At 43.2% G+C, this 144179-nt stretch overlaps 3 protein-coding genes across 4 annotated transcripts; 1 reads left to right on the top strand and 2 right to left on the bottom strand.

Moving 5' to 3' along the window:
- Positions 1–10043: 10043 nt before the first annotated feature.
- On the top strand, positions 10044–15199 carry LOC147902785 (uncharacterized). Of its 2 annotated transcripts, none has more exons than XM_087373597.1 (2): positions 10044–11002; positions 14771–15199. In XM_087373597.1, the coding sequence occupies exons 1-2, from the start codon at positions 10848–10850 to the stop codon at positions 15132–15134; spliced, it is 519 nt and encodes a 172-aa protein (XP_087229723.1). In that variant the 5' UTR covers positions 10044–10847; the 3' UTR covers positions 15135–15199. The 2 variants fall into 2 exon arrangements, with proteins under 2 accessions (XP_087229723.1, XP_087229724.1); XM_087373598.1 differs by having other exon boundaries at positions 14852–15199.
- Positions 15200–22479: 7280 nt separating this feature from the next.
- LOC147902786 (phosphatidate cytidylyltransferase 1-like) lies at positions 22480–103572 on the bottom strand. Its single transcript, XM_087373791.1, has 11 exons — positions 103178–103572; positions 102845–103083; positions 102553–102704; positions 52109–52250; positions 27768–27924; positions 27205–27252; positions 26797–26883; positions 24424–24552; positions 24272–24328; positions 23577–23660; positions 22480–23135 (listed from the first exon to the last, which is right to left on the bottom strand). Exons 1-11 carry the CDS (start codon positions 103256–103258, stop codon positions 23046–23048), a joined length of 1266 nt encoding a protein of 421 aa, XP_087229917.1. The 5' UTR covers positions 103259–103572; the 3' UTR covers positions 22480–23045.
- A 20371-nt stretch (positions 103573–123943) lies between these two features.
- Positions 123944–125686, bottom strand: LOC147902787 (chalcone synthase-like). Its single transcript, XM_087373792.1, has 2 exons — positions 125170–125686; positions 123944–124985 (listed from the first exon to the last, which is right to left on the bottom strand). Exons 1-2 carry the CDS (start codon positions 125507–125509, stop codon positions 124003–124005), a joined length of 1323 nt encoding a protein of 440 aa, XP_087229918.1. The 5' UTR covers positions 125510–125686; the 3' UTR covers positions 123944–124002.
- Between the last annotated feature and the right edge of the window lie 18493 nt (positions 125687–144179).

Consider the following 144179-nt stretch of genomic DNA (forward strand, 5'->3'; position numbering starts at 1 on the left):
ATTATTTCTTCGATTTGCCAAAGTAACTTTGCCTTTCATGCACAAGTACACATGCATGCATGTTTCTATGTGCAAATGTATCGGAAAATGTAACTTGCCTCGCATCCATGCATGCTTGATAGTGCCACATTACTTGAAATTGTCGTAAAATTGTGTAAAGTTTTTAATAGCCCCTTTTGTGTAAAGTGTGCTCTATCTTTCAATATAAAAATAATGCCACTATCTTCCTTCTCCAAAAAGTCTCATAATAAATCAATTACTTGCTAGCTAGTCAAATCAAGTAAAGTTACTAGGATCCAATGTGCAAAAATAGTCATGCCTCTTTTATATCATATTCTCTTATATTCAGAAAGCCCTAATTTGATATATCTCGACTGAGTCCCAATCCTACCAATGGATTAAATAGATTAAATCACTCTTTTAGAAACTAGCGCACATTTTATGCTCCTATTTTCCTCTCCTCTACTACCTAAGTCTCCTGAGTTGTGAGCACATTACTATAAATATGTAGTTCCTTGACCTCTAAAAATGTCACTACATACATATATACAAACATAGATACATACATACATACATACATAGAGAGAGAGAGAGAGAGAGAGAGAGAGAGAGAACATAGATATTAATCAGAACCCTTAGCTTGAAAAAAGATGGAAACATTTAAATCACCATAGGTGGAGAGGAATGGGTTATGAGTAATAACTTGTAAAGTCCCATGTAAAGTATGCTACTTTATAAAAACTATATCAATCATGGGAGAGTTTCTTAAAGGGAGGCAAGAAGCTTTTTTTTAAATGGACCCCCATTGTAAAAGTGTTATTTGGTAACAACCTCTATGCTTAGTATAGTGTAGTCTAGTGCAATCCAGGGCAATTTTTGGCAATACAATGGCTTTAAAGCCCATTTGTTTCAACTTTCAATGATATTTTTATCTTGTGGCAAAAACAAGTAGGTGATTTGCCCAAGATTCCCCAAACTTTACCCGATATGTGAAATTTTGCCCCAAAAGAAGCATTGAAGGTAGGGGAGGGGGGGCGTGGGGGGGTATTATACCATGGTGATTGCTAGGGTGAAGAAGGTTAAAACTCATGATCTTTTTTGGCCTGTTGTAGGAGCAGGTCTTCGTGAAGCCTGTGCTCAAGAAATGAAAAATAGTTTTCCTCGCTTTTATTAAATTATGTTTGGCTTTGCCCAATGTCTCATTGCCATGCCATAGCCCCGCCCTGCTTGACGACTCACGCACGTGTTCCTAGCCGATTGGTCAGCTGTTTCCTACCCCGAGTTTCTTGCATATGCTACCATGTGTGATTTTGTTGCGTCGCCCGTCGTGCATGGGCAATATCCTTGCCTTGCAAAGTCGTTCAATTGTGCATGCACAAGTCTGCCACTAGCCAGTGCCTTGGCTTTGCCACAACGGTTGAAGAGAGAAGAGTGACATCGAGTATGTGCGGTGGCAGGTTGTCATCCTGCATTATTTGCTATCGCATCCTCACTTTGTCCCTCAAGACTGTTTTTGAAGACGACGAGGCCGTTTATCTCGTGATGGAGGTTTGCGAGGGGGTTGTCACTCGTGGTGGGCACTACCACGAACGAGATGCTGCATGGGTCATACATACGATAGTAGAGGTTGCGTAGGTGCTCCTCTTGTTTCACGACATCCGTTCATCTCGTGATGGAGGTTTGCGAAGGGGGAGAGCTTTATGATCGGATCGTCGCTCATGGACACTACCTTGAACGAGATACTACAGGGGTCATGTGGACAATAGTAGTAGTTGTCTAGGTGCTCCTCTTGTTATTTGCTACATAATTGGCTACATAATTGGAAGCTATTTTCAATTCACATCCAACAATGACTGGTTATTAGGCGAGAGGATGTGGCTCTGATTTTGAGCTGTCAACGAAAAAGTATTCTAGCTTGAGTGATCAGATTGGGAGTCTTAAATTTTTGAGGACCTTAACGGCATGATCCATCACCACCCAAGCACGCACACTATTTTCTCAAGAAAAACAAAATCGCGCATTGATCGATTTCATCCTGCCAAATAGCCACAATCGGCCACTTCTGCCCCACTGTCATGCACCGCATGGTTTGTGTTAAGGCTTCCCTTTTTGTGTGGCATCTTCGTCTCTTCTTCGCATGGGCGTTGAACCGTTCTACTCCTTGCATATGAAGTATGAGGATGGGAATGAGCCTTGGGTGACTTCTATTTTGTATCTGGGCATCGCCCATACGCTTACATGCTAAGCTGGTCTTCCACTACAAAACACTCCGTCTTGTAGCACTCGACACATTGTCTTTGCACGTTAAGCCTCTTGCAAACTCGTTTTGGTGTTGCCATGGGTAGCTTCGATAATGCGCATCCAGGATCTGATGACTCCATGGACACCAGCAGTGGGGAATTCGAGAAGGATAATTATGTACCCCGTTTTCGTCCGTCTTTGTCTCGTTCGTATTCTGATTTTGCCAATCTTTTGCAATTCGTTCTTTCAAAGTCGACACTCATTTTCCTTGTTTCAAGTTGTTTGCATAATGGCTCCCTGTTATTACATAGGAATGATGAGTATTGCGGAGCCCCGCCCGGGATGCGCACAAGAAGCCACTTCGCGCCGCCAAGGTCATCATACTTGTTGGTTCTCTGCGGTCGCTCCTGTTCCCTGAACCGTTTATGCCTAACAAGTGCTGGATATTCCTTATTTATCCTCTTGCAGACATCACGCAGAATCCTGGCAACGATGCCAGAATGAAATCTATTGCGGAGGGAAAGAAAAAGTTCACGGACAATTTAGGTGCAGTGGAAGCAAAACAAACAACGAAGGTCCTCTCCATTATTGACATTGATGGACTGTTTAGATCGCTTGCATGCTTTTATAGCTTTGTTTACGAGGCAGTCACAGTCATTTTTGCTGCAACAGCGTCGTGTTTGGCCGCTTATGAACGTTGCCTGGCCTTCCAATCTTGCTCATTCGTCATGGAACGGTTTGCCCTTCTACAGTGGTGGTCAATGAACACATCTACGCTCTTGCAAGCCAAGGATTCGTTTCGATATCTGGTGGTTGTTTACTCCAAACCACAGCACCGGGCCTATCCTCGACCGTCGACATACCTATTGTTTGCATAGCAGCCACATAATTTTTCAAGGACAGAACCCTCTTGAATCATTCCAACATCAAGAAGAGTAATGAGAAAACACTGAAAACAGCCTTCCACATGGCTGCGGAACAAGCGTACGCCGAAGATGAACACTCTATTCACGCACTCGCACTTTGTTTGGCATGCCTGCTCCATGCCTGTATCTTGAGGGCTAAGTCTTTCTAGTTTTTCCATTTAGTCAAGAAAGAGGTTCGCAAGCAAGGTTGTCTCTTGAGGATGTGCTGCAGGATTGAGTTGGACAACGAGCCGCCCTTTGAGGAAGACCTTACTGTTTCTGAGAACACGACGAGCTACGCTACTCCATAGTAGAAAGCTAGAGCATTCAATTTCCAAACAAATTGACATAATTATTGTTTGCTAAGGCGTAAACCATGCAATACCCAAAGGGAGTCCTTTTTCTTTTCAAGCATGTTAGCAATCAAACGCTTTATTTTTTGGGTTGCTTGGTGCAGGCCCTGACTTCGTGATACAGCAAGTAGCATGCAACCCCCTGCAAGAATTAGAGCACTTGTCTTTTGATGCTTGTGAAATTCAATAGTATTAGCAAACCAAACAATTGTTTGCAGAAAAGCCTTCCATCAATTTTCCTTGGACCTAATATTTTTCACAAAATTAATAACCAACAATGCAATTGCTCTAAACTCATACAACGTTAAGTATTCTCATGCAACCATGCACACACAACAGTGCATTTGCTTTAAACTCACACAGCTTAAACTTTTCTCATATAAACATAAATTTTCATTCCCAGCAAGCTCCACATATTCACACAATGTAGGAAAAATCAAGGAAGATCCTCAAGCCGATACGCTGAACAATGCAAACGATGAAGCCCACCAGCTTGGACCAATAATCCTTGCAGAGTTAGCCTTGCTAAACTCTAGCGCTCTCCCGACTCTGCTGATAAATTCCTTGTCAGAGTATGTGCCATACCGTTTTGCCTTCGAGGGTGAGGTGTTGTCAAAGTATAGGACCTTGAAAGCACAGGACATGTCATACCCTATCTTCATGCGCATTGACTTGACAGATGTGGAATGCTGCGAGATCATTACCCTACACGTTCCACATGTGTACGTGTTTCAATTAAAAGATGTTCTACAGGTCAATGGCTATTTGAGGGTAGAGGGTCCAACTATAGCCAAGCGAGTGCCAAGCATTAGGAAAAAAGGGAGCTCATTTTGGGGCCTTTTACGGTTTGGAAAAATAAGCTCTCAACCAATCAATAGAGGGCCAACGTAACGTTGGAAATTCGCGAAAATAAAAAAAAGAAACAATACTTTATGTAAGTACAAACGTGCTACATTAATGTGGAGATTGGTTTTTTATTCTCACAAGATCTTTGGACATGAAGATAGAATCTAGTCTGACATTTTATCTGACAAGGGCCTTCCCGCTTCCACCTTCCTTTGAACTTTGAAATATTGTACTGCCTTTCCTTCGAAAGGTCTACCATTCTACACCACTGCCTCATTGTGCAGCAGCCTCTTCTTTTCCAAAACTGCTCCCTTGATCCTGTTTGGCATAGAGTAAGATGTTTCTTGTCAACTGTTTGTCTGCCCACTTTCTCTTTCTTGAAACTTTAATTTGTTATCTTGTTTACATTACTTTGCTATTGTTATAGATTCACAAGGTCTCCATGGTGAATAAAAACCATGGCCATTCTTGTGGAAGACGCTCTGTGGATGATAATGCTATGAAGGCAGAATTATACCACATATCCTTACCCCGTCGACCTACTTCTTCTATTTCTTTGGTAGAGAATTCAAGTACAGTCAAAACGGAAGGAACTTGGGAAAGGTTTAGTGTTTTGAAAGGAGCATGGGTGCTCATGCAACCGAGCAAAAGAAAAAGACCCCAGACAAAAAACATTTTCTTGGCGTCATGGAAGGGAAGAGTACGAGATTTTAAAATCACCAGAGGGAAGATATCGGTGAAAGAAGTTTTGATTCAGCATGTGTACATGGTATGAGCCACTGGATTCACCATCCACATAAGAGTGACCTGCATTCACATCAACCATGGGCTGATCTACTTTCTCTTTTCCCTTTCGTGATACTTGCATATCACTATCTGCATTGCTTTGAGGAGATTCTCCTGATCTCAATCTGCCTATCCATGGCAAAGTATGTGACCCACTGCTAGAGGACACTACAGGTCCACTAAAATTTTATGATTGTTGCTATGAATTCTGTGCAGCATTACCATTTTATGCATCTACATCATCAATCACATTTATTGGTTTATACCAGCTGCTCATCTCATTAAAAACAACATCTCTGCTCACTGTAAACTTACGAGTAGAAGGGTTATAGCATCTATACCCTTTCTGCTGCAGAGAATAACCAATAAAGATGCACTTCTCAGCTTTTGGATCCAACTTGGATCTCAATTCATCTGGCACATGAACATAAGCAATGCAACCAAAAACTTTCAAATGAGAAATATCTGGTTTCCTACTAGTATACCTCTCCTATGGCGTCATGCCATGTATTGCTACAATGGGAGTCCTGTTCATTATGTAGACTACTGTAGCAACTACTTGATCCCAATAATAATCTGGCAGGCATTTTCGTTGAGCATGGCATGAGATACCTCTCATATATGCCTGTTTTTCCTTTCTTCAAGTCCATTTTGCTGTGGGGTATGACTGCATGAATATTGCTACTTTATGCCATGCTCCTGTAAACCTTGCAAACTCATTTGAGAGGTACTCTCCCCCTCCATCTGACCTTAGGCACTTTATTTGCAGGCATGTTTCTTTTTCAACCATAGCTTTAAAAGCTTTGAAATGCCCAAACACTTCACTTTTCTTTTTCATAAAATACACCCAAAATTTTCAGCTGTAGTCATCAATAAAAGTGACAAAATAATGACAGCCTCCAATAAATGCAGCTTTAGTAGTCCACACATCACAGTGGATTAATTCCAATGGCCTCTTACTCTCTTGAACATGTCTAGGAAACGGTTTCCTTGCCTGTTTTCCAAATTGACAGGCTTCACATACCTTATGCATTTCTGCAACCTTGAACTTAGGCAATCCTGCAATAATATTTTGGGCCTGCATTAATTTAAGTCATTGTACGTTAACATGACCAATGCGTTTATGCCAGATATCAATATCTGCAACTACACCGGTCCCATGTGCAAACATTATTGCACTCAATTCAGGCATGTCCACATCCAATGTAAACATCCTGCCCTTCTTCTTCCCTTTTGCTATCAAGCGACCTTTATTTTTCATATCCTCAACAAAGCATCCATGAGGATTAAATCTAACTTGCAAGCCCTGCTCAACCATTTGATCAATAGAAACCAGATTCTTGGTGATATTCGGGACATGAAATACATCAGATAAGTATTTCTTTTTCCCATCCTGCATAGACAAAGGAATTTTACCAATCTACACAATAGGATGTGCAGTATCATCACCAGTCTCCAAAAATCTTGGTCTTTCCATTTTCCTTGCATCCTGCATCCATTCTGCATGACCTGTCATGTGGTTTGATGCACCTCAGTCAACGTACCGCACATCATTGCTTTCTTTTGCACTTGTCACAGAATTAGTCATGTGCTGCACCATAAACAAATGCTCATTTCTGTCATCACCCTGTCCACTAGAGGATGCATAATTGCCTTGCTGCAATTTTCCATTCATGATGTCATTCTGCTTTTTGTACCAATCTTTAGCCATATGACCCATTTTACCATAGTAGTAGCATTCAACATTGTTGTTTGCATTTTGGCCTCTCTGCTATCCAGCACGACCTCTTTGGCTCCCCTTGCCTCTAAGGTTACCATGTCCTCCTCCATAGGAATGGTTTTCTTGAATTTGCTGCATATTCTGATTTCTACCACGGCCTCCAGATCGGCCTGCTCTACCTCTGCCTCTGCCTCTACCTCTTCTAGCATTTGAGTAGGAGACAGCTTCTTTTGAAGTTCCTCTTGAGGAAGATGCACTACCATTTCTCTCCTCTTCAGAAATTAGAAGAGCAATCAACCCCCCAAAATTAGGAAAATTCTCATAGATGGCAATGGATGTCCGGAACTGTGCATAATCCTTTCCTAGACCATTCAAGGTCACAAAAACTAATCATCATCTTCCACTGGCGACCCAATGGAAGTAAGTGCATCTGCAATCTTCTTCACCTTCATGTGGTAGTCATTAATGCTCATATTTTCTCTCTACACATTATGCAACTCCTGCTTAAGCTACATTTTCCTGGCTTGCGTATTTGTGCTATACATTTTTGTCAAAGTATCCCACGCCTCCTTCGGCGTGCTTGCATCTTGAATATGCACAATCATAGAATTTGAAATACTGATAGACAGCCAGTACATAACTTTCCTGGCTCTCTCATGCCAACCTTTAAATGCCTACAACTCCTATTGATTGGGAACATTAGGAATAACTGGTTCTTGTTCAGCTCTAGTAATGAACTCCCAATAGCCTTTTCCCTTAAGGAAATTCATCATTCTAAACTTCCATGCTGGGAAGTTGTTCTTGTCAAGCTTTTCAGTGACTATCTGTGAAAGAGCATTAGACGCCATTACAGAACACTACAAAAATATTCTATCACTACAAAAAACACAACTTCTGCCTCACAAGGGCAAATCTGCAAAACTGACAAAAGTGGTATTTGACCACATAGTCACTTCCTAGTGACGATTTTGCATCAACACGCAATAAGAATGATTCTGTCACTCCCAATATCTCTGCGCATAGGCATACGATGCAAATTCTGCAGCAACTTTTCATCGACCTACAGAATAGTGGTCGAACAATAAAAATAGGATACCTTTCTAAGTGCTTGCAAAAAACTTCCGCCACCAAAACAGGCCCCGAAATGGCCTCGAATCAAAAAAATAATGTCACCAAGGGCATACACTACCCTCTCGCCACACCGCGAAGGGTGTCTTAATCTGAGACAGTGCACTCTTGCACTTTTCGGCTGTGCTACCTACAGAGATTTGCTCCCAAACTCGAAAAAGGAAAGCAACACTGATTCTCTTACCAAGACACCGTGAACTTGGTTTGCTTTCTTGAGCTCCTTACCACGAACTGAGTTCTGATACCATGTGAAGAGAGTGGGAGAGAAGTAAGGAGTCTCACTTGCAGCTTTCTCACATACACAATGGGGGAATACACACAAAGGTGGAGGCTGAAAACAGTTTTCCTCTTCTTAGTTGTGAAAGCCAAAAGAACTCTCTCTTAGTACAAAAGGAATAAGTGAATCCTATATGTGGGTCTTAAACCAAACTGAGCTAACCTAGGTGGCATACTAACTGAGCCACTAACTAGAGTACATAAAGATAGCTGTCATCTAGCTATTATTCATGGGTGGTATACCAACCGCATCTACAGCTAACAAGTCGGTGACATAAATACACAACGGTCACCCTAGCATATCATGAGTGGAGCTCGATATCTCAACACAAGAATGCATCTCTATAGGCATAAGCAACCAATAGATCTCACCAAAGATGAGCCCAAGAGTGAACCCAAAGATGACCATGAAACCAAGCCAAATGTTCAACCTATAGCACCTTGAAATTGCTCAACCAAATGTTCAACCTATAGCACCTTGAAAATGCAACTATCTATAGGCAAACCCACATCGGGCCCCTCAGAGGTCCAAGCAAGGGAGTTGGTATCTCCCATCGTGCTTAAGGTTTAATGAATAGCTTGGCATAGGGCCATCAATGTCCGCATTTCAAGGGCAATGAACAGCGAATAAGCCTAGCGTAGGGACATCACATTACAAAGGCAAGGAAGATAAGAGAGGTGGCAGCCAACCACCAAACTACTCTTGTAAACACTATCACAAAGATGCCAATTCCCAAAACAAAAATAGAGTGGATAGTATATTAAGAAATGGCCAAAGATCACTATTACAAGATGAAACAATCCATTGTGCACTTGCATTCTAATTTGCATTCGTTCATCGTTTTTTCTTTCCATGAGGCAATCTAGAAGTAGGCGTTCTACCTCCCTAAAGCCTAGAGCACAAACATTTTGAATGCACATCCTTATGAATGCAATTTAGCAACAGACCAATCATAGCTAACAATAACCAATTTCCATGTCCATGGTTTCTAAGTACTTGTTCTTTCTTTCGAGAGGGTGGAGGTGAAGCCTGTTGATGGAGAGTAGACCCTTCTAAACCTTTACCATCAACAGCCGTGCTTCATTTTATCATTGGATTGTAATGCATAGTGAAATTGGCAATTACACGTTCATTTGCAAAATATGATTTTCTATGGACTTGACTTTGCATGCAAAGGTTATATCTACTTCTGTTGGTCTTCACTGAGATTTAGTGAACTTAGAACAATGTCATGGAGTGTATTGATGCCTAAAGCAAGCTTTATCTTGAGTTTTTCTATGAGTTTTTGAACATGGGATCTACCCTTACACAGAAAAAAATGCTCCTTCATGGGTTTTACCTTCTACTTAGACTTGTATGTGGGCAATCCTTATTAGAACTATTTGTGCACTCATAGGGAATGAGTGCAAAAAGCTAAGGCAAGGTGAAGTTGAGAGCCCAATCTAGAAACTTTGTCATTAAGTTATGTTGCAATTTGCCGTGGGATGTTGGATTATTGCAATCAAGAACAAATTGTGTGGGAAGTTCTCTTTTTCATCGGTAGTATGTAAGCATAAAAACATGTTTGAAATGTTTTCCTTTTGGCTATCATAGGGTAAATATAAATGAAACCCTCATTAGAACTCTAAAATGCTAATTCTTAAGTATGCTTCCTTAGGTTAAGAAGCTTAAATCAAATTTGTCTTCATAGTGAAAGTTTAGAGATAAGATGTATATATGGTTGAGACACTAATTAAAAGAAATAGTGACTTTTGGTTTCTTGTTTTTTGAGTAGGGAAGTGATGGAGGATGGATATGGAGATTGTAGTGGTTTTGATGATGGTGATGGCCTTGCAGGTCCCCATCGCTACTCCTCATTCCCCCAATCTGCAGTACGGACTGCATGCTTCTGTTGGAGATCTCGAGCTATTGAGAGGAGGTTCTGAGATTCTAAGTGGACGTCACATCCTCGCACACACATGACAAAGCTCTGTAGCCAAAGATCTTCTCCCACTCTCATTCTTCGAGGAATACGAGATTGTTGACGGACATGCTTTCCCTCTGCTAGCCAAAGTCGCAACAATTGAAGAGCGCCTACCCTTTCCACCTTGCCATGGAGTCACGTTTTTGGGAAGTCGAGGAGGTAGAGAAGGAGGACTTGCTCGCCCCTCCTATGCCCATGCAGCTCAGAAGCCACGGTGGAGCTTCTTTAGCCTTCCCCCGGGATCGCATTTTGCTTCTGGCCTTGTTCATCCAGATGGGTCCTTGGCTTCAGAGTTCCTATACCAAGCCCTGCGCTTTAGCTCTCCCCAGCTCAGAAGAGGAGCAGCCAGTCCTGGTGAAACAAGAGAGTACTCTGCAGCAGCAGATACTAGCGCTATTACGAACACTATCATCACCACCCCGAGTGAAGGAGGAACTAGAAGCGGCCGCCCCGCAGGAGACGGTCGACACAGTCAAAGCTCAAACAGTGGGAGAGTCTCTAGTGAAGAAGGGACATGAGGAGCTACTGGCTATCAAAGTGGAACCGGTGGAGCAACAGCAGGTAGTGCCCAGCAAGTGGTGGAAGTGTAGGTGGAAGACCCACAGGAGAGGACTCCGGCACTCCTAGGATGACTCCGCATGAGCAAAGACTTCCCTCCCCAAGCCAGAAGAAAGAGAAAGTTTCGACGACCCAAACCAATCCAGCCGCCGCAGGAGCTTTTATGTCACCAAATGATGGAGGAACACGCCAATTTATGGGTGAAGGTGAACAATCTTGTAATGGGTAAGTCCATTATGGCCTTTCTTGATGACAAGCTCCTCAACTGACTCTGTGACGTGGCTTAGCACTCGTGTACTAGTAGGATTCCTTCCTGGAGTTAGACTCCCAATGGCCTTTATAGAAACATGGATTAGAACAAATGGGTTAGGAAGGGATTGAATGTCCTAAATGTAAGGTTTCTGAAAAAAGTCTACTTTGTTTTCTTATTCGAAACCTGACAAGACAGCTAGAGCTCTGTAATATCGCCGTGGACCATCAGGAACCGATCTGTGTACTTGGAATGGTGGACCTAGGAGTTCTCTCCTGATGCCCCCAGGAGTTGGTGGACCAAGGAGCTCTGTAATATGGCCTTTGGACCATCAGGAACCGATCTTTGTACTTGGAATGGTGGACCAAGAAGTTCTCTTCTAATGCCCCTAGGTCCACTAGAATCCATGTGTGGGTAGAGCTCCCTGATCTTCCTTTATATCTGTGTAATCAATTGCCTTTTCTTTACTATGGGTTAGGAGAAGTCCTAGGAGTAGAGTAGGAGAACTTCATCTATCCCAGGGATAATCCCCAGGTGTGTATCAAGCTAGATATTGCAGAGGAACTACATAAGACCATGGTTATTTTGAATAGGAATGTTAGTACATTCAAGGAACAGCCTTTGGTGTACAAGAATCTGTCTAATTCTTATTTCCTGTGTGGCCTCTCCACATGTGGTTAAAAGCTTCCCTTTGAAATGGGGAAATCCCAAAGAGGCTGCTCCTGTATGCCAAAAGTAGGTTGCTCCCACTTAAAAGTGGGTCCCCAAGGTTCCTATAGTCCATAAGACCTCTACAGTCCCTGACATCAACAAGCAAGGGATTCTAACCTCCAAGAGCAGCTTGGAAAAACGAAAGGAAATTGCTACACTCCCTCTTGTAACTCAGAATTCATTTGAATCTCTTAGAGAAAAGGGGTTCTACAATGAGACCACCAACAGTGATCTGATGATCTTATGATAATAGAGTCTGGTTAGTCCAACGAGTTTGAAGTGTTTTTTGTCTCATTAAATCCTTACACTTCAGAATCTAGATGGTTGTCTTGTTCTTTGGTCTCCTCTCTCACTTTGTCAGACCACAAGCCAGTCCTCCTTGACTGTGACTTTGGCTCTGGCCATAGAGGATCCTCTTGGTTTAAAGCAGACCCAAAATTGTTTGCAACGAAGAGTGTGCAATGCATGTTGAAGACATTTGGGAGGCTACTTTTTTTATAGCTGCAGATCTATATCAGAGGCTTGGGATTTGGCAATAGAGAATACTCAAAAATTGCTAAAAACAGCTAGAAAGAACAGAGAAAAAATCAGAGCTCAGAGAATGGACACTATTCATGTCAAGATCAAAAAATTAGACGAGCAGGCCAGAATGGGAGATGAGCATGCTCAAAGGGACATGTTGATTGCTAAAAAAGGGCTCAAAAAATAGGAATAGATCAAATTAAATGGCACTAAGGTTTACTACAGAGATTGGTAGGCAAGAAGATAGACAGGCCAACTAAGGGAACTTTTAAGCTTAATAGGAGGAAGAGGACAAATGAGGATACCCCTCTGCTTAAGAAGGCTGATAACACTCTGGTCTCCTCAACAGAGGAAAATATCAACCTAAGTCATAATCATTTTCAGACCCTACTTTCCTCAACAGTGATCCTAGATGAAGAGGTTCAGAGAGCCAGAGAATTGTGCCATGTGGTTAGGGATAAAGCTGTTGAGAGATTTGATATGATATATATGGGAAGCCTTTATCACTTGAAGAACTGAAGGAAGCACTCACAGTTATGGCAGATGGGAAAATGGGAAAACTCAGGGGAGGATCAAAAAATTAGAGGAGCATGCCACAATGGGAGATGAGCATGCTTAAAGGGATCTGTTGATTGCTTAAAAAAAGAACTCAAAAAATAGGAACAGATCAAATTAAATGACACTAAGGTTTACTACATAGATTGGTGGGCAGGAAAAATAGAGAGGCCAACTAAGGGAACTTTTAAGCTTATTAGGAGGAAGAGGACTAATGAGGATATTCCTTTTCTTAAGAAGGCTGATAACACTCTGGTCTCCTCCACAGAGGAAAATATCAACCTAATTCAGAATCGTTTTTCAGAACCTGCTTTCCTCAATAGTGATCCCAGATAAAGAGGTTCAGAAACCCAGAGAATTGTGCCATGTGGTTAGGGATAAAGCTGTTCAGAGATTTGACATGATAAATCTTGAGAAGACTTAATCACTTAAAGAATTGAAGGAAGCAGTCAAAGTTATGGCAGATGGGAAAACTCAGGGGAGGATGGATTACCTCTTAAATTCTATAAAACTTTTGGGACACTGTTGGGCCCTATTTGCTCTTGCTCTGGCAAGAAATTATAAACAATGGAGCTTTACCGTCTGATGTCAATGGAGGAATTATAAAGCTCATACCTAAGGAGAGCTCTAAAGAAGAGTTGAAAAATTAGAGACCCCTCAAAATGCTTAATTGCAGTAGGAAGAAAGTTGGTGCTCAACCATTGCATTTATTTGTGCTATTTGGATCCTTCAAAGGCTTGTCTGGACAGATATATTAGGGTCTGTAGATCCTTTCTATGGGAACGAAAATCCAAAATTGCTAAGGTAAGGTGGTCATACTGTACTAAGCCTAAGAAAGAAGGTCTAGGGTCACTGATGTAGCTATTGCAGCTAGAAAACTCTCTGCCACTTGGGTCATCAAGGCTATTCTAAACCTAGAGTGTGATTGGGCTCAACTATTGTAGAGAAATATGAAACAGGTCAAGCCAGTTAGAGCACCTAAATGGAAAAGATATCCTTTGCTCTCTACAGTCTATAATCCTAAACCTTGTAAAACCAAAGGTGTCTCCATCTGGCAATCTATCTGGAAGGCCTTTAAGGAGATCAAGGCCTTTTTACATTTTTCTTGAAAAGGAGCTTTTATGGCCAGGGATTCCATTTGGGTGTCAACCATTTTCAGTAAAGCTCAATGAAGAAAAATTCTATCTAGCTAGTACTCTGTTTAAAAAAGGACTGCAAACTTGTGGTCAATTATGGTGCAAGGATCAATTAAGATGGAAGACCTGGCATGAAATTAGAAGAGAGTTTGCATTAAATAATCAAAGTCAAACCCTTATTCTAAGCAAGTTGGATCTTAGCAAGGACATATCAGTTGGAAGGGTGGGATTGTTTTACTTTTCCACAGGGAGTTCAGCTAGGTAGGAAGTTCGTCTATTTTTCCTATACCCACACCAACTGTTGCTGATATGGATGAGCTCTTCAAAATCCTAAATGCTATGTGGTCATTTTTGCAGGATAGCATGGAAAGATGGTATGAAAGGTTTGGTAAACTTTGGATTAAACAGGTCCCTTAAAAAATGTCATGTCTAGCCTGTCCACAAAGCTATTTGGACCAATGCAAGAAGACTCAGAATAGGGAAGGGGGATGGAAAATGCAAGAGATGACTTGAGGTGCTTGAAGATGTCTTTCATTTATTTTTTGCTTGTCCACATGCTAGAAAGCTGTGGAAGTTCATTCAGTTTGAGTGTGGAGAGCCAGTGAACTGGAAGGCTATACTTTTAGGAGATGCATGCAAAACCAAACGGGAGCCTTGGTTCTATATAAGGGCACATGCTTTATGGTTCATTTGGATCTCTAGGAACAATTTTCAATTTAATGATGTGGAATTATGTATTGATGCCTTGTTTGCTATGGTGGGACAAGAAAAAAGGAGACTTGAATTTCAGATAAGTGCCTGTAATCTTGAACATTCCAGGTTAAGTACTGAACTGGCTGAACACATAAACAAATGTGATTTTGAAGATGAACATGCTAAGCTACCACTATATCTTCACAGGAGGCCTCCACCTCAAGATGGGGCTGGTCAATCAGATAAAGCTACTCAGGGACTTGGTGAACAGTCCCCTTCTTCATTTGCTTGGTTACAGAACTTGTCTCAGGATATCTCTTTGGACCCTTCACAAGGAGTTCCCCCTCAGGCTGTCACTACTTCTTTAGCTCAGAGGACTCATGTTAGCGATGATGTTACAAAAAGTTTTTCTTTTCAGGTCCCTTCTGTATATACACGTGTTTCATCTTTTTGGAAGTTTTGTGGTGATGTATGTCATGTAATGGACTAGTAGATCTACAGGGAGATGGACTTTACTGATGTACACAGTTTTTTGAAATCAGTATAAACACTTTCTTTTGCCCAAAAAAAAAAGTAGTGACATTTTTGTTGCATTTATGGCAAGTCAGTACCAACTTGTCACTCTTTTCCCTTGTGGCATTTGATTTGATCTCTATCACTCCAAAGCTCATTCAAGGCCGATTACCACATGGCCAGTCTTGTGTAGGAGAAAAGGAATTTCATTGGAGTTGGAAGGGTACTTATTCCATATCGATAGAAAAGAGGATTATAGAGGATTTAGGAGATGGAGGTGATGGACAAGGGGTAGGACCAAATCAAGATGGAATGCTTGAGGTGCATCAAGTTGAGAAGGTGGGGTGTAAGCATCAATTTGCATTGTATTGAAACATTTGTGTAATTTGTATTGGTAGTTCCAAAGTCATTCTCTTTCAATCAACAGTTAATATGGGGCCTATGGATCAAATCACTCATCATGTGCTGAGTCATTTGATGGACAAACCCTTATTACTTGCATATATTCCCTTTACTCATACAAGTAAATCATCCACCCTATCCCCTTTTGTTGAAGAACTCAATGGTGGTGGAAAAATTCAATCCAAGTTTAAACGAATTTGTTCATATTGTTGCTCATTCCAAATCAAATCCAGCCCTTCACCTTGATGAGGATGCTAATGTTCATTCCTTGTTGATTAGGTTATACAAGGTGGGACATCCATCCACACAACTAGAATTCCTTGGAATTTGGGCCACATTTGAAGGAGAGTCGAGACAAAAGATCATGCCTTATATATATCAAGATGACATTGCTCATAAAAAATGAATGTTAATAAAAAATATAAAAGAAGATAGGCATAAAAATCACCTTCAACACTTTTGATTCCTTGCAAGGACCAAGAGGCTTATTCTAGGGGAGTCTTGTTGGCATATTGTTTCTTTTGAAGAGCCCACCCAATATTCTCTTGAGGCAGGCATTGGTAATTAGAGAGCTTTATGTTAGGCTTTCAAGGACATACACTAAGTTGGTGTGGCTCGATATACACTAAGTTGGTTTGGCTCTTAAATGCTTTGCCCATGGATGTAGTGCGTGGCGCCTCAAGAAGAGTTGCTTTGAATGTCTCTTCACAAACAAGAGAGGTATCTTGCTCATGAAAACTTATATATAATGGTTGAGTTTGGCATCACCACCTTTTTATCAACATATAGGACCTTTATGCATTGATCATGGGCATAGCTTAAGGTTTTCAAGAAGTAAGTTAGAACAATGGACCATTTGGGTAAGAATAGTGGCCCATTTTGGACCATAGGCCTAAGACAAATCATAGATAATGTTGGTGGCTTTGGTTAGGAGAGGTACAATAGGACATGGATGATGGTCTTAGTCTTCTAGAGAGTAGGGCACTCAAAGAGGTATCTAGAGCCGCCCTTCTTGCATGAGCAATAAGACCTGGCAAAAGGAAGATGGGCATGTGAACATTTATGGTAGTTTGATAGATGGTGAAACATGTTGAAAGCTAACATCCATGTGAATATCAACTAAGGGAATGGCCTTGCATATAGTTTTGGTAACAAAATTATGATGGAGCCTATTACAGTAGGCCATTTGGATAAAGGCTAAACCATAGACCTAACACTAATCACATTCGAATAGGACAAATCATGGTGGTAGCTTTGGTTGTGGGAGGGCCACCCCCTTTGAGAGGTATAGGATTTGGATAAGTGGTCTTGGTCTTCTAGTGTGAAGCACTATAGGGAGTCACCCTTCTTGCATGAGTAATAAGACCTTCTAAATATGTGGAACTATGGTATGAGCTACTATTAGGCATGAAGAATATGGACATGTAAACCCCTATGATAGTTTTACAGATGGTGAACTGTGTTGAAAGCTAGCATCCATGTGTACAACACAACTAAGTGAATGGCTTTGCATATAGTTTTGATGACAAAATTATGGTGGAGACTGTTACATAGCATGAACCATTTGGATAAAGTGAAAGCATCTTTAATAGATTTGTGGATGTGTCCATAGCTTTGTACATAACTCCAAGCCATCAAGCTTACTTCCTAACAACTGTAAGCTATGTCCATTTATCAATGCACATAGTTCTTATATCTTGATGAAAAGTTGGTGATGCTAAATTCCACCACTATATACAATTTTTTATGAGTAGAAAACCTCTCTTGATTGTAAAGAGTCATTCAAAGCTACTCTTCATGAGGCGCCATGACCTACATCTATGGACAAAGACTTCAAAAACCAATTGGATAAGAATAGTGGGCCATTTGTATGGACCTAACACTAACCACTTTGGGATAGGACAAATCATGGTGGTGGCTTTGGTTGTAAGAGGGCCCAGATGAGTGGTCTTTGTGTTCTAGAGTGGGGCACTCAGAGAGGTGTATGGAGTTGCCCTTCTTGCATGAGCAATAAGAAAAACTACTGTTAGGCATGAAGAATATGGACATGTAAACATCTATGGTAGTATGATAGATGGTGAACCATGTTGAAAACTAACATCCATGTGAACAGCAGCAGCTAAGTGAAGGACCTTGCATATAGTTTTGGTAACCAAATTACAGTGAGACTATTACATAGCATGAACTATGCAGATATAGTGAAAATAGCTAGATTTGTAGATGTTACATAGTGTAAGATGCAATCACTTCTATACTCTACTCTTACAAGAGGCTCCCATTGCTTACTATATCTTATCTTCGTTGAGAGTTACCACCTTGCTTCATGGAGAGTACAAAACTTCCCCACTTTCTTTCCTTATTTTCTCTTAATCTAGACATGCATCCCCTTGTGTTTCCCTTTTCTACTCTACAATGCCCACATGGAAACCCCCCACTTTGGGTTGACCTTGCACCCAAACCTTTCATACTTTGCACTTTCCATCTTTTCACCATGTTGATCCCAATGTTTTGGGCCCAAGTAGAGAGGGGTCCCACCCCTCCCTCCGCGCAATGATGCCTCTCTCAATTCCCAAAAGGGCCAGCAAGATTATGAGAGACACTCAACAACCTTCTTTTATATCATGAACATTGAAAGCACCCCATGCTTATGGGATTAGTCTTCCTAAATTACACACATGTCACCTTTCAATGCACCTTCCATGCGAGGCAAATTGTTATTTCCAACACCTGCCCATGGACCAAACACTAAAGCATACACTAAATTGGCTCCCCACAAAGGTAACCCAATCACCTTGGGTTCAAGATTTGCCAACACATCAAATCAACCTCACCATGCATGATAACCCATCAAAGGCTTCAAGGTCTGCCAGAAACACAACTGCCCATGAGCTTACAGAGAACACCAAATACATAGACGGTCTTAACCGCCGTTAATCATTGTTGCAAGAGCACGTGGTCATCACATCCCTCGATGTGCATCATTTTTTCACGTAGGTGATTGCAGCTATCTGTTTGATACTATTGTGCATGCAGAGACCAAAACTTCCAGTCTGCAGGCCTCGCCCTTGCTCTGATATCACTGTTGGCCATGGGTGTGGCCATGAAAACTACACCAAGTAGAAAGGGGTCCCCCTCTCCCTCCCTCCTAGCCACGCTGCCTCTCTCAATTCCCAAAAGGGCTAATGGGATGATGAGAGAGCCTCCAGGGCCTTCTTTTATACCATGAACATTGAAAGCACCCCATGCATATGGGATTAGTCACTCGAAATCAAATGTATCATCATGCGCACACATCGCCTTTCAATGCACCTTCCATGTAAGGAAGGCACATCATTATGTCCAAAACTATTCATCTCATCTCTCATTTACAAAGCCTCCTCCTTTGTGTCCTTCTCCCATATTATCTCTACCTTTATCCTACCTTGCTAGCAACGCCCTTTGCATCCACACTCTTTAATCATCATGTGTCTTCACTCCCCCTACCCTTACTTGGTACATCTCTCCCTACGTTTCTCCATCACTCACCTTCCATCTTTTGGAATAGGACAACTATTTGAAGAAAACAATTCCTTACTCTTCCCATCTCTACGTGTACTCCTCCTACGCTTGTCCATTGTATGTCTAGGACAAGATATCTACAGTAAATATTTTTGAAGTGGACACCCCAAACCCCAATGCACCTCCTCCATCTAGTTTGATTGCACCAACTCCTAGCAGTCCCCATATCCCCTAGTCGGCATCCCAAGAAACAATCATAATCAAAACACAATTAGATTAACCCAATAGCATTCACTCCCTTGAAAGGCCAAACCTTTTGGCACTTTTTTTGGCTGCCATTCAGAAGATCACCCCCCACGATCGATGGCAGACCGTAACAACAGGAGAGAAACTGTTGTCATAGCTTGCCGTTGGTTTCTTGCAGGTTTTTAGTCATCATATTCCTACTCACAAAGAGAAGCCAAAAGATAAAGCGTGTGGATATTTATGAGTAGGTCCCATGTATCTAGGCATTGACTAAAAGAATATTCATTCATATTTATCTTCTTTGATGTTGTGTCCCAAGCATCGTGTTTGCTTTCCACATCATTTGGGTATGCAAAACATAGTTCAAATCCTTTTTCCAACCATCATCTTCTTGAATTTGCATAACTTCAATCCATTCCGTTTTACTTTCTCCAAAGCCCATGAGCAAAGATTATGGCATCACTCCAACCATTGAGCACCACACTAGCACGGTTGATCTCCTTGGCCATGCAGGGCAGTTAGACAAGGCAGTAGCGATGGTGAACAAGATCCCTTTTGATTCTAATAGTGTAGTGTGGCTTACTTTGTCGGGTACTTGTTGATAGTAGGGTAAAGTGGATCTTGGAACACTGGCCTTTGAATGTAGGATACAATAAGGTGAAAAGGACACATTCCTTCTCTAGTTCTCTTAGCACCTGATCCAGACAAGTCATGATCTTTCAACAACAATGGCCATCCTTAGTCTAATGGGCAACTCACCATGGACCATGAATGAAATATATTGGGACACTTGAACTTGGATTGTCTTCCGTAGTTTCAGACATTGAACATGTGGTGGATACGGTAGTTTGGCACAAATTTTCATTTTTGATTTACATTAAAATTTTGGGCCATCACATTTTTTATATTGCATCGTGTGCACATGAGACATGGAGGATGTGTGGGGTAGCAACTAGAGTGGATTGGATTAGCATGCTCTCCCACATTCATGCAAAATCTAAAAGTTGTGAAATATATAGTGATAGGAGTTGAGATTTACTTCATCCCCATTCAATTAGTTATTTAAAGATTTGTTTAGATAATGATTCATTTGATCAACTCTTGCTAGCCTCATCTCTTTACCCTATGACCCAGCTTTGAAAGCCCGTGCAATAGTATCATGGGGACATAGGAGCCCCCATGATGATTGTAATACTACATAGAAGCCCCCATGATGGTTGTTTACTCTCACTCCCCCTCTATATTAGAAAAATCCCTTGCCCTTCTTTAATCCCCCATTCACGTCCATACTTAATTCGCCCCATGCCTATTTCCACTCAATTTCCCCCTTCTCTTCTTGCTCTCTTCAACATTTAAGGATCTTCCAGTCACGATCCTCTCATCTCGAAGAAAAAGATGCACTCTTTCTACCATAGTATCACCACACCAACCTCAAACTAAGAGGTAACTTTTACCCTAGCCAATCCATAGTATCCCAATGGTGAGTTGCGTATATGTAAGTGAGATCTTAGCAATGACACATCCGTTGGACACATTGCATTGCGAGGAGATTTTCACCAACACTTGGGGTCGATTAACACATAAATTTTTTCCCTCCCCTTGATTATAGAGAAATTAAAATGCACATATTATTTTTGTGATGATCTCTTCTTGAGCAATACAATTTAATGGATCCTACTTTGCAAAAAGCACCATACCAATTATAATGGGATTTTAAAAAAATTTGTGAGGTTCCAAGCGATGTACCAATTTTACTAGGACTGACATTGTTCCGTATCTGTTAACTAGTATTGTAAACAACTACTGTTTAACAATGGTGTAAATTGGCACTGCCATGTAGCACCATCAACTAGCACTATTTACTAGCTAGCATTATTGAATCTAACTAGCTAAGTGAACTAGTTTGCATTATTAACTAGCACTGTTAATTAACACTCTTTACTAGCATCATTAACTAGCACTATCAACTAGCTATTAACACTAGTTTGGAACATAACAAGACATAAAATTAACCTTTTGAAGTTTTGGAAAAAACATCACAACTTGTTATAGATATGTTTTGTGGTGACTTCCTCTCTTGAGCTTATAGGACTATTTTATTAAAATATAAGGAGCACAAAAAATTATAACATGTGAGTACAAAATGCTTACAAATGTATGGTTAACACAATGTTTCATTCAAATAGTACTCAGATTTGAAACTTTATCTAGCCATAAAATAAATTTCGCATTAAATCTCACTTTATAGTTTTAAATTATCCCGCGTATAAGTGTTCTACATTTAATTTTTTTTAATTGTTATCACTCATTTATAATTAAAGGCACTCTATAAGTATAATTTAAATATTTTAAGATTCTTATGATATCCTTCAACCCTTGTATTTTGAATTTAGTATGAATTACAACATAATGGACAAACAAAATATGGCTTGAATTTAGTGTTTATGATATTAGTCTCCTAAAAACTCACACTACTCCATAATATCCTATTGAAAACATATACAAAGTATGGTTGTGTTTGAAAATTGTTAGACATATCATAGAAATTACAAAAGATCAAATTTTCAACATTAACTAAAACTACATTTGAGACCATACATCATAATAAGCAATCTAAACATATCTCTTTTAGTTATCCTTACATTCTAAGACTTACAAACTCTACAAAAACTCATTCTAGTTAAGAAGTATGGCCATTTTATCTAAAACCTAAGAAAACAGCTTGAAATTTCAATATTAGATTGACCTTAAAACTTTAGGTAGAACTCAAAGCAAGTTCCAATCCATAATAATTTCAAGATTTTTTCAGCATATAAGCTATTATGACAAATAAACCCCAAATTACCTTATTAATGCTTTTAAATAAGTGGCTAAGTTAACAGGACATAAAAGTGTCCTAGCACATTTTTATGTCCTACCAAACCAGTGTTAACTAGTATTGTTAACTAGCATTGTCAATGATGAAAGTGCTATAGTTCATAGTTCTAGTATGTTATAGCCTCTCATTGTTGTTAATAGCATCTCTCTTATAGTCTGTCATAGTTTGTCAATATCATCTCTGGGTAAGGTATGTATAGTCTCATAGTTTGTTAACGATCTATTAATAGTATTATAACAATTTGTAGTATACAACTCTAGCATAAAGAAAGATAAACAAATATTAAAAGATATTGAAGTGTAAGGAAAGATATAAAGAGATTGAATTCTATTTTAGTGATATACAACAAGGCCCCAAATACAAAAGAACCTGGTATCATAGTCGTATATGTGATTCCCTTCTCATTTTGTCATCCTTTTTCATTCCGCTTAGTTATCAAATCCAATATTTGGATGGACTCTTCGTCGTTGAGTAGGTGTATATTGTTGATGATCCTCCAATTGAAGCCATAGAAACAACCATGGCTGCACATGCTCCATCAAATAGGAGTTCATAACTTCAAAATCTTACAATTGTCCCAAATGGGTTTCAATCAACCTTGTACAATGAATCATCCAAAATAATAATATTGGCTGCCGATGCCCACCGACTGCCCCACTTCAGCCGCCCACATTACCCTTGCTCCCATGGCCCTCAAAAAATGGGATTAGGCGTCAAGATATTGACGCATGATTTTACTCCTTGCCAATTCCTCACCTACTATGGTACAATCACAAGTTTGGATACAACATTCTTGGACTCAATACGATCTTTCTATGGTATAACTTTTTTTTCTGACCATGAAACCGTTTGTATGTACATAGACTAGGTAAAAACATGGCCCCTCCTGTGCAACACCTCTCCCAACTCCTTATAAAGTTCTGCTTGCTGCTCCAAGCTAAGTGTTTTCAGAACCTGTCATTCAATGTCCATGTTAGGTCAAAATAAGGGGACAAGAAAATCTATGCATGTTTATGTAAAACGGAAATACGTGAACGTGCAGCAAAAGCACCAGCAGAAGAACGCATTTTCATTTTTGCAACTCCACATAAAGCACCTCTAATTCAAGCCACATTAAGCATGCACCATAGAATTCACCCTAACAGCAGCTTGGGATAAAACAAGAAATGCACCAGATAACTCGTTTCATGAAATTCAGCACATTCTTACATACATGCATAGTATGATCATCATTTTCTTGTATAATTGCCATCTCATATTGCATAAACAAACATGGTACGCACACTGTGCGACCATGTGCGCACATATTCACAACTGACAATGCATGTCATAAACATTCATGCTGCCTTCCAGTCCCAGGACCCTTGAGGACCTTTCATTTGTTACTAACCATACCTGGTCTAGAACACCTGCCACACTTATGTTGAGGGAAGCAATGAATGACTGGTAATAAATATATGAAAAAACAGCCATGACCATCTGCAAAATAACCCAACAAGCTCAAGATGAATTCAGAGGCTACCATGACACATTAATGACATAGTAACCAAAGTACTGAAACTATATTGTTCAAAACTGGCCGAAAAGAAGCACAAGCACCAGCAGGAGAAGGAGAATAACAATCCTTAAATATCCTTCCCTCCAAAGAATATGTTTGCACTCCTAAATCCTCATTAATTTCTTGTGATGCAAAATCATGACAATGATGAATCAAATCATGACGATTATAGATGAACGGGACATTGTCTGGACTTGCCCATAGTGACATAGTTCTGTAGACATAGTACGTAGAAACCACAAGGAAAGAATCACAAAGGTTTATTTTTGTTTTCCTCCGAGTAATCCAGGGTGCAGGGTGAACAAAGCCTTTCTCTTTGCTAAAACATAGAAACAAAGATTCTCTGTGGTTTGCAGTTCTCAAACAACCAAAGATGAGACACTGAACCTTTGAAAGAGTTACTAAAGTTCAAATTCATTCCTCTCCTAGTGGTCAATATACAGACAGGATTAAAACACCTAATTTCAAATATATAGATGAAAGGATTGAATTCCCATTCAAACTATGAGGTTCATGTTCCTCTCAGCATTACCTGGCAGTCCATACGGTCTGTGATTCCTCCATGTCCAGGAATGCTATCACCAAAGTCCTGCAGACCACATTCAGTCCAACACCCATCAGTACTACCCTGTTCAAGCCCACATCATAACTTAACCGTTAAACATGCTCACAGGAACCACGGACCTTGATTTTGAATGCACGTTTAAACCCACTGGCAAAGAATCCTCCAAACGGAGCAATGATAGATGCAAATAGACCATATGCCAATGCATGCTTTTGTACTGGTAAAATGTTCAATTCTTGCCATGGAAACTGCAAAATAAGAGTTGTTAAGCAGTTTATTAGTTCACGAAAGGACCATACCATTAGTATGAAACCAAACAAAAAAATTGGTGCAAATGAAAAAGGGAATTCAGTGTACACTTTTGCAAATTCGTCAACAGAATAAAGACAAGTTTGAGGTGCTTTTCTAAGACTCTCATATCCATGTCTGATATGCTACTTGTATGTTAGCCTTCGGCAGAACAATTATATGCCTTTAAATGGTCGATAAGTGCAGAAATATATTTTATATCTAGATTTATGAATTGATGAAAGCTCAGCTTTATTTGCAAATTACCCAATATAAAGACAAACAAAGAGAAAATAGTCTCCAGTTTATGTTGAGCATTCAAAATGCTTTGAATCATAAAAACTCGCCATGCATGCCATGACATCCTCACTTCTCAACATAGAATTTGTTGACTACAGTAATCAAACATCTGTGCATAGATCAATGCACTAAGTCTTTAAGAGTCGTAGGACATGTTTGTTGAGTACACATAAGGAAGAAGTTTTGGATTCCGTGGTTAAACACTTCCGCTTGAAATTCCTAGGACGCGGCAAGGACCTTGCTGAAGGACGACCTTGATTAAGAGCTCTGGGGAATTTACTTCGACATCTGAAGGATTGTACCCTTGTGAGGAGGGAGGCTCAAGTTCAGATAGGTGTACGACACTCTTTCTCTATCTCTCTGAGTTCATTGTCATGGCCCAAAAATATGTATCTCCTAATTTTGGGGAGACAAGCAATTTGGATGGGAGTAATTGCCCATTATGGAAGATGAAGATCAAGATCCTTTTAGCGATGAGAGTGGTAGGAGATTGCGACAAGGAGAGAGTTGATGCCTCAACCCATCGTGACTCCAGCCACACCGAGACTACAACGTCGATAACTACACCAACAGACCCAGTGTTAGTGAAAGCCTGGCAAACCCGTGATGCGGACGCCTTGGCTATCATTGGCACCACGAAAGATGTTGTGTTTCCTCACATACAGACGATAGACACTTCCTTCGAGGCCTGGACCACCTTGAGGGACATGTATGAGCTCAACAACCAAGCGAGGATTCTGGATCTCAAGACGGAGCTCTATGGCATGAGCATGGATGAGGGGGATTCAATACAGGATCACATCACCAAGATGAAGGTGGTGCGGGATCAGTTGGCGGCAGTTGCTCAAAGGGAAAGTTCGACAAGGATGGCTAGGCTATTGCTTGGCATACTTCCAAGAAGCTCAAGCAGTTTTTAACTACTACGATGATTGCAGGACAGAGGGTGGCCTTGAGGAGCTGGTACCATTGCTTTTGCAGCAAGAAGGAACCGATGAAAAAGCCCTTATAGCTCAGGACAGGAGCAAAGGCAAGGGTAAGGGTAAGCCTGACAAAGACAAGCCCAAGAAAGACAAGCCTGATGATGGAGCGGGCTGTTCAAACGAAGAAAACAAGAAGAAGAGGAAGAAAGAAAAGAAGTGCTTCTATTGTGATGAGCCAGGACATTTGGTGAAGGATTGCAGAAAGAAGGCTGATCAAAAGAAGGGGACCATCTCAGAGTCAGAGTCGTCGAAAGCTAATGTGAGAAGAACTTTTCTTGGCGCGTGTTGCTGAGGTAAAGCATGCAAACCCCGGTGTTACGGCAAGGATGTCTGACATTGAGAGATGGTCAGAAGAGGAGTAGGAAACCTTTGTGAAGGTGAAGGACAGTGATGAGTACTTGGAGCCATCTAGGCGCTTTGCTAGCATTACTGACATAGAGGACACTTCTTCAACAGACACATGTTGTTGAGTACACGTAAGGAAATAAGTTTTGGATTCCGTAGTTAAACACTTCCACATGTAATTCATGGGACGCTATCAGTCTTCCGCTGCAAGATACCGTCTGTCTGGTTCATTTCTAACAATCTCTCTCAAATATCCTTATCTCATGATGGACCACGAATCGATCTTCAGGAAATATGTCAAAATATTCAAACATAATCTCTCAGAGTAGTTGAGCGTCGGGTGAATCATCACTCCAAGTACTCCAACTAACCGAGCTAGTCACCTTAGTGACTTGAGCATAATTTTCAGCTGGTTGATTCTTATTGTTAGCATCAATCTACAAAAAGATCTGTATTACACATCACCCAGAAATCATGAAAGGAAATATGCTCACAACACAACTGGATTTGCTTCTTAAGATTCTCTGATCACATTATAAGGTTTCTTACTACATCAGAAAGTGGATGTCTGGAGCTTACCCATGAAGGTACCCAACCTTGTATAGAGTAACATGTTGGTTTGAACAAAGGACCAGGATCACAGTTTAAAGGACCAGTTGACAGATCCTGCATTAGAAGATTTGGTTAAGCACAGAAAATCAGCTGCATCTCATGATAATCTAGGTGACAGCCTAACGGTCATATTAGGCTGTCATACTTTTGATCACTTGGTACATGTTTAAAAAAAACAATGAAGGGCCTACACAATCAAACAAGCTACCACGAGACACAAATGCATCACAAACTTCACCTAAGACACAACTTCAATACTTCTTAGCTCGGTTTGAGATCTATGGTGCTGTGTCTTATCAACTCTGATTAAAAAGGAATGAGATATTCATACTACAATGCTTGTCAATCATAGAATACACAAAATATACTCCTTACCGTTCGAGGGCATGTCAGCCACAAGGAATGTCCCATCCAATTGGCTATCTGCAATACAATATGGCCCATGATTTAAGTCGTCACAAATGGGAACTTGCATAGGTGAAAAACAGATACAAGAAATGACTCCGGGAAGCTATAGCACATCACTATAGTTTATTATGAATGATTAAAAATGATTAAGGTCCTTATTCTTGAGGACAAACAAAAGAAAGCAAGAGGAGAAAACAGCGTGCAAAAGACCAAATATATGCGACAGCTTGAGGTGGCCAAAGGAGTAAGGGAGGAGCTAATAATGTGGAGGTAGATGCATACAAAGAAAGCTGTGAAGCAGAGAGAGAAACACAAATGCTCGACATTACAGACTACAAAAGATGCACACGTAGTCCCGAGACATCGTGAGCATAAGCTACTTGCAGTCCATCCGTTCTTATCTGAAATGTAAAGCACTCTCCCATACAAGGCACAGCTAAAATCCTTGATTCAGCAAATGCTCAGGAAACTACATCCCTAGTCATGTTGAACCTCCATCTTGAGATCACACAGCAAGAGATGGAACCAACCAGGAAAGCAGATAGAACAGTCGTTACTGATGCTCCAATGAAACCTTCCCATGTCTTCTTGGGGGAGAGTTTGATAAGAGGAGTGCGACCAAAGAAAAAGCCAAAAATATATGCTGCAATATCATTAATGACAATCAAAGACGCTGGCATAAGAAACCTGCAAAACAGAACAAAGATAGAACTCGTCATATTACTTGAATGGATAACAAATTAACAGTAGTATACAGAGATGCTGTAAAGGAAGCTGAAAGAAATCAAAAGCAAAGTCCCGTCTCACAACATGCTCAATCTCTTTCACAATAATCTTAAGCAATTTAGGATAAATTGTTGAAGCCTTGAGCAATTAACAATAAAGAAAGGGGGTAGCTCAGGAACAGAAGAAATTCGCAAAGACAAATATTAGTCTGGAATGATAAAAAGAGTTGCAAATTTGTGCAGTAAGAGTCTCTGAAAACAAGGCAGTAACAAGGTGATAGTCAAGCATACTAAAGCAAATGTATATGTGATCAATTTTCCATAAGTCAAAACTTCAATGATTTTCTGACAATCATGGTATCCAAGTTGTTAGTTTTGTACACCGCTGTCCAGAATTTCCTCCTCCATTCTTAGCTTCAAAATGTAGCGTTTCAAAAACTTCCCAAACATATCAAAACCTGAGGCATCTTTCTAAATAGTTGGCATAGAATGCACAGTATCTCAAAGACTTAAGAACAACCGCCATATGCACTAATTTGCAGGAGGGTAATGTAGAAACCATAAAACCAGATTGAAACAGAACACGATCCACATGCAAAGAGAGACAATCTAGAGAGATGCCCAAATTAATTCAGAAAAGAGGAAGCCTCAATTTCAAATAGCTGCAACTACAATCCTGATGAAACTCCTCCTTGCTGCATCCTCTAGAAGCTTAAGTGACTTAGAAGTAAAGCAGGTTAACAAGTATTTAGCGCTCAAAAGGCCCCTTACGGGTTGAACTCACACTTGGGGCACTTTTCCCTCCGGTTAGGAGGTTTTCCCCCCTAGGGCTAGCTGTAAAGATAGCCACACTATGCTTATAAATAAAACTCAGCTTGATGTTGCTTGCCGTTATCGCAAGATAGATACCTACAAGAAGTACAATCCAATGACGTACACCTATGTAAGTCTGAAGTCATGATCCCACTGGTGACTTCGAGCTCATCAGGCTCCATGTTTGAACACCCATCTTCATCTTCATCTTTGGCGGTGATTATGGCCTCATCCTTCGCTCCGATGACTGAGGAACATATGCCATCTGACATGTGCATGGATCGTACCTGATGTGTGCTTAGGCACACACGACTAGCTCAAATAGTTTGGGTAGAGGCTAGGGGCTACACAGGCAATTGCAACTTGCAAGGGCAATGAACAAGTTAGGGTTCCTGCTATTTTTAGGAGCACTGGGCTCGAGCCTATATGAGGAACCCAGGGGTTCAGTTTTCAGTCATGCAAGTCAAAGCAAGCTTGGCTCTTGCTTACCAATCTGGTCTTGGACCGTGTTGCGGACGTGCACCTGCTTTCTAGCGTAGCCCGCATCCCCAGCACAATCCTGAGGCCTTACGAGCACCTCTTGGTGGTATGGGACACCAGGGTGGTTGTGGCCTGGTTGATGTAGATGTTCGTGCCAACAACCCCGCCTGTGGTTCGAGGGATGCTCGAATCCTAGGAGTTCTAGACCCATGAGCATCATGGTTGGGTGGTGAGCTTGCCTACCCTTCCCCTTGTGGTTCTATGATCGGTTGTTGTGCTTTGTGCATGTCCGGATCTCCAGAAGTGATCGTGGTTGTGTTAGTTGGTATAAGAGCCAACTTCTGGAGGGCAATTTAGTTGTAGGAGAAGGCCTTCCAGGTATGTGCCAAATTCGTTTTGCAGCATTTTTGCTAGTGGCTACTGAATTTCGTCACTCACATAGGGGTGGAGTATTGTCCGTGTGTGGGAGGATGAGTCCAGGCTAGGTTTGAGAATGGTGTCTCTTAGAAGGGAGGAGAGTCGATTTCCATTGGAGAGGAAGGGGCCAATTTGAGGGAAGATTGGCGCATGGATTTGGATGGAGTCTTGAATGCGATTTTTAGGTTTGAAGGTGCAATCTAGTTGGGGGAAGTGGTTCAGGGTGGAGTTCCTAATTGGAAAACCCAAAGGTGCTCCAGGAATTCGGCGCCTACCCTAAGAGAATGGGAGATCACGAAAAGCAATCCTGCTTTAGTTAGGGTAACCCCCAAGGCAAGCATGTAAAATTGGAAGGTTTAGTTTTTTTCAAAAGATGAGGCACCAGTTTCAAGACAAAAGCTCAAGATTTACCTATAAATATAGGTGCTCGCTTGCTTAGAGGCATTCAGCCCAGGATTCACCAAGTGCCTATTGGGTTGAGCATTCGACTTGCCGCTTTTCGCCCTCCCTACCTTCTGACACTCAGATGCCTCTTTCTCGCCATCCCTTCCCTCTAGTGCCGTATAGTTGTTCAGGCTATTCATCATCTTGCTGGTTTAGTCGCCTACCTGATTTGGGACAGCCCACTGGCTGTTTGGCCTGCCAGGCTATTCGGCCAGCCGATTGCCTCTTAGCTCACTCGAACAGCAGTTCACTCATCCGACTAGCAGTTAGGGTAGCTGCCAACCAGTTCTGCTAGCCGCCCTCCTATTCCAGTTGTCGACTAGTCTGAGCACTAGCCGCCTCTCTCTCCAATTAAAATTTTGGCAATTCTATTGCAGTTACATCCTTCTACATCTTTTTGGGTATTCCTCTTTCTGGTTTTTACCATGGCTGATGTAAACAATCTCCCTCAGGCGGACCACCTTATGGCCAATTCTAGCCAGCCTTCCCACATGTCTGAAAGAGAAGTCGATATGGACAACTATGATATCTAGTTACCAAAGACACCTTCAACCAATTCCTAACTAGTTTGGAGGCGAAATTTGAGGTTTGAATTTGAATCATGAGCAGATGTTCAAAAGATCACTGCGGTGCAGACTCATCTTCAAGCTTTGACTCACATGGATGCCATGGTTTCAGTTCTTGCCGAACATAACTTCAGCTCAGTTTGTTAGGGAACAGAAAGATCACAAGGAGGAGGTGGATACTTGGCTCCATAAATGGCAAGTACACTTCAACTTCCATCCCTATTCTCTAGACATAAGAATTCAATTAGCAGTTGGATACCTAGCAAGAAAAGCTCTTCTCTGGTGTAAGGAATTGGGGCCTCAACCGACCACTTGGACGGAGTTTGAGGAGACTTTCAGAGCTGAATTTCTCAAGAAGGAAAACGATTACGATACCATGGCAAGTTTAAAGCTCTTAATATGACCAAGGAGAATCTGACTTTCAAGACATACCTACAAAAATTCAAGGATCTACAGACTCCGGCTACAACGATGGATCCTATTACCCTCTTGGGTTTCTTTGTAGCTTGATTACCCAATTCATACAGGTTGCAAGTAAAGAATAACAAAAGCTCTACCCTAAAGGAGGCCATTCATTTTGGCGCATATATGATGATACTATGGCCTCAACCAAGAAGACAGGTATGACCGAGACACAAAGAAAGAAAAAAAAGAAAGTTCTTTCATCCAGCTTCTAGCATGGGAGAAGTGAAGTCTTTGGATGTATCTTCTTAGAAAAAGCAGAAACAAACTACGGGCAACAAGGAGCGTTTCCTTCGATCACTTCGGAAGGAAGGGCGAAGTTTTATTTGTGAAGAGAGTGAGCACACTTGGGTCAACTGCCCTAAGAAGCAAGAAACCTCACAAGGACTGCCACCAAAGCTCAAATCGGGACCCTGCAAAGTTAAAGACAGCCTCTCAAACTACTTTGACATGTATTTTTGTAAATGTCCTCACTCCCTCATTCTTGTGATCCACTTCCAATCAAGATTCAAGCCTATAAGGATATTTTGGAATGCTATGTTATGCACTTAGATCATGTAGACCTGTTATTGGGCATAGAATGGCTTAAAACGTCATGTGTAGACTAGCCCTCCTCCATCATCATTGAACAACTAATTCAAGAGTATGATGATCCTCCCTAGTTTTTTTATTTCATAGAGATCCTTAAAGTTTTCCCATGCTGCATGGGTTGTCTCCACTAATTGGTATGGGGAATTATTCGTTCGCAATCGTCTCTATAAGTATGGAGTGTGCTTCAGTTTCCACTCCCTGAACTTGTCTTGATTCATTGCGATCATAATCTTCCTTGTTGAATCCTTGACATTAGTGGGTCCTAGCTTCGTCCTTCAATAACCTCCCATATCTCCTAGGCTATGTGATAACTCCAAATTTTCACTTTCCAAATTGGAAAGTTGGCTCCATCCAACTTTTCAATCTCAGAAAAGTTTGGAATGGTTGAGCCCGATGCCATGGCAGGCCAAACAAATGTTGCACAAAAATGCTGATTAAAGGCAGATAATGTATTTACCTTTGTAAGACTAGAATATATCCAAACGTACAAATCGACATTTTTTTATGTCCTAAAGTCCAAAAATCTACATAGAAAATAAAAGAGAAAACGAAAGAGAAGAAAAAAGAGGTACAAATTTTTTTGAAAAACAAAAGGAAGACATACTTATAGCAAGCAAAGCAACACTTATGTCGTCATCAGTGCACAAGCATAAGCAGCTATACTGGGTTTCTAAAGACCCGCAAAGTCTCTTGGGCAAGCCCAATGCTTACAAAAATACGTCAAATAAACAAAAGAGAAAGAATACACGAAATAAAGAAGAAAGGAAGAAGGTGACTGAGCAAAAATAAACAAGCAAATCAAGAAAAAAAATCGACCAAAAAAAAGGAATAAAATCTCTCTCTCTCTCTCTCTATCTCTGAAACCAGCCTCAACAACGTAAAGGGTGGTAGGATCCACGTAAATATAGCATATACAGTAAATAGACAAACAAATTTGCAACACACCACAAATCACAGGGGAGCTAGCGTGCTCCTACTCAGAAACAAAGACACCGCCCCTTGCGGTATTTATTTAACATTCATTTAAAGCCAAGAGGCTAATTACAAAGGTCTCTGGGAAGCTGCTCCACAAGCAAACCAACGCCCTTAGACTTCCCGTCCAGCCCACCCTGTAATTCCCTGCTCAACTTCAAATGGTGAACGGCATCCAATACCTAGGCAATCATGTATCCTCAGCCAACCAAAGTATGCAACAGAGACCCCAATAGCATCCACTGTCTGAACCACTCCTGCAATTGCACATCCAAGTGCCCAACCAGCCAAACACGGCTGAACAACTGCAAGACAAAGCCCTCAACAGCTGAACTCTCGTGCAATCAAACAACCAAACACTTCCTAGTGGGTTGCCACAATCTATAGCCTCCCTAGCCACTGTCCAATATCATAAATCAACCCTTCTTCACGAGAAAAGAAACCCAAACGCAATAACTAGCCAGCAACCAACCTAGGAACGGCAAAAGCAAGCAAAGACAAGCCTTCTTCTACTTGGAATCCATTGAAGAAAGGTCACCCTGGCTAGAAAACCAAGATCCTGTGGAGATAAGCTGATTCTGCTCTGGCACAGCCCCAAGTGCAGCTTAGAAGCGAACACCCACGCCTAGAAAGTTACCAAAACCAATCACAACACCCAAAAAGTCAGGTCGAAATCTCTTGCAAAGCCTGAAAAAGCAAGTCGCATTTCACCCGGAGCAGCCTGGTCAAGTCATGAACTCGTGGAACAGCCCTAGAACCAATTGCAGGCACCTGGAACAGCCTGGAAGAGCCCAAAAGCAAATCGCAAACTGGAACAGACACCTGGCAGAAATCACCACCTGCAACAGATTCCTGGATCAATTGCGATTTGCTCTGGCAGGCCCTAGATCACCTGGAACTGGTCCCTGGGTAAAAACGAATTTCCCTGGCAGACCCTGATCACCTAAAATTGGCCCCTAGGTAAAAACGAATTTCCCTAGCAGGCTCTGGATCACCTGAAACTGGGCCCTAGGTAAAAACGAATTTTCCTTGCAGGCTCTGGATCACATGAAACTGGCCCCTAGGTAAAAACGAATTTTCCTGGCAGGCTCTGGATCGCCTGAAACTGGCCCCTAGGTAAAAACAAATTTCCCTGGCAGGCTCTGGATCACCTGAAACTGGCCCCTGGGTAAAAATGAATTTCCCTAACGGGCTCTGGAAGCTCCAAACTGATGATCTGGCTCCTCTGAAACTGATTTGGCCAACTACATCCAAAAGAAGGACTCCCTCCCCCTTTTAAAGCCCTAGGCTCCAAAAAGCAGTGTTTTTTAATTGCACCACTCTTTTGGCCCCCCTGTTGCACACTTTGATCCTAGGAATTAATTCCCTAGTAACTGGGCGCACATTCATTATATACAACGGCCCACTAGGAATTTTAATTCCCCAAGTCCCGTCCCATGATTGGACCCTCGCGCCCCAGAGGCTCAAGGCAGTCACGCGCAAATTACAGGAGTCGCAAATCAAAAGTCCCATAATTTCACGTCCTCGTGAAAGACCCCCCTCTCGAAAGAAGGCAAACGTCCTCGATTGCCTGCAAAAGAGAACCAAGTGAAAACACTACAATGTTTGTTAGGCAAAAGACAAGCAAACATTCCACATACAAGCATACATGCATACATGCACTCACAAACAATATGCTCCCCACGATGTCCGATCCACCTCACGTATGGCCATCCCTAAGGACCCACTGCCAATGGTACATCATGAGCATATGTAAGCACTTAATGCATGCACATAGATACTCAGACTGTACTTCCCAGGGATAGTTCATGCATGCTTTACCCACCTATGGCCATCTCTTCAGACCCACACTAGTGGTACATCATGAACATCCGAAGTACCTGAGATATCAAATCCAAATCTGAGTGGACAGCCAACCATGCCGCCAACAGATCACCAACCATGCATATATGATTTGTAGAGCTGCAGATAACAAATCCGTATAGCATTGCAACCAAGCGACTAGTACACCCACTGTGACTAGTATACCATGTACATCGCGGCCAACAATGCACGACATAGACCACTTCCAAGAATTACGCATCCGGAACCAAGGTCTAGGGGAACATTCTCTTTTTGTCGAAACCACATGACAAAAAAGAGCATTCCCATCTTGTTGAATCCTCATGACAAGAATAAAATGCATATTTTACAAAAACCTCATGGCAAAATAGCATTCTTATTTTTGTCGATTATTTTTGTCGAAACCTCATGACAAAAATAGCAATCTCATTTTGTCGAAACCTCATGACAAAAGAGCATCCAAAAGAAGCAGGGAAAACACCATCCTGTAAACCGTATAACATACGTCATCCAGAATCGGATGCCAAAAAGAGAGGCAGACTCTGCCATACAAAATTCTTTTTACAAGTACCTGTATACAGCACTATACAAAACCAGCCAGTAAACGACCCATTGTGTAATTAGGAACTCTTGCCCTTCAGAACATTCCGTGGCTCATCCGTGTCACTAGCCGGCTTCCTCTTACGGTTGGGATAATCTCTAGACCGATGTCCCTCCTCTTGGCAAATAAAACACTTGCCAGCTTCACATAAAGCACGTCGTTCCTTTGGAGACAAGCGATTACGTTCATCCTTTTGACGATTAGCTTTTCTATCGGACTTATCCCCGCGAGATCCATTCTTAGATTCCTGCCTTTGTCCACCTTTGAACCCAGAAGTCCTCCCTTGCATCAAAGCATATGCCATACTAGCATTCTCGATAAGCTGAGACATATTGGAGACTTGATTCTTTGTACAATAGTCTCTCAACTCCTTAGGCAGCCCGCAACAATATTTCTCAACCTGCTCAGTGAAAGGAACAAGCCGGTAGGAGCTAACAGGCAACAAAACCGCCCAAAACTTGCTGTTATACTCCTCTAAATTGCGACAATTAATGGAATTCAGCTCATGCCACGCAATCATGATATCTACTTCAAAAGTCGTGGTAAGCCACACACCTGAAAAAACCTGCTTGAAACCTATCCACATGTTTGGTGCAATGTTTTGCATAAGCATCGTGGTCCACCACTGAAGTGCATTCCCCTTTAGAAAACTAGTAGCCCGGCGTATCTTAGATGACTCTGTGAAATTCCCTCCTGTGTAAGCTGCATCGAATTGCTGCAAAAAGGGCAAGGCCTTGAGTTTGTCCTGCACCCCACTAAATGTCTCAAATTTCACGGCTGCACCTGCCTCTGTAAAGTCCTTCAACTTCCCCTGAGGTGCCAAATTGTCATAAACAGGTGCCTCAGCAAACGCGACGGCAGCACTCACTCGAAAAGCTGTACTATTCAGACCAGCACCCAAATTTTGCATATTTCCCAAAGCAAGGCTACCTGTTGCTACATTAGGCATACTTGTTTGCATCCCTGGGGCTGCTACAACATTTGCATACATCATGTTCTATCCCATGGGCTGTAAACTAGACTGAAACCCAACTGTTTGACTAGCAAGCATACCTGAAAATTGGGCTTGTGGGCTGACCATAGCCTGAAACACTGAACCACCACCAAAATAACCTGGCTGAACCGGGTTTGCCAAAACTCCTTGCTGTCCGGAAACCATGGACTGAAAATTATTACCTTGAGTCCCGGAATCGTGTTAGACTGCTAGTGACCATAGGGGATTTGAGAGGGCTGATCCTGAAAGTGACATGTGGTCACCTGTTAGCTTCAACATCCCTATCCCCATCATCAGGCTTCCTTTTCTTCAGCTGCACATCTGAGTTCATCATCTTCTGGAAGCGAGGATCCTGTGTGAGCTGCGTGAAAGCACTCATGAAACTCTGCATCTATGCCTTGAATAGTTCCACATCCTCCTCATCTATCCGATCTCCAATCATCCTAATGCTCTACAACATGCCGGGTCTCCTCTCCTGCACAGTGTCACAAGAAATGTTTCTAGATTTTTACAGGCGTTTCGTCCAGAAACGCCTAAAAATACTATAATTTATAGAAGTTATATATACTTCATAAATAATTGTCTTCAAATTCTCTCTCTCTCTCAAAAGAGCTCTTAGATATCCATATTGTGCACACAATGCACACATATTAGACAGTTGAAAGAGTAAAAAGACGCGTCACGCAGCCTATAGATTGAGATTTACAAAGACAGATCTTACAATTTACAAATTACTATTAACTAATTAGTTGCAAGTGCATATGGCTACTAGCATATGCCATGGCCCATGGTCCATAGTTCAAACAATAAACTTTTAACTTTATAATTCAAATTTCAAAATCAAATTTCAAGATTCAAGATTCAAGATTCAAGATTCAAGATTCAAAATATAACAAAATGTATTACGTATTAATGTTTACATCATACATGTAACATGCCATAATGATATACTAGTAACTGTATGGTGTAAACTGTATACATAATCAAAGTCTGTCGCCTGCAAGCTAGCTGCTAATAACTACACATTACACTCTAGTCTCGACTCTCTAGAGCTAGGGACTGCTGCCCTCTCCAAGCTCTGTTGCCTCATCACTGTCATCATCAGCACTGGAATCAGCAGATGGATCTGCATCCTCTGTGGAGGAAGAGGAAGTGCCACCCTCGAACCAAGCAGGGGCTCGCAACTGATCTGAGTTCTCTGAGTCCGCACTGTCTACCAATGCCTCCTCCTCCTCTGGCTCATCTTTGCCTCGACGTCCTCAGGATGACGATGCAAGAACAGATACTTGCGATCCCCCTCGTGAGGCTCGTGCTCGACGTTGATAACCACGAATTTGAGGAGTCCCTGTATCCTCTGCAACAGCAGCACCACGTACTCGTGGTGCACGAGCTCGAGCCATCGAACATGTTTGACGTCGGAATCGAAGCATATCCTGTCGCAGGAACTCGTAAGCATCGTCATTCTCTCGACTGTGCTGAATGATGGACATGTCGACAGGTTTTAGCTTAATCTTGTTAGGATGGACTGGATGGGCTTCCAGTCGATGCTACCGGTACCATCTGCTCTACAAACCTGTACTTCTCAATCAGATGTAGGTTGGCATTGACATATACCAACCTATTGAGCTGCTCCACGCTCAACCTGACATAGTTTACAAAGCATAAAGAAGTCAATTCTGACGACTTAAGAATTGTTTTTCAAAATGTTACAAGCTTGACGCTATAGCCTATAAATAAGAACTATAAGAATTTAGAACTCACTTGTTTCTCTTCCTGGTGTGTATGTCTGCACATATGCTCCATATCCTCTCAACTGGACTTGATGTGCAATCTTGCGAGAGAATGCGGAGAGCTAAGTTCTGCAATAAGGGATTCAAAATCCCAAATTTCTCCCACCAAGTAAGAGCCAACAGCTTGTTGTCTCTTTCCTTGGCAATTGCATGGGAGAAATGACCAGTCCTCTTCAATGCTATTGCAATTTGCAATACAGAAGAAGACAATATAAATAATTAGATAAATCATAAATCATAAATGATAATACAAAGCACTTAGTAGTGAGCAGGCTGCAAACTTGTACGCCATGCTACCTCACCTATTCTGGACCGATGAGTCGCATACTTTCTCCAAGTATCGGGTCCATCCGTTCACAAGCACCCGATCTTTCCATTTAGCAGGCTCCTTCCACAAGGGATGGAGCATATGTGCAACAGTGTGGATTGGCCTATGAAACCAATCCCATCTCTTCCTCCAAATTCCTAATATGTCATCCTTTCTCAAAATTTACCAAAAGGAATTAAGTTAGAGGCTAGAGCTAGGAGAACTGAGTATTAAACTTTCAAGTTTCAACTTGTATGTACCTGCTCTGGTTGAGGATCTCAATAGGACAATCCTCCGTTGCTTTTCGAAGCTTCAACATGGACTCGTATAGCAAGCCCATAGTACAACCCTCATGGTCAAAGATTCGAAGCACGAAGCACAAGGGCTCTATGGACATCTGAATGCAAAGGGCTTCCTGCCAAAACTGATTGTCGAAGACTATCCCCTCGACATTCTGTCCAGCAAGCAATCTCGAGTCACTCCAATCCAACCAATCTGAACTGGTCATCATGCGACGAAGACTCTCTTTGTTCTTAACCAGCTTACGAATGATAAAGTTTAAACAAATTTAAACAATGAATAATTTGAGGAATTGATTCTTGAATGATGAAAATTGAATCATGATTCATCAATCATACCTGCTAAGAACCAGGAAGATGTAGCCAAAGCGTGTCTTTGAGGGTCTCACAAGCTCCCACTTACACTCCCTTCTGAATAGGGCCAGTACATGTGGCTTACGAGTGATATATGTCACTAGCTGCATTGCTTTTTCAACCACACTAGACACCCAAGGCAGCTTTCCAATATCCTCCATCATCAAATCAAGAGAGTGTGAGACACAAGGTGTCCATACTATCTTGGGATACTTCTTCTCAAGAAGACTTCCCATTCTCTTGCAGTTGGAGCCATTATCGGTGATGACTTGCACCACATTGTCCTCACCAACCTCCTTGATGGCTGCCTCAATATGACCCCATATCCACTCTCCGGTGATGTGAAGACCGGCATGTGAAGCATCAACCACCCTCAAGAATATGCTTCCCACACTACTAGTGACCAAGATATTAAGTCTCCTCTTCGTGTCACTCCATCCATCGGAGACTATGGTGCATCCATACCGAGTCCAAGCTTCCTTGAGTCCCTCCATGTCTTTCTTAATTAATCCCACTTGCTTCTTCAAACGTGTGGTGCGGAGAGTCTCAGAACTAGCAGATGTAAGGTATGATGCTCCTGCTCTACCAGCAGCTACAAGTGCATGATAAAACTTCTTGTAGGTAGGAGTCCTTGCAACATTGAAGGGAATATTGCAAGCGTACAAAAACTGCTCCTTTGCAATTTCAGCCTCTTGCTTCAGGCGTGGTGCCCAAGCAGCCTGTATAGGAGTAACTCTCGAAGTGAGAGCTGCTGGACCACGCGGCCTCTTGGCAAGAGGCCGTGGAGGAGCTGATGGCATAGCGGACAGCCCAACTGATACGGATGCCGATGGAGTGGTGCCATGTAGAGGCTGAGTAGAGGCACTTCCATGCACTTTTGATGTCGATGTAGATGGAGTATACCCATGCCCCTCCTGCTGTGAGTGAGAACACTCCACATTCCCAGTATCTGATTGGGATGATGTGAGAGTGACGGTTGCCTCTATGCCCAACCTCTGCAACTCAACCAACACATTAGCTTGAAGAACTTGATCTCTGATCACGGGATGGAGGAGGGATCTCAGCAAATTTGGATGGGGTACCTCCATATGCCAAGAAGATCCACTCTGGAATGGCATGGCAAGCACTCTTACCATGGCCTCCGATCCATAAAAAATGTGCTCGAACTCGAGGGGCAAATCCCATCACAGTGTCACCACAAAACTTGCATACTGACCTCCTCATGCCAGATGTGCCATATCTCTTTATAAAAACGGTATCCTGCCATACATCCCGCCTTGTGCTTCCACTCGGTCCACCGGCACGTCTTGAGGCCATGGTATTGGAGTAGAGAGTAGAGTAGAGTAGATTGTAGAGGGTAGACCGTAGAGGGTAGACTCTAGACTCTGGAGTAGAGGGTAGACTCTAGAGTAGAGGGTAGAGTAGAGAATAGAGGCTAGAGAAGAGGAGAGGGTAGAGTAGAGGGTATAGCGTAGAGAAGAGTAGAGGGTAGAGACTAGAGTAGAGGGTAAAGTAGAGTAGAGAGTAGACAGTTGAGGAGAGTAGAGGGTAGAGTAGAAGGTAGAGTAGATGGTAAGCACTAGGAGCAAGGCAAGCAGTGGAGCGGCGCGGGAGAGGAGCCAAAAAACAAAAATGGCGGCCAAATTCGAAAATAAACCCGTCACCGCGAAAATTTTGACAACCAGGCGTTTCGCCCTAAATGGCCGATTCAAGCGTTTCTAAGAAGCGTTTCTGCTAGACACGTTTCTTCGCGTTTCGGTGCCCAGAAACGTGTTTTTTGGTGACACTGCTCTTGCACCCTGATCACCTCCAAGAGGCTGAGACATCTGCTCTTCCTCTTCGGAAAGGCTCACAGATCTCTCCTTTTGTGGCATATTTACTGAATAGTATCCTATATTCTTAACCTAGTCTGCTGGACTTGCACCAAGCCAACCACAGGCTCCCCTCTTGAAGAAGTTAGATGGATCCTGGCAATGGAACCACTCAAACCAGCCTCAACAACGTAAAGGGTGGTAGGATCCACGTAAATACAGCATATACAATAAATAGACAAACAAATTTGCAACACACCACAAATCACAGGGGAGCTAGAGCGCTCCTACTCAGAAACAAAGACACTGATTGGCCCCAAACGCTAGTCCCTTGCGGTATTTACTTAACATTCATTTGAAGCCAAGAGGCTGATTACAAAGGTCTCTCGGAAGCTGCTCCACAAGCAAACCAACGCCCTCAGACTTCCAGTCCAGCCCACCCTGTAATTCCCTGCTCAACTTCAAACGGTGAACGGCATCCAATCACTAGGCAATCCTGTATCCTCAGCCAACCAAAGTATGCAACAAAGACCCCAATAGCATCCACTGTCTGAACCACTCCTGCAATCGCACATCCAAGTGCCCAACCAGCCAAACACGGCTGAACAACTGCAAGACAAAGCCCTCAACAGCTGAACTCTGGTAAAACAACCAAACACTTCCGAGCGGGTTGCCACAGTCTATAGCCTCCTTGGCCACCGCGCAACAGCATAAATCAACCCTTCTTCGCGAGGAAAGAAACCCAAACACAATAACTAGCCGGCAACCAACTTGGGAACGGAAAAAGCAAGCAAAGACAAGTCTTCTTCTACCTGGAATCCACAGAAGAAAGGTCACCCTGGCTAGAAAACCAAGATCCTGCGGAGATAAGCTGATTCTGCTCTCGCACAGTCCCAAGAGCAGCTTAGAAGCGAACACCCACGCCTAGAAAGTTACCAAAACCAGTCACAACACCCAGAAAGTCAGGTCGAAATCTCCTACAGAGCCTGAAAGCTTGAAAAAGCAAGTTGCATTTCACCCGGAGCAGCCTGATCAAGTCATGAACCCCTGAAACAGCCCTAGAACCAATTACAGGCACCTGGAACAGCCTAGAAGAGCCCAAAAGCAAATTGCAAACCGGAACAGACACCCTGGCAGAAATCGCCACCTGCAACAGGCTCCTGGATCAATCGCGATTTGTTCTAGTAGGCCCTGGATCACCTGGAACTGATCCCTGGATAAAAACGAATTTCCCTGGCAGGCCCTGGATCACCTGAAACTGGCCCCTAGGTAAAAACGAATTTCCCTGGCAGGCTTTGGATCACCTGAAAGTGGCCCCTGGGTAAAAACGAATTTCCCTCGTAGGCTCTGGATTCACCTAAAACTGGCCTGTGGGTAAAAACGAATTTCCCTGGTAGGCTCTGGATCACCTGAAACTAAGCCCTAGGTAATTTCCCTGGCAAGCTCTGGATCACCTGAAACTGGCCCTTGGGTAAAAATGAATTTCCCTGGCAGGCTCTGGAAGCTCCAAGCTGATGATCTAGCTCCTCTAAAACAAATTTGGCCAACTGCATCCAAAAGAAGGGCTCCTTCCCCCTTTTAAAGCCCTAGGCTCCAAAAAGCAGTGTTTTTTAATTGCACCACTCTTTTGGCCCCCCTGTTGCACACTTTGAATTAATTGCCTAGTAACTGGGCGCACATTCACTATTTACAACGGCCCACTAGGAATTTTAATTCCCCAAGTCTCGTCGCATGGCCGGACCCTCGCGCCCCAGAGGCTCAAGGCAGTCACGTGCAAATTACGGGAGTCGCAAATCAAAAGTCCCATAATTTTACGTCCTCGTGACATTCTCTCTCTCTCTCTCTCTCTCTCTCTCTCTCTCTCTCTCCATGTGACACGCTGGTGAGACCGACTGCCATGTATGCAACACCTTTCTAGGGTAGTGATATTTCAGCAACGGAGTGGAAGATATTTGAGAGACTACAGGTGACCATGGGATCCAGGATAATTCGGAGTAAACCCTCACTCGCTCATTAAATTATACAGGCAAATTTCGACATGACCCCTCTCCAGGTTGATGCCATCCTTTAGACAGTGACGTTCCTCCACAGAGTTTGGTCCTTACCCCAGTGAAGACTACCAAGGTTAGCATTAGAGTCCTCCAGACGACTAGCAGAGAGTGGTGTTGATACGGCATGGTACGCACGGATATCCACATGGTTTGGTAGTCATGGCATTCAAATGGCCAGACTTCCTCCCTTTCAGTACAGTCTGGATGCACCACCCCAGATGATCCCACGAGATGAGATCAACCGTATCATACGGTTGGACCTCCTCCATTACTTGCTTGGAAAGATGCACCATTCTTCGTTTCCCAAGGATGGGAGAGTAGGTGCCTCACGCAAGCTTTATCTAGTTCATAGTGATGTTTGTGGACCCATGCGAGTTGCAGCTCTTGGGGGATTCTATTATTTTGTCACCTTTATTGATGACTTCACCAAGCATACTTGGATTTTCGCCTTGAAATCCAAATTTGAAGTTTCTTCATGCTTCAAGCATTTTATTGCATTGGTTGAGAATGAGAGTGGGCTACACATTGCTCACCTTAATACAGACAGGGGGGGTGAATATATGTCAAAGGAGTTTGCTGTTTTTTTGGCTTCCCGTGGTATACATCATCGATGCACAGTGCCTTATACTCCTCAACTGAACCCCGTGGCTGAGCGAAAGTATAGATCAGGAAATGGCCAGATGCATGTTGAAAGGCAAACATTTGCCTAACAAGTGGTTGGATGCCGTCATGTGTGCTAATTACATTTTGAACAGATGTCCCACAGAGGCATTGCAAACTATCACACCTTATGAGGTTTGGACAAGTCGTAAGCCTCGCATTTCTCACATGAGGACATTTGGATGCTTAGCATATGCCCATGTGCCTTCTCAAACACGCACCAAGTTGATGATGAAGCTGTCAAGTGCATTGTTATTGGGTATAGCTCCAAGAGCAAGGGCTATAAGCTCTACCAGCCCCGCACGGGTAAGTGTTTTGTCAGTCGGGATGTTGTGTTTGATGAATCTTCCACTATGCCTTTGCTGGACTGTCAAAAATGCCCGTTGTTGATGCCTCAAGAATCTTTGACAGCTTGATGCCTTTGTTTCTGTCAGATGCTCATGATGATGTTCCATCTGAGGTTGTACCTCCTCCATCTGTTGGTCATTTGCAGCCACATGTGCAGCCAGATATTCAGCATGATATTCATGCCTAATATGCCTCCAATTGATCAGGACAATGTGCACAGGGCTATTGACCAAGAAAGAGCTGAAATCTAGGAGCCCAAAAAGGTCCCCTGTTGGCTCCTTGACACATTAAAAGCAGCAAACAAGATACTCCTCTGCCAATCCGTACTAGAGCAGCTGTCCGAATAGAGCATGCTAGTTTGGTTGCTTATGCTTTGGTTGCTACAACATGTAATGAAGAGCCATTATGCCATAAAGATGCCTTTCAGAATGATTGTTGGTTGAAGGCTATGCAAGCTGAATTGGATTCTATTCATCAGAATAACACTTGGGAGTTGTGTGATTTGCCTCCTAGCAAGAATACCATTGGAACTAAGTGGGTTTATAAAATTAAACGGAAAGCTGATGGTTCAGTGGACCGTTACAAAGCCTATCTTGTTGCTAAGGGCTATGCTCAGCAGCAAGGCATTGACTTTGAGGAGACTTTTGCCCCCACTTCCAGGCTCATTACTATTCACATTGTTATTGCCTTTACTGCCCACTTTCATTGGGAGGTACATCAGCTTGATATCAAGACAGCTTTCCTTCATGGGCATTTGCAAGAAGAGGTCTATGCTTTCCAACCTCCTGGCTTTGAGGTTGAAGGTTCTAAAAGCAAAGTCTGCCGCTTAAAGAAAAACCTCTATAAATTGAAGCAGGCACCTCGGGCTTGGTATTCCCAGATACGTACTCATTTGCTCACCCTTGGTTTTCAGAACAGCCCCACACAGGTTACACTTTACATCCGCAAGAGTGGAACAAATTTGCTGATTTTAGTCCTGTATGCGGATGACATGCTTGTGATTGGAACACATGCTAAGCAAATTGCAGATTTTAAGCTTGATTTGCAGAAAACATTTGCTATGTCTAATCTTGGTCTTTTGCACTACTATCTGGGTATCCAATTTGCTAGCAGTGAGAGGGGCATTTTGATGTCACAATCCATGTATTTGGACAGCTTTTGCAGCATTTTCAGTTTGTGGATTGCAAGCCAGTATCCACACGATTAGAGCCTAGTTTTCATTTCTCTTTTGAGGATGGCAGCTGTGCAGTGATATCACTCTCTATCAGCAAGCCGTTGGTTGTTTGATTTCTTTATGCCATATGAGACCTGATCTACAGTATGCTGTCTCACAGTTGAGCAGATATATGCACAGCCCCTCTACGCATCATTGGCATGCCATGAAGAGTGTCTTCAGATATCTCAAAGGCACTCAGCATTTAGGCCTTCTTTATGGGGCTGAAACTTCACTTGTCATGCATGGATTCACTGATAGTGATTCGACTGGTTGTTCGCACACTTGTGTGTCACATAGTGGCAACTATTCCGTGCTTGGTACTTCATGCATTTCTTGGTTCAGCAAGAAGCAGAGTACAGTTGCTACTTCTAGCTGTGAAGCTGAGTACAGAGCACCTTTTACAGCTACAGTGGAGTTCGGAAGTTACTTGCATATCTCTATGCATGTCAGATTGCTCCTACCTTCATCTTCACAAATAGTCAAAGTGCTTTGGCTGTTGCACGGAATCATGTTTTCCATGCTCGCACAAAGCATATTGAGGTTCACTCTCACTATGTCAGAGAGAGATTATCAGCAAGAGATATTCAGTTGTCTTATGTTCCCACTGAAGACAACTTGGCAGATCTTTTTACAAAGGCTCTACCTCGACCTAAGTTTGAAGCTTTTCGGCAAGCTTTAAACTTAGTACCTTGTGTGACTTGATCTGTTGTACTCTGTATAGTCATAGGTTGCTATATCCCTATAGGACAAACATGTGCAACCATGACATTAGATATTCAGATATCCTAAGCCATGTCCAGGATACTTCAGCCCATACCATGGAGGGGGATTTGTAGGCCATTATATGGGCTATCCATAGGTGCCACTTATTCCTTGGTATGTGCCTCGTAGCTTAGTTACATTTAGTTAGGACTGTTAGTACAGTTAGTTCATGTACCACCTAGTTCAATTAGGATACTTAGTCCACTTAGGGTTTTGTCATATTCGCTCCCTCTTGAGCCTCCATTCATTGTAGCAATATTTTCAATACAGCAGCTCGTTTTTTACTTTCTCCCACTCATTTCTGAGCTTCCATTGTCTGCCACAGCCATCAAGCACTTTGTTCCACTAACAGTCACTCTAGTTGCCATTCGGCAAGATATAATCTACACCTTACGCGCCAGAGATCGCCAAAAGACGGGAGCATTTGTGTAAGGCTTGGCCTACAAGTATACTTTATATTTTCACACCACAAGGGATTTGTTGGTTGTATGGCTTCCCTCCCTGGTTGTTAGCCCCTGCTCTAGAGATTCCCTAGGAGTTAGTTGGGTTCTCTAAAAACAAGAGTGAGTTGGGTTCTCTAGAAACAGGCCAATTCCCTTTTAGCCAGTTTTTTTATTATGTTTCCCATGATCAACGCCCGTTAGAAACATGATGGACACAGAGAGAGAGAGAGAGAGAGAGAGAGAGAGAATGTTAGGGTGTGAGGAAATAATGCTCAAATGAAGACATGAAGAAGGCTTTCATTCATTCATCAAGTATCTCATGACAAGTGAAGTACATAGCCTACTCACTCACACACTAGCACCTAGTGGAATAAGTCCCATGATGACACTAGGCACTCACACATGACTCACACACATAGACTAGTACTAGATCACCAACACACTCTTTGGCTATGATATCTCCAACACCCCACTTCAAAGCAAAGAGTGTGAGACCCCAATACTGCAAAGAGCAAGTCCAACTATGAAACACCTCTCGTGTGATAGTGACTTCTCACTCAGCTTGCGACCGGCAAGGGCAAACCATCACTCATCATCCCCCCTTACTCTAAACTGGGTGGACAATATCATCAACCGAAGTAAAAAACAATACATTCATTTGTGGGGGACAACCGAGGGCAGAGTACCTCTTATTGACTCCAAATACATTCAATTTAGAGGGACAACTCAAGGCTGAGAACCTTTATTTAACTCAACACAAACACATATAGCATAGGTAAATGGACAAACAGAGGGTATGCATAGCCGAAGACTGATAGAATAGCCCAGGAGCTCACACAGTGTGGTGTGGGGTGTGGAATCACAAACTTCTTACACTTATGTGCATAGCATAGGTGTGCAGACTCATCAATAGACAATGAACCAGCCATATAGAGAAACAACCAAAATAATATATTTCTGTCCAAAGCAATGGACACAATACAAAAGAGATAGATCTAGAGTCCCACCAATGGTGTGGTCCTCTGATCTTACCTGCTGGCTATCTCTAGACTCGAGCCGAGCCCGTCTGCTCCACCTCAAGCGTAAGTAGACTTTCCGTCAAAGATCTTCTCCACCTTGCTGTCTGGAAACCAGCCTAGGTGGGCTGCCACTCAAGCTCAGTCTGCAGCTCCTTCAGGGTCACCTTCACCTCCTATGGATAGGCCCAAGGCTTGCCTTCTTGCTGCTCCTGTCTACTGTCAAAAAGCTGATCCAGATGATGTTGAATGAGGGCTGGAGGCCCTCCTTTTATAGGCCCTCAAGGGTCCCATGTAGTAACCAACTGGCAGCCCCTTAGTGGCCGACCAGTCTGCTCAAAACTGACCCATTGTGGGGTCCACTGGCCAACCCAGCAGCCCTCCCCATGGGCTCACAAAACTAGGCCCTTTCAGGGCCATTTGCAGGGCCGACCTGCCACGTGGCATTGCGCCACTGGCCAGCGCCCTACTGCCCCAGATCCAGGGCCTTTTGCAGGCCTCACACCTGCCCATAGCCTTCGCCATCTGTCCCGCATCTTTCTGCATGCAGGCGCCTTTCTGCTGCAGCATCCTTGCCTCCTGCCAGGCCTACACCAGCCCCGTGCAGCCACATATGCATCCCATACCCTTCCGTACTGATGCACCATCTGTTCTTGCTGGAGAACCCTGCGTTCAAGAAGAAAGCACAGGAAGAAGAGCAGCATCATGCCAATCTTCTGGCTGAAGAACCAGCTGAACCTGAAGAGTCCCCGAAGGAGATACATGCACCTACAGCAGAGGTTCACGGCCTCACTTGACGACGAGGATCCATTTGACCAGGGTTGGGCTTTCTAGGCCCCTATTATTGGATAGGTCACCTCCCCATCTGTAAGCCCCCATATGAGGAGAGCATGGGGGAGGTAGACCAGGGGATATTGGGGCTGCCACATGGGCAGCACATGAGCTGCCATGTGGGCAGCGCAACAACAAAAGGTAGAGGCTGCCACATGGGCAGCACACAGGCTGCCATGTGGGCAGCACACAGGCTGCCATGTGGGCAGCTATCCAGACGGGGCCAATGGGCTAGCAAGAAGAGTACCTGGCAAGTCGTGGAGCTCCTGATGGTGAGAGCAGTATGGAGCATACACGTGGACATCAGGGACCTGCAACAGTGTCCTTTCCTCTTGCAAAATCCGCAAATAATGTTCTTGTTGGTCTTCCATTTGCTTGTGGAAGCAAATGCATGATCAATGGGAGAGGCAAGAGCAGCTTCCTTATTGCAACGATCCTTCTCAATGAGGAGTGCCACCATATCATCAAACGTGGTAGTGGCAAGATGAAGGATTTCAAGAGTGTGCTCAAAGCGAGAAATTCCTTGGATACTCTTCATAAGGATGGCCATCTTATCTTCATCATCAGGGTCACTTTTCAAACTTCAAAGTTGTTGAATTCCAAACTTCAGAGTTGTTGAACAAGAGATTGAACCCGGGCTAGATGATCACTCAACTCATCACTCTCTTCCATTTTGAGATCATAAAATTTGAGCTTCAAAAAGACTTTAGAGTTAGTGATTTTAGTACCAAAGAAGGTCTCGAGGCGACTCCAAATCTGCTTAGCTGTTGACTTGAAATCCACATGATGGATGAGAGAGTCAGCTAAGCAAAGACCAATGAGGGCAATGGCCTTAGCATTCTGCTACTTCCAAATCCTTTGATGTTGTTGATCAAGTAACTCAACCTGGTCATCCTCAACAACATCCCAAACTCCTTCATGCATAAGCAGCAATTTCATCTTGGTTTGCCACGTGGGATAGCCTTCCTCCTTGAACTTCTCCACGACGAGGGAACTTGAAGACAAAGAAGTCATGATTGAAGAGAACTTCGTGAAGGCGGGCAGTAGCCTGAGAAATGCTTAAATAAATGTGACCAGCAACTTGTGAATGGCCTTGGAGCTCCAAAATGCCATAGCAGCTGCCACGTGTGCAAGACAGCTGAAGAGGTGCTCCTCTAGATAGTTGCAGCAATTGGTCGAAGGCCTGAAGGACTCCAAAATACACACGTAGGTCCAAAATGTGCAGGTCGGTTGATATGGATGGCTAGGCGATAGCTCCAGGTGCTCAAGATGCAAAGGCGGGTCTCAAAATCTGCAAAGTGGCTCAGCAAGGCACTTCAAAGTGCTGCAGTAGGTCACCACAGTAAAAGTCGGCTGGTATATGTATGGTGGAGTGCTGGAAATACCTCAGAAGTGGCTCTGTTGGAGGCAGTTATGAAGCAACAGCACATAAGACACCGATTTTGACGATGGAAAGCTCCAAAACGGCCCTGAAGGTCCACCCGTACAAGCACAATGAACCGACCAGCAAGTATGGAGGCTGCCTAGACAACGTAGAGCACTCAAGACAGCTCCTAAGCAATCCAGAGGGAGGCGGCAGGCTGTGAAGACTCTAAGTTGATGCAAACGGGTGCAAGGAGGAGCTGAATAGAGGTGAGATAAGCTGAAAGGAAGAGATAGCTAGAGGTGGAAATGAACAAGGGGCGAAATGGAGCAGGGGTTGAGGCGGCTGCAGGCTGCAGGAAGAAGGGCTGAAGCAGGATTAGGGTTAGGGCTAGGGTGACGTGGCAGCTATAGAAGGTGGCTCTGATACCACGTTAGAAACATGGTGACAAGTATCTCATGACAAGTGAAGTACAAGCCTTATATAGGCTACTCACTCACACACTATCATTTAGTGTATATGGGATAAGTCCCATGATGACACGTGGCACTCACACATGACTCACACAATAGACTAGTACTAGATCACCTAGTACTACACACCAACACACTCTTTCGCTATGATATCTCCAACAGTGCCTGAGGGACTACCCATTTGTATCATTGTTTTTTCAAGCATTAATAGAAAGTTCTTTTCTCTAATTTAAAAAACAAATTGGGACGAAGCTTTTGCCTTGCATTGGTAAAAAGAGAAATGTGGGGACGCCCACAAGGGACTAGAAATAGTCCAAGAACTAGAATGCATGCATTAGTCTAACCTTTAACAGGTTAAAGTGTTGATTTTTGTTAGTGGCATGTGTAGGACCAAGAGGAGTGCAAAAAGGCCCTAGAATTAAGGGAAAAGTGCAAAAAGGCTGATTTTAGGGAAAGCTCATCCTTCTAAGAGAAGACCACCTAATTTAGGCTTAGGAAAAAAGCTAAAAGCTAGCCCCAACTTATTAGAAAGCTCTTGCTTTTGGGTTGGAGGCTAAGTCTATAAAAGAAGAGCCTCAGAGCTCTAGAGCACAGCAAGTTGTACAAAGCCTTATTCTATTGCAATAAAGGCCTTCGCGGGGTCCAGCCCTTATTTTTGGGCCCTAGTGCTGTGTTTTGCTACTTACCCTCCTCTCCCAGCACTCTATCTTGTTGGCGATTCGATTTCTACAGTTTCAGCACGTATTCCAAGTGTACGGAATTTCCAGCGCCATGCATCTTGCCTTGGGTACCGCGATTTTCTTCAAAGGATTCCCGCGTTGATTGCAAGCTGTCCCGCAATTCCAAAGTTAATTGCGATTTCATCCGGCTTGGGTTTAACAAATTAGATGCTCTAAAGAGGTAAAGACCAAGCCTACTTGGTGGGTTCATGTTCCAGTCAAAAATGTTTGAGAAGTAGAGTGAAACACATTTGGAAGCAGGCCACGTCAAAAGATATACTCCATACTATACAACTGACTAGGCTAGGATGATACAAGTCATTGGAACCACATGGGTCTTCAAAATCAAGAAGAAATTGATCGCTTTATGGATTATAAAGTACAAATCCATTAACAACACCTTTTGTCTGTGCATTCGACCATACAGCTTGCTTTCTAGAGCATTTTCACCCTCTTATAAGTGAGTTCTAACTTCTAAGAGCCTACAATGGATGTCTCCCTTGTTCTATGAAGCAGCTCACAACATTGAAGCACTCGTTTGCTGGATGAAGCAGTGGTAGAGATTAACTTGAATGGGCCTTGTTTGCAAGGCCAGGCTCAAACCCTAAAACACAGCCGAAACTACAAGAGAACCAGCCCACACGATCATTTATTGTTATGGGTCCTACACTGTGTATGTGCACAAGTATGCACAATAAAATCAACACTCAGATCTAAAGATAAATAGGACCAAAGGCAGCTCACAACCTACACCACCTACGCAAGGGGGATGCTGCTCCACTGGTGCTAGATATGAGGCAGCAAGGTGTTGCCCAACCTCTGCTCTCTCCTTCTACCACATGCCTTTCAAACTACGTCTTCAGTGGGTCTATCAGCGACTTTCAAACAGGAGACGCAAGGAAAAATATGGAGATGGGATGCTACACTCAAATTTTCCGACTCCCTATCCTCGAGTATGCTCAGCAGCCTGGTCGAGACTCAGGAACCACCGAATCGTCTATGCATTCAGCAAGCACAAGTGTGTTGAGGCTTGGTACAACCTTTGGGGAACCTACAGAACTTGTCTCTTTTGCATTCTCTCTCGTCGTGTGTGATCTTGCGAGTGATAGAGTAAGAACCTGTCACGAAGTCTTCGCTACATTGAGTATATGGTTTAAGGTTGGGATGTAGTTTAAAGAACGTTGATCTTGCCTATGTTGATTGCATGCCTTACGAGGTGCTGAGAGCAACCTGCTCATTTGACATACTATCACCGAGAGAAGCACTCTCTCTTCTTTGAGTCTCTTTGGCTCTCACACTCTCCAAAAAGACCAAGTGGACCACAATAGCAAATAAACATTTGTTTATGTGCATATGACAAACTCACAAGCATCACAATTGTTTACAACTAGCAAGCCTTTTAAACCTTAAAAACAAAATTTTTTGCAACCAAAAGATCCAGAAAAAAAAAAGACGTTAAAAGTCTCATTAAAAACATGATTTATAAAATTAAAAATACAATGAAATTCGCCTTATACTCACCATATTATTCCCTCAAATATGTTTGCAACCGTGAAAGATGATTGAGTAAATACAACAAACAAAATCATGTGTGTCCAAGCGTACTGGCCAAATTGATACTGGTACTTCCCTTTCCTCAAGGTCAAAATGAACCACACAAATCCTGCAACACAAGGCCCATCGGAAATCAACAACGAGAGACACAAAATGTCAATATAACCAAACATATAAATGTTTTTCCTCTCTATGTAGTCTAAAACTTGGAACCTAGAACAATTACCTATAAACCAAGCAAGCAATGAGAACAAGACTTACGAGGGATACATATGCGGCTATGCAATTGAACTCGAATTATCCAAAAATAAGGAAAAAAGATTAAGGTAAACCCAAATACCCGCTTTTCTGAAAGCAAGCCAGCCCAACATGCCATCCATTTGTATTTTGAAAAAATTTAAACAACATTAATTACCTTGTAAATAAATCGCATTGGACCAGCAGAAATGAGTAGGAGAAAGCTGACCAAAAAACCACAATCTCACAAGAAGAAGCAAGAATCCGAAGGATTTGAGGAGATTCTGGCTCGCTAAGAAGAGTATCCTGTAATTTTTTTCGAAAAGCCAAAGATGACAACAGTTATCTAGAGGCAGGGGCTTTGGAAGGTTTGAAATCAGCCTTTGTATTTAGAGTATTGGTCACCGCCTTCTTCTCTAAATACCTCATGCTCAACAAGAGCTTCAGTTTGGATGAAACTCATTGATTTGTCATTCACTTTCTGCAATCCACTAGAGCATCTTTGTGATGCCAATAAGTACTGGGATGGAGAAAGGACCCTTCTTGAACCCTCGGTCTCACCCCTAAATCAGTAGTGAGATGGGTCTTCCAAAGAATCTACTTGACAGTAATGATTTATTCTGAGTCAAGTTTGTTCCAAAAGCACCAACCAATCGTGTACAAGAACCTTCCTAATTCATGCTTCCTATGTGGGAGAGTAGGCCATCTGGTCGAAGAATGTCCTCCTAGGAGTTGCTAAATCTGTGGAGCACGATCACGACGACTCATCTTGAATCGTGTTCTTCTCACACATAATCCTAACGTGCATTATTCTTTTGAGCATGGATACAAGGTGCCCCTAGAGGGTGACATCAGCGAAGGTACGGCAGCATGACGGAGCTGTTGGAGCAGGTTCTGAGGGCTGGGAACAGGCCTGAGCAAGGGCAGGACCAGCAGGACAGAAGGGGCAGAGGTGGAGGCTATGGTGGGCCAGCCACCTGGCCATAGATATGCCCAAGGGTAGGGCCCAATGGAGGCTGCCCTTGGGGCGAGGCAGCAGCACAAAAGAGCCCAGCAACAGCCCTTATATAGGGCAGTAAAGTCGGCCCGGGAGGGGCCAGAAAAGTCGGACAGGGGGAGGAAGAGAACTGACCAGCAGTCAGCCATTAGAGGCTGCTGGGTTGGTATGTTTTCCCAGTCTCTGGGGGCCTATAAAAGGGAGGGCCTTGTGCCCTCATTATACATCACTTGGAGCAGCCTTTGAGGAGCAGAAAGGAGCAGCAGAAGTTGGGCCTCATCCTGAAGGTGAACCTAGCGAGACCAGCAGACTTAGCTCAATCAGAGGGCTGCCCACCTAGGCTGGTTTACAGACAACAAGGTGGAAGAGATCTGGACGGAAAGTCTACTTACGCTCGAGGTGGAGCATGCAGGCTCGAGTCTAGAGATAGCCGACAGATAGGAGGAGGACCTTGTGGTAACATCAAAGGACTGCACCACTAGTGGGACTCTAGATCTATCTCTTTTGCATTGTGTCCATAGCTTTGGATGGAAATATATTATTTTGGAGTCTTCTATATCTAGCTAGTTCATTGTCTATTGATGAGTCTGCACACCTATGCTATGCACATAAGTTCAAGAAGTTTGTGATTCCACTCCCCACACCACACTGTGTGAGCTCCTGGGCAATTCTGACTGTGCGTACCCTCTATTGGTCGATTTCTAACATGTTCCAACCTTCAGATCCTACTCCAACAGATCCGTACAAGCCCGTGCCCTGTCGTACAGTCCCCACTACTCTTGACGCCTATCCGTACATTGCTGATGTCATCCTGCCATCTGTAGATCAGCCATGTGGCATTGTCCCACTTTCTCTTGCTTTCCTACTGCTCCTCACAGCCAAGTATGCTCTATGGTATATTGCCCACATAGCAGCTCATATGCTGCCCATGCGGCAGCCCCATGCTTCTCTTCTCTATCTGGTCCAACCCCCCGATGCTCTCCTGATATGGGGGCTCACAAGTGGGGAGGTGTCAATTCATGTTCCAACAGCATATGTGTTGGGCCAATTTCTTATCCATGTTTCACTTCCAGATACTACATGTTGAGGGTAAAAAGAATGTTGTGGCTGATGCTTTGTCAAGAAAACCTCAGGTTTCAGCTGTGTCCATTGCATACCACCATAAGTTGGATGCAATCAAGGATCAGTATGCACATGCTGAGGATTTTACAAGGATTTATGATCAGCTATCTAACGGTCAGTGTCATGAGCATTATATCATCAGACATGGCTTTCTTATGCTGCATGGTTGCCTTTGTGTCACAAAGTGGTTGAGGCCTAAAGTCTTGATAAGGAGTCATGCTCCACCATATGCAAGGCTAGAGGCATTGAAACCAGCCTCAAAGTTCATGGAAAAAAAAACCAGCCTCAAGGCAAATAAGAGGGTTGTACTAGACAATTAACCAACCACAACAAGGAATCAACCAATGGAATGGGATCTAGATGTAGGCCATCTCATGGGCTATCCATAGATGCCACTTATACCTTGGTATGAGCCTTGTAGGCCTAGTTATAGTCAATTAGGACTATTGGTACAATTAGTTTATGTAACAGATCAAAGTACCTTTTGTAACTTGATCTGTTGTACTCTGTACAGTTATAGGTTGCTATATCCCTACAGGACGAACATGAGCAACCATGACACTAGATATTTAGGTATCCTGAGCCATGTCCAAGATACTTCAGCCCATACCATGCAGGGGGGTTTGTAGGCCATCTCATGGGCTATCCATAGATGCCACTTATACCTTGGTATGAGCCTTGTAGGCCTAGTTATAGTCAGTTAAGACTATTGGTACAGTTAGTTTATGTACCATCTAGGTCAATTAAGACGCTTAGTCCAGTTAGGGCAGTTAGCCCTAGGGTTTTGTTATGTTGGCTCACCCTTGAGCCTCCACACTTGTACTTGCAGCATTTTGATCATAGCAGCTCGTTCTTGGCTTTCTATCTCTCTTTTTCTGGGTTTCCATTGCCTGTCACACCCAACAGTGGTATCAAAGTACGTTAGGGTTCAACCCTCCAGCCATTGGCAGCCTCCCCGAGCTTTGTCCTCGCCATTGGAGCTGTTTTGTTTTTCGTACGGAAGCTTTTCGTCCCACGTGTGTGCATTGAATGCTGCTCCATACAGTTCAGTCGCCAAAAACCTCTACTTTCGGGCTGCTACTGCATTTTCATCTGCCACAAGTGAACATTCCTCAGCTGGCTCTGCATTTCCCGTGCATTTGAGCTCTCAGCTTTCACATGTGTGGTGTACCGCCATCCGTACAGTCTGTACGGACAGCAGGGTTCATTTATTGCTGGTATGGGACTGCTGACAGGAGCATTTACAGCTGGTACGGATGCAGACAGCTGCCATTAGTGTTGTACGGACTGTTGCTGTAGCACGTGTGCTTATACGGTGCTGTGTACAGCCTCATTGACTGCTGTGTACGGCCTCATTTACTGCTGTCAGGTCCATTAAATGAAGTACGGTCTCCAACAAGAGCATTGATTGCTGTACGGAGGCATTGAAGGCTGCATTTACTGCAGTGTGGGCATTTGTGCAGACTGTCAGAGATGTACGGCATTATTTGCTGCATTCATTTCAGGCGTGTGGTCTGTACACACTGTATGGACCTGTACGGAATCTGCAGCATCCTTTTTCCAGCGTTTCGGTTCACCTTCGGGCTCGTGCCAGCTGTACCGACAGTTTTCTGACAGTTTTTTGTTGCATTCACTATTCTGCTGTTGCAATACGGACAGCTTTGCCTCGTGAAGCGTGCCTTCATTTGCAATGGTTTGCCTCGGGAAACGTGTCTTCATTTGCATCCTGTGGGACTGCTATACATTTGCAGTTGAAAGCCTTGAGGCTTGTGCAGTCTTTTGCATTCCCTTTGTCAGTTGTGGTATTTGCACTCCTTTGCATCAATGGCTAGCCACAAGGATGATCTGTTTGGAATGATTGGGACTGATGATAAGCTTGATGGCACCAATTATCCCACGTATTCATACATGATGGGACATGTTTTGGTTGCCAAGACCAAGCCTACACGCACTGTTACTCGTGCTACACCTACAGCCTCTGCTTCTTCAGGCGATGGGTCTTCAGGTGATGGTTCTAATGCTACTGCTAGGACACCTGCACCTCCTGCTCCAGGTGCTTTGCCTCCTTCACAGGATCAAATTCAGTGGGATGGTCGTGATGCCAAAGCACATGCCTTGATTGCTCTTTCAATGAAACGGGTTATTATCCCTCATATTCGGTCTTGCAAGACAGCTAAGCAAGCATGGGATCAGCTTGCATCTTTGTATCAGGTGCGGAATGAGGCGAGGGTTGCCTATCTCCACATGCAATTGAAAGATTTAAAGCTTGATGAGGGTGGTAACATGGATGCCTATCTCACTAATGTGAAGGATTTGAAAGAGCAGTTGGCCAACATTGATGAGATTATGCATGATTCTGAGCTAATACTCTTGATGGGTTGCCTGATTCATATCAAGGCTTTGCTACTACATTGAGGTTGGTTGCAGGGTGTGATGCCAATCATTTCTCATTTGACCAGCTTGTTGCTCTTTTTCTTCAGGAGGAGCAAAGTCGTGTGAATCGCAATGCTACTATGGCTAGTGATCAAGCATTTTCTGCCCATCACAAACAAAAAGGTAAAGGCAAGGTTTCAGCTCGAAAGCCCTCTCATTCCCATGCTGATCATTCACATGGTGCCTCTTCTTCAGGGGATAACAAAAAGAAGAAGAGATGTAATTATTGCAGGAAACCTGAGCATGATATTTCTAAATGCAGGAAGCGCATAGCATCTGAAAAGAAAAAGAAAGAGTCTGGTCTTGCAGTATCCAATTCTTCTAGTATAGAAGATCGACATGAGTCCGCTAATTTCGCACAAGACCACCATTGGGCTTTCTTGGTTACATGTCAGTATAATCCTGATGTTCATGATGCTTGCATGGCAGTTTCAGATGTTTGTGATGCATGGTTCTTTGATAGTGGTGCTAACAAGCACATCACTTCCTGCAGGAAGTTATTCAACTCATTGGAGCTTACATTTAAGGGAGGCAGTGTCACATGTGCTAATAATGCATCATATACCGTGAAAGGTATTGGGCAAGTTGCTCTTACTTCTGTCTCTAGTGGTATTGTCACTCGAGAGAATGTGTTTTATGTTCCAGGCATTCATAAGAACCTCATTTCTATTTCAGCCATTGCTACATGTGGCTTTCAGGTTATTTTTAATGGTGTGAGGTGTGCAGTGTATGATGTTATGCATGCCTTTACCCTGGTTTTGATTGGCACATTGTCTAGCGGTCTTTATAGACTTGATGCTTATGACAGATGTTCAGATGATGATGCTGCACTTGCCGATGCACATGCCTTTGCTATTGATTCTACCATGGCAGATACTCATTTGTGGCATGAGAGATTTAGACACCTCAATTTTGGAGCCCTGGTGAAGTTATATAAGGAAGATATGGTTGTGGATCTTCCCAAAATGCATATGCCTACCAAACATGTTTGTGAACCATGCTTACTTGGTAAGATGCACCATTCTGCGTTTCCCAAGGATGGGAGAGTTGGTGCTTCATGCAAGCTTTATCTGGTTCATAGTGATGTTTGTTGACCCATGAGGGTTGCAGCTCTTGGGATATTCTACTATTTTGTTACTTTTATTGATGATTTCACCAGATACACTTGGATTTTCACATTGAAATCCAAATCTGATGTATCTTCATGCTTCAAGCACTTTGTTGCCTTGGCTAAGAATGAGAGTGGTCTCCACATTGCTCACATTAATACAGACAGGGGGGGTGAATACATGTCGAAGGAGTTTGCTGTTCTTTTGTCTTCCCGTGGCATTAATCATCGATGCACGGTGCCTTATACTCCTCAACAGAATCCCGTGGCTGAGCAGAAGAATAGATAAGTGATGGAAATGGCCAGATGCATGTTGAAAGGCAAACATTTTCCTAATAAGTTGTGGTTGGATGCGGTCATGTGTGCAAATTACATCTTGAATAGATGTCCTACAAAGGCATTGCAGACTATCACACCTTATGAGGCTTGGACGGGTCGTAAGCCTCGCATTTCACACATGAGTACTTTTGGATGCCTAGCTTATGTTCATGTGCCTTCACAGAAACGCACTAAGTTGGATGATAAAGCTCTTAAATGCATTTGTCTTGGGTATAGTTCAGAGAGCAGGGGCTATAAGCTATATCAGCCCCGCACGGGCAAGTGTTTTGTCAGTCGGGATGTTGTGTTTGATGAATCTTCTTCCACTATGCCTTTGCTGGACTGTCAAAAACAGCCTGCTGTTGATGCCCCAAACATATTTGACAGCTTGATGCCTTTGTTTCCATCCAAAGCTCGGGATGATGTTCCATGAGGTTGGATGGTCATTTGCAGCCACATGTGCAGCCAGAAATTCAGCCTGATATGCCTATCATTGATCAGGATCATTTGCACAGGGCCCTTGACCAAGAAAGAGCAGAAATTCAGGAGCCTAAAAAGGTACCCCGTTGCCTTGACACATTAAAAGATAGCAAACAAAATACTCCTCTGCCAGCCCACACGAGAGCAGTTGTCCGGAAAGAGCATGCTAGTTTTGTTGCTTATGCTTTGGTTGCTATAGCATGCAATGAAGAGCCCTTATGTCATCAAGATGCCTTTCAAAATGATTGTTGGATGAAGGCCATGCAAGCTGAATTGGATTCTATCCATTAGAATAACACTTGGGAGTTGTGTGATTTGCCTCATGGCAAGAATGCCATTGGAACTAAGTGGGTTTACAAGATCAAACGGAAAGCTGATGGTTCAGTGGACCGTTACAAAGCCCGTCTTGTTGCTAAGGGCTATGCTCAACAAGATGGCATTGACTTTGAGGAGACTTTTGTTCCCACTTCTAGGATCACTACCATTCACATTGTTATTGCCTTTGCTGCCCACTTTCATTGGAAGATACATCAGCTTGATATTAAGACAGCTTTCCTTCATGGCATTTGTAGGAAGTGGTCTATTCGAGAATTCGTTCTCATTCGCTCACACTTGGCTTTCAGAACAGCCCTACAGAGGCTACCCTTTACATCCACAAGCGTGGGACAGATTTGCTGATTTTAGTCCTTTATGTGGATGACACGCTTGTGCCTGGAACACATGCTCAGCAAATTGCAGATTTTAAAATTAATTTGCAGCAAACATTTGCTATGTCTGATCTTGGTCTTCTACACTACTATCTCGGGATCCAATTTGCTAGCAGTGAGGGGGGCATTTTGATGTCACAATCCAAGTACATTGGACAGCTTTTGCAGTGTTTTCAGTTTGAGGATTGCAAGCTAGTATCCACACCATTAGAGACTGGTTTTCACTTCTCTTCTGTGATGTCACTCTCTATCAGCAGGCAATTGGTTGTTTGATTTACCTATGCCATATGAGACCTGATCTACAATATGCTGTCTCACAGTTGAGCAAATATATGCACAACCCATCTATGCACCATTGGCATGCCGTGAAGCGTGTTTTTAGATATCTAAAGGCACTCAGCATTTAGGCCTTCTTTATGGGGCTGATACTTCACTTGGCATGCATGGATTCACTGATAGCGATTGGGCTGGTTGTTCTGACACTCATGTGTCACCACTGTTTTATGCTTGGTACTTCATGTGTTTCTTGGTTCAGCAAGAAGCAAAGTACAGTTGCTACTTCTAGCTGTGAAGCTGAGTACAGAACAGCTTTTACGGCTACGATGGAGTGTGTTTGCCTTCGGATGCTACTTGCAAATCTTTGTGCATGTCAGACTGCTCCTACCGTCATCTTCACTGATAGTCAGAGTGCTTTGGCTGTTGCACGGAATCCTGTTTTCCATGCTCGCACAAAGCACATTGAGGTTCACAATCACTATGTCAGAGAGCGATTATCAACAGGTGATATGGAGTTGTCTTATGTTCCCACTGAAGACAACTTGGCAGATCTTTTTACGTGGGCTCTACCTCGACCTAAGTTTAAGGCTTTTCGGCAAGCTTTTGTAACAGATCAAGATACCTTTGTAACAGATCAAGGTACCTTTTCTAACTTGATCTGTTGTACTCTGTACAGTCATAGGTTGCTATATCCCTACGGGACGAACATGTACAACCATGACACTAGATATTTAGGTATCCTGAGCCATGTCTAGGATACTTCAGCCCATACCATGCAGGGGGGTTTGTAGGCCATCTCATGGGCTATCCATAGATGCCACTTATACCTTGGTATGAGCCTTGTAGGCCTAGTTATAGTCAGTTAGGGCTATTGGTACGGTTAGTTTATGTACCATCTAGGTCAGTTAGGACACTTAGTCCAGTTAAAGTAGTTAGCCCTAGGGTTTTGTTATGTTGGCTCACCCTTGAGCCTCCACACTTATACTTGCAGCATTTTGATCATAGCAGCTCGTTTTTGGCTTTCTATCTCTCTTTTTTTGGGTTTCCATTACCTGTCACACCCAACACTGGAATGTTACTCAAGAACCCCCTTTCTGTATTTCTTTATTAATTGGAGGTTCCTAAATTCAGATTACACATGGGCTACAATTACTCTTGCGATTAGTGTATTCCAAATCCCATTAGGCAACATTGTCCCATCATAGTCTCTATTGCTCACTGCTCTCGCCAAACATATCCTATGTTCGTCTCTGTTTTGACCAGTCCCTGGCAGAAGGCATTTGCTTCTATCCAACAGTAGGCACACGGCCCAAAACTATTACTAGCTACCACACAATCCTCTACAACTACTACCAGTGCCGAAAAGGCCATTTATCTGCTCAGAGCAGAGAGAGAAAGCATATATACACAGCCAGCATTAATGAAAGCTTGCATCGCAAATGCTACAATTTGACTTTCAGCCCATATAAAAGATGTTGGAAACATGGTGATGGGAGAGAGAGAGAGAGAGAGAGAGAGAGAGAGAGAGAGAGAGAAGGTTAGGGTGTAAGGAAATGATGCTCAAATGAAGACATGACAAAGGCTCTCATTCATTCATCAAGTGTAACAAGACAAGTGAAGTACAAGCCTTATATAGGCTACTCACTCACACACTAGCACCTATTGCATATGGGATAAGTCCCATGATGACACATGGCACTCACACAAGACTCACACACATAGACTAGTACTAGATCACCTAGTACTACACACCAACACTTCATACCAACACACTCTTTCACTATTATATCTCCAATACCCCCCTTCAGAGCAAAGAGTGAGAGACCCAACACGCAAAGAGTAGACCGATCCCCCCTCCACCGCAATACTGCAAAGAGCAAGTCCAACTATCCAACACCTCGAGTGTGGTAGTGACTTCTCAGTCAACTTGCGACCGGCAAGGGCAAACCATTACTCGTCATCCCCCCTTACTCTGAACTGGGTGGTCAATACCATCAACCAAAGTAAAACACAATACAATCATTTTTGGGGGACAATCCAGGGCAGAGGACCTCTTATTGACTCCAAATACATTCAATTTAGAGGGACAACTCAAGGCTAAGAACCTTCATGTGACTCAACACAAACACACATAGCATCACTGATCATCATCTATCACCTCAGAGAGGGATAGATCATGTAATATAGCAGATAGAGCTTGCTCCTCAGGTCCAACAGATGTGGCGTATATATTCTCCAGCTTGTCCAACAAGCTGAAACTGATAACCAGCAAATGAACAGGCTGGTCTAAGGCTCTGAAATGGAGCAACAGCTTAAGAAATACTTAATTAAACATGACCAGCAACTTGTGAATGACTTCGGAGGCTCCAAAATGTAAACCCTGATCAGGGTGTCAATGAAAAAGCAGCTAGGTTACACTTCAAAATGAAGCAGGACAGCTCCAAAGTGAAAAGCGGCTCCCTAGAACAGCTCCGAATGCTGTAGGCTGTAGCAGGTCCGAAACTGATCAAGCGGCTCTCTCAAGTATGCCAAAATGAAGTACCAGGCCTCCAATATGCAAACCGACTGTTGTAGATGAGTTGGAGGCTAGGATCAGTCCTGAAAATGCAGCAGCAAGCTCAAAACAGGTCGGAAATGCCTCCAAAGGCCTCGAAGTGCTGCTCAAAGCTCTCACAGGTGGTCGAATACACAGCAGTAGCAAGTTGAGGCCGTCTTGAGCGTCGAAAAGCTCTGAAACGGCCTCGAAATAACCCTGGAAACCCTCATGCGCAGGCGTACTTTGCAGGAGCTGCCGAACTGGTATGGTGCAGCAGACTGAGGAGAAACTGAGGCGGCTGCAAGAGAAAAATGGAGCTTGAGCTAGAGTGACGAATTAGGGTTAGGGCGGCTGCAAGAGATAAATGGAGCTTGAGCTAGAGTAACGAATTAGGGTTAGGGCAAGTTCTAGGATGACATGGCAGCTATGGCTATGGCAGGGCTAAGTGGCTCTGATACCATGTTGGAAACATGGTGATGGGAGAGAGAGAGAGAGAGAGAGAGAGAGAGAGAGAAGGTTAGGGTGTGAGGAAATGATGCTCAAATGAAGACATAACAAAGGCTCTCATTCATTCATCGAGTGTAACAAGACAAGTGAAGTACAAGCCTTATATAGGCTACTCACTCACACACTAGCACCTAGTGCATATGGGATAAGTCCCATGATGACACGTGGCACTCACACAAGACTCACACCCATAGACTAGTACTAGATCACCTAGTACTACACACCAACACACTCTTTGACTATGATATCTCCAACAAAAGATGCTCCGTTCTTCTACATTGCATAGAGGGGTGAAGCAATCTCAGCAAAATGGCGTATAAAGCGTCTGTAGTATGAGCATAAACCCAAAAAGCTCGCAAATTTCTCAGCTGTGGCCAATTGCAGATTGTTTCCATCTTAGCAGGATCCATACGCACTCCATCCTTGGAGACAATGTGTCTTCTTTGCATTAACAACCAGCCTATGGTTCTGAGTTCTGCACACACTATGGCCAAATGCTTCTTATGCTCTACCTCATCCCGTGAGTATACAATCATATCATCAAAGAAAGTAACCACAAAGGATCTGTACTCATGAAAGATTATGTCCATCATTTGGTTAAAGGTAGCAGGAGCATTTGTAAGCCCAAATGGCATCACTAAGAACCTGTATAATCCAAAGGAAATTCTGAAAGTCGTCTTGGACACATCCTCCGATCGCGAATGTGTATCTGGTGATACCCACTTTTCAAATCTATGCGGCTGAAAACAGTCGATTCCTCCAACCGATCCAAGATATCATCAATTCTCGGAATGGGGAATCGAGATTCTTCATTGTTCAAGGCGTGATAATCTATGCACATACTCCATGAACCGCTCTTCTTCCGGACTAACAGAACAGTGAGCAGTAAGGAGATGAGCTGGGCTGAATCAGCCCCTTTTTTTAATAGATCCTTCACCTGGCTCACAATACCTGGTCTTACATCTATGCCATGATCCCTACATTCGGTTATGCACACAGGGCTGCATACCCCCAAACATATTCCCTTGCATACCCTGCATACCAGGCTGAAAACCCAGTGGACAGTTTCCAGACATTCCAGGATAATCCACAGCTTGCCCAGCCATTGCCTGGAACACTGAACCACACCAAAATATCATGGACGCATTATGCGTTGGGGAAAGTCTTGCTGTCCCTGAGTTGCATTCTGAAAATTATTTCCTTGAGCATGCAAATCAACTCCATGACCTTATATAAATAGATTGCCGCAATGGAGCACCCTGTACATTTGGCATTATTGAAGGCTGTCCATTAAATGGCATGGAACCATAGAGCTGCTTTTGAGCCCCATTGGTTTCCCTTGGATGTGAATGACGCTTTTTTTAAAGACTTAGAAGGGGTTTGCATAAACTCAGCAAACCTTCGGTCTTGGGTAAGTTGAGCAAGTGCTCCCACTGCACTTATCAGCTGTGCTTTGAACAATGCATCAGCCCCCTTTACATCTACAGCATCATTAGACCCTCACATCAAGAGCATTTCCAGCTCGCTGTCCATCAGCATTTTGAGCATCTTGAGAAATTCCCTCATTCATAGGCTGTCTGTCCATCATGCTCATCCTGAGACGACTCCTCTTCCAAATCCCAATCATCATCAGTGAGTGACATACTTGCTGAATTTATCTTTGCTGTAACTTAATTGCAACAAGCAATACTTGCACCACAAACACCACAGGCTCACCTCCTTAAAGAAGATAGTGAGGTCCAGGCAACTGAACCATGAAACCGGCCTCAAAGCCAATAAGAGGGTGGCACTACACAATGAAACAGCCCATGCTCTCACATTAACAATTCAGTAAGTAATCAAGCAGTGGAATGGGAGCTAGAATGCTCCTGCTCAAGACCACGACACAGATTGGCCCCAAACCTTGGCGCCCCTGTCAATATTTCTTTATTGATTGGAGGTTCCTGAATTCAGATTACACATGGGCTAGAATTCCTCTTGCAATTAGAGTATTCCACATCCCAGTAAGCAACATTGTCCCATGCATAGTCTCTATTGCTCACTGCTCTCGCCAAGCATATCCTATGCTGATCTCTACTTTGACTAATCCCTAGCAGAAGGCATTTATTTATGTCCAATAGTAGGCACACAGCCTAAAATTGTTACTAGGAGCCACTCCTGGCCACATAGTCCTCCCTAGTGCCCAAAAGGTCATTTATCTGCTCAAAGAAGAGAAAGAGCGCATATACACAGCCAGCATTAATGGAAGCTTTCATCGTGAATAGAACAGAACCATCCACTGTGAGTGACCCTGCTCAACAAAAGCAATCCATCCAGTTCGCCAAATGGGGCATGACATCCTATGAGTCCAGCCTGGCTCCCAATGGCCAAAGGCTACATGTGGGCAGACTTCTACGATCAGCCTACGCACTCTGCTCATGAGTTCTTCATAGCCTGAAGCACCCCAAGAGTGACCAACATCATACGTACAGGATTCCTTCACAGTCCCAAGCGTAGCAAACGTCGTAGGTGCGGGATCCGTCGCCGCTGCCCATGAGTCCTTCACAGCCCAAATCCGCCGTACGAACAGTGCACACCCCAAAACAGGTATCTCGATGACTAGCATAGGAGAGTCCCATATGGACTAGATTCCGACCAACTATTTACTAACGACAGCCCAAAACATGATGAAATGCTCCAGGCAAAGATCACGTGACGATCTCCACGATCCCGTGATACGTGAGGTTCCCTTCTCCCGTCCACGCCCACGTGACTTGTTCTAGGTGTTTTTCTGCCCGATTTGCCGTCATCCCGACCCCCCTGTAGCCACCCTCCATGCATGCACGTATTGTACTTGGGAATAGCAGGTGCCACATAGAAGACATGGTCTAGTAGCCCTTGTCTCCTCTTGAACCACTGTATGAGTAATCTAAGGACTTCAATTCACCCCAAGGCTCAATTAATGCCTAGGGGCCCTTTGCTCACCTAGCAACGCAAGGCCTTGCTCCTTATTTTTTTATTATAGGTTGAAGCTACTAGATCATTGGAGGATTCACAATGCTTTCCATGTGAGTCTTCTTAAACTTTTCGAAGGAGATGTGCCAAAGGATATGCCTTCTGAGATTCAGCCAGACTGTGAGGAACTTTTATACACCTTTGTAAGACTAGAATCTATCCAATCATACATTTAGATGGCCAGATGTTGAGGAACTAGATAAGATTCAATTCCAGAGCAGATATTGACACATAAGGAAAGGAAAGTCAGAGGTAACGTTTCCTATTGCTATTTGGTGAAGTTTCAGAATTATTCACCATTGCATGCGAAGTGGCTGGAAGAGGGCGAATTGGCGGATACACCACAGTTATTGCAGCTTTACCTCGAAGCATTTCAGCTTGAGCCCATAGTTGCATGCCGAAACGAAAATAATGAAAACGGCTGAAATGCCGAAATTGGAGTTTCCGGCCCAAGCCGAATCGACAAAACAAGAAACAACAATATGGTACAATTTATGTGTTTTAAAAAAAATTATACAATTATCAATATAGCGCTTAAAATGACAAAATTATGCTACTTAGCATTTGCCATTAAGTCATGCCTTACGCAGTATGCATGATGTTTCAACATCTACGGCTCTATGGTTTATCATGCATGAATGATGATTCAAGAATCAACAAGTTAGAACAATCTAAATTTGCAACTGCATAAGTAAAAGGCATCCATAGTATCTACTTTTATCCAGATGGAGTATGGGGAGAAAAAGGAGGGAGAGCAAGAGAATGAGGAGGATGGAGAGGCTGAAGTAGGAAAGGAGGAGAAGTAGGAGAGGAGTAGAAGAGAAGTATGAGAGGAGAAAGAGAGAAGTAGGTGTAGGAGGGTAGGAGAGTGGAGAGGCTAGAGTAGGAGAGCAGGAGAGTGGAGAGGCTAGGGCGGAGATTTGGGAGGCAAAATGAAGCATGGCGTGGCTAAAACCCTGCTCAGGGTTTTTTACAAAAACAAATTTTCTGAAACGGTGTTTCGCCGTTTCAGAAATGGCTCCGTTCCCGTTCCCGTTTCAGTTGGGCGTAACGGTGTTTCACGCAACTATGCTTGAGCCAACTTTGGTTGTGGCCCCTTCAGGCTCAGCAGAGCATAGGTCTAGAGCATTGCCTAATGCTCAAGAGGGGGTTAGTACCTCCATTGCTTTATAGTCCAGACAAGCTCAGATATCTAGAGTTCGCTTGGTGACATTGTATGTCCACCCGAGGTACTGATTGCTGACAATATATCTGCCTTGGGACTTCTATGATCAGTGTACGAGTCACTATGAGACAGATTGCCACAGTGTATGTGGTTGGCTATCCTAGGCTCTTAGAATCATATATGCAGCATTAGTTTGGCAATACATGTTGGAACATGCTTGTGATGGCACAACATGTGTTTGAGTTTATGAATGACGTTGCCACACTGAGATGCAATTGAGGTCGCTTGCCATTTTTCAAGAGGGAGGTATGTCACGAGGCGTGAATTTTTTATTGCGAAATTTACTAGTGAATACTCTTAGCCTGCATGTGGGCAAGACCATGGGTTGTAGGTATGCAAGGTCCCCTAGGAATTAATGTTGGCCCAAAACAGGGGCAAAGGGCCCTTAGGATTTAATGGTTAACCATTGGTATGGTCCAAACAGGGCCCCATAGAGGGGCATGGGGCAATTGAAACATGGAATTGCCACGTGGCACATTCCAAATGCATGGGGCTACTATCGCGTGAGCATGGGAAAGCAAGGCGACGAATTCCGTACGGCAATTCTTGTCAGCAGTGAATGATCACGCTACGAGCTGTCGTGAACTAATCAGTTGGTCAAGATTCTGTGGCTGGTCATCGTGTGAAGCACAGGCTGTCTGTACGGCAACGTTTGCTAGGGGCTGAAGGCCGCAATTCGTTCGTACGTTGTCTACAAGGCTCACTGGCTGTTGGGGATCGTCGCCTCCCTACAGCACAGGCTGAGCACACAGCTTTGGGCTGGTCGAAATCCCAAACTTGGAGTGAATCTCAAAGGCTGGACGCGAATTGGTTGTGGGGGCCATGCTAAGCATAAGAGCTACACCTAGCGCTGCAAAGTCCTTCGCGAGGGGCTCATTGGACCTCTACTATTGCGGTCTGTTTGGATTGGGTGCTCTAGTCGTTGAGTGCCCCTTGACGACACTCTCTTTGAAGGTACGTGGCTGGTCACAATTGCATCACAGCTGTCTACTATGAAAGTGGCATGGTCAGAGGGGCCTAGTTAGTCTCAAAGAGCACGAGTCTAAAGGCGAGTTAGCTCTGGGAGCTTAGCTGGTCACAAGAGATGGCCTAGTTAGTCTCAAAGAGCACGAGTCTAAAGGCGAGTTAGCTCTAGGAGCTTAGCTGGTCACAAGAGACTACTGGAACGTGCGAATTAGCTCTAGGAGCTGGCTGGACTTCCTAATGCCTATGTTGTGCGAGGGTGTTCTCAATGGGTAGTTCTATTTCTTGTTCAAGCTACTATGGATGCTGGATGTGTACTCGAGCTTTCTTTCTCTGCATTGGGCAAATAAGAAGGTCAAGTGGGCATTTGGGGCAGCAGTGGATTGTGTGACCCAGGATGGGTTGCTAGGAACAATTCCAAGCTCTGGCATAGAAAAGGACGCTCATTGACACGCTTGGTGAGAGCACCTGCACAGCAAGGAATATGCATGGTACATTGATGCTTATTGGGCTGTGGAATGCCCTTAATGCATGTGGAATTGAATCCACTATGTAATCCAGTTTCAAGGATCTCCAAATAATAAAGAAATACCAAAAGGGGCGCCAAGGTTTGGGGCCAATTTGTGCCTTTGTTTTGGAGCAGGAGAATCTAGCTACTATTGTTTATTTGCTGAATTGCTGATTTGAGAGTATTGGCTAGTGAGTTGCATATTACCATCCTTTTGCTGGTCTTAAGGCCGGTTTCACCATGAACCCTGTAAAATCCTAAAACTAGATCAATCGAGAAGGCATGCCCCCTGTCCGTGATCCATGCTACCATCCCCCATGCGAAGTCCTGCTGCATCCGTTGCATGCAAGCCACAATCCTGAAGGCTGCTAGCCAAATCCTCTATGCAACAGGACAGCCCTAGAGGCTCGTAGAGGCCGGCCCTGCCATGGCCAAAGGCTTCAAACTGCTCCCTCTGGGACTAATAAGACTATGTCAATAAGACTATGTCAGGATCAATGTGCCAAACACTGCCCAAGCGGCCCACTATCCTAATCCACTGCCACTCCAAACCATTCTAGGCTGCCTCATCCCCGCTGCCCCTCTCTATCTTAGCTTGCAAGAGGCCTCCTAGCCCCACCCTATAGAAGCTGCGACGAAAGGATCCAAGGGACTCTCGAAAAACAAAACCCTAGAGGCACCCCTGTCCACGAGAACTGCTCAAACCAGGAGTGAGGGGTCCAAGGACTACATAACCCCTCTCACAAAAGAAGCGAGGAAAGCTGCGTCAATCTCCTAGATCCGGATGCCTGCACCCCTCATATGGGAGAGCGCCTAAGCCCTAGCCTTTGCATCCCAAGGGAGCTGCCTCCAGACCCCAAAGAACCTGGCTAGGCCACTATCCCGTTGCACCCATCCAAAGTGCGTCCACTATCGGCGTCCACTATCCTAGCATATGCCCCTTCGAGTCCCAAACCTCTCTATGCCACATGAGCGGCTATCTCTCGAACTCCACCTTGCAAGAAGAGCAGGCCCGAATGAGTTATCGGGCCAAACGCCACCGAACCCTAAAAAGGCTCCTCATAAGTACAGCCCTTCCCTATTAGGGAAGCCTCCCAAGAAGCCCCTACTAGAGGAGCTTCCGGGGCTCCACGCCTAGGGTGAGACCTCGTACCACTAACTTCCCGGAATGGCTCGGCTTTGCATCTCTGGATCAATAATACCTTGTCACGGGGACGTGAATTTTTCAACCGTAACTAACTGTGGCTTAGGGGACTAGCCTAAGGGTAACGACAATTCCCTGAAGTCCCTAGGAATGGGTTCAATCCCTAGAGCACCCACTAGGCCTAAATACTAGGGGCAAGGCAAGGTTTAGAGGAGTCATAAAGTTGGCCCCAAGGTAAACCAATATTGTCATTGGTTTTAGGGGTTAGGACATTAATGTGGGGGCAAACCAATGTTCCCTTGGTTTGGAAAGGTTAGACTTTAATGACGGGGCCACATGGCAGCCCCTCATGCAAGACCACCTACCCCTCCCTCTCCTTTCACGTTTTGGTCTTGTTAGTTTGAAAGTGTACGGATTTTCCCCTCAGCTCATCATGATCACATACGCGATTTCCACGGCTGCACATAATTCAATTACTTTCCTCGCTGCTGTACGGCCTTCCATACAGCCCGTACAAACCCTTCAAGGTGCTGTACAGACGAGTTTCCTGGCTGATCAGGCTTTTGCACGCAAACTAAGGCATTTGTTGCTGTACGGATGGTTTTCCCCTTGCAGTACGGACTATTTGGCACGCCTTTCAAGGCCTTGGCGGATTGTTTGGGCTGTTTGCACGCTTCCCAATATCCATAGCTAATCGTACGTGCTTGTACACGCCTATCCTCTTTTGCTCACTGGTGGGACACGTTGCCCTGCAAGTGATCAGCTTCCTCTCTCTTCCTTCTACCTGTGATTCTCTTGCATGCTCTGATTCTCAAGTATTCCATCCCTCCCTTTCTCTCCAGGCTACTCATTCCTCCTGCTAGCCGTTGCTATCCCCCTGGAGGTGTTCTGGATTGGATTGGAGCACCTTGGAGCTGATTTGGGACCATTTGGAACTGGTTTGAATATGTACGTCATTCTTCCTTTCATCTCTGATTGCATTTGGTCATTTTGGAAGCTTGTTGTTGCTCCTCTGCTGTTGGAAGTCCCCTCTTGGCCATTCAGGTTGTGAATAGACACCTTGTTATAGGGGTGTAACCAGATGGGTGTCAGAGGGGCAGTGTGCGGATTTTCTTCCTGTATTGAGGTCACTTGTTCAGTTTGAGATCTGTTTTGGTGCATTGACGCCCTGAGACACTGGTCAATGGATTGTGGGGGTAATCAGCCAGGTCCTTGCGATGACCTAGTACATAGCCTCATGCTAGTGCCTCTGTCGGGGATGCATGGAGCAGCTGAGACACTTGGTGCACGAGGAGGATTGGGGATTCTGAAACCGGCCTTTGGTAAACTTAAGGGCAGTAAACTGTACTATCTTAGCACCCACACTGATTACAGCCACATTGCATCATTTCCAGCCACTTCCATTAATTAAATATCCATGAAAAACACTTGGAAATAAACGGGATGGAGACTAGAGTGCCCCTGCTCAATGAAATCAAATACAAGACACCACACTGGCCCCAAACACTTGGCCCTCCTTCCGGTATTTATTAGTTTCTTTAGGAATGGAAATTGTTCATACAACAAGGGCTCACCCTTGCACTGTGCTTCAAGCTATTCCTCTATCAAAGCCAAGCTTTCAATCCTGGTGCACACGCTAGTACCCAAGTGCTGAGGCAAGGCTAAGGTATTCACCATTGTCTATGACCAACTGTAAAGATGTCCAAGCATTTCATATGCCATCGAACTTGCTCTAAGGGTCTGGCAGTCATAAAGGTCTTCCAGTTTGGACCATACCTGGTATGCACTTGTCAATGTCTACATTGCGGGAGAAACCTCCTCCGTGATGGTGCACACAAGGACTGAATGTACCTTCGAGTCATTGTTCGAGTCATTGTCTTCCCAAGTAGCAAGCTCGCCCTGAAACTCATCCTCATGATCCTGGGTCCACTTCTTGGATTGAAAGGTCGCTCAAGTTACTAAGCCTTCATGAATGAGCCAAATCTTGAGCTGTAGTTTCCAGTGAGCGTAGTTTGCTCCATTTAACTTGTCCTTGTCATTCCTGCACGAGGGAGCCATAGATACATGATCACTGTCGAACTATTCCAACCCCAAACACCTCTGCTTCCAATCTTGACAAAAGAAACTGCCCCTACCGAATCTATATGATCTTGGTCAAGACATAGGCGATGGTTTCATCCATGCGCGATGCAATAAGGGTGCGTGGGGCAATAAGCGTCGAAACAATACCGCGCCGTGAGCACACCGCCCAGCCAACCCCACCTTGCCAATCAATGCTACAGACCTTCTCCTGCTGATTGCGTGGGCTAGAGCTCCTCAAAACAGCCTAAGGAAGGGTGTTGAAGCAGATTGGGGAAGGGACAGACCAAATCGCAGCATAGATGGATGGAAATCCAAACACGTCACGGAGTTCCCTCTCTGGCTCCGTGCAAATCTGAAGTATAGTACCATGTGAGTGTGAAATGCGCGGAAGCACGCAGCACAGAGAGAGAGAGAGAGAGAGAGAGAGAGAATAGACACTAATAGAGGCAAAGAAACTGTGTATATAGCAAGGGAGAACACCCGAAAGAGGGAAGAAGTACAGCTCCAAGTGATGATATGAAGTCGGCCTTTCCCACCTTGATTGATGAATGGGTTCCCACTCAGTCAATCCATTACCGCCCACACCGGCCGCGAGAACTGTCACTTTCTCAAAAGATGAACTGCAGTAGTTGCAAAAGGATTTGGAGCATGAGTGTTCCACGACTCTCTTCGCACGCATCCATGGCTCCCACCCCTCCAGGTCACAAGCTAGAGATTGGATGCTTGCGGCGCTTTCCCAGGAGCTCGCCCCCCACCTTAAGGATGTTTGTTTGTTGGGACGAGGTTTCTTTCAGGTGTGCCTAGATTCCCCGGATGTCACGAGAGACCTGCTATAGGCCGGGTTTCTATTTCTAGGCTACAAGAGGATTTTCCCTTTCAACTGGGCTTTGACCCAGTTGAAGAGGACAAGCAGGGAGTATCTGCTTTCATCAGGTTCCCTGGTCTCCCCTCAGTTTATCACCGGCTTCTTCAGTTATTGGATAGAGGTTTGGTGTGGTAGCAAAGATCCCCCCTCTTCCTGGCGAGCCCTCTTCGGCTGCTGAGGCGGTCAGGATGGATGGGGTACCCAGGGTTAGGGTCATTATCCAGGACCCTAATATTTCAGATGACCACATCATGCTACAGCAACCCGATGGGTCTTTCTTCCGCCAGAGATTTGAGGTTGCAAGTCGGTAGGACCAATGCAGGATTTCCAGATCCTCGGGGAACTTCGCCAGAGATTGCCCAAAGAAGAAAAAGAGGCCCAAAAAGCAACCAGCTCGTACTAGCTTACGACAGAGAGCAGGAGCAAGACCTACCGCTCCACAGGCACCGCCTCACACACGGGCTCCCCCCCCTCCTAAGGCTACTCGAGTCCCTCCTGCACCCTACACTACCTCTGGCCCACGATGGGTTCCGCGATCGCGGTTAGGCCCTCTACTTCATATCACACCTCCACCACTTCAGAGGCTATCCCCTTGGAGCCTCGGGAGGAGACTAGTGTTCAAGAGCCTTGTTCGACTCCACCCCAAGATCAGGCTGTACCTTCCTCAGCAGCCCAGGTTGTTGGCACCTCATCCGCAGCACTTCTTGATCAGGACTCAGTACAGGTGTCTCTTTCTATGGATAGAGGGAAGGGGGTCTTACATTCTCTCCCTGCTTCGGTAGAAATCCTTCGTACTCCCTCCCCAGGACTGGCTCAACATAACTCCTTTTCCGCTCTGGAGGACCTCTCTGACCTCCCAGATGATGATTTTGTACCTTCCACTTTCGAAGAGCCAGTTATCGGCATCCCTTTTGAGAGATCTTTCTCTCTCTCACCTGTGGACTTCCCTCCCCTTGGACCTCGTGTGTATGACCGGCGGTCAGCTCTGGTGGAGGGTTCTTTTTCCACCACCAGGTCGGGTAAGATATTCCAACCCGCTTCCTCCTGCCAATGAGGATAGCCAGTTGGAATATACGATTGGGCGACATCCCTCATTGCCGTCACAGACAGCTGATCAGGAATCAGCTCCATCCAGGTGTTTCAGGTGGTTCCCTAGACATTCTTTTTCTTCAGGAACACAAACCGGATGTCAGAGATTGCTCCAAGTCAGGTAAGCTGCTTTCAGGCCGGACTTTTTGGCTTCCTGCCTTGGGAACCACAGGAGGTACATGCATATCAGTTTCAGATTCCATTCTCCCTCTGATCATTGGAGACGGTACCATAACCCCCTCCAAGGCCCAGTGGGTTTTACTTCTGATTGACGGACGTAAGATTGGTTTCCTCAACCTCTATGCTCCGAATAACAGAGGGGACCGTATTCTGTTTTGGATGGGCTGACATTGCAGATTCGTGGATTATTGGAGGTGACTTCAACATGGTTGAGGCACCTTCTGATAAGCAAGGGGGCAGAGAAGGTGGTATTAATTCCCTCGAGAGAGCAGCTTGGGATGCCTTCTTGTTCAGATTCAGTGGCGGAGATGTTTGGTCAGATGATGCATTTCATGTTCAGTGTCAGTCACTTTTGTTTTCATGGTTGAACCATAGGGTGCAGACGCCTATCCATGCCCGGATTGACAGATTCTATGTGGATGACTAGGCTCTTGATAGAGGAGGGATAGTTTGCATTGCACCTGGTGTTTCCACTTTCGACCATTTTTCGGCAGTTTTGTCCATCTGAGAGAATGGTCTCACAGTATCACGATCCCCGATGCCTTATACACGGATGAGACTCTCACAGAGGCAATCTTGGAGATCTGGGTTTCTCACATGCAGGGGGGGTGGCCAGTCCTTCACATGTGGCCACAACACTTGCCAGTATCAGCGACTTTTATCACTCTGTTGCTAGTGCTCGGCAAGGTCAAGTACCCAGGCAGGAGATTGGTATCCGCCGGCAGTTGGCAGCCTTGCAGAGGGAGGAGCAGAAACGACCATCAGATGCTTGGGTACAGAAGCGCCTTGCCACGGCAAAGGCTCACTTGCAGACATTGCTTAATCAGAGAGCAGAGTATGCCTTCCATGCACGGAGTCCTTTTGGATACCAATGGGAGGGAGAGTCAATAAACACTTTTTCTCTACACTTGGTCCAAGACATAGTAGAAAGAGTGTCAGGAAGCTTATTGACTTTGATGGCGTTTTGCAGTCTCATCCGGATACCATCATGCACTTAGCGACAGATTTCTATGCCTCCCTTCTTTCCGCAGATCCTGACACACAGGCCAGAGATGTGGCTAGAGATGAAATTTGGCAGAGTTTACCTGTGTTGGTCACACCAGAGATAATATGCTCACTTGATGCACACTTTACCAACACAAAGTTCTAGACTGCTCTCTCCGCCCTTCCTCCTTTTTTTACAGGCTTTTGGGATATGATAGGTGATCATATTACTTCAGCCCTGTAGGGCATTTGGGACTCGGGTGAGATGCCTAACTCATTGACCGAGGGACTCATACACCTTATCCCAAAAGGTGGCAACAGGAATTTTGTATCCCATTGGAGACCCATCACTCTTTTAGAAACTCTATACAAAATCCTTGCCAAGGCGATCAGCATCCGATTGCAGCCCCTTCTTCCAGACCTCATCCATGATACTCAGACAGGCTTCGTGCATGGCGGGAGCATATTTGATAATATATTTTCCTTTTGGGAAGCCACAAAGTGGGCTATGCAGAGCGGGCAGAGGCTGGCAGTTCTACTCCTGGACTTTGAGAAAGCCTATGACAGAGTAGATTGGGGTTTTCTTGAGGGCACTCTTCTACGATTTGGATTTTCAAATGCATGGATTAGAGGGGTGGCCTCCCTTTACAAATCAGCCCACAGCCAAGTTTTGATTGGAGGGGTAAGGGGTGACAGGTTCAGATTTCCAGATCAGTTCGTCAAGGATGCCCTTTAGCCCCCTTCCTCTTTCTTTTCGTGGCAGAAACTATGAGTATCTTCCTTAGATCGCTGAGCTTTATGGGTTGAGATTGCCCTTGAGACAGGAGCAGGAGCTTCTTGACTGTGAGTTGGCTGATGACACTGCTAATTTTATTGAGACCTCTTCGCAGTCACTTGATTCTTTCCGGACAGCCTTGGATATTTTTTGCTAAGCTGCAGGGGCACACATTCACTGGCATAAATCCTTTGGCTTTTGGATCAGTGATGAGGACACTCTAGGCTGGCGAGTTGACATTGGCTTTTCCTGGATTCAGAGGGGTGTTCCTGTCAGATATTTGGGATGCCAGGTAGAATCTTTCTGGCTCTTTGGTTTTCATCCACCCAGACCGGAGTTTCAGCTTTTCTTTGTTTGGGGCTCGGTCGCATGGTTATCCCTTACTGGGCCCCAGGTGTTTTATGAGGGTGAGCCTTCTTCTTGGGCACTCTCGATCCGCCAACAGGTGATAGAGCCCTGCTCTCTTAGGATGTACCACATATTCCTTTCAGAGCTTCACATGTTTCAGTGGACACCTCTTGGGAGATTTTGGCTAGCATTTCCTCTTGGCACATTTGGAGAGCCAGATGCACAGAGGCCATGGATGACACCCAGATATCACACTTTGATAGCCATATGGGCTAGCATGCAAGGCCCTTCACGGGCAGCCTTTTCTAGGAAGACTGTATTTCTTCGAGTTTGGAGGGGTTCTCCCTTTTTCTTGGAGGTTGCTACCGGATTGAGATGGCACTATCAGCCCCAATCCTTTCTTTTTTGCTCTTGAGCTTTTCATGCATTGCATGGTGTATCCTGTATTCCCGTATGGAGCTTGCTCTAACGGTTTTCTTTAATACTTAATAGAAGTCTATTTTTTTCAACAAAAAAAAAAACGGGGGCCATAGAAGCCCTCTCTCTCTAGACTAAACCATAAACTCTAATAGAGGGTGCGTTCCTGAAAAAAACATGTCTGCGTGTCATGAATGCAATCACACAGGTGAGGTATTAACCGCACCTTGGCAAGCGGTATTCAAGAAAGTGATTAGTCTTCACTGACAAATGTCCAATCTATCCACCCCCTTCGGGATGACGCAAATCCAGCCTCAACTCAAAGACTGCCGAAGGAAGCCTGAGTCGTGGCAAAGCCAACCTTTTCAGAGAATATGCTCCCGAGGTCAAGCCATCCTCCCTAGGACGAAGGGCCTTGAGGGCCTCCTAGAGTTCCTCGTTTGTGAAAGGAGCCTCTAGCCATTTGCTCAAGCTCTACAAGACTATCGACGGAACCTGCTGCCAAACTCCCTCTCGAGCTACAAGAGTCGCGGGGGCGACGACCCCTCAAATTGAAAGAACGGCCAATAGAAGTCCGTGGTCAACTCAAGGATCTCTTAAGGGTCCATGTGCATCTACCCCTACTCCTCCCGCAACTATTGAAGCTGTGGCCAAGCCTTGCCTATGAGCGGAAGCATGCTGCAAAAAACCAAACCTCTATGACTTCGAGGGGGGTTTGGAGGGAGTATAATATGTACCTATGCACCAGCGTAGCACAATCGCAACTCGCTCAATACCTACTTTCTTTGCCCACTGTAGCATGAAGGAGATATCTACCCCAAACAACTTGGTGCACTGCTGAAGCGCCCAATAATGCGGGTGAGTGAGCACTACCTCAGGCAACAAGCGGATCACTCCTACTGTCAAAACTTGAGCCCAGCCTTTCCAGGGTAAAACCGAACTGAAAATGAGCTAAAGCACCATAGGTGAGTGACAAATCCATCCCCTTGTGCAAGATGCAATACACCTGATCCTCCATCATGGCTTCGAATGTCCACTTCTCCACACTTATGGAGGCAAACTAAAGACCTCAAAAAGGATGTATGTAGGAGCCAACCACACTAATCGAACCCCCTTTTCGGGGTTGCAGAATCAATACTATCAACTCTAGAGGCATACCATACGACTCTAGAATGTCAAGGTAGTTCCACGACCCCAAAACCCAAAAAACCCTCGACAAAGGGAGCCCAGCACGTAGTCTCGGAGCTGGAAGCTAACAGGGCGATCTTCCTCCCCCTAGCACCCACGAAGAGGCAATGACCTACAAGGAGGGAGAACTAGGCTGCTAAAGTGAGGAAGAGGCCGAGGGAGAGGGCACGTCCTTGCCCTTTCTTGAGGACGGGGGGTCAAGGCTGGGTCCAAAGGAAGCACAGGAGGAGGGAGAAGCCAGTGAGCCTACTGCGGCGAGGGGAGAAGAGACAGGGGAAGGAGGGAAGGGACGGATGACAAGAATGATAACAGTAGGGAGGGGGGGGCAGAGGAGGGGAAGGAGAAAAGAGGAGGGGGAGGAGGAGAGCAAGGAGGGGGGGCAGGGGGCTAAGGATCCGAAGGGGGCAGAGGGCAAGGGGAAGGAATGTTGATCAATGGCATACAGAAGGCTCATTCTTGCATAGGTGTCTAGGAACTCTTGGCCTCCTCTACAATCATGGTGAGACAAGCGGGAGGAGCAATAGCCACTAGAGCCTCAGAAGCTCCTTGAACACCTGCTGCTGTTGTGGAGATACCTCAGTTCTCGGAACCCCTGCTCCAAGAGAATCTACTAGAGGAACAAAGGACACACCCTCCGGAGGCGATGGGCATCTTGACGGGGGGTCGCATGACCGATCCTCCTGGAAGTGTGTCATCAAATTGGTACTTCTCCCGAGACATAGAGAGGAGTCTTAAATTGTATTGACGATAGTCAAGAAAGTTGACTTCGGTTAACTAGAATAAGTTTTGTTTTACTTTTGCTTTGTATTGGTAAAAGAGAACTATGGGAACGCCCACAGGGGCTAGGATTAGTCCAAGAACTAGGAATGCATGCATTTCACTAACCTCTAATGGGTTAAAGTGTTGGAACTTGTTTGTGCAATGTGTAGGACCTAAGAGAGTGCAAAAAGGATCCAAGAGTGGGGAGAAAAGCACAAAAAGAAGGTCCCACGAGGCCTAAAAGCATGGACAAGGGGGTGCCTCTTTAAAAGGAGGGCCCACGAGATAAAAAAGCTTGAACTTCAAAAGTACCCAATCCCCTTCCGTGAGATTTAACTATCTCCTATGCTTATCTGCAGCTCTTTTATATTTCTCTTGAGACCTTTCAATTGCTGTCCGGACTTGGCTGTAAGCTCTCTGGAGGTCTCTCACAAACTGATTTGCTGCAAATATTTCGTCCTTGGTCCTCAGGATAGGTGGTAGAATCACCTTCCCATAGATGACCTCAAAGGGGGCTTTCCCTGTAAAGCTATGTACTGTATTATTGTAAGCAAACTCTACCAATGGTAGGTACTTTTCCCAATCAACCTTGGTCACCCACGTAGCATTTCAGCATATCCAATGCTATAGAATTTGCTACTTCACTTTGACCATCTGTCTGGCAATGAAAAGAAGAAGAAAAATTCAGATTCGTCCCCTCTTCAGAATAGACTGGTCATTCTGGGATCTCGGTCACTGACAATGGACTTAGGCATACCATGGTGCTTAAAGATTTGTGCCATGAAAAGCTTAGCCATATGATCTGCCTTTATGGTTTTGCGAACCAGAATGAAATGAGCTTGCTTGCTAAATCTACCAATGATAGTCCAAATCCCATCATTCCTTGACTTTGATCTTGGCAAATCAAAAATGAAGTCCATTGTAATACTTTCCCACAGTGCTTGAGGCACGGATAGAGGCATAAGTAGGCCAGGTGCCTTCCATCTATCATACTTCACTTTCTAACACGTAAGGCATTCAGTAACAAACTGATGTATATCTTTCCGCATCCCTGGCCAAAAGAAATGCCTCTCTAGTGCTAGAGTTGTTGCTGTAATTCCTCTATGTCCAGCATAGGGAGGTGCATGGCATTCATAGGCAGTCATCTTTCATTAAATACCCATCTTTCAGGGGAAAGTGACTGGTGGACTGCCCTTCTTGCATTTGCTGTAATATCTCACCAAAATCTGCATCATTAGCATATTGCTCCCTCATGCCTTCCAGGTCCTGATGATAAGCAATGGTCACATTGTTGACCTGGGGTCTTCGGGACAAGGCATCTGCCACTCTGTTCCGAACTCCTGGAGTATGGACAATCTGAAAATGATACATTGACAGCATATTTGCCCATTTCATATGCTTCTCAGAGAGTTGTCTGAGTTAGAAAATATCTCAGACTTTGGTGATCTGTTTTAACAGTAAAATATGCACCTAAAAGATAATGCTTCCATGTATTCACAACATGAACTACAGCCAACAATTCTTTTTCATAGATTCCCAGATATCTCTCAGCATCATGCAATCTTCGGCATTCGTATGCTTCTACATGTCCATTCTGATGTAATGCAGCCCCAACACACTTTCCACAGGCATCACAATCAACATCAAAAGGTTGATAAAGATCCGGGACTACAAGAATAGACTCTATAGTCAACTTCTCCTTGAGTGTATTGAATGCTTTCTTTTGTGACATTCCCCATGTGAAGGCTGCATTTTTCTTAGTAAGGTCATGTAGTGGAGCTGCGATATCAGCAAAATGCTTGATGAATCTCCTGTAATAGGAGTACAGTCCCAAAAACCTACGGACTTCATGCACTCAGGCCATTCTTAGATGGCTCGGATATTTGCAGGATCCATCTGTATCCCATTCTTGGATAGTATGTACCCCAGATAATGGATCTCTTCCAAAAAGAATTCACTTTTCTTGCTATTGGCAAAAAGCTGATGATTTCGAAGTTCTTGAAATACCAAAGCAAGATGTTCCCTGTGCTCTTTTTCTGTCTTTGAAAAGACTAGGATATCATCAAAAAAAGTTACCCGTGAAGTGCATGTACTTTCGGAAGATGCGATCCATTATTCTATTGAATGTAGCTGGAGCATTTGTCAACCCAAAAGGCATCACTAAGTATTCATACAACCCAAATGTAGTGCGAAAAGCTGTCTTATGCACATCTTGTGGTTGTATTCTACTCTTCAAGTCTATCCTGCTGAAAATTGTTGCTCCTCTGAGCTGGTCAAGCACATCATCTATGCGTGGTATCGGAAATCTATTTTTGATGGTCATCTTATTCAATGCACGGTAATCAATGCATATTCGAAAAGAACCATCTTTCTTCTATACTAAAAGTACTAGTGAGCAAAAAGGAGATGAGCTGGGCCGAATCAACCCTTTGGACAGCAAGTCCTGCACCTGAGTCATAATCTCCTCTCTCTAAGTCGCACTGACTCTATAAGGTGGTCTATTTGGTGGCTCACTACCAGGCATTAACTCTATCTGATGATCCTCTGGTCTCTCTGGGGGTAACTCCCCTGGCAAAGCATCTGAAAAACAATCTTGAAAGTTTACAAGAAACTGAAATTTATCTTTGTCTGCATAATTCATTTCAGCATGCATATCATTCTCTTTTTCTTTTACAAAAACCATGTACGCGGAAAATGTAGACTTTATTGCTTTACCACATGTAACATCAGATACAATGGGGATAGTTTCCCCTTTATTCCTGGCAACTAATCACTGGTTTCCCCCCCTATGGATAAAACTCAGCACCCTCTCAGGGATTCAATCTTTACTTCCTTTCGATGGAACCACAGTGTACCAGGTACAACATCATGCTGCTTGAGAGGAGAAATTAAGAAGTCCTCCTGATCTACATAACTCTGCACAGGACACAAAGCTTTCCAATCAAAGGAGTAACTTGCATTGGATTTCCCTAGAACATTTGATCACCATCAAGAGCTCTGCCTAGCTCTTCAGTTTTCATCCCTAATCTCAGGGCTAAATCTTCATATATGAAATTGTCTATAGACCCTGGATCAAATAGGATTAATGCTTACTGATCTCTTACCTTTCCCCATGATAGCAAAAGCTCTTTTTCCTTTGGGTCTGTGTATACTACCCAAAACATCTGGGACTACTTCCACCATTGGTCTCGGTGGTACTTGTGGCTTTTTCTGCTCCTTAGAACCCGAAGGCTTCTCAGGGCACTGGGCAGCCATATGCCCCTCTTTCCCACATCTAAAGCATTTCCCATCTCTGCGGAATTCAGCTATCTGTTCAGGAGTGAATGGGGATTTGCCTTTATATGACTTTGAAAGCTCAGTACCCCTCAGCTTCTGAGACTAAAACCCTCTCTTTTCAACCTTGGGATACTCTTTCTTTTCTGATTTTGAAAAATCAGGTTTCTTCCTTTCAGTACCTCTTGCATGCAAGGATAGCACTGTGGCTGGATCTTGTAATGGCACGAGACTAGCTACTGAAGCTGAATGCATAATGTCCTAAATGTTCTTTGCCCCTAAAGCATTCACCACTACCTGAATTTTTGGACTGAGACCTACTCTGTACTTTCTCGTTTGGGTTCTTTTGGAGATCTTTCTGAAAGGTGCAACCTGCAAATAAGCATCCCAAAAATTTTGGTTGTACACATCCACATGAAGGCAATGGGCATAGGCACACCTTCGCTGGAGAGAAATGTGTCAAAGGTAACTTGGTGATAGACACTAACGTAAATTCCTATAGTGTCGCGCATCAACGCAAGATCCATGCACTCTTGTTGCCTGACCTCTGCAGCACTCAATCTGTGCGTGAGGAATATTGCGGGCGTCACTCGGCCATCGTAACTCTTCCCTTTGCATCGGCTTTAGCTGTACATGGATGCTTAATCGTCATTGCCCAGACAATTGTTTTCCAATTCCTCCGCTGCCCACAAAAAGCCTTCGCCCCTTCTTCACTCTGTGTGATTCTCTCGTAAGCTTTTCAGAATTGGGGTCTCTTCAGAAAAAAACCCAAACTGAGCTTTGATACCAATGAAACTACTCGCTCATTAAAAAACAGCAAAAACATTCTCATAAGCTCTCTCAAACTCTCTCTCTCCTTCCATCCCTCTGCAAACAACTAGGGCCCAGGACAACATGTCGGGCTGGACCCCCCTGAAGGTATTTTATTACTTGAGAGAAAGTGAGTACAAGAGTTCAACGTGAAGCTCTTCATACAAATCCAAAACGTGAATGAATGATTACATGAGCTCTTAGGCTCTCTTTCTTGGCAACAAGCCACTTGTCTTCGAAGGCAACTAATTACATTACTTTCCTAATTACAAGCCACTAAGGGCAACTCTCGAGTCTTCGAAGCACATGGTCACACGAACCGCCTCCTAGATGCTTGTTAGGCTCCATAGCGCTTGGGAAAAATGACCCTTCTTAGTACCTGCAACTTAAAGTGCACCACCATGGCACCCATTAATTGTTAGCACTTTGAATGCAAATAATACAGTGTGGACTAATTTTAGTAACGGTGGGCGTCCCCATTGAACACATGTGCACACATAACAAATATAAAAATATATTTATTCTTTGGTTGACCGAAGTCAACGCTGTTGATCATAATTAAGGGGCTTTGACCAAGGGTCGAGGCGCCTTAATTATAGTCAAGTCTCTCCAACCGAAGTTGTCACAACTCTCCAACTAAAGTTGGCACGTCTTGGGTAACCTCAGTTAACCTTCTTGGTATAAACCAAGTCTTCCTTACCAAGTCAAGTATCTTTGACCGTAGTCAATTCTATGACCAATAGAAGAACTCTTTTGACCATAATTAACCTAGATAGAAAACTCTTTAATTATGATCAAATAAATGGTCAATTGTACTTTGACTTAGGATATTTACATTGTGGTGACATCGCACACCTTCTCATGTGAGCATAAAAGTTTCCGTAACTATCCATGCAAAGTGACGATCTCAGCTTTACTTTCGTCAAGAGAAATCGTAGTGGGCATCAAGCCTTGCTTAATCCAAGAAGAGGACCATCGCTGCATATTGTGCTGATTGGCGTGGAGTGTGATTCAAGAATAAGAAAGCTTTTGGCTGATCAAGATCACGTGGTAAACCAGCATAGCGTAGGACTCATCTCATTACGAGTATGCTTCAATTTCCCCATCAGCCATAAACCAAGAAGTTGGGGCAACTAGATCAGATTTTCCGTCAAGATCAAGACTCACATGATTGGTCATAGCCTTGCGGGATGCACTTGAGGAGACCCTGGTCTTTGATGTTCAATCGGGAGGCAGACTACTTAGATCTTCAGGTGATATTCTTTTGGAGTCCAGCCTGTTAGGATTGCAGGTTACATGGAGTGGGGCACGGATTCACAGTGGTATTTTGATCCCGACCCTCTTCTCTTGGCACTTGGGTCTTGGAGACTCTGGTTGTATGGTGGTTCCCCCATTAGGTTCTTGCAGTGGGACCCCGGGGAATGGGATGAGGGCACCGAGAGAAGAGCATTCCCTTCTTTCGTCACACCATCAAAAATGCCAAGAGACTTAAGCTCAACACTAGAAGTTGGCGGCCTTCCAGAGCTCCACATTGGGATTCTTTTCAGATTCCTGTAGAGATGTAGAGAAACTTTTGGAGGAGGCCTCTGGAAATCCCTCGAGAATAGAAAGATCACTCTTTTCTTTTGGCTTTCTATTCATGGAGGGATTGCAGTGAACCTGTGGAGATCCAAGTTCGGGGCTGACCCTACTTGTCCTCGATGCCACACAGCAGTTGAGTCAGTTCAGCATTGCCTTTGGGAGTGCAAACAGGCGAGGACGATCTGGAAGGGTGTTGCTAGGATTCTTTGTATTTTTCATAGAGCACCCTTCTTCATGACTTGGGGATCAGTGGCATGGTTATCTCTCACTGGCCCTCAGGTGTTTTTCGAGGGACATGACTCAGATTCAACCTTCATTATATGACCACACTCTGTGGACTCTTGATGTTCCTTTCACTCCTTTCAGAGCTGCTCATGCCTCGGTAGACACATCATGGGAGATTCTGGCTAGCATTACAGCATGGCATATATGGAAGGCCATATGTACGAAGGCGATAGAGGGTTCAGAGGTTCATCCCTATTTCCTTGATCTGCGTTGGATCTTGATCTGCGCTAAACTCTTCCAAGTTGCGCACTACTATGGGCATGAGCCCACCTCAAACTTTTGTGCACCTTTCTGTTGTACTACAGTGCGCCAATTTTGCGTCAAATCCTCCCAACGATTGTTGTGATTGATCGCCCTGCTAATCACCTTCATAAGCGCTTATTGGTTGCCCAATGGATTGCTTATTGGTCACTTTGAGGATCGCTTGTTGACTACCTTGAAAAACGCCTGATCTAGTTACACCCATCCAATCATGTGACCCTTTTTTTTTTTCAAAAAGATCACTTCATTAAGTATGATTGAAAACCGCAAGAGCAAGCTCTAATGCGGGAGTTCAACATGCCATGCATGAGAAGAAAATAAACAGCTAAAAAAGAGCTAACAAAAATTGAAGGTGGAGGCTGAAAATGCCACCTCAACCCTGAAGAAGACTTAGAGGAGAAGGGAGATCCTCTCCAAACTTTGAAGAAGATAGCCCTCCTGGCAGTATCTCATATAACAGTCCAAGTGACGATCAAGGCAGACTGTTGGTGTGCAGTTAAGCACAAGAAGAGGTGTCAGTAAGGCAATTTCAATTCAGGAGATATTCCTCGAAGGCTTCCTATGTTGATTACCTCTTCATAGGTTAGAGGCTTTCAGACTTCCAGGATTACAGGAAAGAAAGAGTAATACACACTTGATTTAATTGTAGATCAAAGTTATATTCCGGGGATTTTGGACAAAACCCAAGCATTGGACATAGCAAAATGACGATTCTGCACTAAAAGTTTCTCTATAGCACGGATGTGCTAAGTAAGGACGCTAGAAGCACCTCTCAGTGGGCAGCTTGTCATTGGACAAAAAGGACATCTAAAGCTAAGTATTTCTTTTATGCTTATAAAGTTTGTTTATCTTTCTAACCCTTGTATCTTGTTACAAGGAGAAAAGTGTGTTTTTCCCTAGAATGTTTCAGGGGCAGGGAATATGTATTTGTATATATTTGATTCAAGCATGGCTTGAAGAATCTATTTCGAGGGAAACAAGTGAGTTTTGTTTTTACAAGGGAACAAGTTTCTTTGATATTCGAAGCCAGACCCCAGTTCAGGGGGTTGCAGATTTCTTTTCAGCTATTGCACATCTATATGTTCTAAGTTATATTATCTCAGTTCTAGAGTATAATATTCCAAGCATTTCGCTTCTATTATGGAACCAGTGGTCCATACTATGGACTCACGGTATGGATGTCCTTTATGGATATTGAGAAATATACTGTTGGACCTTAAATGATCCGTGATTTTATCAAGTGCAAAAATTAGTCTCTCAGTTAGCTCCAAGCCCCCAATTCATATGATTTTCTGTAGGATTCTATTATTCAATAGTTTCCATTGGGATTTGTTTTTGCAAGAACTCTTATGGTTTCTCATGGATTATTATGGCCAAAGCAACAGAGTTTTACAGTTCATCTGTCAGTTATATGTCCTTTTGGAAAGTTTGAGAACCCTCCAAGTTTATGTTTGACTAGCACGGTGGTAGGAAGATATTTCAATGAATAGAATTGCAAATATTCTTCAATGCACAGTTCTTTCCAAAGGAACTTCCAAGTTGAGCTTTACAATACTTGGAAGAGTATCGGTATGGAGTTTATTATTTCATTCAGAAAGATTTGAGAGGATTCTCAAAGAAAGAGGATATGGAAAGATTCCAAAAAAAGTTTTATTAAGGCTAAGTAACTCTTATTTGTTGATAAAGTTTGCCTTAAAAGATCTAACCCTGGTATTTGTTTCAGGGAAACACTACTCAAAAATGTGAAGTCTTTAGAGCCTGATGCACTCAAGTATCGGAACAAATGATCATTGGCCAAGTGTTTCTTTCCCTTATTTGGGAATTAAAGGTGGAGTTGCAGCCAAAGAAGCCGAGGGGAAAACAAAGCCCTTGGCAAAAGCAGCCCGTCTTTATTTTACGGAACTGTTGAGGTTATTTGCAAGGATGATAAGCAGAGTATGGAAAAACTGATGGATTTCTATTATTCGAGTCTTATGACTGTTTCAGAACACTCTCCTTCCACCACCAGCATAAATGGTAAGAGTCAGGGCCTGTGAAAGGCAGAGCCATCAACTCCACAGGAAACAAGGGCATGGATCTGCCAAGAAAAAGAAGGGCCTATGGTTGCCCAGCGATCTTAAAGAGCAGGAAACGCCAAGAAAAAGAAGAATCTCGTAAGGAAAGCAAGTGTTTTAGATACAGAAAGAGGGGCGCGTGGCTGCCTAGTGCCCTAGAAGACCAGTTGGCCAAAAGGACCACTGGTCTTCAGAGAGAGCCGGCTGCTGAAAACGATCCAGAAGATGGTAGGATGGAAACCTGACGAAGGGTGCAGCCTGCTTGCAAAGGAGAAGGCGGAAACACGTACGGCCGTTTTGGAGCGGAGAAGGCAGACGTACTCAATGGTCATGTGAAAGTTGGCCAGAAACTCAACCCAGCGTGCTTGTCGAAGCGTTCATTACTGGCTGAGTAAAGATATACTTTAGAGAGTGATGGTCCGTCTTTACCACTGAGTTGGCTCCCATTAGATAATGCAGTAAGCGTGTACAATGGCAAGTAACTCCTTATCATAAACCGGGTATCTGTTTTGGATATAGGAATGTTTATGGCTGTCAAAAGCAATAACTCTGCCTTCTTACATCAAGACTGCTCCTGTAGCGATGTAGTTGCAGATGCTTTCAGCAAGTTAACTCTAGCATCAGCTATGGTAATCTCTACGTTATCTGTGGATGTTCCGAATTCGTTCAACGGGAGGTATCTCAATGATAAAGACTACCGCACAGCAGTACAAGTTCTTTCGAAAGATCAACCTTCTACTTCTGAACAAAAGATCTTCTCATCCTATTCTTATGCGGACGACCTTCTGTATTATCAAGATCGCATCTGTGTACCACATGACAAGGATGTTCGACGTCTTTTGTTAAAAGAGCATCATGTAGTTCCTTATGCTGCACATCCATGCATCAACAAGACTTACAGGTTACTCAGTGCAACATACTACTGGCCTCAGATGAAAAGCAACGTCATCAAAATGGTTACGTCTTGCTTATCTTGTTAACAAATGAAAGCGAGGCGACGACTTCCAGCAGGACTTCTTCAGCCTCTTCTAGTTCCAACTAAAAGGTGGGAAAGTATTTCCATGCATTTTATTACAACACTACCACGATCATCCAGAGGTAACATTCAGATTATGGTAATTGTTGATCGATTGTCCAAAACTACACTCTTTGTTGCTTGTAAAAGCAGTGCACAGGCTCCGGAGATCGCCAAACTCTTCATACTACATATCTTCCGACACCATGGATTGCCCAAGAACATCGTCTCCGACAGAGATCCTAAGTTTACCAATCACTTTTGGATTTCTCTATTCGAATCTTTGGGTACAACTCTATTGTTCAGTTCAGCCTACCACCCAGAATCAGATGGCCACACTGAAAGAATCAACCAAGTTATGGAAGAAATGCTCCGACATTATATTCAGTCACGCTTAGCAGTTTGGGAAGAGTATCTACCATTCCTTGAGTTTGCTTATAACAACTCTTTCCATAGTGCCATCAGCATGACTCCATTCCAAGCAACTTATGGACACACTCCGATTGTACCAACGAATTTTGTACTTCAACATCGAGTGGCCCTAGTTGATCAACTGGTTCAAGAAATGCAAGATATTCTACTCAAGTCAGGGATCATATGCGAAAAGTGTAGGCCATCCTCTGGTGGTTCTCGTGATGCCCTATAGGCCATGGTATGTGCCTTGTAGGCATAAATAAAGACACTTATAGTGTTAGTGTCTTTTAGGCCACATAGGACACTTAGTCCTATGTGACACCTAGGACATCCTCTGGTATTTCTCATGATGCCCTATAGGCCATGGTATGTGCCTTGTAGGCATAAATAAAGACACTTATAGTGTTAGTGTCTTTTAGGCCACATAGGACACTTAGTCCTATGTGACACCTAGGACACTTAGTCCTAGGTCTAGGTACTTGTACCTTGTACTCCTTTGTTTGGTTTGTCCAAGTTTGACGTGACGGGTGTTCTTTTGCGACCCTTTGCTATCTGCACTCTCTCTCCTATCCGATCCTACAGGAAGCCCGGATTTGCTTCCTGTCCCCGTACAGTCCGTACAACTGCCCCGTACATTTGCGTACCAGCTGCCCGTACATTTGCTGTACCTGCTCAACGTCATACCTGAGATCCTACAGTGGTACATGCTGTACATGCGCCATACCTACTCAACGCCGTACCTGCTATACAAGCGTTGTTGTACAACATACCTACATCGCACGTCCGTACCTACATACAGTACTGCGCCATACTGTACTCCCTTGCGCTGCACCTTCCGTACCTCCGTACCTGCAGACAGTACTGCGTCGTACAATGTTCGTACAGCATACCAGCACTGTACCCGTTCAGTACAGGCATCGTACAACCTCCGTACAGGCATCCTAACTGCTTCCGTACTGTCATCCGTACAGTTGTGTTTACTCTGGGATTTGGTTCAGGACTGTCACATTGTACCACCTCATCACTCAGGTCAACAAAATTTGGGGCTTTTGAGTTGGAAGCTCAATTTCAACTAGTGTTTGGGACAGTAGCTCATATTTTTGCAGTTTCAAGCCTTGAGGCTATACATTGGGTCAGATTCGCATACATTGGGTCACATTTGCAAAGATTTCAGCAAAATGTGGGGCTTTTCTGCATTTGCCCTCTTTCTAGCCTATTTGCCCTTATTAAAATTTGGGGCTTTTGCCAGATTTGCTGTTTTGGCAGTGAACATTGCCTGCCACAGTCACATTTGGGTCAGATCTGCATTTGCCCTTTGATTTGGGTGAGAAATTTGCAGATATTTGCTGTCATTTTTTGGACAGCCAGCTTTTTGTAGTGATAGCCTTGAGGCTTTTGGGTTTTCAGGTCTTTTTCAGGGTATCACATTTGCTATGGCTGGGAACAATCAAGATTTATTTGGAGTTCTTCGTGAAGATGATAAGTTGGATGGCACCAACTATCCGATGTGGTCTTATCTCATGAAACATATTCTTGTTGCAAAGCATTTGTGGAATATTGTTTCTCGGGCTGATCTAAGGCCAGCCAATCCTACAGTGGTTGCCTCTACTGCTGGTCCTTCAGCAAGGGGTACTCCTCCTGATGCCTCTTCCTCTAGCACTCCTGCTGCTGCTTTTCCAACTCAAGAACAGTTAAGATGGAATGCAAGAGATGCAAATGCACATTCATGCATTGCTTTGTCATGCAAGAGAATCATTATTCCACACATCCGGTCTTGCAGGACAGCAAAGGATGCTTGGGATAAATTGGCTTCTCTCTATCAAATTCGCAATGAAGCTCGTGTTGCATATTTGAGAAGGCAATTACAGGAAGTCGGTAAGAATGAAGGTGAGTCTATGGATGCATACGTGACAAAGGTCAAGGACCTCATGGAACAGCTTGCCAACATTGATGAGGTGGTGCCAAATTCACAGCTTGTCAGTACCACATTGAATGGACTACCAGATACATATCAAGGGTTTGCTACAACCCTTCGATTAGTGGCCATGAGTAATCCAGACCACTATTCTTTTGATCAGCTAGTTACTTTGCTTTTGCAGGAAGAGCAAAGTAGAGCTAATAGACAAGCCATTAGTCCTGATCATGCATTTGCTTCACAACAGACAGGAAGAGGCAAGGCTTCCAAGCCTATGGGCAAGCCAAAATCTGCGCATAGCAGCTGCAATTCCTCCCATGCATCTAAAAATACAGCAGATAAGTCAAAGAAGAAAAGATGCAACTATTGTCGCAAGCCTGGACATGACATTTCAGAATGCAGGAAGCGCATTGTTTCGGAGAAAGAAAGAAAGAAAGAAAGTTTATTAAAGTCTTCAGAAGACCGGTGGGTCTATGAGACTGTGAAAATCCTGATACAACGAGCTGTGGTAGTGGAGCTACTAAACGAGCGTCCATACCAATGCAAAATGCAAAAAATGCAGAATGGCAGTACTAAGTCCTAAGTACAACATAGTCATGTCGATGGTCGACTATATACCAATCTCAGCATCATCATCAATATCATCATCATCCCCAGCAACAGCAAGATATCAGGATGGATGAGGCAATGGAGGCATGAAGTCGGCAATAGAGTGCTGTCAGCCACTCAGAGGTGCGATCCTGGCACGTCTCCTGATCGTAGCTCTGCGTCTAACCAGGGCTACTATGACCCCCGTCGGTCGGGCTCCGACTCTAAACAAGAAGGGGATGTCTCCAAGTGTGATTTGTGTGTCGACCCTCTGTCTGAGATGTCGGGTCACGAGCTCCGGGTCACGGTCATGTCAAGGCCTCGTCTCGTTGGGGTCCATGTGATCTAGCTGAAAGAACTCCGTGATAGAGCTCTGAGAGTGATCAACCGAGGAAGAAGTCTGCTCCTATCTCCGTGCTCGGAGTATTCTCTCGCGGTGTCTAAGTGCCTCGTGAATGAAACCTGCCGAACACCGCTGGTCTGGGTAGGAGAGAAAATGGGCTAAAATTCCATAACTATCTCTGAAGAGGTAGTGGAAACGTCCTCGGATCTCATAGTACACAGGACACCTGAAGATGAAATGCTCCTCTGTCTCAACCTCATGTATGTCACATAGTGTGCATATGCACCGCTCTCTGGGTAATCGCTCTGCTCTGCCGCTCTCGATGCGAAGTCTGTGTGAAGAGACCCGGAACTACCCAAGAGAGATCCTCATCGAGTGGGGTAGGTGAATCTGTGTGTATCCTGGTGGGTCAATGAAACCCTCTGCTGTGATATGTAAGAAGTAATCTCTGTAAAAGCTAAGCTTCACTGGGAGTTCACTCGGTTCCAACCAGGTCCGAAAAGTATGTAGCTGTAGTAGATCCTCACGGATAACCTAGTTGACCTCGTGTGATAAGAGGGGAGAGAACGGAGCATCCATGCTATACTAGAAGGGAGGTAGTCTATCCATGTGGAGCCCCAGTCGCTCAAACCATCTCTCTGTACGTGCATACCAGCACCTCTGATCTCCTCCTGCTGCAAGTGCCATAGAAGAGGATAGAGCTATCCATGGTAGCTTGTTACGCCCCGAGGTATAATCCCCATATTCCCTAACTCGGTACAGATATGTGATGACCTGAAATGCAGCATCTAGCTATAAAGGGGATGACCCAAACTCACCCTGAATGATTTGGTGAGGAACGGATGACTTACCACGAATCATCCGTGATAGCATGAGAACTTGTAGCCGCTCCACACGGGCCCACTCTGTATCCGACAAGTCTGGCCCCCAACAAGGGCTGCCGTACATCCCCGCTGGGCGAGCCAAGGAGTCAAAAAGCAACCCCTTGGTGCGTGGATCCTGAAAGTGTGAGCGGAAGCACTGCCTCTCTAGCCTGGCCAATGAGGCATACCCTCTACTCAAGCGTCCCTGCATCGCGGGTCTCATAGTGAAGCTCCGTCCAGAGAAGATAACCCCAAGACAAGTGTATGATGAAACTATCTCAACAGATAACCCCACAAATGTGAACTACTCCTGACGCATGATGGCTCGAGATGTATTGAAGATCATGACCTTGGTTTTACCCAGGTTGACCTTCAAATCATGAGACTCACAAAAGGACTGTAGTGCGTCTAGGTGTCTCTGAAGCCCCTCTGCTGAGGAAGACGAGAGCCACGTCATCTGCATAGAGCAAAATCTGGATCAGCATGCCCGCAAGAGAGTAACCTACACCCCCCTGTGTCTGCATCACTATCTTAAGCTCGTCAATGTAGAGGCCAAACAAGGTAGGCGACAAAGGACATCCTTATTTGACCCCGATGGTACTCATGATCTCGTCTGTCCACCCGGATCTTGCTCGAACTCTGCCAGAAAACTCTCTCGTAAAGTGCCATGACAGCCCAAATGATCTCCTGGTCATAACCCAAGTCCTGTAGGCGCCATATGAGGCGGGCTCTCCGGACCGTGTCAAATGACTTGCGAAAATCCACAAAGCAACAATAAACCCTCTGCTTCCGTGACCTCGCCTCCTCGATGATACATCTGAGCGTCAGAATGTGGTCCATGGTTCACCTGTCCTGCTGCTCTAAGTCCTCGACACTCTGCAAGTCTGCTAACCTCGAATTCAAGTACTGATGCATAAATCTTAGACATGACATGTCCAATCATAATGGTCCTGTAGTTCTCCAGGCTCATGGGATCCCCTGCCTTGTGGATGGGTGAGATAGTGTTAATGGTCCAAGTGTGTGGAAATCCCAAACAAACCGCTTCATTAAAAAGCTTTGCTAAGATCGGGGCTAGGAGGTTAATCCCATATGCAATGAACTCAGTGCATAGTTCCTCATGATCCTTCGCTCGGCCATTATGAAGTTTCATTACAGCATCCTTTACCCCTCCTCTAGTGAAGAGGGTGCAGGATGTGGGATGAGGCATATGTGAGAGGCTAGGGACTGGCTGATTTGGGATGTCATAAAGTGTGCGTGCATAATCAAACCAGATCTGGGTGTCAGTGAGTGGCGGAGGGGACCGTCCTTCTAGAAATCTCCGCCAGAAGTCCTTAGAATTATTACTAAATAAAATGTCAGTAGCTCCTCCTCGTTTCGACGAACGAAGTCTAGTTTCTTCCTCCATACCAATCTACGGTATTCACGTAGCGTATCTGGTGCGCTCGGAAGACTGTTTTTTGTTTCGAATCTAAGTTGACGGCGTCAGGCCTTACACTCATCATCGTACCAACTATTACAGGGTATGGTTCCAGGGGTGGTGGGCGGGTGAAGCGTGTGGTGTGGGGAAAAGCGTGAATCGCAGCCTCGTGTAGTGAGCGGGTGACAAGGGCAGCACGATCCTCTAAAAGGGGTATGAAGTCAATATAAGCGAGAAGTATGTACAGACGGCCAGAGTAAGAAGGTGAGTGATCCCGATCAAAGCGTATATCGTGGTAGGTGGAGTAAGCACTGAGTGGGGTGGAAGGTGCTGTGCGAAGGGAGGTGGAGATGCGAAAGAAAAGGTATGTATGATCAGCCCCTAGGGGGAGAGGTGCTACAGTGAAGTCAGTAATGCGAGATGTGAAGACAGGGGATCCCAAGCGGGCCATCTGTCAAGACCATTATAGATAATGAGATCATGTATCCTGCCTAGGTCTAATAGGGCCCGCCCATAGGATGAGAATGGACCTCGCCTGTCAGTCGAAACCCGTAGCATACCTGCCTCCTCAAGGTCAACATCTGCTAGTAGAGTGGAATCATCTCTGAAATCAAGAAGTGGTACCTGACCAGGCCTTGTCCTCGCGTTGAAGTCCCCCACTAGAAGGACTTCTCCGCGGCTAGAAAAGTCAACGATGGACTGATAAAGGGCAACAAATGGGGATGTCTCATCATCACCTCGAATATCTCTGGCAAAGTGGGAGGTCTCCGAGGAGAAGTAGCAAACTACGACAAACAGATCCTGGCTGTCCATGTGTCATATCCGGATCCAAAGAAATCTGGAATGTGTATCTCTCTGCTCTACTGAAATGATCCCCCGAAGTGTTGGATCTGAAAAAAGGACTGCAACTCCACTTGAACCTCGAACTCCTCCTATACCCCTCGTCTCATCTCTGTAGGCAGACTCCCATGTATATCCGCTGACTATTGAAAGAGGGCGCTCTGGACTCTGATGTGTCTCTGTATAGAAGACTATGTCGTGGCCTGTATAGGATTCCGAGAAGTTCCCTAGTTCTTACCATAAGGTACCATTACAGTTCCAAATGGTGCAGGACAGGGTCTCGGATATCTGAGTCTCATAGACCCTGCTTCCCAATGTAGGGGAGGGGGAAGGTGTCCTACAGGGGCCTGTAAGAAGTCGTCCCTCTCGTACCACTGCCCACTTCCCCTCCTTCCGGGCCTGATCCTACTGCTGCAGCAAAGAGCACCTCTCCTCAACCTGTAGAGGTGTGAGGTCCTCATCCATAGAGATCGCTGGCTGATCTCGAAGGACTAACCTGCGTCGTAGAGCTGAAAGTCGTGCCTGAGTGTCATGAAATCGTATGATCAGGGGTTGCTCTCGGTTGGGATCTCTCCCTACCCGCCATGCCCTCTCTATCCTGTGCTCAGACACACCCAAGGTAGCAGTCACGAACGCAGTCGCATCTACCATCAGTGTAGCCTCAGTGCGTGGGATCCCACATACTATGATGTTGAGAGCCTTACTGGCTCTCTGCTGCTGCTCCATGAGGGTAGCCGAAACGGAGACCCTTGCAGGTTCCCGTTTGGCCACGTCAACCGATCTAGAAGTCTTCTCAATAGCAGATTGCATGCTCGCAATCTTTGCCTCGACTACCAGGGTACTCCCTGGGGTAGTGTGTATGGCTTTGACCCCATGTCGGAGCTGCATGATATCCTCTCTGAGGCCCTGAATAAGACCCGCCTGCTCCCGAATGGTTCTAGCCTGCTCCTGTATGATGCGGCTCTGCTCCTAGTTGAAGCGGACTTGCTTCCGTGCGAAGCGATCCATCTCCATCTCACGCTCACGAAAACTATGTATCTCCGTAAGTAGGGTCTCACGGGCCTCTGGTGTATCAGTCCACCCATGTCCATGCTGAAACTGTGGTGACTGTGGCATGAAAGAGTGGGACTGAGTCCGGAAACTCGACGGTGGCTGAGTGAGGAACGGCGATGACAGTGGAATGGATGAGGCAGTCCCAACAGGGTGTGGGAGGGTGGGCTGACTGAGAGGGAGAGGGGAGAGTGAAGCGTAATGCGGCACAGTATATGACACCTCCGAAGTAGGGGTCATAAGCTGTGCGAGAGCTATAACAGGAGAAGAGGGAAAGGGAACAACAACCGGCGCCATGGGCATGAGTATGTCACTGATCGTAGATGTAGATGGAGCTGAGACTAGAACTAGAGCTGGGCCTAAAGCGGGGACTGAAGTCGAAGTAGAGACTGAGATAGAGAGAGCTGAGGTTGGAGTTGAAAACAAAAATGACACTGTAGCGGGAGTTGAGGTTGAGGTTGAGGTTGAGGTTGAGATAGACGCTGAAGAAGCTGAGGCAGGTCCTACCTTTGCCTTGCTGTCTACCCCGAGTCCACTTCGGTTGTAACGTGTGTTCACATCCTCCAAATTTAGTTGTGTCGTTTGCTTTTTTTTGTTGTTGTTGTTATTTTCGTCTTTCTTGGCTTTGTCCCCCATTTCTCTTTTGGTGCGGGTGCAGATCTTAGTGTTAGTGGTCAACCGGGAGCGGGAGCACCGGTTCCCCCCCCATAATGGGAGGCACGTCCAGTGCGAGGTGGTGGAGAGGTAGGGCAGAAGCATGAAGTGGAGAGGCAACCAAGAGGTGGAGAAGGAGGAGAGGCTAAGAAGGCGAGGATTTTATTTTATTTTATTTTTTTAAAGGTGGTTGTCGTTTCTTTCTCTTTCTTTTTTTTTTTGTAAGTTCCCAGAAAAAAAAAAAAAGGTGTCGAGGGGAGCAGAGAAGGGGGGGCGGTGAATGAGCGGAAAAGGAGGGAGGGAGGTGGCTGAGTGAGGGGGTAGCGGGGAGCGAGGGGTGGCGAGGGGCAGCGAGGGGCTGAGCGGGGGGGAGTGGGGAGCGAGGGGTGGTTGAGGGGAGTGAGGGGTTAGCGGGGAGCGAGGGACTGAGAGCTGCGAGGGAGAGTTGAGCGGGAGAGCGTGAGCAGAGGCAGCGAGGGAGCGTGAGCGAGAGCGAGGGCGAGGGACTGAGCGTAAGCATGAGCGTGAGCGAGGGGCGAGGGAGCGGGAAGCGGGAGCGGGGAGCGAGGGGCTGAGCATGAGCAAGGGGCTAAGCGTGAGCGAGGAAGCGGGGAGCGGGAGCACGGAGCAGCGGGGGACTGAGCGAGGGGGCGCTGAGAGTGAGCGAGGGGCTGAGCGTGAGCGAGAGCGAGGGACTCAGCGTGAGCGTGAGCGTGAGCATGAGCGTGAGAAAAAGAAAGCAGGATTGATAGTTAATGCCTCACATGCTATTGAATCCCATGAGCCAAAAGATGCTTCACATTCACATGCTCTTCAGGATGATTGGGCATGGGCTGTCCATTGATCCCTCCAAAGCTGATGCATTCTTTACTGCTAATGATGCTCAGTCCTAGTACTTTGATAGTGGTGCTTCCAAGCATGTCGCATCTTGCAGACAGCTGTTTCATTCTTTAGCTGATGCACCTCGAGGGGGGACTGTTACATGTGCTAGTAATGCTTCATATGCTGTAAAAGGAGTTGGAGATGTGCAGCTCACATCCATTTCAAGCCATCCTGTCACTCTGACAAATGTTCTTTTTGTGCTTGGAATTGAAGTCAACTTGATTTCAATTTCAGCAATTGCTACTTCAGGTTTCAGAGTAATTTTTGATGGCTACAGATGCCTAGTTTATGATCTTCGTGATGACAATGCCATAGTTCTCACTGACACTTTACAAAAAGGGCTTTATCACCTTGATCATCATTCAGCTGCACTTTCTATTAAAGCATTGGCTATTTCAGATTCACAGCTTGCTGAAACTCATCTTTGGCATGAGAGAATGGGCCATCTCAATTATAGAGCTCTTGCAAAGCTACATTCACAGCAGATGGCAAATGATGTACCTCAGATTCACACAATTTCCAAACATGTGTGTGAGGGTTGTCTTTTGGGTAAGATGCATCGATTTCCTTTTCAAAAGAATTGTCCAAAACTCTCACAAAGGAAATTGCAGCTAGTACACAGTGATGTCTGTGGCCCAATGAGGACAAATGCCATTGGGGGCTATAAGTATTTCATGACTCTCATTGATGATTTCACAAGATATTGCTGGGTATATCCTTTAAAAGCCAAATCTGAAGTTTTCTTATGCTTTCAGAGATGGCTGAATATGGTTGAGAATAAAAAAAGATGCAAGCTTGTCACCCTCAACACAGATAGGGGGGGAGAGTATATGTCAAAGGAGTTTGATGCATTTCTGTCTTCACGGGGCATTATTTACTCATGCACTACTCCTTACACTCCTCAGCAGAATCCTGTTTTTGAAAGGAAAAACAGGTCCACAATGGAGATGGCCAGATGCATGCTTAAGGCCAAGTCTTTGCCCAATAAATTTTGGCTTGATGCAGTAATGTGTGCCAATCACCTACACGGGCATTGAAGACTGTTACACCTTATGAAGCATGGAAAGGCAGGAAGCCTTCACTTTCACACATGAGAGTTTTTGGGTCTCTTGCATATGTTCATGTACCATCTCAGCTGAGACATAAGCTTGATGACAAGGCAATCAAAGGCATATTTATTGGTTACAGCCAAGAGAGCAAAGGGTATCGATTATATCAACCAAATATTGGGAAGATTATTGTCAGTAGAGATGTAATCTTTGCTTAACATTCAGCTTCTCCTCTTGTGGACTGCAAAGCAAAGCCAGATGTTGACATGTTTGATGCCTTTGAATCTTGGTTACCTCTGCCATCATCAAAAGAGGATTTTGACCAGCAACATGAGCCTCCTGCAGGCCCTCCACTGAGCAATAATCAGCCACAACCTCATGCTGATTTGCAGGTTTCTCTTCCGGCACAAAATGATCCCACTATTCATGATGCAATCATTGAAGAAAGAGCTGTCAATAGACAGCAAAGGCAAGTTCCCAAATGGCTTCTTGATACATTGAGGGACAGCAAACAACATCAGCCTTTTGCTGCCCGGACAAGATCAGGGAATAGACAGCATGGTCACTTTCTTGAGTTTGCACTCCTTGCTACAGCTTGCAATGAAGAGCCTCTGTGCCATAAAGATGCTTTTGACAGCAAAGAGTGGATGGATGCAATGAGAGCTGAGTAACAATCTATTGCCAAAAATGACACATGGGAATTAGTAGATCTCCCTCCCGGCAAGCATGCCATTGGAACACGGTGGGTCTACAAATTAAAAAGGAAATCTGATGGCAACATAGATCGATATAAAGCCCGTCTTGTTGCAAAAGGGTATGCCCAACAACAAGGCATTGACTTTGAGGAGACATTTGCTCCCACATCCAGGATTACTACCATTAGATGTGTCATTGCCATTGCAGCCCATCATCATTGGCAAGTGCACCAGCTTGACATCAAAACTGCTTTTCTTCATGGGGATCTGCAGGAAGAAGTCTATGTCACACAACCTCCTGACTTTGAGGTGGTTAATTCTGAAAATAAGGTATGCCGGCTTAGAAAAGCCCTTTATGGTTTGAAGCAGGCACCCAGGGCATGGTATGCCAAAATTCATGCACACTTACTATCCCTTGGTTTTCAGAATAGTCCCAAAGAACCCACTCTTTATGTCCGTGGGAGTTGATCTGATTTTTTAGTGCTGATTTTATATGTAGATGATATGCTCATCACGGGCCCAGATACTCAGCAAATTGCTGCTTTCAAGGCTGATTTGCAGCAGATTTTTGACATGTTAGACATGGGACGGCTCCATTATTATTTGGGCATTCAGTTTGCTCATGTTGAGGGGAGTATCATGATGTCTCATTCTAAGTATATTGGACAGCTCCTTGATCGTTTTCAGTTTGAGGATTGCAAGCCAATCTCTACTCCAATGGACCCTGGCTTCAAATTCTCAGCTCATGATGGGAGCCCACCATGCGATCACTCTTTATCAGCAGGCTGTGGGATGCCTTATTTATTTATGTCACACCAGACCTGACTTGCAGTATGCAGTATCTCAGCTCAGCAGATTCATGCACATGCCCAGTTCACAGCATTGGCAGGCAGTGAAGAGAGTCTTCAGATATCTCATAGGTACTCAGGATTTAGCCCTCTTCTATGGTGATCAGGGTTCACTTACCATGCATGCTTACACGGATAGTGACTGGGCAGGATGTTCCGACACCAGAGTGTCACATACTGGCAATTGTTTTTTGCTTGGCAATTCATGTATCTCTTGGCTCAGCAAGAAGCAACCAACAGTTGCCACGTCTAGCTGTGAGGCTGAGTACAGGGCAGCTTTCACCCATACAGTAGAGTGTGTTTTTACTTACACATCTTGGTATTCCCCAGACATCCTCCACTATTGTCTACACTGACAGCCAAAGTGCTTTGGCCATTGCGCGTAACCCAGTGTTTCATGCGCGTACCAAGCATATTGAAGTTCACTGTCATTATGTTCGGGAGCGGTTGTCAGCAGGAGACATAGAGTTGTCATATCTTCCCACAGAGGACAACATAGCAGATATGTTTACAAAGGCACTTCCTCGTCCCAAGTTCGAAGTCTTTCGACAGGCTTTACACTTGGTTCCCTTTGTTACATGATCTGACATCCCTTGTACATTCATAGGTGGCTATATCCTTTTGGATGAACATGTGCCACCATGACTAGAAAATACCAGGTATTCTGAAACGTTTCCAGAGTACTTCATCCCATCCCATGGAGGGGGGTTTGTAGGCCATCCTCTGGTGGTTCTAGTGATGCCCTATAGGCCATGGTATGTGCCTTGTAGGCATAAATAAAGACACTTATAGTGTTAGTGTCTTTTAGGTCACATAGGACACTTAGTCCTATGTGACACCTAGGACACTTAGTCCTAGGTCTAGGTACTTGTACCTTGTACTCCTTTGTTTTGGTTTATCCAAGTTTGACGTGACCGGTGTTCTTCTGCGACCCTTTGCTATCTGCACTCTCTCTCCTATCCGATCCTACAAAAAGCGCAAGAGCGGTATCAACGGTCCGCCAACAAATGTAGACGTCACCTTGAATTTGAAACTCGTGACATGTTGCTGTTATTTGTAGCCCCACATTGCTACGAGACGGTCACGTCTGTGTTTCCTAAGTTGCGACCAAGATACTATGGACCTTTCCGGATCATCAATAAAAATTCACCTTTAAGTTACAGATTGGAATTACCACCATCATGGGGTAAAATCCATCCGACATTTCATATTTCTTGGTTAAAGACATATTTTAGGTGATGAAGCGGTTCCTCCTGCAAGTGACTATGTCCCAAAAATTGAAGACGATTATGTTCTCCTTATTCCTGAGCGTATTCTGGACCATCGACAGCGAGAGACTCGACATCGACTTATCACGGAATTCCTTGTTCTTTGGCAAGATCTGGACGACTCCAACACTACTTAGCAATCTGATGAAGACTTACAGCAATACCCTGACATATTACAGCAATATTTTCAGAATTTACCATGATATTTTCTACACCAATTCATTATCTCCACCAAGGTCTTATTTTGAGTGGGAGGAGATGTCACGATCTATGACGTATTCCTTTCTCTATACCTTAGATTCGTCTAGCAGGCTCTCTTTGTTGTCTCTATCTAAGTGGACCATCTACCCGCAAAACGAAGACACTGTCCTGGTAACCTGGATACATCTAGTCTTTGTCGAAGCATTCCCCCCTCAAAGGTCCCAAGGAGAATCACTTTCGGAAGGAACTCTAGGATCTCTACGACCACCCTAAGCTTGGGGACAACATCATTTGCCACAACTGAAGCTGCAGACTCCGTGGGAGACTCCAGCACAATACCAGATGCACGTCCGATGGAAGGAAGAATGGCTCTATACCCCGCGAAAGCTCCAAGAATCGGAGCGTCAGCGGGATATCGAAGCGTCAGCGGGAAGCTCGGGATGTGGTGGATCGTGTCCATGTCCTCCACTACGAAACCATGGTACCAGGAAAAAAGGTATACCAAGTGAGGGCCAAGAAGAATGGGTCTCTGCTCCACAAGTATTGGGAGCTCAGCTGGAGGAGGAAGACGCCTCTCCCATAAATACTGACCTCCTGAACTTGTTCCCCTTCTAATGCCAAACTCGCATGAATCCAATCTCTCACCTGTCTCCTCGTGGGTGTGAGGCCAACTATTCTACCCACTACTGCCTTGTCCTAAAGTGACTGAATTGCTTGCTTGACTGGTTGCTTGTCTGCTGGCGAAAGGAGAACCCTAACGGCTTGGGGACTCGAGGGTGCTGCCATGAGAGCCCCTTTGGCCAGACCAAAGGTCACCACCAAGATTCTTGTTCTCCAAACCAAAGCAATAAAACTATCCGCCTGCTGCAAGGAAGGGAAGGGTGGAAAAGGGGGAAACAAAGATGCCAGTCACTGGTTCGGGCAAGAAGCTGCACCAAACACTAGTTGGACTGGCGAAAAGGAACAAGAAAAGGTGCCTCAGGAAGCTAAGAACAGAGGGCTGCAAAAGGAGCCTGCAAACCCTTCTCTGAAGGGCCTGAGAACTTAGAAGAGCCATCCAACCTCAGTGTAGGGACCCAAGACTGCTGGCTGCACAAGAGGGCAGCTAACAAATGCTTGATAGGCTTCCAAAACCAGCCTGGTCCTTCAAAAAAGACCTCTCAAGTCCCCAAAGAGCGAGCAGAGGCACCACTAGCCACGCTGAGCACCAGGCCCAAATGGCCTCAAAAACTGCCGTGAATAGCAGCCAAGGGGCTCTCTGGGGGGTGCGACCTTCAGCGAAGCTGGTTGGCACGCCTCTAGCAAACAGGGCACAGCAAAAACTGACGAAGGGAACAACAAGGGGGCACCAACCCCACCATATTCTTTATGGGACACCAAGTAATAGCTCCATTGCTTATTTCTGTGGCAAACTTTACTTGGACCTTCATTTTAACGATGGTTACATTGCCACATTCCTCGTCACTTAAGAAGTCTTATAACTACCTCTAATGACAAGTTGCTCCCGGCTTATGTGTAAGAACACAATTCACTTCTCTAGCTATCCCAGATTACACAGGCGTGCCCGCACTCTCGGGAGCAGGGATAAAGGTTCTTAGAAGACAAAAAGCTTCTACTACCTCTAATGTTGCAAATGTGAATTGCAATTGCTTTTCTGTCTTTGCTGAGCCTTCAAAAACAATAGGTATACCCCTAAACCAAAGTATTCAGCAATGGGTTTGCAGTAGTTTCCACTAAATTGTGCTTAGAACAAACATTTAAACCCTGCCTTGCAATTATAGGCAGGGCAATGTGCATAATTAACACACAAGCAACCACTAGAGGCGTGAACGAAGCCAAGCCAAGGAAAACGGCCGTACTCACCTGCAATATACAGAAAGTAACAGATAAGCATGTGGTACTGTATGAATCCGCTGAAGAGTTGGGACAAGAGTTTGTCAGACGATATGGCGCTCACAAGCTGTTTGCTGAGAAAACGACCATACACGTACACCATCGCTGTAAAGAAGAAGTGCCTAAAAATAAATATTAATGTTAGTCATACTTCGAATGCAATTATAAACACAACACCTGGGACTACGTCTCTTTCAGCCAAAGACGGAGCAAACATTTAATGAGGAGTGCCCTCAGAATACAGACTAGTTCAAACACACACCAGTTTAGCAAGCGGAAGCCGGGTAGTTGCCTTTCCCTTTGAGAGGCCCGGGCCAAGATAAAGAGCTCTCTCGCCATAAATATCTGAATCACGACGATCATCGCCCAGATATACAAATGGCCCATGTATATGATGAAGATGAAAGCCGCGATCATCCATACTGTTGATAGAGTTCTAGTTCTAAATTTCCGGTACTTTTCCCGGTCGTCCACCAGGAGATGATCTCCGTTTGCCTCGTTCTGAGTGTAATCCATATAAGGTTGGGCATTGAGCTACTAGCAATCAATTCGCACCGAAGTAATTTCAGTAAACAAGCTGAGAGTCAAGACTTACTCTGCTTTCCTCGGCAGCACGTCGGCGAATGCGATGCCGTAAAGAGTGAGACCGCAACGTTTTGGAACTCTCCCCGTCCATGGAGCAACACGAAGAGTCGGAGGGCTGAGAGAGCAAAGTTGAAGCTTGTGTCTCTTGAAGCGGAGCTGCGAAATTGCTTGCGGTGGAAAGGGAAAGAGGAAACCCTGGCTGAAAGGCCTAAGGGAAGTCAAGAAACGCCATAGCCAGGAGATGAACAGGGGCAAGGAAGAAGAAGGATGGAAGAGGCAGCCATAGCCAGAAAAGCTTGAGCTGAGGCAGAGAGACAAGCAAAGAGAGATGACAGTTTGTTTTCAATGACAAGGAATCCCGACTAGGGAATCCCCGCCACGTGGCCTTTACCGGGAGGAAACCGCTAGACGAGCCATTACCGGGAGGAAACCCGTACCAATGGCCTTTACCCGGAGGAAATGGGTGAAACCACGACAAGCCATTACCTACCGGGAGGAAAAGAGTGAAACCGCGACAAGCCACTGGGCTGGGAGCCGAGATGACAGTTTGTTTTCAAAGACGAAAAGAAGGAATCCCAAGTAGGGAATCCCCACCACGTGGCCTTTGTTGGGAGGAAACCGCAAGACGAGCCATTATCGGGAGGAAATCGATGAAACCACGACGAGCCATTCCCAGGTGGCCTTTATCGGGAGGAAACCAGTGAAACAGTTACGAGCCATTAAGTTGGGAGCCGGTTCCCGGCACAGATTCTTGATTCGCACCGCTCGGAGCAACGGGTTTGACTGGTTGGAGGTGAAACCTCTATCGGACACCCTAGACGACACCTCAGCACACAAGCTCATATCCATCATAACGATGGGCATTACAATGAAAGCCACCCTCGCCATCAATGGTAGGGAGAGGCGGTAGGACACGTCAATTGCATCGGGTTGATCCAAGGGTGTGCATATACCGAGTTTCACGAGCCACACATTCAAATATTGAATCTAAGGGCACACAACCAACGTCCCTTTTAGCCATAGGATCCCCGTAAGAATCCAAAAGTGTGATAAGCATTTGTTTTCTTGGTTGTTGGATCTGAATGTGATATAACACTGGTTCTTTGCCACATCGTGGCGTGGCGCAAAAGGGGGGGTAATTAGTTGTTGTCGGCGACCGTCAAATTTTGGGGTTGTATGTTCTTCTCACTCGCTAGTGGGAAATTGTTCTCTCCACCAGGATACATTTGTGCTCCGCCAGCCGCTATTCATTGACGACACTTTAACAAAGCTCAGCCATAGTTTAATAAAGTTAGGTCCAATTTCTTTAGACTTCAATTCACCTATCCTATTCAAGGTCACCTTCCACCGAGGAGTAGGCTACAATGGCTACTAAGACTTAGGTGTATGCCCACTTGAGATGCCTATCCCCCTCTCAATCCTCATGGGATGTTCTTGTGCAAGGCCACAAGCTATTGGCCCCTCACAATTGCGTGTGTAGGAAAAGAGAATCAAGGTCACCTTCTGTTGTGTACTAGAATTCAGTCAATCATCCAAGTGTCCAACATTGTCGTCTTCAAGCCTAGTTGGTTGAGCCATTCCTCCTCACCGACCTCCAAGAACAATCAAAACCAAATTGTATGTGTATCGCGTCAATCTTCATGTGCACAAGAAACATGTCTTGGTTTAAGAAACCTTCGAGAATACGTCTTTATGGCCATCGCTACTAGAACCCATCATCGTATTTGTCCTTTCAAGAGCATGCCATGCCTCACTTCCTATCCTAATGCCTACTTGAGCACTTTATATTTATTCTTCTTTTTTTCCAAAAAAGATTAAGATTTAGCTATAAAAAGTCAAAAAAGGGGAGCAACCTTCTTAACAAGTAGGCAATTACAAAGTATTCGAAAAGATCAATTGCACTTTATCTTTATTCTTGCTCACCTTTACCTTCTTTTATACTACTCTTCTCCTCTTTCCCCATTCTTGATTAGTCTTTCTATGCAAGGTATACCATTGGATGTGCAATTTTTGTTGGTTTCTATCTTCGCTTTTACTAAATGTCTCATATTTGCTCTTATTACATGGTTATTTCCATGTTTTGTGTCCCAAACCTCTAAAGAGCTAAGTCACCATCACATCTCCTTGAATTATCTAATTACATGTAACACATGTTTCTGTCACATACTCTTCATTTTGAACTTGCACTGAAACACTCTCTAGTCCAATTCTCTCCCATAGTGGCATGCATCCCATTGCCTTCCATGGTTATAAACGTGCAAACCACCCTCATGCATCTCTTTCTACTCTTGAATGCCATTTTTCCATCTACTAACTTTGTTACTATCATCATTACCATTGAATGTTCCTATAAAGTCCATCAGTAGAAGATAGGCTTGTAGAAACCAAACTCTCTTCACACAAGCAACTATGAAAGCAATATCTATCCTTGCTTACATAATGCAATGGGGATGTTACGAAACTTAAAATTAAACATGATCATAAATTCATGATTTACCAAACCATAGAAACCAAGAACAAGGAAATAAGTGGGGAAGAGAAAAGAAACAAAGAGCGACACTGCATGGGGTCCAATCTGTCCCTTCCTAGATGGTGGATATTGCTTCCCATCTCGAGTATTTATAATTGTAATTCCAAAAAGCAAAGAGCCAATAATAGTACATCCAAAAGCATCCCTTGTCCACAATTAGAGGGATTGCTCAACATAGCTCCACAAGCTCAAAATACCACAAGGCTTAATGTGTCCTCATCCACGATTAATAAAATAAATTAGCCCACAACTTAATATTCATTACTTTACAATATGGCCCATGGCCTTTGGCAACCATTCAATGCTTCTATCAATCCAAATCACCTTCACCATCTGTGTTCCTCGTTATCCAACTCATCATCTATACTCAAGCCACTAATTGTGTTAGTTATTACAATCAATTGATGAATCATCACGCCAACTAATCCGAAAACAATTGTACGCTTATATACATACATCAGAATGCACACCTTGTGACCAATTACAATAACACCAGTAACACTAGCGACATTAGTATTAACATGGAATCACCCACAATACTAACCATCTAGCCTGGCAAAACAAAGGTAGGTAGGCGTTCCGAACTAAACCCCACAAAGCATCTACTAGGAACCCCGCCACATCCGGTGCGCTCCTATGGAATACTTTGCCATCATCACACTTGACTAGAATCAAATAATTTCCATAGCATGAAATATTGGAAATACAATTCCGGAACAAGGGACTCATAAACATGCATGCTAGCACATCAATACTTGGTGCATACTAACTAAAGATGCTTTTGTTAGATGAGCTTTATTTGGCTACAATTATTTAAGCTTCCTTTAACTTGATAAGGCAACCTTGAAAGTTACCCGAATTTATTTGGATGACAATCATGCTTCCAATCATAACCATAGATATTGTGCACGTGCAAAAGGCTTATTGAAACATAGCTATTTGGGAAAGCATAAGGCATAGAAGGCATTGTCAAATGGGGTGCACTAGGAAGAAAAAGGGTTGGCAAGGGGGCAAATTGGAAAGAATCACCCAGAGACAAAAGGAGTTTGAAATGGTACGGATGAAGGAAATCATTTTAGTTTTGCAATGACCAAAACAAAAATGATTTCCATGTAATCGAGAAAGAACATGCTGTATTGGAAATACCAGGCTTCCATGTAAGTTTTTGCCATTCCACTACCATTAACATGTGCAGACACTCACTGGATCTCGCCTGGCCCACGCACACCCCACCTCATTCTCTCTCTCTCTCTCTCTCTCTCTCTCTCTCTCTCTCTCTCTCTCTCCCCTTCTCCCGCTCCCCCCTCCCTCCCTCCCTCCCTCTCTCTCTCTTTCTCTCTCTCTCTCTCTCTCTCTCTCTCTCTCTCTCTCTCTCTCTCTCTCGTGGCGTGGCGTGGCGGTAGAGGGGTAATTAGTTGTTGTCGGGACTGTCAAATTCTGGGGTTGTACTGGCTAGTGGGAAATTGTAGTCTCCAACCAAGATACATTTGTGCTCCGCCAGCCTTTGTTCATCATTGACGACACTTTAACAAAGCTCAACCATACTTTGATAAAGTTAGGTCTGATTTCCTTAGCCTTCATTTCACCTATCCTATTCAAGGTCACCTTCCACCAAGGAGCAAGCTGCAATGGCAACTTAGGCTTAGGTGTATGCCCACTTGAGCTACCTACCCCTGTTTCAATCCTCTTGGGATGCTCTTGTGCAAGGCCAAAGGCTGTTGGCCCCTCACAATTGCGTGTGTAGGAAAAGAGAATCAAGGTCACCTTCTGTTGTGTACTAGAATTCAGTCCATCATCCAAGTGTCCAACATCGTCGTCTTCAAGCCCAGTTGGTTGAGCCATTCCTCCTCACCGACCTCCAAGAACAATCTAAACCAAATTGTATGTGTATCGTGTCAATCTTCATGTGCACAAGAAACAAGGCTTGGTTTAAGAAACCTTCGACAATACGTCTTTATGGCCATTGCTACTGGAACCCATCATCATATTTGTCCTTTCAAGAGCATGCCATGCCTCACTTCCTATCCTAATGCCTACTTAAGCACTTTATATTTATTCCTTTTTTTTGCAGAAAAGATTAAGATTTAGCTATAAAAAGTCAAAAAAGGGGAGCAACCTTCTTAACAAGTAGGCAATTACAAAGTATTCGAAAAGATCAAATGCACTTTATCTTTATTCTTATTCACCTTTTCCTTCCTTTATACTACTCTTCTCCTCTTTCCCCATTCTTGATTAGTCGTTCTATGCAAGGTATACCATTGGATGTGCAATTTTTGTTGGTTTCTATCTTCGCTTTCACTAAATGTCTCATATTTGCTCTTATTACATGGTTATTTCCTTGTTCTGTGTTCCAACCCTCTTGAGAGCTAAGTCACCATCGCATCTCCTTGAAATATCTAATTACATGTAACATGTGTTTTGCCACATACTCTTCATTTTAAACTTGCACTGAAACAATCTCTAGTCCAATTCTCTCCCATAGTGGCATGCACCCCATTGCCTTCCATGGTTATAAACCTTCAAACCACCCTCATGCATCTCTTTCTACTCTTGTGCACCATTTTTCCATCCACTAACTTTGTTACTATCATTATTACCATTGAATGTTCCTATAAAGTCCATAAGTAGAAGGTAGGCTTGTAGAAACCAAACTTTCTTCACACAAGCAACTATGAAAGCAATATCTATCCTTACTTACATAATGTAGTGGGGATGTTACGAAAATTACAATTAAACATTATCATAAATTCATGATTTACCAAAACCATAGAAACCAAGAACAAGGAAATAAGTGGGAGAGAGAAAAGAAATAGGGAGCGACATTGCATGGGGTCCAATCTAACCCCCCTAAATGGTAATGGTGGCTGTTGCTTCCCATCTCGAGTATTTATACTTGTTGTACCTTTGATGTACCTCAAGTATCTCTTGGTTGCATTACACTGAGATTGTTTTGGATTTTCCATGAATTGTGCTAGTGAGCTTACTAGATAACAAATATCTAGCATTGTGATAGTTAAATATATAAGAGATCCAATGAGATTCACTTGTCAATGATTGTAGGCTTTTCTTCATATTTTGTAGGCTTCCTACATAGCAAATATTTAGCATTGTAATATACAAGATATCCAATGAGATTCACTTGTAATTGATTGTAGGATTTTCTTCATATTTTGTAAGTTTTAATTTTTTCTACAATCTTGCATCTGGGCCATATGAAACTTCTCTAGGAGACTATCCAGAGATTTTTATAATCTCATGAAGGTGCTCTTTTAGTCTCTTCCAAAACTCAATACCAAGAAAAGAATACATAAGGCCAAGGTCTTTCATGTCAAACTATACAAATAAGTCTTGTTTCAACTTGTTGATGATGATTTCATTACTTATTATCACAATACTTTCTAATAGAATACAAAGGAAGTCATCCATGGTTACAAGGATAATGTGACATTGACTATGCTCCGCATGAGATAGTAAAAGTCCGTAGATTGTGTATTGTAATGAATGGAAGAAGCAAGAGGAACTTCAACTCGTCTCTATACAAATATCCCTCCCTATTATTATCTACATTACATCATAAGAAAGCTCAAGGAATGAAGGTGATAATCCTTATTTTTGGAATAAATCCCCCACTACGTCCACTTGTTTCCTATTTACCACATGGGGGGTGCTAGATATCCTCAACTCTTCATTGAGATTAGTGGCTCCTTAATCTCTAATTTACATAATGATGCACCATGGTGCTTGTTTGAGTACACATACTATTGCATCATTAAAATGCAAGAAACAGGCTAGAGAGGTTGAGGCTAATGCTTGCATGCAAGTGTGGAAGATCAAGGTCACTTCTCTTTCACACTAAGTTAGCACTTAAATGTGCATGTTTACCACTTAGAGTGAAAAAATATGAAGAGGGAGAGGAGAAAGTGGAGATGAGGAGAGAGGTCACAACTAGAGAGGACACCACAAATAACTAACTATACACTATATTAGCTGACAAGAATGAATACATACATACAAATTTAGGGCTAGGGTTTTTAACCATGGTGCATTTTAGCAATCTTTGCATTAGTGCTATGCTTAATATGAACAAATGACATTGAGACAAATCCCAACACTTTCCTCAAAATCAATATCATGAAGTAGGCCTTCCCAAAAGATGACGATTATGGGGAATGAAGAAGGGCTGAGCATTGCATTGCATTACACCCTTTTAATGGGAATGTACTTCCTCTAAGTTAGACCAAGACCTTGTTAGTGTTTCTAAAAATCATGTTTGCTAAGTGGTTTGTTAAATATATTTGCAACTTTCTCTTTGTTGTGACTATGGTGGAATGTGTGTCACCAAGTAGCAGTCTTTCTCTAATGAATTGCTCTCTCACATCAATGTGCTTTGTCTTGGAGCAATATACTGGAATCTTATCTAATGTTTGGGCCAACAAATTATCATAATATATTGCTTTTGGCTATGCTCATCAAAATATAATATTTTTGACAATAGTATTCTGATCCATGTAGCCAGACATGAACATGTTGTGAGTGCCGTATATATTTGTTTGACAACCATGATATGATATTTAGCCACGAAAAAATGCATGTCCTTGTGTGGATATATCATCTACTACATTTGAGTACTTTGACGCTATGTGAGTGTGTGCATGTGTAAGAGATAGTAAGTGAGATCGCTTCTCTTTGAGTTTAGGAGGGGATGCATGTGTGGTGTTGAGCAGAAAGAGATAGAAAGACATGATGCATTGAATGCTATCATGCTATGCATGCACGTGTGCACGCATGCACATGTGTGTGTGTGTGTGTGTGTGTGTGTGTGTGTGTGTGTGTGAGAGAGAGAGAGAGAGAGAGAGAGCATTTCTTTTTGAGTTTGATAGGGGATGTGTGTGTGGTGTTTAGCAAAAAAGATAGAATAGATGATTCTTAACCATTTTAGTAATGTGACTGGCTAAGGGCTAACTATAGTTACACATAGGATAACAAAGGGAGTATAGATTTCCCCAATCACTGATTGCTCTCATTTAGCAAGATATTCTTTAAGGCAAGGAAAATCTATAGCCAAAGCTAGCGTATCAAAACCGTTACCCCAATTGGTGATTCATCTTCTTATTGAACCCTTTTAGCAAGGTATCCTTGAAGGGGAGGCAAACCAAAACTAGAGCATTGATTGTTACTCCAATGAAGGGAACTTAAGATCAAATTACAAGCACTTCCCAAAGATTAACAAACCACATCATTGTGTTCACGTGCAATAATGAGTGATACCAGAGAATTTTTCAAGGTAGATTCTACATAATATGTTTCTTGTATAAGCACATGGATTAGTCTCATTTCATTACATTGTTAAAAGGAAAAGGGAACCTTAACTAGACCCATAACTACAAACCAATTACCCCAAACCCTAAACCTTAAGATTTCTCACTTGAATCCATCGCCTCAAACCCTCGACCATTGAATCTTTTACCTTGATCCTGTAACCCCAAACCTTAGATCTTGGAATTCCTAATCTAAAACTAGAATTTGGGGTCAAACCCATAAATATGGACCTCAAACCCATAACCCTTGATCTTGGAATCCATCACCTAGACCCTAACCCAATCGAATTTGTAACCTAGACTCAACTGTAGAATTTGTCACCCCCAAACCCTATAATTGATCCACAAACCCATAATCACCCAAGGATTTTAACCTCAACAAATAAGCTGGCATATTAGACTTCTCCATTAGAGCATGATGAGATAAAAAGGTAATTACAAGAGCTTCTTGAGAGGGATTGTTATTGGAGAGTCTGTCCTTGTGTTCATGTTTGTTCTTGCTTTCTCCAACCCAAGAAAACACTTGAAGAACGTGTGTCTATAGAAAATATGTGGACAAGATCCTTATTAAGTGTAAGGTGCAAGCTTCTTCACAAAGGTGGACTTGAGATTGGGCTATTGATGGTAGATATGGATTAAGATAGACACCAGTGGAAAACAACATTCAAGATAAAGGATGGGTTGTATGAATGGATGGTTATGCCTTTTGGTCACTCCAACCTTCTATAGATGATGAATTAGGTGTTACAGTAATTATGGGGAGGATTTCTTTCTTAAAGGGAGTACCTCATGCATGTGGAATCAATAATGCAAACCTTGTGCATTTTAGTCCTATCACAATAACTAGCACATAAACAAGTGTGATTTTTAAATTTTTGGTACACGTTTTGGTGGCTAAAAAGAAGTCGTAATGGACTACTTGTCGGCTAGTTCGGGATGTAACGATAGAGCATTAGTGTGAGCGATTGGACCAGCAACATGGCTAGCCAAGTCCACCATCATGGTTGATTGTTGATCTAAACTAGCAACATCGTTGAACAAAACCAATGAGGTAGTTGAATAATTCCCTAAACCAATACCAAAACTAGCCAAGTGAATGATCATGGAACCTATAGGTCTTTATACGTGCAACTATGTGACGTGGGAGTCCTATGAAGCTAAAAACTAATATGCTTTTTAGATTTAATGCATTTTAAGCTTCCACATTGCCTATGGGTTGCTATTTAAAGAAAAAAATGAATGCGACTTATGAAAACCTACGGTTCAATTTATCTATGTGAAGTGATAACAAACTAGCATGTTGCAAGTTTTTCTAGTTGTGTCATTTGTTAATAGATCAAGATAAGGGTAGTAGCTCCATAAGAGCTGGCTTGCGATCAAGTTTTTTTTAATTGTCTAGTTGTGATTAATGTAAAGGTGATATTATGATAGCTAGCATGGCTCTAAAAATAGCAATGCAATAATAATAGATTGATGAACTAAAGAAACAAATGAGCTCCAACATTCAAAAAATTCACGATATCTGCATGCTTGGTAGATGCAAAGGTAGAATGTGAATCCTATTCCCACAAATTGGATAATAGGAAAAATAGGTTGCAAAATTGGAAAACAAGAATCTCTTGATAAACAAGAGATGCATGCAACATATATCATCATATCCTAAAAGCCCAAGTAGAAGCCTCAAGGAGAAGTCAAAGGTAGAAATTGTAGAGGATGTCTCATTGGATGCTGATGTGTTGTTAGATTGGTTGCTCGTGTTGGAGAAATATTTCAATGCCCAAAATTCGGATAACATGGATAGAATATAGTTTGAAACATTGATAAATGGAAATGTTTTCCATGTGGTGGAAAGACACAATATAGGAGAGAAGATACTATGTTGGTACCACACAACAAGTGGAACATACTCTCTAGATCCTCTAATGTCTGAGAGACTTTGTGGACATGATGACTCCCTTTAACTCTGATTTGTAGCATAACTCTTGAGAAGATGGTTGCGAGAGTAAAAGGAATTTCTTAGCACCCCCTAAACAAGCACAAAGAGGCCTAAATGGTTGAAAAAATAAAAAATGGCAAAGAAATATAGTCACATTGACATGTTGATGGGCTTCATTGCATGTGAAATGATAAATAATGTTGGAGCTATGAATATCACCAAAGATCAATTTGTAATAACACATGTACTATCTTCTTAAGTGTGGAGTGCATTATCAGAAAAAAATTACTTTTTAAAAAGAAACTAAAAGCTATGAAATGTGCCCTCAAAGGTGCATGCAATTGCAACACAACACTCCTCTGGTTTTTAAGAAGCTCAAGTAGTACACTTTTTAATGAACAAATCTTTCCATGCAATTGCAACACAACACTGCATACTCCCTAAAAATAAGTTGTCTCCTTTGGTTTTAAAGAAGCTCAAGTAGTGCACTTTTTAATGAACAAATATTTCCATGCATATGTAGAACAAATTTTTGATGTTTTTGAATAAAGAGTAGTACTCTACACAGTCTAAGATACATGCTTTGCATGAAAAATGTGTGCAAAAGACTATTTACAATAGTTTGACAATCTTATTTAAGAGTGAATTATTATAATGTTTTGGTCTTATGTAGATTAGTTTAGACACTAGGTTTGTCAAATTCCTTTGAGTGACACATAAGGGATGGTCGAGAAAGCTACCCATATGCCCTAAATGTCACAAAGTGCATCATGAATTCATAAAGTAGATGCAAAGAAGTTACAAATAGAAGCAGTATAAAGTATTAGCCATTCTACAAAAGTAGTCATATAACGAAAACAAAGCAATGCCAAAACACATACAAAGAAGTACCAAAGTAGTGACAAAGTAGACACAAATCACATGCAAAGCAATCATGAAGCACATATAATGCAGTGACAAAGCACTACAAAAACACATACAAAGTAGTCATGCAATGACAATGCACTGATAGAGCACTACCAAAACACATACAAATCACTACCAAAGCATTGAAAAATCAGGCACAATTCACAATCAAAGAACTTGTAAAGCACATTCAAAGCAACCACAAATAGAAGCAATATAAAGTAGTCAAAGCAACCATTGTATAAAAGTAGCCATGCAACAACAAAGTAGTGCCAAAACACATATAAAGTAGTGCCAAAACACATATAAAGTAGTTCCAGAACACATATAAAGGACAAAGTAGTGCCAAAACACATATAAAGAAATGGCAACAACAAAGTAGTGCCAAAACACATATAAAGAAATGCCACAGTGATGACAAAGTAGACACAAAGTACATATAAAGAAGTGCCAAAGCAATGACAAAGTAGACACAAAGCACATATAAAGTAGTGACAATGTAGTGGCATATGATAGTAGAAAGAAAACAATGGCATGCACTCTTGTCATCCACACCCGAGGGGCTCCAACGACACCTGGATGCATTGCAAGCTTTTTGTTGAGCATAAAGTAGTCATGCATATGACAAAGCATTACCAAAAAACATACAAAGCATTACTAAATCATTGACAAAGCATTACCAAAAAACATACAAAGCATTACTAAAGCATTGACAAAGCACATACAAAGCACTTACAAAGCACGTGCAAAATAGTGAAAAAGAAGTCATAATGCAGGAAAAGGAGGTAGAAAGTAATGCCAAAGAGTAAAATCAGCCATTGAGCATAAAGTAGTCATGTAGAGACAAAGCGACGCTGTAACACATCTCAGATGCCCAGTATGTATAAACCCTATCGATCACGTGCATTCAAGGCCTATTTGTAAAACCCATTATTTTATATAATACCCTTCTATATGTTAAAAATGTGTAAAAAATGGATAACAAAAATTCTTTTTGTTGAGCCCATGTGCTATGCTTACATACTTCCCAAAGCGCATGATGCAAAGTAGTCACAAAGAATATAAAAAGCAGTCAAAGCACATGCAAAAGAGAAACAAAGCACATGCAAAGCAAACGCAAGTATTTCATCTAGCTTATAGGGTGAGGGACGAGCAATCTGTAGTCTAGATTAGGGAAACTAAATAACTTGGCTATCGTGCTTGAAGTTTTCCATGCACAAGAAGATCTATTAGCTCATGTAACTTGTGGTGTGAGAACACGGTAATTTGTAATAAGATAAATGATCCAATTATTGTGCTTGAAGTTTATAGTATGAAAGTAGGGAAATTTGTAGTCTAGATTTAAGAAGATAAATGATCCATGCATAGGAAGCCTTTTCTTCCACCTTTCAAGGTATTCCATGACCCTAACTTGCACTGATCCTTTCTTCTTCTTTGTTAGCATTAACTCCTTCAGAGGGAGTGATTTAGTGGACAAATGATCTTCCTTTCAAAAAACTTCACGTGTATTGTCTTTCAAGTTTTCTTGAGAGATCTAGGTTTTTTAGGTTGAAGGTCAATGTCCAAATTAGACTTGTGCTAATAAAACCATGAATCCCCTCCTTTTGCTATTTTTAAAAAATGACTCTAGCCTACCACTCTTTACATCCCTTGCCTTTATAGCTCTCTCATGGCTCATCAATGCTACCATCTTTGTGCTCTTTGTCATGACTCATAATGCCATCCTTGTACTCTTCGTCATCCTAGTATTCTTTGTCATCCTTATGTTCTTCTTCAGGAGGTTGACCCTTACATAGATTTCTAGAGTTATAGGAAGCCATGTCATCATTAGCCTCCCTTTGATTGGTAAAATTTGAAAGCCTTCAAATGCCTTTAAGTGTCATAATTCAAACAAATTTTCTTGTCTCCTCATCAATTTTACAAATCCCTATACATCAATCCTTTGAAGCAACTCATTTAAAGTTAGATAATAAACATTAGAGATTACAAAGAAGGACAAAAATCTCGAGTGACAAAGTAGAAGCGTGCTGTCTTGCATGGGCATAATAAAAAACTAGAATGAAGGCCTAATAAAAAAGGCCTTGATTGGAAATGGATTGGTGAAACTTGATGAAGAATTGTGGGCTCCATATAGGCAACAAATAGTGAACCTAGCCTTCCATTTGGACAAGCTAAAGGTGCATTTGTGGTTGATGGCTTTGTGAACAATACATATTTTCTTCTATGGAATGGTTTATTAGAAGAATGACTCATTTGAGGTGCTGCAATTTATGATTATAGAACCACCAATCGATGCAAAAACACACCATTTCTTCTCCCAACCATTCATAGCCTAAACCTTTGGCGATTGTAACCATGAATGAAGTAGCTACCTCTAGTGTCATCCCCCCTCCTCTCGTCCCACTTTATTTGGTGCTGAAGCAGACATGGTTTTTGTAGGATTGCCTCCATCTTTTGAGTAGCTCTTTACTGAGTTTTAGCATCCTCCTATGTAAGAACAACAATATGTCCTAGTGCAATGTCATGTCTCCTTGCTCATGTCTTTATTTTACACATAGGATATAACTTCTTTTTTGGAAGATATAAGTATTGATGTTCAAAAGATTGACTTTATTTTAGTAGATTATATGTTAAGGTAATATCCTTGGGGGTAAAAGTTGTGCTACAATTGGGTGAATGTGCAAATTACCTCAACACAAATTGTCTTTTATGGATAGCAATAATTGATTACAATCCTTGTCACAGGAGGCAGATGGATCAATTGTTGATCAAGTGGGAGGGTTTTTGCAATCCTTTGCTCATCATACCTCATCATCTCTTCCTGACTTTAAATTCTTGACTCATTTTTTGTGTCCCCCTGGGCCTCCGATATTTTTCTCACCTCTATGTCCTACAATTTTGTTTGGGATTCCAACCCTTTCCCCTTCACTCTCAAGCTCTGCACCTTTTTTTGGAGATCGTAGTTTCAAGAATTGAGAACTGACAATCGATTTGATACAATATGATGGAGGCAGCTAACAATCGTCCATCTTGGTGTTCCTACAGCATGCGGATTCTTTGAGTTGGTCAAAAATATCTTCATTCATTCTATTTTTTTCCCATACATAAGTGAAAGTTACTTAAGTGCATCTACTATAAAGTTGACCTGGGGACTGTGTTTGCCTTTGTTGGGTAGGTGGGTAGCTACTATTGAATGAGAAGCATCAGAGCACAAGAAAATTGATGTGCATGGGGAGTTCACCAATCCAAGGACATATGTCATTTCACACATGGACTTTGGTAGCAACAACATAGATGGCAAGCGGGTCACTGTGATACAACACGAGTAACAATTTCTTATTTGAAGTCATTCCCAACTCTCCTCCCAAAATTCCTTAGGCTATTGAATCTCAACTCTTATCTCTCTCATGTTCTTTTCATTCAAAATTCAAAATTCAATCTCCAAACCCTAAACTGGATAGCCATGCCTTAGTGCCAATGTCTCACACATTAAAGTCCTAGACTTTATGCTATTGCATATGCAACCTTTTTTTGCCTCAGTATTGCTATATGCAAGTTGCTTCTCTCAGTCTCTCTACCTTGCCATTTGGAGGTATCTTAGGGATTTTGATTTGAGGCCATAAGTATGCGAAATTGAACCTTTCATCAAAAAGTCTTTCAAAAACCTTTGGGTCTCTCTTTTTCATGTTCTTTTTGAGTAAAATAACTCATGAGATGCAACCCAAGAGCTATGGAGGTGAGTCCTGTGGATGACATTGTGAAGTGTAAGCTCTTAAAAAATGGTTAAAAGGAGGTGATCTCTTCTTTGATGGCACCTCAAAAGGGACTCCCCACAGACTTTAAGAGGTTGGTGGTTTGCCCTTAACAGTAACGATCTTATGCATCCACTAATTTCACTCAAGACTTCTTCAAGATAGCAATATATAGAACATTATCAAACACGATGCCCAAGCAAGGTCCCATTCCCTCAAATTAAAATTCTTTGAGAAAGAAAGCATGCAACCTCCTTGCCCACACACCGTGTGGTTATAAGAATTATGTTACATAATATTGTAGAAATATGCTTAGCTGCTTCTTCTTACAATGTGTGTGAAACTTTGTTCTCTTGCCTTCCTCGTATATCATTTACTTTTTTGTCTTGAGGTGCTTTCAATAAGCATAGCATATGATATTGTTTTCTAACATACCTACTATCATCTCTTACTCTCCAACTAGTTACTGTCTACCTTTTTAATGCTTCATTGCCAACTATTTTCCATATATATATATATATATATATACATATATGTATGTATGTATGCATGCATGTATGTTGTATGTATGTACACACACACACACACACACACACACATATGTTCAAGATGATAATGTTGTGCTAAAATGGCTTTAATTGGTCTGAACGCTCGAATATTCTCCAAGCCTTTCACACAAATATTAATAGTTGCCTTAGGTAGCTAAATCTATCTAGCTTGTTTGCCCTTAGCCTGTTGCCCTTAGCCTAATGCATTCTACTCTATTTATTCAACTATTTCTTGTTTTATTGAGGCGATTTGGTTCGATTTCAAGCCTATCTATCCATTTCCCAAATTGTTCAAAATTTTTTTCGGGGTTATCAACCTTCTTTATGTGGATCATTTGTATTGACTCTCTATATACTCTTGGTATACTTGTGCTAGCATCCTTGTGATTATCTCTTAGGATGGGTGCATAGTGAGATATGAAAGAGGAGGCCTATATGGACCAACCACGTGGGTTTGAGGTTAAAGACACGGAGAAAAAAGTCTACAAAGTACAAAAAGCTTTGTATGGTTTAAATCAAGCAACTTTTGCTTGGTATTCAAAAATTGATGAAGTTTGCCTGAAAAGGGCTTCAATAAGATTTCATAAATTTATAATCCGTATACAAAGCATGATAATAAAGGCAATACGTTGATGACATTTTCATCACTGGCATTAAGAACTAAACACACACACCAATGAAGACTTGAGGCAGGCCTTTGACATGAAAGACCTTGACTTTATGCTTTTTTTTTGGAATTTTTTGCGTTGAACCCTAAGATCCAACTAATATTGAAGTGGACTCCAACATCTCCAACCAAAGGACGAAGGGAGATTCCAAGCAAACAAAGTAGTTGGATGACGCTCTCACTTAACAAAATCTTGGAAGGAGTCTCCAAAGGAATGTGTGAAGCCTCATGAGCACCATGAAAATCACCTCTGCAAATGGTCTTTTGAGTGCCATTAAAGTGAATTAGTGGTAGTTAAGGAAGAGAATGGTGGCCACAAGCATCAATGCAACTGGCTCATGGCGACCGATTGTTAAACACAAAGTAAAGAATTGTGAATGGGCGATGTTATGTCTAACATAGGACCAAATTGTTGTAAAACCAATGGCTAGTATTGCTACCTTTGTTAGGCAAATGTTAGATCCACACCATGTATGTAGGTCCTTGAATCTTATTAGCTAGGGTCCGTCAATTTGGAAGAACATGGGTATGTGTCGAATGTAGCGAAGTGCTGATGTATCTAGCTGGTTGGCCATATAATGAAAAAATCACTTTCTAATATTTCCTTGTATTTGTTCATATTTGAATCTCTCTTTCTTGTTCAACTTCTTGTTTCATTGTATACCATGCTTTGCATTCATTGCACTTTATCCACAATCGCTTGACAAAGGTCAACACTCACTAGTTATCTAGAAATGACAATTGCCCCACCACCCAAATACTTGAAGGGGGCCATGAGATGATAGAACAAAGCAATGAATGCATTTGTGCATTTGACATTAATATTGTTTTTCTTTTTTCTTTTAATACAATGTGCCAACTTTGTACCTTATACATTACGAAATTTTTGGACTAAAAAGGGGGTCTTTAGGGAATTACTAGAATATTAGAGGAGGGGATAAGGGAATATGGAATCCTTCAATGAGATTATGCCATGTGGACTTCTTAGTAATAGAGGCTCCCCAAATCTAAGGGAATTTCACCTTTTTTCCATACTTACAAAAACATCATTGGTGCGTCACAATGAAAATTACCTTTGGCCAACCTGCTTGACCATGTAAGACTCCTTGTTTTCCTCCCATCCAAACTATCCCCTAACTAGAACTATGCTCATGTTTCCCTTTAGTTCAACCATTTGGTCCATAACTTTGACTTCCAAACCAACTCTCTCACTGCTCTCTCTCTTCCAAAATGTTTCACCTCTTTCAACCATTTGGCCTAGGACTTTGACTTCCAAACCAACTCTCTCACCCCAACTCCTAGAGATGTCTGATGAGTCGAGCTCTCAGCATGGTGTCAAAAGCTTTGCAAAAAATCACAGAGGAACAATAAACCCTCTGTCTCCATGCCCTAGCCTCCTGAAAGACATCTCTAAGTGTGAGTGTGTGATCCATGGTCCCGCGATAATGATAATGGTGTCTCAAATTATGTCCGAGTAGGTGGAGGCACCTTTCACTAGTGAGGAGCTTTTGGAGGCCCTCAAGGCCCCTCGCCTTAGAAGTGGCTAGATGGTTTGACGCCGACATTCTTTAGGTGCTTCTAGGAGCACATTCACACACCCTTCCACTTGGCTTTTCAAGAGATTTTTTACTCTAGCTCTCTTCCATAGTCCTGAACCAAGGATGGATTTGTCTGATCCCAGATGGGGGGGATAGGTCGAACATTTGCCAGTCAATACTGATCACTATACTGAACACCACACAAGATTGTAGGAAAGATCCCAAGCTTGCAGCTGCACTTGAATATCATCCATGACACAAAGATAGATTTTATTCAAGAAGGCAACATCCTAAACAATATCTTCACCTTTTGGGTAGTCAATTGGTCCTAGGAGGAGTCTTTACCTATTGCAATCCTTCTTCTAGGTTTCGAGAGGGTTTATGATAGAGTGGATTTCTCTTTTTGTAGTGCACTAGATGGATGGATTCAATGGGTTTCATCCATGTATGTGGGGAGTGCTAGTTAAGTGGTCATTGGCAATCACATCGGGGAGGCCTTTGCTCTTTCTCACACAAATTTGTCATGGTTTCCCCCTCTCTCCCTTCCTCTTCCCTTTGTTGCGTAGAATTTGGGTTACATTTTCCAATCCTAGGCAGCATGCCTCATGAAGATGCGGCCCTCACTACATCAAAAGGAGGACCTACTAGACTCAGTGTTTACAGTTGACACGACACTCTTTAAGGAGGGCAAGATGCAAAGCCTAGAGGGGATCAAGATAGAATAGACCAAATAAGTTGGCTTCCTCACAATGACGACCAAGGAGATTCAAGAGATCTAGGATCGGGGGCTACACTTGGCTTCTAGTGGATTTCATAGGGGCACATAGTGAGGTACTTAGGCTGTCAAACAGAGCAATAGATCGCCCAGTGTGTAGGAGAGTGTGAGGTGCAAGATGTTGTACCAGAGCTTTGCCAAAAACTCTCTAGTAGGCACGACCCCTTGTGGCCAATGAGATTCTCCTGGATATGACATGGTATGTAGCCTCTTGTTGGTGCTTTCATAGAGGCTTTATGGGTTAGCTCAAGCATCTAATGCACATTTTCTTATCTATGGGCAGGTTTGGATGGTACGAGGAATACTAGGGCAAGGGTTTCTTGGTAAATCGTGATCTTGCCATAGGAACTAGGAGGAGTTGGCATTATTGATCCTAAGATGCAGAGTAGAGCACTTTTGGGAAAGCTAGTGGTACACAGTCTCACCTATGCTCCAAGACTTGGATCTCTTGCTTCAACAAGGGCTTGTTAAGAACACCACTCGTATAGGAGGTCAGTGGCAATAGTCCCACAAGTGGAATCAGGAAAGGTGGAAAGCTTGGGTGAACCAGAATATCAAGTTCAAGCTTTTCAAGGTGGGCGATTTGGTATTGGTGTATAACTCCAAATCGGGAAGATTTCTAGGCAAGCTAAAATTGAGATATCAGGGGCCATATCAGATTGTGGAGGGCTTGAAACAGGGAACATTTCGGATTGTGGACAGATTTTATATGAAGCCATTTATAGGTGTACATGAACCAACAGTCTAGTCAGAGGATCCATCCAGAGTCAAAAGTAGTGGTTGAGGCAATATCCAGATATAATATGGGGGTGGCGGTGGCCTGTATTCAGTGGACTAATAGTTTGCACTGCGGGTCACATCAAAGAGGTGGTTTAAACTTTACACGATTGATTCTTGTATTCATTTCAGTATCATCTCAGTCCTAGAACTCCATTGGAAAGTGTGCATAGTCGACTCTATCAATTCAAATCCCAGTATGCCCTCAGGCCTCTTATGAACCAGCAGACCGTTGTTAACAGTGGACACCACAAGCACCACCTTGCACGCTCAACCTGATTCAGATTCACAAACATAGTCGGATAGCATGGGCAAGAGAAAGGTGTCGTTTGAATCGTCTAGGGCACTGCACTCCAAAGCAAAAAGAGCTGGAGGAGTTGGAAGAGCAAGTGTTGGAGTCTGATTTGAAGTGTGCAAAGAGAGTGAGTCAGTATGTGTAACTGAATCGTCACCATTTGTTGATTTCAAATTTTATTTAGATGATGATGTATAGGAGAATCTAGTTTGGCTTCAAAAAATTGAGTTGGAAGGGTACCATGGTTGTCACTGGTGCAAGTGGCAAATCAAAATGCGAGCAGACGAACAGCTTGCTAGACTGCAGGATTCAGGAGGGTTCTTTAGCACCCAGCATCAAGTTGACAGGGAAGTGGTTTCCAAAGTCTTTCACTTGCCACTGCACCGTAATGCACCCACAAAAGTAGAGGTCAAATGCTCACAGGGTGGCAAAGTTTGGAATGCCTCAGACTACCCATTTCTACTACATGATTAACAATTGTAGAAGTTCAATGAGACAGAAAGATACTATGGTGTTGAGGAAAATTACAACAAGCACTACTTTGTTCAAATGCTTTCTAGAAAGGAAATGACTTATAGCTGCCCTAAATTCTAGATGGAACTTGCAAAGGGGACAATGTTGATAGAAGAACGCGTTTGTGGGCATTTGGAAACTGTGTTGAGTGGAAAAGGCTGGGTTTATGTTCAAGAAAGTCTTGCACAATTGGTTCCTAGTAGGAGGCAAAATCAAAAGGATTAATGTGTCCTTTATTTCCATTACATAAGAGAGTGGTGGAGGGAGTGCATCACTTGTCTTATAATTGTTTAGTAGTAAGAATCATTTGGAGATGGGTTGACGAAGTGGTTTGAACAATAAGTCTTATGGTAGTTTTCCCTTGTTTCAAAGCTAGATAGGCATTTTTACAAGGGAGGTTGTAGGAGTTACACTTACAGTTTGATAGTTGCCAAATTTAAGAGTAGTAGGTTTATTGGCTACTTGGGGAGTATGGGAAAGATTGATGTTCATCTTGGCAAGACCAATATTCAATGTTAAGGAACTCCAAGCAATTGTGAATCTATTTTCATCCATATGAGTTAATGTCCATGGGCCATAGAGAGTTTGGGTAGTAATAACTCTTCAATGTCACATAAGTGACAACCAATAGGCCCAAAAATGTAGTGCATTATAGTTGGCAATTATTGTAAATTTCAGATTTTGCGAAGTCACACCTTTTTGCAAGATTATGCCTAACCACGACCATCATCCTACAAGAATATTCATTAAGAAAAAGTTATTCACAATTAATGCAATAGAATCATTTCAAAACTGGAAACCATCTTTCCATTATTATATATGATACTTACCTACAAACAAAAAAATATTAAAGTATGACCAACATTATTATATATAATACTTACCTACAAACAAAAAAATATTAAAGTATGACCACCAGTCAATTTTTTTTCTCATATGCAAAATGTGTATGGATCTTGTCACATGTAAGTTGTGAAAATAGTTGGAATATAAATCAAAGCTTGTGCTTTTGGGTGTGGGAATGAAAAACAAAGCTCGAGCTTTTGGGTGGGAGGGCTAAGTTATTAAAGATGAGAATGTTCTTGGGGAGCAACATTATAGGGGTGGGCTTGAACAAAAAGATAGAGAAGGCCAAGAAAATTGCAAGCCGTCGATTTCTAACCATGGAGGCTGCCAGAGATACTTTGCTCTGGCTGAAGTTGACTAAGGGTGTTTGCCCAACGTTCATTGAATGCATCTCCAAGTGGGCATGCTCAAGGTGAGCCAAGTGTGTAAACACCCTAAGAGCAACGCCGGAGAAGAGCACCCTCAATGGTGACACCTGGGCCGAAGGCAACGGATATGCCCCATTCACAGCCGGACTGCATGTCGGCCGGAGAGTCTCTCCGTCGAAGTTCGTCCAGCACGAACAGCACCGTCGACGCCGATATGTTGCCGTAGTTCTCCAGTATGTGCCGGCTCGCCGCTAGCTTCTCCGGCACTAGCTGCATCGCTTCCTCCACCGCATTCAATATCGCAGGCCCTCCCGAATGCACCGCCCAGAACACGTCGTTGAACCCAGGCTTCCCCGGCGCATTCTCCAACGCCGTCTTGCAGAAGTTCCCTACGTGCTTGCTCACCAGCGCCGGTAAAGTCCTGTCCAAGTAGAACTGTAGCCCTTCCAGCTTTAACGTCCCTTCGATTATCTTCTCGGAATCCGGCGCTAGCACCTCCCCCACCCAGTGGATCTCGTACAGTGGCCTCTCAATCCTTGGCTTCGGACTCGCTCCCACTATCACCCCCGATGCTCCGTCCCCGAAGAGCGCCGTTCCCACTAAATCGTACGGGAACTTCTCGTTCGGCGCCCGGAACGTCGGTGCTGCAAGCTCGCTGCAGCATATCAGAATCCTCGACTCGGGGTTGTTCTCCGCTAAGTCCTTCGCCACTCGAAGTGCCGTCACACCCGCGTAGCACCCCAACATGTAGAGCATCACCCGATTTACGTCGGGCCTCAGACCCAAAGACTTTGTCAGCATCACGTCGGCCCCCGGAATGGCTATTCCGGTTAAGGTTGCCACCACCAGATGGGTAATCTCGGAGGCGGGACGTCCCCACTCTTTGATAGCCTCGACGGCTGCCTCATGTGCAAGCTTGGGGACCTCCTCTGCGAAGATGGCATTCCTCTGCTCCAAGCTCGGCTCTCCTGGGGTGTAGAATTCGGGATGCTCTTTAAGAAACTTGTCCGTCAAGATGGAGTACCTTGTCTTGATGCCCGATCTGTCACCTGCAGAAAACCAGGTGATTAAGACTCGAGAAAGAACTGTCGGTCGCCTACATCGAAAGAACACAGACCTTGACTTGAGCTTCATACCCCAACTCGTTAAGATGTCTTCTCTTCAACACACGACTAACGCTACCGACATGTAGAAACTGCGTACACAACAGAAAATGACATCAGAGATACTCACAAATGCGCTGCATCTTTTTTTTCAGCTCCTGCTTCTCGCTGCAGTTCGTGATGTCAAAGTACCAGTCGGTGTAAGTAGCCTGATCGATCTTGTTGGGGGGGTTGGCTCTACCCATGGCAAGAATGGAAGCACGAGGTTTCTCGACGGTGGGAGGGAAAACGCGGGGGCCAGGGGTGAGGCGAGGAGAAGGTGGTTCAACCCAGGTAGGGGAGAGGGGAAGAGGAGCGCGGGGGGAAGGCTGCTCGACCCAAGTGGTGCAGGTGCGGGGGGTGCCAGGAGCGGGATCTCTTTGCACCCATTCACGGCGACCTTGGGCAGCGACTTCGACCTCGAGAAACATGGTGCGAGAGGAAAGGTGGGGCAGAAACTGTAGTGTAAGGAGGTGGGAAGAGGAGAAGCTAGCAAAGGTAAAAAGGGTAGGGAGCAGAATGGCGAATGAGATGATGCTTGATGAAGGAGACGACAGCCCGTCGGCTACATATAGTTGCAGTTCTCTGACTTGTTCAAAACAAATATGTTCACCTTTGAACGAGTCCTTGGCCCAGATTCAAGCCTCCAAGAGAACGTGTGAATGTGCCTTATCTTCAATGACGAAAGAGAGGAAAGGCCAAACTCGATGGTAGTCTAGTAGTAGTCTACTTCGGAGGTGGGCGTGGCTTTGACCGGCACTGTGTATTTGGGCCCGGTGGCGACACGAGTCGCCCAAGGGCCTCGACGATCCTTGTGGCCATTGGTAATCACACCCCCATTAATGTGGCATGCGTGAACTTGAAAAATGCACACCCCTCCCACACCTAGGTACATGCATTTCTCCCATGTGGGACTAGGCCTTTATTTTGTTATGTGCATCAAGATACGATGTTACTCATCCATGGTCTAGTGACGTGAGTATAGACAGTTTGCACACAAAAGCATGTATGGATACTTCTGCATGCAAGGCAATGTCACATTTTTCGGTATGTACACTCGCACATAGAAGCCTGCATGTATGTATACTTTGCATGGAACGCAAAGTTACTTTGGCAAACTAAGAACGAATTAAATTAGTTCAATAAATTAGGTAGAGGATGTCTAGAGAGAGTCGAGGATTCTCAACAAATCACAATTTAGATATGTTTCAAAGAAACTTAGTGCAATGGCCAATAAAAATGGAAGAGAGCTTAAGTTCTTAGACATCTCTTAGTCACTACTAATTGGTTTCAAGCCTTAAGCCTTGTATTATTAGCCTCAACTTTCAAGCATCTATGGACGAAGTCACCCCACATAAATCAAAGATTTATCATCCATGAATTTCATCCATAAGGGTTAGGAATAAGTGCTATTATATAGACCTTTAAGCTTGATAGTGCCACATTACTTGAAATTGTTGTAAACCTCTTGACTTAAAGTTTTTTATATCCCCTTGTGTGTAAAGTATGCTTTATCTTTCCATATAAAAATATCTTCCTTCTCCAAAAAGTTGTGGATAACAAATCAATTATTTGCTAGCTAGTCAAATCAAGTAAAGACAAAAAGTAGTCATGCCTCTTTTATATCATGTTCTCTAATATTCAATAATCCCTAATTCGATTTGTCCTAACTGAATCCAATCATACCAATGAATTAAATAGGTTTAATCACTCTCTTGGAAACTAGTGCATATTTATGCTCATGTTTTCCTCTCCTCTTCAACCTCAAGTCTCCTCAGTTGTGAGCACACTATTATAAACATGTAATTGCCCACGTGACCCTCGATCTTGACATCAATACGTGTTTTCATGACCTCAAGAGTTAGTCGTTCACCATAGGAAAAATATTCATGTCCAACATTTACATGTTGTCATAGGGCTAAAAATGTCACTATGTACATACATATATATATACATAAATATATACATACATACAGATAGAGATAAAGAGAGAGAGAGAGAGAGAGAGAGAGAGAGAGAGAGAGAGAGCATTGATGTTACTCAGGACCCCTAGCTTGAAAAAAAAAGGAAACATTTAAATCACCATAAGGTGGAGAGGAATGGGTTACGAGTAATAAGTTGTAAAGTCCCATGTAAAATATGCTACTTCATAAAAACTAAGTTAGTCATGGAAGATTTTTTTTAGAGGGATGCAAGGAGCATATCTTTTTCTCAATGGCCCCCTCTTTGAAAAGTGTTAATATTTGGCCAACAACTCATATATCTTTTGAAAAAGCATCATTCAATGCTTACACTATTTTCCATATTCTTATGCCTGATATAGTGCAATCTAGGCAATTTTTGGCAATAAATGGCTTTAAAGCCCCATTTTTCTCAATTTTCAGTGATGTTTCTTATCTTGTGGATAATTGTCCAAGATTCCCCAAATTTCACCCGATCTAAGAAATTGCCCCCAAAAGAAGCATTGGAGGTACGGTCAAGAAGGTTAGAACTTATGATCAAATTTTATGAACTACAAAACCAATAGCATAGCTTCAGTCAAGCATGCTATTCCAATATAATTAGAAAAAGGATAAGCTATTTGAAATGATTAAGAATATTTCAATATCTAAATCGCCCCACCCCCCTCCCCCATCATCTGTGCCCCCCTAAAGAAAAGGGTGCAAGGACACCCCATTGACACATGAAACAGAGGACTACGAAGCCCAATCACATTTAAGGAGCCTTCTACCAACAAGAGCTTATCTTTAAAGTAAGTGACTTCTCAATTTTGCAAAGAAGATAAATTAGGGAACTCCCACAAATCATACAAAAGAAAGAAAACATAAGGCAACTGAGATTTTTTGTCCATCATCTATGCTTACCCCCATAATCTTTGGCATTGGTTTAAGACATGTAGTTACTTATAGGTACATATGTAGCTATGACAATTTCATATAGACTTCGTTTTATAATTGAGAACATTCATCTTTGATTTTGAAAATGAACTCCAAAAATTGTGACCCATGGCTCACTCATGTTAGGTTCCATATTGAGTCTCTACATTCATTTGTGTAAAAATTTACCCACAATCCTTTGTTACATATGTAGTCATCACCTGCCCTAGTGAAAATACGTAAAGCTCATTTATAACATATGTAACAATCAAGACATCTTTTTCAATCATGTCATGTTTGCAATGCCAAAAGTGCACACCAACATTTATTGAATAAGTTATACTCTCACTTTAGGTTGGTAATACTTTCCTTTCAAAGTTAAAGTGTACATTTTATTTCTCCATTAAATGGACAAGTAACCTGACCCGTCTATGATGGGCTAGAGACCCACTTCGCCAGGTCTCAAGGTTGCAATAATGGATTGAGTTTAAGAAAATTTAAGGTTTCATTTATAAATCTCAAATGTTGAGGAATTTTAAGAAAATTTGTGAAAAACACACACACACACACACACACACACAAATATTCAAGAATTTTCAGTTGTCTTTCATTAAACCAAACTTCTAAACACACACACACACTCTCTCTCTCACAAAACACTAAATATTCAAATATAAATAAATATCTTATAATGTACAAAAGTTATTTCAAATCTTGGCTTATGATTCTCATGATGCTCTAACAAAAAAAAATCTCTATAACAGAGTACTTCAAAATATTACATCTGAAAGTGGAGTCACATGTTCGAACATGAAATATCCACTACCAAGGATCGAGTAATATGTCCAAATACACATCCGTGAACAAAGTCATAACTGAAAAAGAAAAACATGCCTAGAAAAGCATGCGCGGCATAAACATCCCTAGAAACATCCATAGAAAAGCCTGTGGCCATGTGCTCCATGTCTGCCATGTCCGTGTTGGCGACGAACATACCACGGACTACGAACAATCGGTTCTGGACCCACATCAAACAAACAAAAAATTTAAGGACTATAATTATTGAGCCATAAAACTTTTATAACTATATGTTGATACTTTTATAACTATATGTTGATGAAACCTAACTCATTCGTTAGAGTACTTACTCAGACGCAAAGGACTATGAATAATGGGGACAAAGGTGTACGTTTAGTCCCCATTTTGCCCTCGATAGAAAGCCCATAATCTCACACATGCATGGCAACCAAACCAACAGACAGTGATGGTATGTGGTCCATCATCTCCCAAGTGTTCTCGTCCCCCCAAAAGACGATTTACATGGAGGTTCATTACAAACCTTGAATCAGGAACAAACCTAAAATAAAACATTAGCATGTTTGCCCACTCATATATAACCCAAATAACATTTTGTTCCAACAAAGATAAGCAACAAACAGTATACATGTTTTCTACCCAAAGGTAGCTCTCTAGCTCAAGCAGGTCCAACAATAGTTGTGTGCTCTCCAGAGACCTCCACCCCGCAGGATTTGCATCTTTCTAAAAGTCAATGACTCTAGTATTAAATAGGTTGACATAGAACTTAGCTATCAAGCAATTATGTACTTGCCACCCGCAACTCTTGTTTCGGTGACAAATGTAAACTGCCTAGACATCCTATTGCATTGCAAGAAAGAGTATCAATCCATATATACAGGAAAAAACAATAGACTTTCTAAACCACAATTTCTAGAGAAAGTAGTCTATAGTATATTGCAAACCCATAACTTAAATGGAAAATCATTTTTCACAGAGTACACACAAAACTTCAAAAAGCTAGACATTGTCAAGGAAAGGACAAAGTCATGAAATATTACATCTCACTCAATATATTTGTATATATAGCTAGCATTCCCCAAGACATATGACAGTTCTTGGATTGAATATTGAATGAATAAAAAAGAAGCTATACAAAGCTTACATAAATGAAGATTTGCCACCCAAGAATGTCTTAGGAGGGCTTGAAAGAACAATGGTATACTCCTAGGCTCTTGTTGTTGTGCCAGTTGCAAAACTTCCTTGTATACAACATTTGTGGTAGAAGTCTTTTTTGTATCCTCATCACTGACATTAGAAACATTCTTTGGAATGAACACCTTAACAACGTTCGATACTTGAACACACGAGAATGCCACATACAACTGCCCATGATTGAACACAGGCGTCACCAACTACCATCATCTTGAAATATGATGTTATTGCACATTGGAAGATGAACCTGCAACCTTTGCATGTCTGGTTTTTCATCATGCATGGCATACTCATAAATATGCCAACATGCTTCTGATGCTAACACGTAACGTGCATCTAGGTAGCTACTGATCTCATCAATGCCAGCATTGACTGGGTCGTGCAACTGCCCTTGTCCTTCCGCACAATTTAGCTACATTCTAATGATTGCCCTATCATGGCCCTTGTATAAATACTTAACTGCAGTAATAGTGGAGCAAATTTCCACATTGACGTGTGCCTTGTACTTCAGGGACAGGAAAGGATTAAATGGCACAATCCATCGATTATCTATTCTACCCCCTTATACCTGTATCTACCATCATCGCAACGTATGTAAACATGATACCCATCATTGCCAACCATAGTAGACTGAGAGAATGCACGTGGATAGCGACGAAAGCATTTGCCTTCAACCATGCAAGTTGCAGAGACATTCATTGCACCACATGGGCCATGGACATTGCATTGTCTAATAATCTCATGCAACTCTAGGAACAGTGTTTTATCCGTAACTCTGCACACACCAATCGATCATAGTGACTGATCTCCAAAGTTTTGAAGGCACCTTCTAAAATTAACAGAATATGTGAGTGTGGTAGACCTCTCTTTTGGAACTCAATCACACATACGTATCCAGCTACCTTCCCAAACAAATTATCTTTTATAATCTATTACATCATATCCTTATGTTTTTCATAAAAAGCGCAAGTTGTCAAATTTGGTCGATCTTGTGCAGTTTCCTGGCAATAGCCCTTCAAATATTTTTGGCCATTTTGGATTAGATGAATGTGATAAATAAATCATGTTTTCCCTTTTTTCTCACAATCGCTAGTACATCCTTGCAGAGCTAACACATGTATCGAGGCCTTCCCATAAAAGAAGATGGGAGCACAACACTACGCCCTGCAACATTGCCTAGTACAGTGCATGCCCCATCAGTTGCATTTACCATGTCCATCAATCCTTGATAGAGACTTCTGCATGCAAAGAGGCTTGATTGTTGCGTATCCATACCATCCTAGACTCTTCTATGCTACTATATGCATCAACAATGTATTGCTATAGTAATCTCCCCCCATGTAGAAGACATGCATTTGTATCAGATCTCACTTGCAAATGGTATATGCATAATACTCTCTCTAGGTGACACATCTTTATCCCCGCATCTCATGCAGTGGTATGTGATTGGGAACATCACTATGGGGGATACATAGATGCCAGCCATCCTCACCTCGAGGAAACAAAAGAACATACATGAGTGGCATGTATGATCAATGCAAATTAGATATTCTAATGACAACCCCATCACGGCTTGAAATATGAATGTCTCAGGTGCCCAACATCGAAGTCATCCACTTGTCCTGGCATGATGGCAGCAACCTCGCTTGCTATAGGAGCCAAGTATTGCCTTGAGGTTGAGCGGCTCTCACAAATGACCATCCTCAAGTTTGCATGTGGATTTGTTCTCAGCACTTGTCCCACAGCTATCAATGCACGTGCATATGGATTGTACTCATGCATTGTACTCATGCATCATCCTTTGCAGCAACTCCAAAATGCCTAGATCCAAACCAGACATCCCATTCAGACGGTTTTACAGTTCATGATATGTATCATAAACATGCAATTGTGCAAAATGTGGCATCTCTTGCCTAGCCTCATCAGGCACACCTAGTGGTACACACTGCTGTGGACACAAAAGTTCGGTATACCCCCATTCCCAACGAACATGTGATCAATCTCGGCTCCCAATGACTTCTTAAATAGTTTGCTATTGGCATCATTTTTGTGTAAAAGAACTTTTAAAATCTTAGGTGGTTCTTCGAATGGCAACAACGACACGCAACCAACTTTGCAACAATGCTTCCCCACGATCCGATGCATATTTAATCGTGTCTTGTTTCCACAGTTGAGCATGGCAAAGACTGCATGTATGATTCATGGATCCAAGTTAATGAATAGCAGGAGCACTAAAGACCAGTGGATATAAAGATGGGTGCTCTACATCATCCCTTAATGGAAATCGATGCAAGATTGAGAGGCTTCCCCTCACACCTAAAACCACATCCCTATTGCCAACAATGCATTCTTGTGCTCTCAAATGATTAGGGGCCCTAGTTGCAACTATTTGAGTAGGTGTACTTATTACTAGAGCATCTACTACATTTATTTCACCAACAGATTGTTGATGCACATTACTTATTGCTAAGGTATCCATTACATTTCTTCCACAATCATATTGATGCACATTCAATGGAAAATCAGGGAGGGATGTATTTTCTACTAATCCCAAATGGAAAGAATCCTTTCTTGCATGTAGTTGCTCTCCCACACTACCAATTGTAGTGACCAGAATGTTTTGTTCTTGACTTCTTTGTTCATGCACTTAGTTCTGATCCCTATCCCTAAAGTTTGTACTTATGAACTCCACAGTTACTCTCAGGTTTCTAACACTTTGTTTTTTTGACATTTTTTTATCTGGCAACTCTACGACGTGCCTCATGTGCTGAATGCAATAAATTTATTGTATTGAGGGACCTTGAATTTTGTGCATTGCCATGCTAGACCACTTTGTCCGTGCATTTGATTTTGTTGTCTATATTGACCGACTTCTACACCCATAGATTCCTCAGTTATCCACATGACCCTAGTACCTTGTGTTTTCAACACTGTTCTTTGTCTAGCATGAACACAATGGGCCATCCGCGTTGAATCCAATAATCTTCTCCTATGAGGCCTTAGTGAATGTAATCTCTCTTCTATTCCTTTTGCCATCTTCTATTTACAAGCACAACTATATATATCTCATACTCCATCTTGTGGGGGTTAAAGGTCACTGTGCCTTTACCCTGGTTATGTACAATACTCAAACACATATATAAATGAATGAAAAAGAAGATTAGGGTGGTTTTGCACCCACCAAAACTTGTGTGGCTCTCTGTTTCTCTCTCTCCCTCTTCCGTTCTTGCTTATGTTGAGAGCACTCTCAACTGGTATCAAAGCTCGGGTGATCTAGTTGAGCATGCGTGAATGCTTGAAGCTCAGCAGCTCTGTGGGAGGAAGAAGAAGCTCTGTGGGAAGCTTTGTGGGTGACTTTACTTGCATCCGAGTGTGTAGAGATCTTGGAGGAACCTTTGGAAAAGTCACTTTGGTTTTGCGAAGTGGTTTTGAGAGCCTGTTCAGTGTTTTCAAAGAAAAAGTCGTTTTTTGAGCTTTTCCCTGTTCCGTTCAATGACAGAGACTCCGTATTAACTTGTAGAGGCAACTATTGCTTGATTTTGGTGTCCACTTCACTTCAAGATCTTGGAAACACCTTCATTCTTGAATCTGGGATCATTTCATTAGATTTTTGACTCACTGTGTCAGTTTCTACGTTTTTCTGCCCGGGTGTTGGAACTCAAGTTTGGAGCAACCATTTGCAGATCTCTCAGTTCCGGTGGACTCAGGAGGTCCTAAAACTTCTACGTTGCTCATCATTCGCACTCCGATGGAGTTTACAAACAGCTCTGTTTCCAAAAACGTTTTTTAGTCCGTGTGTTGGACCCAGTGATTGAGACCACGGTTTCCAAAACCGTCTGTCCCATTGCATTCCAGACACCCAAAAACCCCTACCTGTCAGTTCTTACACGATTCGGTGGAGGATTTTCAGAGTTATAGATCTCTGTGTATTCGATTTCGTCTCTCTGTTATGCATTTTTCATTCTAAGGTTTTGAAACCTTAGATTTATGCCACATGGCAGTGGATAAGTGTTGACTCCTATTTCTCACTCATCGGTTGGGATTTTGGAGTTCTGGCAGAAGAGAGATATTGCAGATTTTCTTGATGAGTCCGATTATGCAATGGCGCCCATGTTTTGAGGCATCTCAGGTTCTATTTTCACTAGCGGTCATTACCGTGAGACTATGATTTCTTGAGCATACCTTATGCAGATCACTCTGGTTGCAGTTTGAGCAGTGTGCGCTCATTTGTGGTGTGCATTGGGTTGTAGTGGATGATTTATAGGCCATTTGGATGCATTACAGTCCTTATTGGATGCGCTGATAGGCCCAAATTGCCTTGTGGGATGCTATTTTTATGGACGCTTTGCACATGGATGCTATTTTATGCTGAGGGCCAGCTTGACACATTGCAGGTGATGCACTGATAGTGCTATGCTCTCTTGGATGAGATATTATTAATGCATATGCCAGTGGACAGTGTTTGTGCTTGAGTCATTTGGCACTTATTGGCATTTTGGATTGCCATTGCAGTTGGCATTTTCTTTTGGGCCAGATTTGCTCATATGGATGCATAGGATATGCACATGAGTCAAATGCTTTGAGACATGAGTTTTGGTGATATTTCACTCTATTGTGGCATACACATTTGGGTGCACCTGGTATTTGGTGTGATTCTCTCTTGTAGGCACTAGCATTTGGGATTTTTGCTTCATTTGCATCATGGCATCCTCTTCCATGTCTGAAAAGGAGTTTTTTAGCATTAAAAACTTTGATGGGACAAACTTTTCTTTGTGGAAAGAACAAATAAGGGATGTGCTTATTCAAAAGAAGCAGATTAAACCCTTGGCAGGGATTGAAGCTAAGCCTACAAATATGTCTGAGGATGATTGGAATGAGTTGGATGCATTAGCAAAATCTACTATTAGACTTCATCTTGTAGAGTCAGTTTATTTCACAGTAGCAAATGAGCAGACTACAGAAGATTTGTGGAAGAAACTGTGTGCCACTTATGAAAAGGAAACTGCCTCTAATAAAGTTTACCTCATGAAGAGGTTGTTTGAGCTGCAGATGAAGGAAGGGGTCTCCATTGCTTCTCACTTGAATGAATTCAATATTATTTTCAGCTAGCTTCAGGCTCAAAAGATGAATTTTGATGCGAAGACTAAGGCAATACTTCTCTTACGTTCATTGCCATCCTCATGGGATACCTTCCGTATAGCTGTTAGTAACTCTGCACCTGGTGGAGTACTGAAATTTGATGATGTTGTGGGTAGCTTGTTAGCCGAGGAGATTAGACGGAAGTCTACGGACGGCAACAAGCAGGATGCAGCCTTAAATGTGCAAAGGGGCAGATCACATTTCAGGGGGAAGTCCCAAGAAAGAGGGAAGTCTCGTAGCAAATCTAGGGCACGGAACATTGAGTGTTACCACTGTGGCAAGAAGGGCCATATGAAAAAGGATTGCTACAAGCTGAAAAGAGAGCAAAAGGATAAGAAAAAGAATGCAAATTGGGGTGCAAATCAAAAGGAAGAGAGTCCAAGGGAGGACAAAGGAAAAGTGAAGATCGAGGAGACAATGCAGTCACACATGATAGTGATAATACGTTCTCTTCATGTCTAGTTTATCTGCAGAGTTGCTTACCACTTCAGATGATGCATATTCCCAGGATTGAATTTAGGATTCTGGTGCTTCATTCCATGTTACTCCCCATACGGAATGGTTTTCCACTTATGACAGTGGAAAGACAGGTTGTGTGCATCTTGGAAATGACTATGCATGTGACATAGTGGGAGTAGATGACATAAAGTTTTCTTTTGCAAATGGGACTGCATTTATTTTGAAACATGTGAGACATGTGCCTAAGTTGACCAAGAGTCTTATTTCAGTGGGTCGGCTAGATGATGTTGGTTTTCACACCACTTTTGGCTTTCAGAGTTGGAAAATTTAGAAGGGCTCTATGCTTTTGGCCAGGGGTGCCAAGTGTGGGACTTTGTATCCCTTACATGTTTCAGGGGTATTTGATCATGTTGTTGCAATAACCGAGCAGCCAAGCACTTCTTTGTGGCATTGCAGGTTGGGGCACATGAGCCAGAATGGAATGAAACTCTTATGCCTTTTGGGTTATGTACCGCATTTGAGTTTCTCTGATTTTGAATTTTGTGAGCACTGTCTCTATGATAGCCCATAAAAGAAGGGGAAAGAAAGAGTTTGAAAAGCTTGATTTGGTGCATTCAGACGTATGTGGTCCCATGCCTACACGGTCATTAGGCGGGGCTGAATGCTATGTGACATTCATTGATGATCCAACTAGGAAAGTGTGGGCTTATGCTATAGCTCGGAAGAGTGATGTGTTCTAAGTATTTCAGAAATGGCTGGCCTTGGTTGAGAATCAGTCAAGTAGAACACTTAAATGCCTATGGACTGACAATGGTGGAGAGTATCTCTCTCATGACTTTCAGCATTTCTGTGATACACGTGGGATAAAGAGGGAGCTCACATCCCCTCGTACTCCAGAGCAAAATCCAGTTGCAGAAAAGATGAACCGTACCATTCAAGAAAGGTTGCAATGCATGCTTTCCAATGCAAGTCTTTCTAGTGGTTTTTGGGCTGAGGCAATGAAGACTGTAGTGCATGTGATCAATAGATCACCTAGTAAGAGTTTGGATGGTGGTAATCTTGAAGAGGCATGGAGTGGCAAGAAGCCCTCTTACTCTCATTTGCGTATATTTGGGTGTGAGGCATATGCACATGTGCCAAAAGAAGCTAGATCCTAAGTCTAGGAAATGCATCTTTCTGGGTTATGGTGAAAGTGGAGAGATTGGCTATCGTCTCTGGGATCCAGAAGCAAAGAAGATCATACGCAGCCATGATGTAGTCTTCAATGAGAAGAAGATGCATAAGGCACCCATGAGGGATGTGGAAATGAGGAGAATCACTTTCCAGGATGTGAATCCACCTACATATGTTGATAGACAGTAAGCTGTCCATGCACCAAATGTGCAAGAAATGGTACCACCAAGTACTCCCATAGGCATACAATCAAGGGTAGATGATGGATCATCTATTGGTGGAAATGATGAGCCAAATGTGGCTGATATGCAGGTGGGACAGCAAGCTGAAATGCCTTTGAGAAGATCATCTAGAGTGTCTAGACCGCCTGATAGGTTTGTTCCAGGGGTAGACTATGTGATGCTTACTGATTGCGGGGAGCCTTCTTGCTACAGAGAGGCTATGATGCGCGAGGATCAACGCAAGTGGGAGTATGCTATGTAATCAGAGATGAGTTCACTTATGAAGAATAAGACTTGGGACTTGGTTTCTTTGCCACATGGAGAGAAAGCATTGCCATGTAAATGGGTCTACAAAATGAAGGTCACAAGTGATGATGTGCCTAGGTACAAGGCCCGTTTGGTCGCTAAAGGGTTCAAGCAAGAGAAGGGTGTGGGCTTTGATGAGATATTCTCTCCGGTTGTGAAGATGACCACACTTAGATGCATGCTTGGACTAGTGGCATCAAAGGATATGGAGCTTATGCAGATGGATTGTCAAGACAGCTTTCTTGCATGGGGATTTGCATGAGGAAATTTACATGGTGCAGCGGGAAGGCTTTGAAGAAAAGGGCAAAGAGCATTTAGTTTGCAAGCTGAAGAAGAGTCTCTATGGTTTTAAGCAAGCGCCTAGAGAATGGTATCAGAAGTTTGATGCTTTCATTCGGTCCTAGGGTTTTAGAAGGAGTGAAATTGATCACTGCCTCTACACTAAAAGGGCTAAGGATAATAGCCTGATACTCCTGACACTATATGTGGATGATATGCTATTGGCTAGCAAGAATAATTATGAGCTAGATGCATTAAAGGCCAAGTTGCATGAGGCCTTTGATATGAAGGATTTGGGACTTGCAGGTCATATTCTTGGTATGCGCATCACGCATGATCGGAGTTGAAAACTCCTTTGGCTTTCACAGAAGGAGTATGTTACAAAAGTATTGCAGCATTTCAATATGGAGGGGGGGAAGGCAGTGAGTACTCCATTGCCTCCATATGTGAAATTGAGTCATACAGATAGTCCCAAATCAGATGAGGAAAGGGCCATGATGGCCAAGGTTCCTTATCCATCACCAGTTGGGAGTCTTATGTATGCTATGATAGCTACTAGACCAGACATTGCATTTGCAGTGGGAGTTGTTAGCCGGTATATGGCTAATCCAAGAAAGAGGCATTGGGAGGCAGTTAAGTGCATCATGAGGTACATGAAGGGTACCAAGGAGATGTGCATCTGCTTTGGTAGAGGAGACATGCGTGTACTTGGGTACACAGATTCAGACTATGCAGGGCATGTGGATAGTAGGAGATCCACTTCTAGTTATGTGTTCACCTTAGAAGGTGGTGCAATGTCGTGGATGTCTCGCGCACAGAAGTGCGTTGCTTTGTCTACCACAGAGGCTGAGTATGTTGCAGCCACAGAGGGTTGCAAGGAGGCTATATGGCTTGATCGGCTAGTGGGAGATTTGGGGATTCATACAAGTGTACCGACATTGCATATTGATTCCATGAGTGCTATTCAGCTAGCACGGAATCCGGTCTTTCATGCAAAGACCAAACACATTGAAGTCAGGTACCATTTCATCAGGGAGGTACTTGAGGACAAGTGCATAGAGCTTGTCAAGGTTCATACAGATGATAACCTTGCAGATATGCTGACGAAGAGTCTACCTAGTGAGCAGTTTGAGTATTGTCATGTATTGATGGGCATTGGATAGTATGCTCACTGGTTGTTCTCCCTTAAAGGCACTTGTCCTTTAAGTAGGAGGTTGTGGGGGTTAAAGGTCACTGTGCCTTTACCCCGGTTATGTACAATACTCAAACACATATATAAATGAATGAAAAAGAAGATTAGGGTGGTTTTGCACCCACCAAAACTTGTGTGGCTCTCTGTTTCTCTCTCTCCCTCTTCTGTTCTTGCTTTCGTTGAGAGCACTCTCACATCTCTCTCTCTCTCTCTCTCTCTCTCTCTCTAACATAATCAACCTTAGTTTATGAGATAGATAAACAAATAAAATTTATGAAATTTTCTGATTTAACCTAACCCTATACTGTGGAATTATCCTCTAGAAAACCACAATTCTAAGCTCATTCTTCATAGGCTAGATTATTGTGTAGGTTGCTCTATTGTGATTCAATCCTATAAAAAACTGGACCCCCTTAGGTGGTCGAACCCAAATGGGCCCTGCATATAATAAGGTGGTTAAACCCCTCTCTCTCATCCCTCCTGGGACTTTTTGGGGGAGAGAGAGAGAGGCTATAGCATGGCTATCGAACAAGGAGTGGGACCCCCGCACCCGGTGCTCCCCTTAGTGGACGCCTGGCATCCTCTACGTCTTCACTTGGTATCAGAGTAGCTTGGGTGTGCAACTCTCATGTGGCTATTGTGGCTTTAGATCTCTATGGCTGTGCATGCCTCAGGAACTAGCGACTTGTGGCAGACCGATTAGTAAACTGTGTGTTGTGTAGAGAGTCGTGATCTACACGATGGGCATTGAAAGTGATGTCTCCGTGGAGAGTTGATTCATGATGCAATTTTCATGCAATAATGTTGGCAGTGGCAACTCGCATACACCGATGGGGCTAGCTGGTTGCATTTGGTGGTGACACATGTTTGGCACTGTAGGAGGACTTTGATTTGTCCTACCCTATGTAGTTTCGTGTACCACAATTTATGGTGGGGTTGCCCTTTGGTCTGGTTGGCTCACCTTTCAAGGTGCTTAGCCACGGGGAGTGTTGGAAATAGGCTAACCCCTTTTGGTGCCCCCTTATGTGGTTTGTGGCTAATGGCAAAAATATGGCATATGGGCTCATGGAGGCACTTGTGACACGTGTACAATGGCTTACTAATCCCATAGGCAATGTGGGGATTGATGGGTCTTGCATACAAGAAGGTGGTTGAACCCCTCTCTCCCATCCCTCTTGGGACTCTTTGGGAGAGAGAGAGGTATAGCATGGCTATGGGATAGGGAGTGGGAACCCCCGCACCAAATGCTTCCCTTGGTGGACATGTGGTGTCCTCTGCGACTTTAAACAATGTTTCCTAGGAAAGAAAAAAATTCAAACCTCTACAGTAAATTTTAAATGTTAATGATTTTAAATTTTTATTCATTGAAAAAGTATCACCTACCTGTACTAACAAAAGGAGGCAGTCATGTTCTACACACCTCGTGAGCTAACAACTAGATGAGGCGCCTACCAAAAAAACAACCAAAGAAAAAGGAAAAATCCATCAAACCGTATGTGCATTAGTTTAAAGCATATGTGCAATGAATATATATTGGAGACATGAATTATTTTGTGCAATGAGTCATGGAATATATTCATCTCTCTCTCTCTCTCTCTCTCTCTCTCTCTCTCTCTCTCTCTCCACATCGAAGACATTCTCTCCAATTATTATTATTTTAGTATGATAGGAGTGAGTCTTTATACAATGTCTAGAGTTCAAGTGCTTCCTTTTTAATAAAATGTCTCCTGTGATTGCTTTTATAAATGGAATTGTCATTTCCTAAATTGTGTGCTTAAACCAAGTGAATGATCTAACATTACCACACACATACTTTAAAATAGCATTCCCTCTCTCTCTTCCTAGCACAATAGGTTTTTCTCCAATCACCATCATCTAACCCTACAAACATGTCTGAGTGTTCCCCTATAGCATTAACCACCACCCAAACATTGTGGAAATGTAAAAGAAACATTCCTTCTCCCTAATATCAATTCTATTGTGCAAATGTGAAAGAAACATTATGCAAATGTAAAAGAAATGTTCCTTCTCCCTAATCTCAATTCTATTGTTCCTTTGACCCTGCATAGCTCCTTGGAATTCATATGAACACACAATTGAATATTGGGTTAGAAAGGCTACTTTGCTGAAAAATGTAACAAAATAGGGAGGGCCAAAACCTTAAACTCCCTACCAAAAAAAATTTGTGCTCAAAAGTTGATTGTTGAAAGTTTGTTGTGCTAATCCAAAACTTCAATAGCCCTTTTCTTGAGTTTCAAGAATAACCTATAAGAACACCATGATGAATGCACTATAGACCCTACTCTCCTTTACTTAAATCTCTAATGCATGACCCATTAACCCACCTCCATGCATGATGAGTAAAGCTAAAATATGTAAAAATGACTACTCAAAAGTATGTTAAATTATTATCTTAAAAACATCTTAAATCTCTCTCTCTCTCTCTCTCTCTCTCTCTCTCTCTCTCTCTCCACATTGAAAACATTTAAAAAATATTATTATCCAAGAATATTAAAAATATAATTATGTAAAATATGTCTTAAAACTTATTATTTTAAAAACATATTAAAAATGTTGAATGATATTCTCACAATAATAAAATCATAATTCCTTATATAAAATCACCATTCCTTATATGAGGATGTTTGAAGGATAACACTTCATTGAGTGGATTGAAAACAATTCAATAGTTCTAGGGCATGTTCTTAGTTTTCCTGTATCTTACTTCTTTTCTTATTTTAAACTTGCCATGTGTTGCGGAAAGGGGAGTTCCATGTCCCAAGAAAAAAAGAGTATCGCATGGTGAAAGGAGGAGGCAAAAAGAGTTTTTAAAAGATTTTTTGGAGCACTATAAAAATTTTAAATTCTTGGAAAATATAACTAGGTGCCCATAGTGTTCATATATGAATACCATGGAGTTTATAAACATATTTCCATCTCCCATTCTTTGGGTACGCACACACATCTATATCTATGGTGGAGGGGATCTTGAAATCAAAGGCATTTTAACATCCCACATTGAGACCCAGTGGAGCGGGTCTAACCTATCGTAGATGGATCAGCCACTCGTAAACAAAACAAAAATAGCAAGGAACAATCCATCTCCATAATTCAAATATAAAATTAATCTAACTTGCAGCACCTTAAAAATATCATTCAAACAAACAAAATAAAATAAAAACATTTGCAAAATGCACACAAAAAAACTTCTCCTGCTAAATAACTTTAGGATCTAACTTGCAACACCTTAAAAATATCATTCAAACAAACAAAACTAAATAAAAACATTTGCAAAACGACATAAAAAAACTTCTCTTGCTAAATAAATTTAGGATGACCAAAGTATGAAAACTACATAGAAGGATTTTGGGATCCTTTACAAAAACCGATACAGAGTATCTCAATTTTCATGGCTTGCAACCTGCTCTAGTCTATGACTCATTCTGGTCATCAAAGCGGTTAACCTATTTAAACCCACTTTAAACATTTACACCTCAATGGACAGTAGATGAACATGTTCTTTCAGCTTATCAACTTGTAGTCTACACCCATTCTCGCATACAACTGACCCTTCTCCACCTCTCCCTAGAAGTTGTTGCATGCATTGATTGGTGTCCTTCACACTGTTCTCAATTTGAATAATCTTGGCAATGAGGGTTCCAGAGGATCCCCCCATGTCTCCTGTAACTACTCCACCACCATCCGAATGGACTTTTGTCCATAAAGAGGTCAAGGATCTTGTGTTCATGGCACTTAGATCTTTATTACTCTCACACATGTCTTGAATTGATTTTAAACGACGTTCGGTAGAGAGATAATTTTGCCTTAAAGATGATAACCTCCTACTTGCTCGCTCAGTCGTAAGGCTTGAAGCCCCCCCCTTCCAAGTCGTTTCATTATAACAATAGAGCAACATGCATGGTTGGGCTTAAAATGCCTTGTAATAGCAATAGCATTTTGTCTTGAAGGCAACTTGGGTGCCTAATTTGCTCCATGGTTAGATGTCTCTGCCCTCGACACTGCTTTCATCGCACAAAGGCTTTGATTGCCTTTTGACTTGCAAAAGCTTTTTCTGCTAAGTTGCCGCCTCTACATCTTTGAATTTGACCTTTCCCTCTACTCTCTTATCCTCCTCTGTCCTCACATGCCTGAAGTATCTTTACCCAAAGACCCTATGTTTGACCAAAAGTGTGTTTAGCATAGTCAACTTTGTATATGCTACCAAACACTTTCAAGATAATGAATTAGCAACAACAGCAAATTTTGAATCCATGTATGTTGTATTTGGTGGTGTGACATGCTCCAATGTACTTGCCGTTTTTAGAGGAAAGAGCAAGACATTGTTTGGAGCTTGACTATGTGATTGCTCTTGTAGCAAACATATAAACACACCCTTTAGGAAGGATCTGGGGACTATGATGATGCTGCCAACAAATGGGCTTGCACATAACCTCTATGGGGAGGCATATGGGCTAGTTTATATGGCCCAATGGAGGGGCAATGGAGCTAGGGTAGAGCCTAGTAGTAGCTGTAAGAAAAAGGGCTGATCATTTACAATATATATCTACCATAGTGCTCCCAAGAATTGTCTTCACCCAACTTTTTGCATATTGGAAATATCCAACAATTCATTTCACAACATAGCATTCCACAAAAAGACTATGCATATATATTTTGTAGATGAGGAGATTGTAGATGGTGTACCTCTATGACCTCATGGATCCCTCTTGTCCACCTACCTTTTGTGCATAAATTAGTTCAAAACTTCACTTATGATTCTCATGATGCTTGATGACACGCACTCTTCCTTTGTTAGGATGACCAATGAATGTAACAACGTTTCCACTGTTGAACTTTGCAAACTCCACTACTCTACTAGTTTTAGTTGATACCTTGATTGTATCATTAGCTTTAATCAAGGGATCTAGATATTTGATCCTATGGCCATTGTATGTAATGTCTTGTTACTAAAGTTGGAAACCCAAACCTTGTTGAGTTTGTACTTTTGCTCTTTACGATTTATGTATATATATGCATAGTTTGAATGTAGTTCCTTCAATATAAAAGATTATGCCTCTCAAGTACCGTTAGGATGAAGAGGCACGGGTGTCGCTCTCATCATCAAAGCCATAAAATTCAAGATTTGTTGATTTACCATAATCGCATGTACCTTTGAGATTTTGAAGAACTCCTTTTAGCTATATCTAGGTGAGTCTCTTTGTGATGTTGCAATAAAGGATTTTATTTTATTACATGGGTGTAAGGGTTTAAAGTCTGGCATATGCAACTGCTTTACAATTATTTAAGCATACTTGCATTGCATCAACATAATGCCACTTGCATCTATCCATATTTATATACTAAAAAAATGATAGACATCTTCCATTTCCTATAATTTGATTTTTGACATAAGTTTTCCATTTGATCCTTTGAAGATCAAGTCATC

The sequence above is a fragment of the Dipteris shenzhenensis genome, chromosome 4, assembly GCF_047967505.1.
Source record: "Dipteris shenzhenensis isolate YYH24624 ecotype China chromosome 4, Dip_SZ_1.0, whole genome shotgun sequence".
NCBI lineage: Eukaryota > Viridiplantae > Streptophyta > Polypodiopsida > Gleicheniales > Dipteridaceae > Dipteris > Dipteris shenzhenensis.

What these genes read in the sequence shown, in the direction of transcription:
- LOC147902785 (XM_087373597.1), top strand. Translation starts at nt 10,848, where the DNA reads ATGACTCCGCATGAGCAAAGACTTCCCTCCCCAAGCCAGAAGAAAGAG. An exon ending in GGTGAACAATCTTGTAATGG is followed by an intron (nt 11,003 to 14,770) that starts GTAAGTCCATTA and finishes TGAACATTCCAG; the next exon opens with GTTAAGTACTGAACTGGCTG.
- LOC147902786 (XM_087373791.1), bottom strand. Translation starts at nt 103,258, where the DNA reads ATGGACGGGGAGAGTTCCAAAACGTTGCGGTCTCACTCTTTACGGCAT. An exon ending in CAGACCGTATGGACTGCCAG is followed by an intron (nt 23,661 to 24,271) that starts GTAATGCTGAGA and finishes GTTATTTTGCAG; the next exon opens with ATGGTCATGGCTGTTTTTTC. An exon ending in TGGCAGGTGTTCTAGACCAG is followed by an intron (nt 23,136 to 23,576) that starts GTATGGTTAGTA and finishes ATTGAATGACAG; the next exon opens with GTTCTGAAAACACTTAGCTT.
- LOC147902787 (XM_087373792.1), bottom strand. Translation starts at nt 125,509, where the DNA reads ATGTTTCTCGAGGTCGAAGTCGCTGCCCAAGGTCGCCGTGAATGGGTG. An exon ending in AAAAAAGATGCAGCGCATTT is followed by an intron (nt 124,986 to 125,169) that starts GTGAGTATCTCT and finishes GGTTTTCTGCAG; the next exon opens with GTGACAGATCGGGCATCAAG.